We start from the raw sequence: 144,179 nt of genomic DNA on the forward strand, positions 1-144,179 counted from the left end.
CCCAAGTGTATGGCTTTGATGAGTGAACAAAGAATGACCACATGTCCAGGCTCTCACAGAATTCCCCCATTGGACATTTGATCATGTTCTCTCTTCTCTTCGCCGGCCCACTGCAGGCTCGGACATGCAAAAACCCAAAGAGAGTCGAGAACCTTCTAGGTTTCAGCCCTGGTTTTTCACTAGTGAAACGAAGGGATTGGGTGATAATAGTGCTAGTAATCAAACAGCAACTCCCATTGATTTGCTCCTTGTTGCATGGCAAGTGATATGCCAGGTACTTTCAAAAACTGTAAAGTCCAGTTACAGATGAGAGGAAAGAGACGTAGTTTGCAAAGAACGTGATAGCTAAGACATAACCTGGAATTTAAACCCAGGTCCACCTAGGAGGAAGGTTCGAATTCTACTGTGGCGCATGCATTAAAATGGTGACCCAGAAGCCTGAGTGTGGGTATCTGTAACTGCCTGGGTTCCTTCTAGCTTACAGATCCTGGTTAAGGTTCTTTAAAAGCTTGTCCTTAACTCTGATAAAACAGCAGCCACCTCCCCAGCCCGTTCCTGCCTGCATAATGACAAAGCCTTTGCTCTTGTCACTGGGAACACACAAGTGGCGCGCAGGAGGCTACAGCCCACAGAACCCAGCCGCTGCTTGCTCCTGTCTCATTCCTCCCTGCTGGCCTCTTAATCAGCCATGTGATGCAGACCATAATTTCCTATGACCTGCCAAAGCTCCCGTGACCTCTGAAGACTTTGGGCCATCTACCCACCTTCCTCAGGTGGTTCTGGGGCCCTGTGTCTCCGTGATCCTGGGGCCTCTCTCTAGCAGAGTGGGAAAGACTCTACCTTCTGTGTCCCGCTCTTTTGTGCACTTCATTTTGCATGTTTATGGAAGGGAAGGAGTGGGAAGAGGCAGGCCACTAGCATCCTCCCCTGGGCCCACGCTGGGGTTACAGTTCTCTTTCTCCATACGGTCGTCCCATCCAGGGCCTGTTAAGAACCCTGGCTGCATCAGAATGGCTCACCAATGGGTGCTGTGCTCAGCTGAGTGGGTCAGGGCTCCTTCCTCAGTTAAAGGACAGTTTCTCTCCCAGGTCCCTGGTCCTGCCCTGTACCTCGTATGCATGTCTGTAGGTGAAGACATAGGCTTGTAGGTCCCCGAAAATCAGTAAATGTGGCTGGAGGGAGTGAGGGAGTATTTCCTAACAAACACTGGGGGTGCAAATCTCAGGAGAGCAAGTCAGGAGAGGTGTGTGTTCAGGCTGGATAAGATTTTGAGCTATCTATCTATTAGGATTTTTATTCATTTCCCCCCTTTCCCTTCTTTCTTATCTGCATTCAAGCAGGTAATAGCTGACTCTGTGCTCCTGCCTCACTGCGACTGAGCACAAGGCAAAGACTTGGCATCCAGGGTTTGGAAACCAAAGCCTAAGCCCTTAGCAGATCAGGATTCAATTAGAGAGAGAGAGGCAGAGACAGAAAGAGAGAAACAGATTGTCCTGGAGAAACTGGGGAGGAAAGAAGTGATTTTTTCCAAACCGGGAAGATATTCTGTTCAGCTAGAAGGTGAACGTGGAGGTGAGAGGATTTGCAAGCACTGCGTTCTCTGGAGTGACGTCAGCGTGGTACAGAGGTGCCCTGGCAGCGATGCTTGGGAGTGGGGGTGGGGCGGTGGGGAGGGAGAGGGCTTGGGCCTGAGGGGGCCATGTGGGCCAGGCCAGGCCAGGGCGAGGCTGTCCGGGACCTCCTGTGTAGACAGGGAGGGAGGACCAGGTGGGTCCCACTGCAGAGGCCTTGGCCCTGCATAAGCTCCAGAAACACTGGCATACACAGCCATAGGGAGGGCATCCCAGGAAGGCCTGGGCTGTGCATTCTTTGTCATGTTTTCTGTTAGCAGGAGAAATGAGACCCTGGCATTGGAAAATAACTTCTTACACAAAGAGAAGGCAGTTATTCCTAAACCTTGAGCTGGCAGCCTGGGACCCATGCCACGTCGCCCATCGCTGCCCCTTTGTGTTCCCCCAGGTGGGAGAAGGCTGGGCTGGTGCTCTGGCGGGGGCATCTGACAAGACTCAGACCTTCTGTCCTGCCCCCCAGAACTGGTAGCCTCGACCACAACTGACTTCATACGGTGCTTTCTTTTCCATTCCCATAATCATGCCGTGAAACAGTTTTAAATGGAAAGCATTCAGTAAACTGTGCTGAGTTTTTCCAGGACCTGGAACTTCTGAGGGATGTCACAAAATCATCTGCAGAGAAGCTGGGTGCTTGCAAGGTCGAATAACAAGAGTCCTTCAAGAAAAGTTCTAATTCTACAGAGCAGAGCACTATATTTCCTGCCTCGTAATTGTGACAAATGGTATGCCTTTGTTTTTAAACAACACCTAATCTTTAAAATGACTCTACTGAGAGCCTAGCATTCCCCCCCCCCCGAATATGTCCAGTGCGTATATTAAATTGACTAAACATTCAGAAGAAGGAGCACAAATCAGACTCTGGAGAGTGTATTGCTTAGTAAAAGTAGGAGGGAGGGAAATGTTACCAATACTGAAAATACACTAAAATTCTGATTAAAATACCAGATCTAGCCCCATGCAAGTCTCTTAGGAACACTCAAGCTGTTGAAAATAAAATGGAAAAAAGCAATTACCTGCTGGCACCAGCATCTAATTGTTTAATGAACATTACATGGCCCGGATCCTATTACTAATGTTTCTCTTCTTCAATATACATCCACTGATGAAGGAAAGTTCTTTTTTGGTTGCAAAGTGGCCTTCAGAAGTTGGATGCTCTGAGAGATGACAAACAGGCAACATCTTTTTCTTCTTGCTCACAAGTAAATTTCTGGCAGTTTTTGACAGGTCATAAACACACATGAAATGCTAAACTTAGTGAGTTGTTAGATGCTTTTCTTAAAGTTGAAAAACATTTTTAAAATAAATTTTCCTTATGTCTCCTTTTTTCCACATTCTCAACTCTGACATTCAAGTGCACTTCACGAGCTGATGTGTAATAGCATTTGAAAACCAAATTCAGAAAACCCTCATGAATCCAGACTCCACTCTTAGAGCATTTCTAAGGTTTTAGGCTAGGAGATGACAAGGAAGCTCACTTGCGCATTCGTAAGGACAGACAGATGAATACAACAAATAAGATAATTAAGAATAATGTTTACAATTAAGAGACATTTTTGCGGTATCTTGGATATTCCAAGCAGTGAGTTTTTCTGAAGTTCTCCTTGTTTGGGTCTCTTTGTTAGAGCACTGACAGTCATTAGACCCTTCTGAGAAAGGTCTCATCCACTGGTGTCCCGGACATCATCCTTCCTTGGATTTCCAACCGGCTGTCAGGACACATCTTCTTAAATCCTTTCTGTTGGCTCTTCCTCACCCATCTATTTAAATGGTGGAGTTACTTAGGATTCTACCCATGGACCTCTTTTTTCTCACTCTCCATAAACTGAGTGGGTAATAACCCCAAAAATGTTTCTTAATTCTAGGGAGGTAATGCTTATATGTGTGTCTTCAGCCCTGACTTCTTCCTTGAGCTCCCTCATGGGCCTCCTGTCTCAGCAAATGACCTCACAAATCTAATGCTAGCCTATGCCTTAAACCCACACACGTCCTTCATTCTTCTCTCCCTCATCCATCACAATCCTAAATATCACCTTCAACATCCACTCTCTTTCTTCCCACAGTTGCCAACTTATCCCTGCTGTAGACAATCCATTCTAAAAATCGATTCTAGAACAATCTATTAGCTGGGACTTCGGCTTCCAGTATATTCTCCCTACTGAGGCCACTGGGACCTTTCTAAAGTACAAATTTGAACATGTCATCCCTCGGTTAAAATCCTTTAATCCAACTCTATAGGCTGACAAGGGCTTTCATGATGAAGATCACATTCACCTCTCAGCATAATCTCCCCTCCCCATTCACAAAGATGAAATGTACTACGTTTGCATTTTCTGTTCCCTGTGCTTAAAATATCCTTTCCCCTCATACTTATACTCTCCTCCATCTGTTAAACTCTCCTTTGGCCAAGACATCATTTCTGCTAAGAAGCTTTCTCTACCTTGCCAAGAGTGCATAAGGTACCTCTCCTATGTGCTGCTGTGTATTCTCTGGTAATTTCCATGTCACAGCACTTAACATGCTAAATTATGGTGGCAGGTTTACTCATCAGTTTTTTCCAATGAACTATCAATGCTTTCAGGGAGAGATGTGTCTTGTTCATTGTATCCCCAAGGATCAGTTCATTCCAGACACTCAATAAATATTTCAAGAATGAATGAATGTAGTCCTGCCTTAAAGCTCTGTTTCTCAGTTTCCTGATTCTAAATTCTGAGCAGAGGGGTAGCTTGGGCTAGTTTTTACCCCTGGTCCAGTGAGCTGAGTAAAGGGTATGAGGGTAGGGATGGAATCTCTTTGAAAGGAGTGTAGGAGTAAAGGGAATGGATAGCATGCTTACTAGAATGATACAGTGTCCTTCATTGAAACAATAAAAGTACATTTTATTTTAAAAATCATTCTTCACTAATTCATAAGGCCTCCTCCCACTAGCCCATTATAAAGAAGTAAAACTGTACTTTCATTATAACACATAAAATAAGAATAATATAATCACTTCTTATTCAATATTAGCCAGTCACTCACTTATCCACCCGTTCACAAATATTACTAACTGCCTACGGAGGGCTATGCTCTGTGTTGGTACCAGGTAGACAGTGAAAAATAAGTGCTTATTTTCACAGTGCTTACTTTTTTAAAAAAATATAGACACAAATGTATAATTATCAATTGTGAAATGTACTATAATAGAAAAGGGTGATTTGAGAAAGAATTATTGGTGGGATGTGATTCTAGTATGGAGGTCAAGGAAGGCTTCTCAGAAAAAAACAACATGTAATTTAAGACCTGGCTTCATGGGGAAGAATGACAGGGTGGCCAAGTGAGGCAAAGGGAGGGAGTAGAATTGGAGATCTCCAAGGAATTATTATGACAGTCTCTGCCAAAGTCTAGGGTGAAGGTACCTGTCACGGAAAGAAGTAGATGGATTCAGGATATTTTTGGAGATGAAACTTATTGTACTTCTGATAAACTGGGTGTAGGGGTGAATCAGAGGGAGGCACCAAGGATAACAGTTAGTGCAGAGGTTAAGCACACGGACTGTGAAGGCAGATCGTCTGAGTTTAAATCCCGATTCCACCATTACACCACTGTGTAACCTTGGGCAAATTACTTCACCTTTCTGTGCCTTGGTTTCCTCATCTACAAAGTGGATGACAAGAACACTAGCTACCTGACAGTTTTGTTAAAAGGATTAAACAGGGTACTATATATAAACATTCCAGACAATGTCTGGCATATTAGTAGGTTTTCTTACTAACAAAAAGGAGGTAAATTTCCAGGTCTCTGACCTCAGTGGTGGAGTAATTTAGGATACAATGAGTTAGGGAAAACTAGCAGAGGAAGAGATCTTGGCAGGGTGAAGATCAGAGTTCAGCTTTAGGTAAAATCTTGAGATTGGTGCAGACCCTTTGGGCATCTTTTGGATAGAAATCTGATCTCAGGGGATCCCTGGGTGGCGCAGCGGTTTAGCACCTAGAAAGAAAGAAATCTGATCTCAGAAGAAAGGCCTGGACCAGAGATGTCAATCTGTGAAACTTCAAAATATAGGCAGTATTTATAGACTGGGGAATGGAAAAGACAAACAAGGAAAAGTGTGTAAAGTGGGTGGGTAAAGTAAGTGAGTAAAGTGTAAAAACAGGGCCAAGGATTGAGCCACAAGAGTTCTCAAAGCCGAGTAGAAAAGAAACCAATAAATGATTTATGTTCAGTGCTGTTACACATGCGCTTTAGACTAGCGGAAATAGAAACATCTAGTGTAATCTGAATGTAATGAATACTGAAACAAAGGACTTCCCTTCCGTTTCTATTTTAATGGAGCCTGAAGATCTAATTCTCTGCTTAGTCTTGTTCAATTGATTTTGTGCCTTCTTCTATTCCTCATTGGAGCTTCCTCATCCAAAAACTGAAAAGAAAGTATGGGGATGGGATCAATTTGGAAGATTTCTCTGGTTTTGGTTGCTGGATCTTCAGTGGTGAGGACAGAGAGCGGGGCACAGCTGAACTTGAACCAGATGATTCAATGTCTTAGACGTTAAGAAGCTTAGGCTGGATAATGAGGAGGAGCCAATAAAAGGTGTTAAGCAAAAATGATGTGTGATTATTTTGCATTTTAGAAAGATCACTCTTGAACAATATGGAGAATAGTTTGGTAGGGAGCAAACCCAGAAGCCCAGAGACCCGTGGTGTATCTGCAGCAGTGACCCAGAACAGAGACGGCCATGGGGGAGCAGAACCACTCAGACTGGAGTGATGATCACAGGGAGGAATAGAGAGGAGTAGGTGCTTGGCTACATAGAGCAGGCAAGAGAAAAAATGACACCCAGGCTTCTGGGATGTTTTCAGACACATCTGTGCCTTTAAAACATTACATTTTTCCTAATATGTACTTATACTTCACAAAGCATTCTCGGTGCTTTCTATAGCAATAACCCTTTAATTTTCTACTATATTTTCCTCCTGTCCCCTGATGAATACACACGGTCATTAAGTAGCTCACATGGAAAATGAAGATGCAGATTTACTTCATTTGGGCTCAGTTCTCTGGGCTCCAGACCTAGGTAGAAGAAACAAATTCTATTACCTAAACCACAGAAGCTGAAAGCCTCCAAAGAAAATACTCCAGTGACTGACTTGGTTATCCATATTATCTGGCTTAACTAATACTTTATGTATTAAGACGCTAGACTTTATTTACAAAAGAAAATAATGTAACTCATCATTGTGAGAAAGAGCCCATGTTTCAAATAGCAATATTTTTGTTATCACAAGTCCTTTGACAAACTCTGTAAAAACCCCATTTGGATCTCTGTTAATGGGGAAGATTTCTTAATGACCTAGCTCAACACTGCCGGCTACATGCTGACTTGATTTGCAGCTATACATAAATATACATAAATAAATAGGTGGCTGCCTCCTTGATGGAACACACGGACCCAGGGGAAAGCGTTTTTACCTCTAGAGATCTTTCCCAGCCTTGTCACACTTTTTACAATGACCCTATTCATCATTGGCTTCTTCTCACTCTTCCCAGTACTTTTCCTCCTAGTCTCTCTTGATCCTACTCCCATTCACCACTTCACCCAAACTGCTCCTCAAGATCACCCATGCCCTCATTTTGCTAAATTCAGTGGTCAGGTCTTCTCAGTCCCCATTTTCTATGACCCATCAGCCATATTCACTGCAATGACTCCCTCTTCCTTTACACACACACATTTTTCATTTGGCTTCAAGGATGCCACATTCTTTGGATTTTCTTCTTGTTGCTTCCTTGCTGTTTCTCTCCATGATCTCATAGTGTTCAGAATGTTCCTGGGTTCTGTTCTTAGTCCTTTTCTCTAACTTAAACCTATGATGATTTCATTCAGTTATAAGGTTTTAAATAACATCTCTATCATCTTTATGATGCTTCAGTTTGTAGCTTCTGAACTCCAGACTTGTGCTTACTCAAAGTCTCCATTGGGTGTTTAATAGACATCACAAACTCGACATGTCAAAAGCAGAACTCCTAAACTCCCCTCAAAAGCTGTTCTACTCATAGCCTTCCCCATTCAGTTGATGGCAACTCAATCCATCCAGTGTTCATGCCAAATATCTTAAAGTTGCCCTTGACTTCTCTCTTCCTCTTACAACCCACATCTAATCAGCCAAGGAACTTTGTTGGTAGGACCCACAGATTAAATCCAGACTCCAATCTCTTCTTACTATTTCCATTGTTACCATCCTAATCCATCTGAGCCACTACCACCTCTTGGCTAGGTTACTATAACATACTCCCAACTTGTCTTCCTGCTTACACACTTGTCCATCTTCAGTACGATAGCTCAAATAATCCTTTTGAAAAATAATCAGTGACATCACTTCTTTACTCAAAATCTTGAAATGGCTCAGAGTAAAAGCCAAAAGCTTGCAAATGCCTACAAGCTCTTACATGGTCTGCTCCCACCCCATAGTTCCCTGACCTCAGCTCTTTTATTTTCCCGTTGTTTACTCTGCTCCAGAGACCCTGGCCTCTTTGCTGTTTCTCAGACACACTAGATAAGCCCTACCTTAGGACTGTTGCTCTACCTGTACCTTACATCTAAAATGCTTTCTGTCAGATATCTGGAAGGCGAACCCAACACTTCTTTCAAGTCTTTATTCAGATATCTTCACAATGAAGCCTACCCTGACATATTTAATACTGTCATGTGCCCCCAAGCCCAACACTCCTAGCTTCTTTGTCTTGCTTTACTTTTTTTCATTTTCCGTAGCACATGTCACTCTCTATTATATTACATAATCTGCTTATTCATTGAGTTCCTTGTTAATTGTCTCCTCTGCTAGAATGTAGGTAACACAAGGGCAGTGTTGCATTCACTGGTATATCATCAGTACCAAGAAGAGTGTCTGGAACAAAGGAGGTACTCAGTAAATACTTGTTGATTAAAAAAATGAGTATGTCCTGGACATCTTTCCTTTCCACCTCACACCTTCAACATATACTTTGCGCTGTGTTCCGGTCTTGTCCTCAGGATGTAGATGAATACATTGAAGGGTTATTAAGGTTTGTCTTCCCTGGAATATTTTGGTTCTCTTTCTCCTCATCTCCACGGGATCCTCACTGTGACCCAGTTCCTCAAGCCCTTGTAACTGAAAAAATGAGAAGTAGCAGCTCCATTAAAAAAAAAAAAAAAGGGTGGGGGGGGGAGATTCTTAAATTAAGCCAATATCATCAATAAATCTGTTTTGGTTTATTGACACCTAGAAGCAATATAAATAGTTCCTAGATTTTTACAAAAAGAGAGAAGGATAAGGAATAACAGGAGATCCAAGCAAAGGGCTGAGCTGAGAGCTATAAGTTAATAGAGTACTGGGAGAGAGATGCAGAGGGGCATGGACGATAGGAACAGACTACCTCATGGGGTAGCCACTGTGAGGCACACATCTTATTTTTGCCCAAGCTAGGCTCCTGTGCTAACTCACCAAAGATTTTGTGGTACCTCCATCATGCTGCTGGCAACTAGGATAGCCTGGAGAAAACTGCCAAGAATTCTCAGAAATACCCACTGAATAAGAAATGCCTGGGGTAGGAATCTCGATACTGACCTTTCCTACTAGAGCTTTTTTGGAGATTCCAGGCCACTTCCATAGTGCTCTCCAATACTGGTAACACTCTAACAATCATTGGGATCAACCAAGTTAGGCTGAGTTTTTGTTTAAGTACTGAGCTTTTGTGCATAATTAATCCTCAAAAACTCTTTTTCTCATGCAAGCACAGAATTGCTTAACCTTGGTCAAAAAGAAATCAACACATTCATGTTTTCATTTTCTTGGGGTACCCAGTAGTGGAATTACTGGATCACATGGTAATTCTATTTTTTTAATTTTTTGAGGAACTTCCATATTTTTTCCACAATTTTTTGAGAAATGCTAGTGGCTATACCAATTAGCATTTCCAAAGGAAACAAAAGCACTAATTTGAAGATACATGCTCCCCTATGTTTATTGCAGCAGTATTTACAATAGTCAAATTATGGAAACAACCCAAGTGCCCATCCAAAAATGAATGGATATAGAATATATAAATATATATAAACAAAATATTACTCAGCCATTGAAAAAAAAATGAGATCTTGCCTTTTGCAACATGGATAGACCTAGAGGGTATAATGCTAAGTGAACTAAGACAGAGAAAGACAAATACCATGTGATTTCACTCATGTGGAATTTAGGAAACAACACAAATGAATAAACAAAGAAAAAGAGAGACAAACCAAAAAACAGACTCATAAATTCAGAGAACAGCGGGTGATTGCCAGAGGGGTGGTGGGTGGGGGATGGGTGACACAGATAAAGGCGATGAAGAGTACACTTCCGGTGTGCATGAGCATGGGGTAACAGAATAGGAAGGGAGGGAAGGTGGGTGGGTATAAGGAAGGAGTCAACACAGAAAATACCAAATCATAGTTTAGGGCACATAATAGGCATTCAACAGCCATTGGTTCCTGCTGCCTACCTCCCTTGTTCTCCTCCAGTACCACCTCCCAACCTCCTTTGAGAGGACTATTTTCCATGTTTGTCTCTCTCACAGCGTATCAGTATTTCCTCTTATTTGGCCCCACATGTCAGATTGGCTTGCATTACTACAGCCTGAATCATTTGATTTCCTGTCTATGTTCCTAACCTTTCCAGCTCCTTTTGTATCATTTCTCTGTCATTCCTGCTGTTTACAATACCTCTCAATTTAAAGCCATCTGCAAATCTCATTAGCAAACCACTGACTCCTTCTCCTCCCCCCCCCCCCAGTCACAGGACATGTTGAATAAAACAGGACCTAACACCAATCTCTTCCTTCCATTTGAGGCACCACCACTCTGAGTTACTTTTACTTATAACCAGTCTAAAATATGATTACATTATTACTGCATTTACTCCTAGTCTAGGCGAATCTAGTATGTGAAAATTAGGATTAATCCTTTTTAAAATTCACTATTCACTGTATATAAAATTATTAATTCCTTTAGTCATCTTTCCTAGCCTACTTAAAATCTTTTTGCTTACAAGAAAAAAAAATCAGTCAACTTTTCAAGGCTACTTATGGCCTTGGATATAGGTATTTAGTGTCGTTTAGCCATGTCAGTCTACAAGGAATTGATTCTTAGTGGAGATTTAAGAATAAAATTTAAATTCTTCCATTTTAATAGTAAGCTTCTGAGGAACCCACCAGTTTTCTCACTGCTGATTCACTGGATCTTGGCTTCAACTTCTCTCACTCCTTTTCCTGATATACTCAAAATGTTTCAAATTCTATTCTTCCTTCCTCAAAAACTTTCTGAGCTCCTTCTATGCTCCAAGCACTGTGCTAAGATACAATAAAGAAAAGTCTCCATCCTCCAGGAGCTCTTAATCCAGGAAAGAACATGAAAGGAAATAATACTGTTGAGCAACTGCCATATTCTGGATGTGCAACGTGTTATCCCATTTAGACCACATGGAAACCCCATCTTACAGCTAAGAAAACAGGGCTTCTGAGAAGTTAAATAATTTGTCTTTTATGCAGAGGATGAATAGACTACTTCCAGGAGAAGTACAAATGGACTATGGACACATGGGGAAATACTCAACCTTACTAGTTACAAAGGAATACATACTAAGTAAATAAACAGGCTATTTTTTTTTTATCTCTCACGTGGTAAAAGCTGAGAGAATCATGCAGTAATGCAGGCTCCCCTACACAGGGCTGCATAGATGAAGCTTGCAGTCTTCCTGAGAAACAATTTGATAATATATAACAAGGACTACTAAAGAGGAATTTACCTTAATGTCCATTGCGATGGAATGAGACAAACAGTGCTACATCCATACAATGAAATTGCACATAGCCTTTAAAAATCATGTGGAATATGTAATGTACAAGATTTTCTAAATATTAAATGAGAAAGCATATTACAGAACAGTCCATGCTATGGGATTCCAAGATATTCAGGATTGTATATATGTGTGTATAGAAAACAGAAGACTGGAAAAACAGATATCAATTTGTTAACGGAGGCTATTCCTAAGAGGTGGGGGCTTTTTTGGGTAGCTTTTAAATTTCAATCGTTTTTGAAAAAATCAAACACATAAAACTGTTTATAGACTCAGATCCAGTTATTCCCCTGCATTGCAGTGCAGACTCAGAATCGAAAAACTTGCTCAACCTCACCAAGTGGTGTACTGTGTTAAGCTGGGCTTTTTATTTTTTTATTTTTTTTTATTTTTAATTTTTTATTGGAGTTCGAATTTGTAAGCTGGCCTTTCTAAAGCTAACATCCATTGTCTTCCTACATTCCATCCAGCTTCATCCCCAGAGCCCCTGGGATATCATATGTAGAGTTCCTTTCTCTTGGGTTCTCTTCCCTCCTAATTTCTACATCTACTATATCCCTTCACACCTTTTTCTAAACCTATTGACTAAACCTATTGACCTGTTTCAGCAGTAGTCACCCTGTGAATTGGCTGTTACAGGGAATACAAACACTGTACAATCATGGTCACTAAATGAAAAGTTTTCTCCTGGAGAAAACTGGGCCACATAATGGGAACAGAGGGTCTTCAGATAAGTCAGTTAGTATTGTGCATTTAACATAAAACTGAAATCTGGTCTTAATTGTGATTTTTAGACAATGCCATACTTGCTTCTATTACCAAAAGATTTCATTTTTTTCAAAACGTGAATTCTTAAAAGAACCACCTTTCCCAAAGTAGGATCTGAGGAACCCATCCTTCATTGTATTTATAAATGTTAAATTCTTCCTACTGTTTTCACTTGCTTACTCAAAAAATAAGATAAATAGAATAGCCTCTGTCTCACTTGGAAAAATACAACTTTTGGAGGCTCAAGTTGGCAGCGTTTGAAATTAGAAATGTCTTTGATGATGCGCAGCTGTCTCCATGTCTTCATCATAGATGTCTCATGCATTCCAGGAGGCTGACTAATGTACCTGGAGAAATGAAGCCTGGTTTCTCATTCTTCCTCCCAAAGCTCTTGTTGGACCAAGAAGGGACTAATTTTTCCCTGCTCTACACCTAGGAACTTAATTACAATTTGCCTTTGCTTTAAGACAAATCCTCCTATTCCTCAGCAGCACTTTCCTTCTTGTTGGCATATATGCTCATCTCAATCATATTTAGCCACACTCAGTGATCTTCCTGGTTCCCCTTTATCTCACTCAGTGTTTCTCCCGTGGAGATTCACTTAAAACATGATCCCAATATGGCAAAACGTTAAAGTTTCCTACCAGTAGCTGCTATTCGTGGCAAAGGAAAAAGAGAGCAGGGTTTATGTCATAGCCTATCATCCACTGAAGAGCATCATGCCGAATGGTCATCCAGGAGTTTTTGAGCACCTGAAACCACCCCAGACCAAAGTCAAACCTCTGAGCTGAGCAATTAGGAAGCAAAATTTCTGGAGTTCTTTGCTGTGTGGTTCTCAGCTTTATAACTCCAAATAGTTGTCTTTCCTCAGAAGAATTCCATTAGTCCACAGTAGCGACTCTTCTTTCCTGCTCTCTTAGAGAAAGCAGGTGATTGTTACTAACCACCACAATCTACCCAGGAACCTTTCACCTAGAACCTAAAGTTCATATGCAGTTAAGATGTGTGTTCTTTGGGGATAGAAGTATCAACAGTGATGTGGCCAGCTTGTCACGTGAGAGAAACACATACCTGATAGCTCTATGTGGAAGATCAATGCATTTTACTAGATGTAAGTTAGACTCAGTTAAAAAAAAAATTGATTCAAAAAAAAAAATTGATTCTACTAACAAAGACACTTACCCCCTCAAGGAAGCTGTCCTTACTTGACTAAAGTTCTTTTTTTTTTGTTTGTTTGTTTTTTTTACTAAAGTTCTAAAAGGATTCTCTTATGCCCATATATCCTACCCCATTTTTAAAAGGGGGGGGGAGCAGCAAAAAAAACATTAATATCTTCCCCCTCAAACACATCCCAGCCCCTCACTAAAACTGCATTTTTCAGTGTATGTCTTCCATTCAATGTTCAATGAAACATCACTGGACTGTCTAGGTGGGCAAGAGGGAAAATTTAAAAGAAACTTATAGGGCCAAAGGGATGATGAGTTAACTGTAGCCCTGAAAAACTGTGTGAGCTGTCTGAGTCACTGGCATAACAGAGGCTGAGGGAGAAGGCCTCTAACCTGCCTCAGCATGCGGTAAAAAGAGCACAGGTGATCTTAACACATCACAGAAAGAATAAACATTTTATAAAGAACAGCCTCCTATTGAGTTCAGGCCCAGCACTGAATGACCATTTTCACCGCTCAAAAATTCTTCCCAATGAAAATATTTATCTCAAGGAATAAATAACGTCAAATTAGAAACTAATAAACATTCAGGCAATTTGAAATTTTATTGTGAAAATAGCTATTTTGACATTATATCCAGTTTCTCACTTATCAGAATAAATTCTTTACAACATTGATCATCATTATCACTTCTGGGTATTTATATATAGTCTCTGAGTAAAATATATTCACACTAGGCATGTTAGAATATTTAAATTATGACCAACATTGCTTAAAGATGTTTACTTTACAATAAACTATAGTATTTGTAACACTAGTACAGATATTTAAAATATTTACCAAAGATAGGTTTGGTAGAACAAAACCAATACGTGTACACATAGATTTTTGAATCTTCTTTGCTGTCAATCTTCTAGAAAGCTACAGTTACATTACAAACACCTCAAATTTCCATTTCAAGATGAATAGAAAAATGGAAACATATTATTTCTTATTATACAAAATAAAACATCGAGTCAGAAGAGGAATAAAGCTCATCTTTATGCATTTAACATAAAAGCCTGGGTATAGCCTTCCTTCTCCAAGAAACACACACAGGACTGCAAGAGAAGTAGCCAACAGCCCAAAGAACAAGTGACCAGAACAACTGTCTTTATGGTGCATGACTTGCCGAGGACTGATTCAAACTCTAGTCATTTTTCTTGATTTCCAAGAATCTGGGATACATAGAGTAAATGATTAAAAGGCATTTCTCTGAATTTGCACAAGGAAAACTAAAGAATCAGAATAAAGATCCAACTGCTTTTCTTGTGGCTAGATATTATACAACTCAAAAACCAAAGGCAAGCTTTCTATCAAATATATATCCAAAGTGCAAAGTTCCAAATACACAACCGTACACAATGTAGAGAAGAAACAAAGAGCACCTTTATGCCTGAATAGTGATCCGGTTTTATACTTTGAAATGAAATCAAATATACTTAATCCTCTGAAATTTGGAGAGCTAGTGATGTTTAAATTTTCTAGGATATAGTAACCGTCAGAATTTAGTGAAAACTGTACACCCTCATCCTAGAAAATGTACACACGAACATACAATCCTTGTTTAGAACATGTCTTCAGTACTAGAATAGAACTTGAAAATATTAAATTTCTTTTGCTTTGTCACTAAAGCAACTGTAAACTTTCTACAGCACTGTGTATACATATACACATATGTATGTATATTTATATATGTATAAAATAAGCAGCTTGTATGTGACTCTAATGCTATTGATTTCATCACCTTTTTGGCACTTTTAAAGCACAGCCAAAAATGATTTGGAAAATTATTCTAGAATTCCAAGTTGGTTCCCTCTGCCTCGTAGATGCCTAAGGACTGCTTAGTTCTCTGGAGCCACCAGGTCATATTCCTGTAGAGCTGTTCCAAGCCAACTGGGATTCTAGGGAAATGGGACTGCCTGGCCAGGGGCCTCACAGGGGCCTAAATAACCAATTTGTTTTAACCCACAGCCACCTCTCTCAACTGCACGGTCCAAGGGAACCCTAACCTATCTTCCCATTTTTTAGCACCAGTCATTAGAGAGGCACCTAACAACAGGAAACCTTTGCAATTAGCACAAACAAGCAAAAACATTCCACGGCAGCATTTCCCTAAGTATTTGTCTCAGAATACAAATCCCAGAAGATACCTACTTTAAAAAAACAAAATAAAAAATACAACAAAAACAAAACAAAAAAACCATATACAATAAATCAGGGAAATAGTGTATACAATACAGTCCCTTCTCAGAGACTGAAACCACACAAAGGTTCAGAAAAGCCTAGAGTAACTAAACGTTGTCTAACCAAGCATTCCCCAAGCTTATTTGGCCACAGAACCCTCTATTCACATAATAATATAAGCTGCCAAAACACACCTTCTTCTCCAAGGAACTAAAAGATGGTTTAAAAAAAAAATCTGACAGTATAATTTCAAATTAATAATAATCAGGATACAAAAAGACTTGTTCTCCTGTAATTTTTTTTTTTTAAGGAATCTACTTTGTTTTGCTAGAATATGCTTCTATCACAACACTCCCCTCTCTACAAATGTCCAGCTCGAAGTTACTCTTCCTTATATCATTATTCAAGAATGTTAACTCTCATCAGTAACCACTGGCCTCTCATCTGGAACAAATAATTTCTGTATGCTTTTTGATTCTGAGAATACCTCTCCACCTCAATCACAGTGGTTTTAACTTGAGGGCTGGTAACCTGGGCTCCTAGCCAATATAACCTCCCAACAGGATTTTGGGCTCTTCCTAGCAAACACTAACTACATCCCAACAGGGGCTAAAATATTTTGCAAGCCCTTAAAAAAACCCAAAACCTCATCTTTACTCTCTGCGAAAATGTGCATTCTGAAGATCTAATGACACTTCTGTTAAACCTTTGAGGGTAACAGGATTATAAACCTTTAGTTCATGTAATTAACAACAAATTTCTTAATAATCTATTTAAAAACTACAAAAACATTGAAAAGCAAATGTAAATTCCACAAAGCTGAACAAGAAAGAAAGGCAAGAGATAATTCTTAATGCCAACAACATATACAAAAGACCATAACCAAAATTATAGGGCAGCCCTGGTGGCGCAGCGGTTTAGCGCCGCCTGCAGCCTAGGGTGTGATCCTGGAGACCTGGGATCGAGTCCCACATCGGGCTTCCTATATGGAGCCTGCTTCTCCCACTGCCTGTGTCTCTGCCCCTCCTTCTCTGTCTCTATGAATAAATAAAATCTTAAAAAAAAAATCTTAAAAAAAATAACCCAAATTATACTTAGTGGCTCTGCTCAGGATTTCAATTATATAAATAACCAAACCAAGACAAAGTCAATTACTAAATCCCTATGAGCTTAGAACAAAAAACACATGCTGCACTTTCTTCTTTAACACATAATCCTAGTGTATATCTCGTCACATTGTGTAATTAGAGCACAGCGAAGTGAAGAACTACCACCACATGAAGACACAGAAGAATTTTTTTCAACATATTTTATCCTAAAAAGTAAACCCAGGTACCATAGGAAGAAGATTCTATTACAAATACAAAATCATATAATATTTTACCAGAAAAAGTTTTAGGTTGTTGTTTTTTCTTTTCTGATAAGGCAACACAGATCTTTAGATAATCATTCGTTACAAACCTGAGGTGTTTCTTTCTTTAAACTTAAGAGGGAAATAAATTATATTTAATTTATATTATGTTTTTGTCTGGAACTGAATACTAATTACTATGTTTGCACTATTAAACATATAGTTTAAAACCGTTTTATTTTGAAATAATTATAGACTCACAAGAAGTTGCAAAAATAGTACACAGACTATGTATCCATCCCTCAGCTTCTTGTCTTTAAGTATTTATGTTTTGGTTTTAAAGGGTTAACATTTTTGATAGTTTATAGAAAACCCAAAAAATCTAATAGGTCTGGTGAATGTATATTCTTGGAAGAGGCCCCACGAAAACATACCGCTGACTTCAAATACCACTTTTATCACATGAAGGCACCTTAAAAAATTGCTTTTCTGAGATTCTATCACTGTTACCAATTTCTGTCTCTTTTGATGTCTAGTTTTTTTCCATTTTTGTACACTTCTGAAAGTTGTACCTTAGCTGTGATTGAAATAAGCTTCCTTATTCCTTCATGTTAATATATCTAGCAATGTTAAATGAATAGGAATTACAAATGGGAATCGAGATGCTTTGGATTATTAAAATCTTGAATTCTCTAGTGCCCCCCCCGCCAAATAATACAAACATACCTAAGTTGAAATTTCTCAGTGCTGACCTTTGCAGGGGGAAAAAAAAAATACTGTGAAGGGATGACTATCCTCGGTGCTCTTTAGTGTCTTCAGTAAATAAAAAAAAAAAAGAGGCCAGCCTTATGCATAAGTGATGGTAGTCTGTTGATGGAGGATCTTTACCTTATGGGAATTATCTGATTGATTTTCTAATCCTATACTACCAACAAATATAAACACAAATATAGTCCCTTTGGTCATATTCCACCATCACGTCCTAAAGACAGTAGCTCCCAGGATTTTTGTTTAACACTGTGGACCATTTATCTCAGCAAACTCACACTTATCCAAAGCATATCCTCATAGACTGATCACAAGCTCTCTGCCCAATCTGGAAAGTTGTTCCTTTCTAAAAGCTTCCTATACTACCTATATGTATGGCTGATCCCTGGAGTGGTTTATGCTCAGTTATAGCTTCCTGGTATCTTGTTGGCTTATCCAAAAATGCTCAACTAAGTAGCCCAACATATAAATTCTCACTTATCTAAATCATATTTTGCATCTTAAGAAAGGTAGTCTGGAAACATCCTAGCCTATGTAGTGCAAGGCTAGAGGCAATTCAAAGCAGGAATGACCAAAAGAAAATAAATCATAGTTACAGTTGTCTTTTCTACTAAAAAATGACAAATACTTGTTATTCTAAAATGCTATCTTTTGATTAAACTTTCAACACGTGAAACATTACAGTATGCTTATTGGCTGAATGCTGTGTCATAAGAACACAATCTCCACATTCTTATAGAACTTTAAACACATTTTTTTTAGCATGGATATTAGTAGTTTCATTGACAGAAAACTTTACATAAGCTAGTATTTGTGCCCATGGAGAACCTTGGGAGTTAAACTTACTGTTTGATTTTAGAATCTGTTAGGGTTGGTATAGTTCTTTCTCCCTATTTTTAATTTTTCCCAAGCTAATTTTAATTATCCTGTTTTATGACTGTGACAATTTTAAGCCACTTCAAGTGCTTCCTGGAAGGCTTACTATAAATCATAATTGAAAATGACCAATCCTAACTAAAGCATAAACAGATGCCTGATTAATGTGTTAACCACCCTTCTCCAATATATATCAATCTAGAGAACGATAAAGTTCTATGGTCATGATTTTCAATATGGAATATTCACAGGGATTTTGGATTGCTGGAATCTAGTAGAAAATTAATACAAAATATACAAACCCGTTGCAGAAGTAATGTGAAACTCATTAGCTACTTTCCCTAAATGCATCCAAACAGATGAACAAGATTTTGAAGACTACCTTGTTTCTCATTTAATAAAGACTTTCAAGAAGAAATCTTTACAATGACTTAAAGACTCCTGTATACACAGCTACCTAAATACAGAACAAATTGGGAGGATTTAGGTCAAACACAGCTGAGCTCCACTTAGCTCAAATTAGGTGAGTCTCTTGACTACAAAGCTGTTTTCTTAACATGGGGGTTTCTGCACGACATGGTAAGATTTGCTGAGCACCATAGTAATCTTTTGAGACACTAATCAAAAACATGATTCTATATTTAAAAAACCCCAGAAGTGGTTTCAGGACAACAGAAGCACCCCAGCCACTAAAATAAGTGAAATTCTGTTATAAGCAAAATCACCTGCATAGCAAATCCTTTAACAGTTCAGCAACAGAGAGAAAATATGCTTTAAAAACTACTGCTATTTCTGAATATTCCATTAGAGCCTTCAACTGTAGTTAAACTATATGGAAAAAGATAAGTTGCCATAAAAGCTTCTGACTACATGACAGGCTCCTCAGGAAAGAACCCTGGTCTGAACACTGGTCCAAGCATGGTGAACTCAGACCGAGCACACAGTAGGTAATTCCATTACTCTAACCAAGAAGTGACTGACAACTGGGCAAACTTCAGTAAGACTTCACAGCCTGGCGTAATAATGATGACCAACACACTCAATTCTCCTGAAATTAATCCAAGAAAGAGAGGACTAGAGTTAAAAATGGACTATAAATATATAGGTCTAAAGCTGCCATTGGTCCAATAAACTAAAGAGTCCCTGCTAACCTTATAACGAACACATGTGCAAATACAAATGTTACACAGAAGTGCATATAGTCAGATAAGTATTATATGTGACCACCTTTGAAATATATATATCTCAGATATATATATATATATATATATATATATACCATAGGATAGTACCATATATATATATATATATATATATATATATATATATGGTACTAATCACCCAAAAGATTACACTTCTGAGAGCATAATTAAAAAGCACATTCCCCATTGCTTTTTAAATACAGGCTTTTCTACTGAAGTAAACAGAATATGAGAATATTACATTTTTCCTAATGTCTAAAATAGGCATCAAATTTCTAAACAGAAGAAAAAAGCCTCAAACAGCCACATATTAGACATTCAAACTGTTCTATGAAAACTAAATAAATTAATTGGAATAAATAGGAGTGCACATTCAGAACAGAATCGTAGCTTTTGGTCAGCAGCGTGAACTAAAGGCAAAAATCTGCCAAGATTAAGGCAGGGTTTTTGTTTTTTTTTTTAAATGTACAGTACAGTATGTTTTCTTTTTTCCCCAAGTTCATTTAGTATTCACTTTGATGTTATCTAAAGTGCATTGCCAAGCTAAAATACAAGCTTCCTAATTAAGAGAAACTAGATGTCATAGAAAGTTTCTTTTTAGAGCCTTCTGTATACCTACTAGTGGTATTTTCTTTTTGCTCTCACACATGTAGTGTAAGATATTACAGCAACAATCAAGGACTGTGGACACAAAGCATGATGACTGTCACGGTGATAGTCGTTGTAAGGAATTACTTTCTTCTTCTGCTGGAGTCAATTTAAGTGTCGGCAGTTTCCGAGGAGGAAGCTGAGGGCTTTGGCGAAGATTGTCATCCATCTGTGGAAAGTACAAAAGGTAATCTGACTGATGGCTGTGGCACTGCTTATGTGGACTGTGGTCTCCCCATCCAAACTATAGCCTAGAAGAGTACAGAACCATAGGGTTCCAGGACTGCTTGAGAACCTTTTCCTTACAATCTCTCAGGAACTCAAGATGTGGTACCTCAAATACCACCTAACTCAATATATGTATAAAAGCAATACTGCTCTTCTTTGATGCCATCATAAATTATAACAACTCCATAAAATGAATATTCTATTGAACCCAACCATGTCATAACTTAAGAGGTCTTCCAATAATAAGTGAAAAAGCAATACTTCAGACACACTGAGCTTCCCAGTTTACAAATTATGTTCATATCCAATATCTCCCTTGATCTTCCCAACACAACTGTGAAGAAAAAAATGGAAGATATCATTCCCTACTTTACATATTAGCAAAACGAAGCTCAGAAAGGTTAAGAAATTTGCATTAGGTTGCAAAGCTAGTATCATGAATTGAAATTAGAGCCCAAGTCTTCTTATTCCAATACTATTGTTCTTTCAACTATACCTCAGTGTCTCAGTGAAAAAGACCTGTACTCCCCTCAAAAAAACCAGCTCTTTCAGGTTGCAAGTATTTAGACCATGGGAAGCCAGGAGAAGAGATATACTAAAGGATAAATTGGTTAGACCCAATCCAGAGATACTACAACAACCGCATCAGTTCTAAGTCTGCTCTAGAGAAACAAATTACTATAGAGCATATTGAGAAAATGTCCACGAGTTTCAGACTTGCCCTTAGCAGGACATCAGCATCCCTGGAAACACTAGGAGTGGGATTATTTAGAACTGAGTCAGACCTTAGAAAGCTACCTTTAAGCAGGGGCCCCAAAATAGAGTGAAAGTTCAAGGCCTAGCGTTGAGCTCATTATCAGCTCAACTTCAGAAGACTGGAAAGCAGCTTCCACCAAAGATCCCAAACCTGACAGCAGACAGCATCTGATTACCCACTTGATAAGCAGGCTTTTCTAGTGTTATGAGCATGTGCAGAGCAAAACTCTCCCTTATCTTCTCCAGATGCTCTTATAAAGCACAGAAGAAATGTCTCAGCAGAGGTACATGGAACTTACAGGAAAGCAAAGGGAATAAAAAATTAACTTAATTTTCCAATGGAAAAAAGGTATTCCCAGTGAACTACTTGAATAGTGTTGTCATGTTTTTTTTCTTGCAAGAACTAAGTTCCTCCAACATTACTCTTTTTTTAAGCTCTAGATCTTCTGTCCAAATGGTTAACTATAGTAGCCGATAGGACTTGTTGCTCTAACGTCTTATAGCTAACAACACTGAACCATACTGAAGAGCAGATATGAAACAGGGGTGGGAAGGAGCACCTGACAGAGTTAGGAAACTTTCATATATTGATGATGATATAAGAATGAAGTGTACAAAGTGGTGACAGGGCCTCTTAGGTTCCCTTTCTGCACCAGTAGGTATTTCCTGGCTCCCTTTACATGTCTGTCATGAATTTGCCACATGTAGAAAATGAAAATTCTATTGCATGGCCTTCATCTAGCAGTTAAGTGTCTAACACAATATGTATTATCTTCTACTACACACATTTAATACTCAATATAGGGGATCCCTGGGTGGCTCAGAGGTTTAGCACCCGCCTTCGGCCCGGGGCGTGATCCTGGAGACCCAGGATCAAGTCCCACCTTGGGCTCCCTGCATGGAGCCTGCTTCTCCCTCTGCCTGTGTCTCTGCCTCTCTCTCTCTCTCTGTGTGTGTGTGTCTCATGAATAAATAAAATCTAAAAAACAAAACCAAAAACAAAAAAACACAATATATTTCCTCTCGTGGGACTGACTGAGGTGGGCTAAAAAGACACACTTTGGGGCTCAGCCAGCCCACATCAACTTTAGTACTGGTCTTTTACAGTTTTATGCTCAGCCGTACTCACTTCTCACGTTCTAACGACACATGAAATACTATACAAGAAAGAGAATGGCCATTCCAGAGAGTGGCAAAGGTTTCCTGGCTAGTAGTGCTACTAGTACTGGATACAGAATCTCATATATTTCATTCATTTGCAGCTAACTGCAAAGCCTACGCTGGAATCCAATTTCCAGGGTTCAAATTCCCTCTCTGCTGCTAGCCAGCTGAATGACCTTGGGGAGGTGACATACACTACTCTCGAAGCTTTAGTATCCTCATCTGTAAAATAGGGCTGATAGAGTAGCTGCAGTATGTAGACCTGCTGTGAGGATTCAACGAGACAAATCATAAAGCTCATACAACACACTGCTGGTTACTCAGACCTCAGAAACTGCGAGCTAGTGTTATTAGGCCACTTTGCCTCATTGGTTAGTGAAAAAGTGAAGTATCATTCAAAGGTATAAGAAAAAAAAAAAACAAGTTTATCAGACACTTGGGGGAAAAATGTGTAACTCTCTTGTATTTTTCCAATTAGACTCACTTTTGAAATTTCCATTACTGGCCGTCTCCCCTACCCACTTCTTCAATATCCCTCTCTCTTACCAAATGAACAACCCTAAAGTGGCAAAATATCCACAATGATGAAAAACTGTAGGCAACATTTAGAGAAGGAACAGAAGGAGGAAAAAAATAAAAGTTTACGTAGAAGAAAGAAAAAGACACCACAAGTGCCATTAATAAGAAAGGACAAAAAAAAAAAAAAAGGACAAGCAAAGGTGCTTACGATCTCAAGAAACATTAACCTTCAGAGACAGAAACAGAAAAGCAAAGAGTGTTTTTTTGTTTTTTTTTTTTTTTTAGGCCAGGCTCTTGGGTCTCTTACTTCAAAAAATACTAATTATGTGGTAAAAGTAAACCCAATACCATTATCAAAGCAATCAGGCCTTGCCTGATCCCAGCCTGGGTGCCTCAGTTGGTTAAGCATCTGCCTTTGGCCCGGGTCATGATCCTGGAGTCCCTATATGGAGCCACGCATCAGGCTCCCTGCTCAGCGGGGAGTCTGCTTCTCCCTCTCCCTCTGCCCTTCCCACTGCTTCTCTCTCTCTCTCTCTCTCTCTCTCTCAAAATTAATAAATAAAATCTTTTAAAAAAGAGAAAGTAATCAGGCCACTACTGGCTTCAAAACACTATACTATGTACAACTGCAGTAAATGTATATTTGAGCAGATTTATGAAAAAATAAACTCAGACTAAGAGGGTAAAAAAAAAAAAACTAAGAGGGTAAAGTTAAAGCTATGATATTAATTTTAGAAAGGAAAATACTAAACTACTAGAAAAAAATGATTGAAATAAACTTGACCTTTTCAATCAAGTTGGATTCCTTATTTACAAGTTGTGTGAGTTTCTGCAGATTTGCGTCTACCATTTCTTGTCCAGCAGGAGAGATGCCTAAGAAGCCAGGACAGAAATCAGAGAGACAGAAAATTTTGAAAGTCTTTAAAGCTATTCAGACTGAAAGAACCCTCCCAAGTAGGCCGCCCTCCAAAAACAAATAAAATTAAGCAAAGAGAAAAACCATTCTGGGTTCAAAGGCAAAGTTAAGAGGGATAGTAATGCTCCAAAACCAAACCCTAAACAAAAGGATTAAATTTGTCTATTCAGTAGAAGTAGAAGCCAAGTGTTATGCAGCTAGCCAAAGTAATTAGTAAAAGAGCACGGCAGTTCTCATTTCCTTCTCGAATCTGAGTTGTACCTTTTCCCCACCCATACCAAATAGGCCTTTAGTCATAACTGATTGGGATAGCTTTCTAAGGCAGCGACTCCCAAACAGCTATCAACCAGGCACCCACAGTATTTGGAGGGACTCAAAAAATACATATTCCTGGGCTCTATCCCTATGAGATTCTAATTCAGTAAATCTGGCATAGGACCCAGGAGTCCATATTTGTCCTCTAGCCACGTTTGCTAATCACTACTCCAGAGTAACAAGGTTGGAAGTTAGTTTCATGACTCTCAAATTGCTAACCCCTACCTCTATATAAAACACATCACCCACAATGAAAAATAAACTGTCCCTAAGCCAGTTATCCTTGTGACTGTTTTTCTTAAAAGGACAATTTCTGCCAATTCTCCCAATACAAATTTTGTATCCCAATCACTTAAGCACAAGGCCCCACACTCCCAAGGAATCACGTCCTAAGTGACAGGTACCCTCTATTTACAATACCTCCAGTCTGATGCAATCAGTTTTCAAGTAGTGGAATCATGAGAGTGTACCTCACCCAAATCAGTCTGCTGATTTCTGTTCACGCAGGAAAATGCTAGAAGCAACATTTAAAATAACTGCCCATTTGCATTAGGATAAATGCTACCTTTCAACAGGTACTCAATAAATACCGATGGTTAACTTTAGAAGAAAATGATCCACTTCAAAGGGGCAATATTTAAAGAACAAGAGGCAAGAAATGTATAAAATCTTGAAGAACAGACAAAAGGTAAGTATCTATTTCTCTGTTTAACATGGAACTAACACACGGGAATAAATTGGAAAAACGCAACTTTTTCAAGTGCTATAATTCAACATTTAAAGACAATATACAAGCTTCTTCAATAAGTCATGAATTATGCTTATACATCCTGATGAGAATATGCAGATATTCTATGCAAACACAGATTAGCTGAAGAGAAGCCACCTTACCTCCAACACTAAGCCTAAAATAAGTGTTTAGGATGTCGTCACAAAAACGGCACAGGTTGGACAGCTGTTTCAAATGTTCTTGTAACTGAACTTTAGGAAAGCGTACTTTATAAAGAGGTGCAAGGAAACCAAACACATAGGCATCCAAGGTAGATGGCCTAAAAATAAATTAAGGATTTTCTTAAAACACAAAGAAAATATTAACTTAAAAATATTTTTTCTCATACATTTGGCAATTCTGGACTATATAATACAGCCTTTTAAAAGATTTACTACACGTTTTAGCTTATGAAAATGATGCAATGAGGGCTTTATTGATTAGTTTTTAAGATAACTAATTTATTTGAAGAAACGTTATAAATTAAAGATTCATTTTTACTCACAATTGTTACACAGAGGTAGGAAACAGGGTGGGAATAGCCTTAAGATATTTTAAATTCACATATATAGCATACTGAGTCACTACCTGATTAGCATGCACAGAAAAAGTTCACTATAGTAATCTATTAAATCTTTTAAGTAAAAAACTCATAAAGGGGGGTGGGGGACAAGAGGACTTACTTTAAATAACTGCTCATGGATTATATGCATACAAAAACATCAAAATGGTTTTTAAGGGCATGCACTCACGAATCTCCAAAGAAAAACTGAGATGTTCCCAATCTGTTTGATAGAAGATTTAGGCACTCCTTGGCATCTCTGTATATCTAATAAGGATGAAATGACAACTCAAAAGTAGGAAGGATACTCTAGAACTCCTGTTAGACAGGCATTTAGGTACGTTCATCTCTGTTGTCTCTCTTGTCCCTCCTCCGGAGGCCCCTTGCTTTGAAAGTAATCCCAACCATACCTGAGCTTCCACTTCTCGGAGGTGGTAGAGGGGAGGCTCTCCTCTGGTCAGGATAATTCTATTCAGTGCTCCCTTAGACATCCTTCCAGGCAGGATCAAACTCAAGGGAAAAGGAATTCGTGAAGCAAACCATGGCTTTGTCACAGTAAAGTAATTGTCACTCTCAACCCAGAATGTGTGAAGCTGCAAAGCAAACAAAACAACTACAAACCAAGAAACAAACAAACCCACCACCACTATAAGCATGTTCTTTTATTTCAAGAAGTCATCCAGTGTGAAAGTTTTTTCTAAAGTGGCTTCATACAACTTTCCCAATTAGAATGACTCAAGAACAAAACAAGATTTTAAACACATGGATTTGCTGATTGCTATATCCCAGGCACCCAGACAAGGCCTGGCACATATGCACTCAATAATTACTTGCTGAATGAATGAATGATAGTTATACACGGGAACAAACAACTCCATCCTCCAAAAATAATTTTTATTTCCAAAATGCATTCATTGTTTCATGTCTTAGTTGAATGACTAATAGAATCCAGTTTCACAGTAACAAAAACGAATCAAGGTTAATACATAAATGCAATTTCCGCTCTTGAACCTTTTTCATTACGTTGCTTCTATATAGAACTAGGTGTATTTTTAGTAGGTCACTACAATACCAATACTCACCACTGCAGGAAGAAGCTTCTCTTCGAGGAGAGCAATATAAGCCAGTGTATCTGCCCCCTGCTTTGCTGAGAGTTCATAATCAGCATTATATTTCTATTAAAAAATATAAAACCAAAAAACAAGATTCTTATTCTTCCTCAAAAACGGAAAAATGACATTAAAAGGCAGAACAATAAATACAAACTCAGTGACAAATGCTGCTTAATGCAAATACAGTTCTTAGCACAACTTCACACACAAAGGTCAGTAAGTATTACACTTTGGTTAACTGCTATAATTCAGTGATTATGACCTAGTTTAGTTTATTGCATGGCATAAAGTACAAAATTAATAAACACAAGCTATTATTTTTAACAATAAGCAAGAAGTTCTAGTTTGCGTTTCTTCCCATGGAAAAAGAAAAAAAAAAAACCTTCCAATTTAGAAAAATTCTAAAATTTGCTGACATAGGATTTATTTTTTTAAGAAAGTATTAACAAAACCCATAACTTTGGTATTTATAAAAGTCTTTACATGTTTAAATATTATGGATACATCATACAAATCTTTACATGCTCATGCAATTTAAATACATTACTTAATGAAATATCTGATTGCAACTCTCCCTTTGAGAGTTCTTTAAAAATAAAATAGCTGCTAGTTGGTGGAACTCAGATGGCATATGTAGCAGAAGGTGCACAGCAGCTTTGTGACTAAATTGACAATCACATCAATGAGTGAATAGTGAAGATGGCTTCATTGAATCCGCATGTCTCGATTCCAATAAAACCCAAAAAAGTACACGAAAATATAAATTGAGTATACCTCATTATAGGACTTTCAAATCATAATATAACTCATGATTCAGAGCAATAATTCTCAAGTCTATTTTTATATGCAACCCGAGGTATCTCCAATTATCTACTGAGTTGGTAAAAAAAAAAAAAAAAAAAAAAAAAGAATTAAAGAAAAAAAAAACCCAAACTTTAGAATATTTGGGTTTTGTTTTGTTTTTTTTTTTTTTTTTTAAGTAACATGCAAGGAACATGTTAAAAAGGAACCACCCACCTGTTTCCTTAAAAAGTTTAATATTTTTGCAGGCTGAGAAACAATGTGGTCTTCAGTCGTCAAAATTGGAACATCCCCTATAAATCAAAAAGTTTACATACAAGGAAATGTTTCTATTTCCTCCGAAGAGATTCTGATCCCCTAGAAAACTGTATCAGTTGCACACTTGGAGGGGGGAAGAATGAGCAAGCTCATCCTAGTTTTTTTTTGCAATTTCACAGAGCAGCTCTGGAGAACACTGGCATTTCTCCTAATTCCCATTGATCGGGCCTGTAAAGTATTACCCCGAATGGGCGAACCATAAGCAACACACAGCCAGGGCCGTGGTAAGAAGAAATGAAAAGCCCAAGGTACTGCACTGCACGGCCACGTGCCTCCTGGCTCCAAGGGCGGGGGCGGGGGGTCATTTAACAGAGCCCAAGGTGTATGAAATGTTCACACTGTACCTCTCGAACCTCTCCAGGTGTTATCTACGACACTGACTTTCAAGGGTGCGCCAGAAAATTTGGCGTAAGCCTGAAACAAAGTTTGCAATAGAACATTTAGACTGAGCGCGCGGTGCCAACGTGCAGAGTCCACGGCCGAGAGGCCGGACCCGCGGGCTGGGGCCCTCCACAGGTCCTGCCGAGGACGCGCGCCCGCCACGCAGCCTTCGGGCACCTGGCCCCCCAGAGGTCTGGGGGTGGGGGTGCAGAGCGCGCGCGCACCGCCCCGAGAGCTGTGCATGGCCGAGGAGACTCGGGGCCAAGCGGGGAAGCTCGGGCTCTCCCGCCGGGCGTCGGCGGGCTCACAGGCCAGGCTGGGGCTCCACGGGAAGGAGCCCCCAGAGCGCGGCGAGAGGTGCCCCGGCCGGGCTCGGCCCTGCAGCGCCGCAGGGGACCGCCGCCCGGCCGGCCTCGCGCCTCGGGCCCCGCCCCTCCTTCCTGCGCCCTGGCCCGCCGGGAGGCCTCACCATCACCACCAGGGACTCGCTGTGCACCGATGGGAGCCCCCAGCCACCTCCCCAGCAACTGAGCTCCAAGGGGGCCGCCATCTTGCCGGGGCCGACCTTTGCGCCACCGGAAGCACTTAGCGGCTCAATTTCCGGCACGTTGAACCACGGGGCGGGGCGAGGGCGGGGCGAGCGCGGGGCGAGCACCCTTGCGCCGCGGAGGGGCCGAGGTTAGGGGCCCGCTTGGGACCGGCTGGGCCCAGTGCTTACGAGCCCCGGCCCTTGAGCTGGACCCGCCGGGCAGTCCTCAGGTGTTTTAGTGGATGCCCGACGTGCCCCAGAACCTCCGAGCATCACTGCCTGGGGCTTGATTTGCAAAATCCCGTTTGCAAATTTGCAAAACCCGTTTGCAGAATACCCCAGATCGTCGTGTTTAAAATCATGACAAAGAGGGAGATGAGTTGCCTTACGAGGACCCAGAATTGCCTGAATGTCCTGGGGCCATTGTCTCGAAATTCTTAACTTTCAAACAAGGGGCCTTCCATTTTCATTTTCTTTCTAAATTTTGTTTATTCATGAGACACACAGAAAGAGGCAGAGACACAGGCAGAGGGAGAAGCAGGCTCCATGCAGGGAGCTCGATGTGGGACTTGATCCCAGGACCTAGGGATCACGATCTGAGCCAAAGGCAGATGCTCAAGGCTGAGCCACCAGGTGCCCCCATTTCATTTTCTGCTGGGTTCTGCAGATCATATAGCCAAGCTGAATCTGTGGGCAAGAACGAAATGGGGTTTTTTTGAACATCACACTGACAGTTTCTCAGAGAAACTGTTGAGGAGGAAAAACAGGCCTTCAGAATGCCACGATCCCATTGTGCTTACAGGATGCTGGAACTAGGACTTGGGTGCTGGGTCCTTCCTCTACAAGGTGCAGCAGTCTTTCTGGGACAGACTCCCAGTCATTTCTCTGAGTTCTTTCCTTTCCTTTAAGGGGTAGTTGGACCCCTTAAACAACAGTAGGCGCGAAAGAAACCTCCTCTGCAAATTTTCATAAAATTACAATTCAACAAATACTTGCTAGGCACTCCCTAGGTAAATTATAGCATCCATACGCTAAAGTCTTTTTTTTTTTTCATGTTTCAAAGGCAAGAGTTCTCAGAAATGGGAAGGATAAAGTATATCAAAGGTAGGAATGTGTTAATAATACTTTATAAATGGGAAATTAATATATGTACCATTGAAACCAAATGTTAAGACCTTCATTGAGCAGCTACTGTATCCAAAACACTGTAAGGCTCTGAGAGGACAGAGATAAGTAAGACATGAACTCTATGCTCCGGAGTTTAGAAGTCAGATTATCCTGAATAAAGTTAGAGGTGCAAATAAAATATTATGGAAGCACAAACCAGGAATGATGCATCCTGTCCAGGAGCAGTGGAAGCTCTCTGTTCAGTCTTCAATGTAAAGAAAGTAATTCAACTTTCAGGTAAAAAAAAAATCAGACCTCCCTGTTTTAAGGTTAAAATCCTAAGCCATAGGGGATCCCTGGGTGGCTCAGCGGTTTGGCGCCTGCCTTCAGCCCAGGGCGTGATCCTGGAGACCAGGGATCGAGTCCCATGTCAGGCTCCCTGCATGGGGCCTGCTTCTCCCTCTGCCTGTGTCTATGCCTCTGTGTGTGTGTGTGTGTGTGTGTGTGTGTCTCATGAATAAATAAATAAATAATCTTAAAATAAATAAAATAAAATCCTAAGCTTGGAGTCTGTATATTGCAATCAGGCATTTAAAACAATCATATACAGCTTGGGGCACATGTGTGGCTCAGTCAAGCTTGGGGCACATGTGTGGCTCAGTCAGTAAAGCATCTAACTCTTGGTTTTGGCTCAGGTCATGATCTCAGGGCCATGAGATCAAGTCCCATATCGAGAGCCCCCACATGGGGCTCTGCACTCAGTGCAGAGTCTGCTTGTCCCTCTCCCTGCCCCGCCCCACGTGCTCTCTCGTGCATATGCAAATAAATAAAATATTTAAAATAATCATACACAGAGAATATGGACTACCTGAGTCTTATTTGCAGGGTGGGGAGGGGTAGGTAACGGATGAACATTTTTTTGTGGACACGTAATGTAGTTAGTTCAGCCTTCTCCCTTATTGCTGCTGTTACATATGACAATTTCATTTGCATTAAAGAGAAATTAAATCTCTCCTCTTAACATTTCTGAATTGAGACAGAAAATAGCATGCCATTGCATCTGATAAGAGAATCCTTACACACAGGTTTATTTGTGTCTATTTAATAGCAATCTTTTATTTTTGCAATTCCTCCTGAGAGTCTGTATTTGCTAGATTGAATTTTAAAACCCCAGTGCTGCTGATTGCACAACCAGGCTGAATGTTGTTCCAGAGAACCACACAGAAAGTTGAAACCTTCAGGAATTATGCCTGGTATGGGTAGTTGGCCCCTGTGCCTTTTTCTGGCTGCTAAAGTGTGTTGTTCAGAGTTCATCAAAATCATAATTTCAGATTCCTACCAGGAAGCATATTATCTGCAAAACATTCACACATGTGTGGGATGACTTGAATCACAGCTTTTTAATGAGTATTCCAGACAATGTTTTCCCTGAAAAAGAAATTTATTTTTCAAAAGATGGACACTAAAAATGGCCTCATCTAGTGACAGTCATGTGAACTCAGGGGGCCTGACTTTGGCATCAATTTCTATCCCTCATGTATTTCCTAACTTGAAAGCCATGGTGCAAGTTCTAGTAGGATCTTTTTTCTGGGTGATTAAGAATCTGTGAAATGGTGCTGTCAACAAACATAAAAGCCTTATGATGAGTGATCACTTAGTATGATTATTTGTGAGAAAGTTGGATTAAAGATGCTTGAAGGTCCCTTTCAACTCTAAACTTCGGTAATTTAGTTCCACATTCAGATGTAAAATCCTTTCAGAGGAAAAGCAAATACTCAACAGAAATCAGAAGAGTTAGTTTCTGATTTAGCCTCTAATTAACCATTAGACCTTGAGGTAACCATTTTACATTTATTCCTCAACTCATTCACTTATGAAGAAAGAGTTCTTTTACCTCTGAGGTACTGTTATGCTATGTCATATAATAAGCATTTAATAATAGTTAACATTCATGGAGCAATTTCTACATGCCAGAAATTATTTTATGTATCTGACAAAATTCATTTTATCTTCATAATGCTCCATTAGGTACGTACTGTTATGTTCAACTGTTTTCAGAGAGAGAAATTAAGGTACAAAGATGTTAATTAACCTTCCCAAGCTCAACTAGCCAGTAGATGGTAAAAGCAGGATTCAAACCTAGGCCATCTGGGCTCATACTCTTAACCACTATGTCATACTGCTGGTAGCCTTCTAAGCAGTCCATTAAAAATCCTAGTTTTGGGGTGCCTGGGTGGCTCAGCTGGTTAAATGTCTGCCTTCAGCTCAGGTCATGATCCTAGGGTCCCAGGATTGAGCCCTGCATTGGGTCCCTGCCCAGCAGAAAGCTTGCTTCTCCCTCTCTCTGCCACTCCTTGCTTGTGCTCTCTCTCTAGCTCTCTCTGTGTCAAATTTTAAAAATTGAAAATAAATAAGTAAAAATCCTAGTTTTACTCAAAGTGAAGTTATCAATGCCATGATAGCACTATCATTACCTGTTTCAATAATATTTTTTTTTAGTATCAGGCTATTAAATAAGTTCCTTAAGTGACTTCTGTATGCCCAGCACACATTGCTGGGCTATCAGAGAATGAAAACGTTATGTTAATTGTTCATGATTTCAGAGGGATAGTTGACAAGGCCTACATACTTGAGGTAATGAGAAGTAATTAGGAGTACAATTTTGTCAAGTAGACCACAAGCCTAATGTGGTTTTAGACCAAGGACTTTAGTGTATTGCACTGCTTGGCAAAGGCCTAATGGAAGAGGTGGGACTTTAGCTGACTTTGCAGGAAGGATGGGTGCATTGGATTTAGATTGGCACAGGGAAGGGATTCCACATGGGTTATGCTACATTAGTCAAGTCATAGAGATGAGAATGACTATGGCAAAGAATCTTAAATAAATGGATGATGAATTTGATAATAAGCTGGAAACTTATCAGGTAGAGTGTTGATTGACTCACTTGGGAATCAGAATTGGTGATATTGGATGGCATGGAGATATACAGTTTTGAGAAAGTAAAAAAGAAGAGTAAAAGTCTGAATACAATTGTTAACGGATGCAGATAGTCATGGATGGAAGGTGCGTGGCCACCATAGGAGAAAGGGTTTTATGAACCCATCAGTTGTATTAAGTGAAGCAAAATGTTGTGGAAAATGAAGTGAGGAGATGCTGATGAATATTATTAGAAGAAAATCACCTGGCACCCTTGTACTGAGCACATGTGAGAAATCAAATTGCAAGACATTGCTGAAGGCCATGGTATTTGGAAAAAGGACAATTATAAGATCCTCAGGCATATGGCAGATAAAGGAGGGAAAGGAATGGAACAGGAGCAGAAAACTTAAGAGCAATGTTTTGAAGGAGATGACAAAGTGAATCTACATACATATGAAGACAAAATTGGCCACTACTGAGCAAAAGTCTGAAGATGTCAGAGAGAAAAATGTCTAGTATCCTATTCCTAGGGTTCTCAGAATTACCCTAAGGAGTTGAAAGGCTGCGATCAGGAGCATGAGCAGTGGAGTTGGCATTGAAAATGAGAGAGGCTTTCTCTCTGACACCAAAGGAAATTCAAGGAGAGCATGGGACACTGAGTTAGCCTAAACCAGTTACCTTCAAATTTCTCTGTTACATTAAAAAACAAATAGTCTGAGAGAGAGATTGGGGCTTCAAAAAGAAAGAGAAAAATTTAGAGGATGTACTGAGAAGTTAATAATAAATGAATGGAGGGGCACTTGGATGGCTCAGTCGGTTAAGTGACCAACTCTTGGTTTTGGCTCAGGTCATGATCTCAGAGTCTTGAGATAGAGCCCGGCATCAGCCTCTGTACTCAGCTCAGAGTTTGCTTGGGATTCTTTCCCTCTTCTCGCCTCCCCCCCTCTATCCATCCTTCCCTGTCCCCTTCCCCCACTTGTACACACACTCTGTCTCTCATAAATCAATAAATAAATAAATAAATAAATAAATAAATAAATAAACTAACTTTAAAAAAAATGGAAGCATTGCTGACAGTGACAAAGGTCATATTTAAATTAGTATGAAGGAAAAAAATAAATTAGTGTGAAGGAGACAAATCAAGTGAGAGCCATAGACAGGCTAATAATTAGGTGTCCTTTCAATTATTCTTTAAATATTCAACTTTTTTTTTTAATTGAAATGAACTTAGCCAGAGAGCATAACAGGATCAGTTTAAATTTTACCAATTGCTTCTGCTTGAAGTCCTATGTGGAGACCTGGGTTCTGGTACCACTTAAAGTTTGGTCCTGAGGATAACAGAAAAGAAGAAGAGGATCCTACAAATTGAAAAAAGATGGAACCAATAGCTTCTGCAGTGGGGCTTACCCATCTTTAAGTCAAATTAAGTTAGTACAGTTGTGTGGCTTCCTCCAATGGTCTTTGCTGCCTGGAAGTTTAAATCGAGTCCAGCTTAATTTATTCATTTGGTATCGAGGGTATCAGGCAGTGGTATATATTAAAAAGGATTCATTTTGTTCTTCCAGCATAGTGAACCCGATGTCTATTTTGTATGAAGAAGAATTAAATGAAACAATAGTAGTACTGTCATCCAACATAGCAATCAAACAGGAAAATTCCATTTTAAAAGTGAAGATATTAAAGAGTCCGAAAAGGAAATAAGACTTTTATACTTCACTCAAAGTGATAAAGCATCATATACCAGTAGACTGTGATATTATATGCATATTGTAATACCTAGAGCAACTACTAAGAAAAGTATACAAAGAGATATACTCAAAAACACTAAATAAACCTAAGTAGAATTCTAAGAAATGTTAAGGCAAAAAAACTGTGCACAAACGTTCATAGCAGCTTTACTCATGATTGCCAAAAATTAGAAAAAAAAAAACAAATATCCTTCAATAGGTAAACAAACTGGCTCATCCTACCTCAACAACAAAAAGAAATGAACTATTGATATACATAAATTGGGTGAATCTAGAGGCAATTATGCTGAGCGGAAAAAAAATTTCAAAAGGCCAAATAGTGTATGATCCCATTTCTATAATATTCTTGAAATAACAAGAGATGAAAAACAGATTAGTGGTTATCAGAGGTTAAGGTTGCAGGTGATGGGGTGGGTGTGGCCACAAAGAGCTCAAGTGCCTTGTAGTGATGAAATGACTTTGTATTTTGATTGTGGTGGTGGTTCCTCAAATCTGCATGTGATAAAATTACGTAGAACTACATACAAACAGGTACATGCAAATGAGCGCATATAAAACTAGTGAAATCTGAAAGGCTTCATGGATTGTACCAATGTTAATTTCCTGGGTTTTATATTGTATTGTAGTTAAGCAAGATGTTAGCTTTAGGGAAAATAGTGTAAAGAGTATACAGAGGCTCCCTGTACATTTGTTTCACAACTTTGTATGAGTCTTTACTTACCTGAAAATAAAAAGTTTTTTTAAGGATTTATGATGTAATGGTGTGTGATGCAAAAAATTAGAACAAAAAATATCCAGAACCCTCAACCAAATGGCAGCTAAAACTGTGGACCATCTGCCTTCATGGACCTTTATATTTAGGACATCTTGTCATCAGCAGGGCAATGCCTTTTAAATGTTTTCCCAGAAGTGGTGTTGAGCTATGTTCAGCTGACCACATGGCTCTCCATGATCAATAATGATGAATAAGGATGGACAAGGAGCCTTGCAGGACACAGTCTCAGCACCAGATGAACTCCCCTATAGCACTGGGATTGAGTCAACTTTGGTAATCATTGGAACTTCTATATGACATACAAATAATCCAGCAGCCTCTATTTTGGCTAAAGATATATTTTAGAGCTTTTTTTTTTTTAAAAAAAAGCAACATATAAAATCGCACATAGTCCATCCAATGGAGGAAATATAAAGTAATTTATATATGTATATAAATTTATATATGCACATATAAGTATACATATATTTTATTGTTACACATAATTATATTAAATATAACTGTTATAATAATAAAATTACATTTAATATAATTACATATTTCCTGTAATTATATTACATATAACCATATATATAATTTTTATATGCTTATGAACTCCTTTTTGTTTCCTCCATTGAATTAGCCCAATTTACTAGGGGTAAAAAAAAAAAAACATTAAATTCACATGCATCATTTTTTATAGTAGTAATTAAAAGTTATAAAGCACCATCTTCATGAGTGTCTTAAAATGATACATAAAATAATCATAGTTACTTCCAGAACTTAAGTCATTCATGATGTTGTGAAGTCTTTAGGGAGCTGCATTAACTTTTCCAGATTAATAGGATACCCTTCACAGTGAAGGACAAATAAATCTACCTTATAAAATGGTGCAATCTGGATAAGCAGGGGTTCATTTGAAGGATTCTTTTCTTTAGACATAAGTTGTTTTAAACAGCAAACCCACTAGCATTTAAAAATAGTCCATGTATATAAATTCTATCCATAAACACTATCAGTTGTATAAAATGACACATACCTGGTCTGATGCCCTACTTCATGGAATCTCCTCTTGAAATAACTATTACTTACATCAATGTTTTAAATGTTATATTTGCAGGCTAGAAGGAATTACTGTGTATTCTGAGTAATGGAAGTGAATTAGGAAGAGGAAAGGACAGAGTACAATGAATTTGAAATGGTGTCACAGGACAATTTTACATGTGTGTATTGTCCACAGCTCTTGACATTTTTGTTCCCCATATTCATCAGGGGGCTGAGGCAACAACATTACAACCAAACTAAAAGGTAATATTGAGTAGGTATATGGAAGAACAGAATATATGTTGACTACTTGACAAAATGTCTCTAATGTAAATAATCGTGAATTCTTATTAACTTTGTATTATTGTATCTACTCACACCATATGGTTGCCCAGACATAAAGTTGAACTGGTCTTCTACCTCAAATCCAGGGGCTTAGTCTTACATCCCCCACAGCCAAGAAGCATATCATAGATACTCATAGTTGATGGAGTTCCCCAAAAGGGGAGAGAAGAACACAAAACATGTTCAACTATTAAAAGAAGCAACCTTTGAAAGAGCAGAAATTTCTTCTTCAGTTTCCAGTGTCTCAAACTCATTCATTGCATCTCATCACAATGTCCACCCCTTCTTTGTTTTTATTTTTTTAAAAGATTTATTTATTTATTTTGGAAGGAGGTAGTGGGAGAGGGAGAGAGAGTCCTAAGCAGGCTTCACACCGAGTGTGGAGGCCGGTTTGGAACTCAGTACAGGTCTCAATCTCACAACCCTGAAATCGTGACCTGAGCAGAAACCAAGAGCCAGATGCTTAACCAACTGAACCACCCAGGTGCTCCCATGTCCAGCTCTTCTTGTAGTGGTTTCTTCTGATGTTCTATCTTTCCACTGCGTCTTCTCTCCACTTCTGGAACTATTTTCCTTTTGTAGGCCTCAGTCTCTACAAGGCATATCCTACTGCCAGCTTCCCAGTACTTCATGCCTTCTATTAATGCCCTCACAGCCTTCCATTCCGCCCCTCTGATTCCATCATAAGAATGAAGGAGCAAGACTGTTATGTGAATAAATGTGGTTTATGTGTCTTTCCCCTTCTTTGTTGGAGTAAATAATTGACTTTGAACTCTCATGCAAAACTAACTAAATATTGAAGACTAACAGGTTAGAGGAAAGTGAGCAAGGCAAGTCTAGAGAGGATTCTCTTGGGCATATTTCTAGTGTAGAACAGTGACTCAGTATGAATATCCAGGGTGGTGCTTCCAAGAAATGTATGTGTGTGCAGTGGTGGGTGGAAGAAGGGTTACAAGGCAGGAATTGTGGTAGAAGCTTCCTCAGGCAAAGAAAATATTCTCAGAGGGTCTCCACTTTGAAGAAAAAAATTCTCTTCTCTCTGATCTTTTTACATGTAGATGTATTCATTATGTATATGGACTTGTTTTAAAATAGTGTATTTTAAATACATTCATCTTTAAAATAATTTGTACTTGCAGATATGGCCAACAGTTTACAAAAATTAAAAGAAACCAGTTGACTGTTTATCTGATCCATAAGTATCTTCCCTCTATTTGGATTTCATAAACCAAATGGTGTTTTCAAATTGGCAAATATAATTGCAATTCTGTTGAACATATTTTTTCATGGAAAATGTTATGAGAAGAAAAACAACATCTTAGAGGTGCCCATCAATACATATTTTCCTTGCAATTGCTATGTATTTGTTTCTGTATCTTAGAAATACCTGAAGAGAAAGATGGGTAACAGAATTAGCATTAGCATTCTTGAATTTCTCCTCACAATAACTTTAGGCATAGTATTATCCTCATTTTACAGTTATATCCCTTTCAATCCAGCAAACATTTAGAGTCTAGTAAATGCTGGCACAGGTAATACAAAGATAAATAAGATGTCATTTTTACTACTGAATGGCTTACATCAGAGAAGGTAAGCATATGACATACATTCTGTGCAGTTTGTGCTTATTGGGAGCACAAATTCATAAATTCAGGATATTTATGAGACTATAGGGAAAGGAAAATTCACCCATCTGCAGAGGTCTTGCAGATGAATCAGTGTCAGGCAAGCACCCATTGGAGGCAGCTGGCCAGGAAGGAGTTCCCAGCAAAGATAACAGCTCCAGTAAAGACATGGACTAGAACCTACTGAATGAGAGAAGATATTTGCAAATAAAATATCTGATAAAGTGTTAGTATCAAAAACATAAAGAACTTATACAACTCAACATCTAAAAAACAAATAATTCAATTAAAAGTAGACAGAAGACATGAACAGACATTTCTCCAAAGAAGACAGAGACATGGCAAACAGACACATGAAAAGTTGCTTAACATCCCTCATCATCAGGAAAATGCAAATCAAAACTACGATGAGATATCACTTCACACCTGTCAGAATGGCTAAAATCAAAAACACAAGAAATAAATGTTGGAAAGGATGTGGAGAAATAGGAACTGCACTGTTGGTAGGAATGCAAACTGTATATATATATTTACACAAAATTACAATAGAATATTACTCAGCCATAAAAAAGAATGAAATCTTGCAAATTGCAACAACATGTTCGGAGCTAGAGAGTATAAAGCCAAGGGAAATAAGTCAGAGAAAGAAAATACCGTATGATCCGATTCATTTGTAGAATTTAAGAAACAAGACAAAGAAAGAAAGAAAAAAAAGAAAGAAACAACCCCCTAAACTGACTCTTAACTATAGAGAATAAACAGAGGGTTACCACAGAGGAGGTAAGAGGGGATGGATGAAAGAGGTGAAGGGGATGAAGAGTACACTTATCATTATGAGCTCTGAGTTATATAAGGAATTGTTGAATCACTATCTTTGAAATGAATTCAATGCTGTATGCTATCTATGCTGGGATTAAAATCTTTTTTTTAAATTTTTATTTATTTATGATAGTCACACAGAGAGAGAGAGAGAGGCAGAGACACAGGCAGAGGGAGAAGCAGGCTCCATGCACCGGGAGCCCGACGTGGGATTCGATCCGGGGTCTCCAGAATCACGCCCTGGGCCAAAGGCAGGCGCCAAACCGCTGTGCCACCCAGGGATCCCTGGGATTAAAATCTTAAAAATAAATAATAAAATAAAGAATAGGGAAATACTATGTTGAGGCCTGAGACTTATGTATAACTCAACTTTTTAGGAGGGTAAATTGAGCCATGGAATAATGATGAGAAATAAGACTACAGATATAGTCAGAAGCCTATGTAGCCACACTAAGGAATTTGGACTTGGAAGCACCAAGGGTTAAATATCTTGTCCTGAAAAGTGATTACATGAGGACTTTTGCTCAGTTCCGTCTGTCTCCAAGGCCTGTGTTTTTTACACTATTACCTATTTACATATTACATATTTACTCCACATTCTTTTTTTTAATATTTTATTTATTTATTCATGAGAGATACAGAGAGAGAGATGGGAGAGACACAGGCAGAGGGAGAAGCAGGCTCCATGCAGGGAGCCCAATATGGGACTTGATCCTAGGTCTCCAGGATCACGCCCCAGGCAGAAGGCAGACACTCAACCGCTGAGCCACCCAGGGGTCCCCTCCACAGACATTCTTAAAGTTAACTGTTTACCAAAGCTAAAAATAAATTATAAGTAGGAAAAAATAACATTAATTTGGGAAATACTTGAATAACATTATTTGAAAAGTGCATGTTATAATCCTACTTTCAATATTTTGGGGGGCACCTGGGTGGCTCAGATGGTTAAGTGTCTGCCTTTGGCTCAGGTCATAATCCCAGGGTCCTAGGATCTAGCCTGACTTTGGGCTCTCTGCTGAGCAAGGAGTCTGCTTCTCCCTCTGCCTACCCCCACCCCTACCCCTGCTCATGCTCTCTTTCATATGAATAAAATCTTTAAAAATATATATTCTATGAACTTTGAGTCTATTAATTAGACATCTTACACTCTGCTATTTTATACCATACCATGCATTCTATTTGGTTTTGTTAACTGTCATTAATATTAAAATAGCAAACTGACCAACATTTGATACTGGGCTTACATCTGGTGGGTACTCCAAAGCAGGCACTCTACTTTTTGAGCATCCAGCCACTGGCTTCAGTAGCTACCTGACATAGTACAGTTCTGAGACCAGACCTTCACATCAAGGGCATTTCTACCAAGGTACATCTGCTGGGCCTGGTGGGAGCAGAGTTCTTTCCCAATCCTGCCATAGCAGACTGACATCCCCTCGGTGGAGGTCAGGGGAAACCCGGTTGCTAAGGATGACCCTGCTGCCCCTAAACCATTAGCATTTCCCAAAGAGGAACAGAGCCCCAAGAACCATGCCCTCTGTCATATTTAGCAGTAGTACTGCCTCAGGAGGGCTGAGAAGAACCCTTCTAGATGACCTCATGTTCTGTCCTAATATGAATGGTCTTTATCCTTTTTTGCCAAGTCACTTAAATAGAGAGGGTGCAGAGAAAGTCAACTATAATCGCTCAGTGCAGAGCAGAGAGCACATTTTATATTCACGAATAAATTGTCCAAGCAATAAATGTCATTAGGGTGAGTCCTGTAACGAGACAGGAGAGAAAAACATCAGATGGTCGAGGAAACTCCAGGAGAGAAAAGAAAGCTCAAGAACTGCATGAAAGAACACTAAGACTTTACAGATTTAGAAAGACTCCTGAACAAAATTGCATTGATTGTGCTGGAAAGCTGAACCAGTACATACCCTTACCACAGGGGGTGGGTGGAGGGACTATTTAGTGCAATGAAAGTTCATGTCAACAGTTTATTTAATTTTCCTCTTTAAATTTTTTTATTAAATGTCTCAATTTTTATTATAAGAACAAAGAATGTAATTTTTTTCAGTAAGAATAAGAATGTTTGTTGTTTTAAACTTCCATATGAATGCACGTTAAGCATTGGGTTTAACTCCTGGGATAGAGAACCCAGGGTGGATATTACCAGGAGAGGGATATGGAAGGGGCTTCAGTAATTAGCAATAATCAACTTAGCTGAGCAGTGGGACCAAATGTTTGTTGTATTATTCTTTATATCTCTGTCTGTGCCTGAGCATTTTATATACATTTAAAAAGTGGACTAGAGCTTCAGGCAATATTTAGGGAAAGGAGAGAGGGAGCAAGAAAGGGATCAGAGGGGCAGAGGATGAGACAAAGAGAAGTAAGGGAAAGATAAAAAAAGAGACTTGAAGGGATGGTTTTGAACCTACAAGAGCTCTTCGCCTCCATGCTGTTTGCTGGTGGTTTGCCCTATTGACTACTGCCCTCAGGGAGTAAGTCTCTGACCGATTCTCACCACAGGAGCTCCAGTGCCTGCCCATGGCATCCTGATTTCTACAACCAAGGCACAAAAGCAGTTCTTCCAAAGGCAAAAAGAGAAAAGAAAAAGAAAGGGGGAAAGAAAAAGGGAAAGGAAAGGACAGCAGATGTAGCTCCTTCGAGAAGAAAAGAGAAAACAATGAACACATGTGTGTAAACGAACCTAAAGCCACTTTAACTACTTCCCTTTGGGGACAGAAACAGATGCCTCAGCCAAGTTCAAAATGAAATCCCATATCCCTCCAGACCCTTTTCTTGCCTTTGCTGTGTAATTTACGTGCAAGTTGTCTGCATAGTTAATCTTCCACTGTAGCATCTGGTATTTATCATCAGAAACAGATTCAGGGGAGATTCTGGAGAAGCTCTTCATCTATTGTGGATTTTAAACATTTCTCTATAAGTCTATTCCCTTAATTGTTAAAAGTGCAGCTGAGCACAGGGCAATGTGTAATAGGAAGTAGGGGACACCCTTGTAGAGAGGTGAAGATAAAGAGGACTAAATTTTATAGCTAGAAGGACTTTGAAAATCTTCCAGTTCAGCTCCCTGATTTTCGACATATGGCAGGGAGCTTTCACAAGGAACACTAGCCACAGTGGCTCAGCTAAAAGTGGAATCCAGGTTTTCTGAAGGGTCATTCAGGGTTGCCGTAAGGTTTTATTTTTTTCCCCAAATGGAGAATATGGAAAGGTTTTATTAGATGATCCATTTTAAAGCCATAACTAAGATGTGTAAATGATATTGTTCAAGTTCAGTAAATGGGATCGGCACTGCACTGGACTGGCCTGAGAGTCAGGACTCTGCCTTCTGGGCAGGTGCTTTCAAATGTTGGTAATGGAGGGATCCCTGGGTGGCGCAACGGTTTGACGCCTGCCTTTGGCCCAGGGCGTGATTCTGGAGACCCCGGATCGAATTCCACGTCGGGCTCCCGGTGCATGGAACCTGCTTCTCCCTCTGCCTGTGTCTCTGCCTCTCTCTCTCTCTCTCTGTGTGACTATCATAAATAAATAAATAAATAAAAATTCTTAAAAAAAAATGTTGGTAATGGAAACTCTCTTGGTGTTCCCTCTCCAGGTGCAGATCTGAGATCCTGCCAGGCGCATCATGCAGGCTAGATCTTTGCAGGACATTGGGTTGGACCCTTCTTCCTTCTCATCTATGAGAGTCTTCTCTTCTCTGTAGCCTGTAGATTTGATTTAGAAATTGAGAAAAATCTAGATATAAACAAATAGATGAAAGTTTAGAGAAGCGTTTGCCCACATAAGCAAAGCTTCAGCTCTTAGCATTTTGCAACTGTGATAAGTGAAAAAATAAAAACCAATTTAAAATTAGAATAATGATTAGAGGACAGAAATGACAGTAATCAGACAAAGTTCATCTCGGTAAGTTGCACTTGATATATTTTGGAGTAAGGTAGGTTTTCCTTATTTTTGTTGTTGTTGTTGTTAAAGATTTTATTTATTTATTCATGAGAAACACACAGAGAGAGAGAGAGAGAGAGAGGCAGAGACACAGGCAGAGGGAGAATCAGGCAGAGGGAGAAGCAGGCTCCACGCAGGGAGCCCGACATGGGACCCGATCCCGGGTCTCCAGGATCAGGCCCTGAAGCCAAAGGCAGGTGCTAAACCACTGAGCCACCCAGGATCCTGGTTTTCCTTGTTCATTTCCTTAGGTCCTTTTGTGTACATTTATTTTAGAAAATCCAGAAAGTACTGTAAATGTCTTCACTTTTACTGTAATATTCTCTAGCTTTCCCACTATTGGCAAAAGTCATGGATTATGGATTTCTCAAAGTTTAGCAGCTTATATAATTCCATGTGTAATAAAAATAAGTAACATTAGAGGTTAATTTAATTAGTGAATTTGTGCATTTGATTATCTGAATTAACTATCCTTTAAAATGTAATTACCAGACATGACAATTTTGTGGTTAAATTAAGTCATTCATAATATATTTTAATGTACTTTTAAACCACTAAATACCTTAAACTTTATATAGAAAGAGCCTTGGGACGCCGGGGTGGCTTAGTGGTGGAGCGTCTGCCTTCGGCTCAGGGCATGATCCTGAGTCCCAGGATCGAGTCCTGCAGAGAGCCTGCTTCTCCCTCTGCCTGTGTCTCCACCTCTCTGTGTGTCTCTGATGAATAAACAGGTAAAATCTTAAAAAAAAAAAAAAAAAAAAGAAGAAGGAAAGAAAGAGCCTGGCCTAGACGGATGAACACTAGCTGTGAATTCTAGCGAGTTGAAGCTGGCCACATGTCGGCCTGAGCAGTTCACTTTACTTCTCTGCGTTCTAGGGTCCTGATTTGTGTAGAGGAGGCACTGATGGCTCCTCTACCTGGCCGGTGGAGCCTTGTAAGACTCCAGAGGGCTAGTGCATGGTAGAGATGCTTATGACCTGGAACACTGTGCACAAGTATATGTTTTGTCTGTAGCATTGTTCTTGAAGTAAAGGGTTATGTATACATTTTGGTTTTCCTGAAAAGTGATGGTTTCAGAAAAAGAATTGGGGAACCTTTTTTTTCTCATAGCTATAGACTATCAAGAGGTTTCACTTCCACAAGTTGGTCGGTTTCCTCTGTTCCAATTCTTTTTAGAATGAGACCTGTTCCTCAGATTCTCTGTGTCCACTCATGGTCAGATTGGACACTGCTCCCCTCACTCGATCTGCTGGCAAATGTCTGAAGTGGGAATGGCCAAGGAAGGAGTCTCACTATTGTCACAAGAGCTGCCTAAGAATAAAAGAGGCATGCCAATCATTCATTCAGCAAATATTTAGTGGGTACCAGCTATGTGCTGGGCACTCTTCAGGGTGCTTGGGGTGCATAAATAAATAAAAGAGGCAAAAATTCCTTCTTCTGTGCTGCTTCTATTCCTGAATATGTGGCCCAAGACATCAAAATCCTGGAAGGATCAGATAGGAGGGTGAGTGGGTGATGCCCAGTGAACAACAGGAGGTGTTCATCCTCTTTCATAACTTTATAGCCCATAAACATACACAGATCCAGACTTGATCTGGATATTGTGATTGGATACTAGCAGGGAGTAATTAAGCTTATTCTTTCTTATGAATTTACCAGGCATATAAAATGACATGGTTAAAAGGGACTAAATTAATTTAATGCTAGTAACTTTTTCAAACTTTCTGGTATTTACTGTCAGTTCTTACTTGTCCCAACCATGCCCAATAGTAGCTTTGTGGACCTTGAAAGATCAGCATTCATGCTGCTCTGAGTCAGCAAAACCAGAGCTGAGTGCAGGGGCATCCTGTGCCTCCTGAAATTAGTTTGTACCATGAAGCCAGATGGCTAGTGTTCAAAGTCAGCTCTCCCCCCCACCCCCCGAAGCAGGCATCCCTCCTCTGTCTGTTATGTGTGCCCTATCTGTAGGACACACCTGTTACCCAGATGCTGATCCTCAGTCAGATTCTATCTCGAGACTAGAATCTGTCAATTGACACAGCTCTTGGGGTCCATTTGTTTCAGGGGCCCAATTTGTCTGTGAATCAAATTGAAACCCAAGAATTGATGAGAGGCTCAGAGTAAGGCAATAGCAGAACTTCATCCAGCATGTAGATCTTCTGATACCAGCCCTAGGCCCATACACATATCACATATTCACATATTTTATGGAAGACAAATATTATTGTTTTGGGTCTTATTGTCATTTTTATTCTGGTGATGTGGATGGTATGTTGAGTTTTGTCTGAGATTGACAGTATCAATTATTCATATTCTCAATTCATAGCTACTTAGCTTTATTTTGAGAGTGAAGAAGGCCATAGATGCACTTGCAAGAAAAGAAAATGTAAGACCCTGATTTGTGTATTTAAGGAAAGATCTCATTACAAACTGAACCCAGGTACATGTGGCAGCAGAGTTTAAGAGCATTAAAGCATTGATTATCATATCACAGATATGCCAACAAAAATCAGACTGGCATAATTTTCAGAGAAGAAACTAAAGATACATGCAAGTTGTGTTCAGAGTAATATAGTCTTTGTGAACAATAATTAGCTTGTTTATGTACTATATTAAAAACAATTCTTACAGACCAGTGAGCATCTTCTAACTAAAATCAGTGATTTAAGTTAAGACATAAAAGTGTTCTCCCAGTGAAAAACTAAGGCAAATGTCTCCATCTAAGGGAGGGTTGCCAGGCAAAATACTAGACGCCCAGTTAAAGTTGAATTTCATGTGAATAACAAATAATGTTTATATTAGTAAAAACCTTAAATTTAACTCCACTTCCTGTATTTTTATTTGATAAATATGGAAACCATAATCTGAGGGGCAAATTTCATTTCCAAACACTGCTCCTGCATAAAACCAAAGGATACAATGGCAAATTAATTTGGAAAATAATTAAATACAATTTCAAATCTTCCTGAAGGCAGGGTTTCTCAACATTGGCGCTACTGACATTTGAGGCTGGGTAATTCTTTGTAGTAGGGGCTATCCTGGCATTGTAGGATGTTTAGCAGCATCTGTGCCCTCTGTCCCCTGGGTGCCAATAACATCCCCTAGCTGTAACAACCAGAAATGTTTCCAGACATTGCTAAATGTCCCCTGGGACCCAAAATTGTCTCTGGCAGAGAACCACTGTTCTGAGGGAAGAAGCTTATTTATGAGTAAGTATGGCGCATGTATTTTTTAGTAGAGAACTAGCCTGTCCTGGTCTTGAAGAAAGAAAAGAAAAGCCATATTTTATATAGTTTTCATTCTAAAGCATCCAGGGAGAGACACTAATGGAGAACTGATGGAAAGTGGTTGAGGAGATGAAGAGCTGGTAAGACGTGGGATTTTTTTGCAATCTGAGGCTCTGTAAGAGAAGCTTGTTTCCTCTTTGAGAGAAAAAGGCAGCAGAAAGGACTTCTGAGAGGGCTCAGTTTCCCAATGTAGCCTTCATCCAGGCTCTGAAAGAACAGTTAGTACTGAGTCTGCTGATTTCTGGAAAAGGAGTGTTGTATTTGGATAGCAATAATTGAAATTCCAACCTAGACCACCTAGCTGAATAATCATGTGTGTGTCCAAAAAAATCAAATTACCGAGAGATGTGTTGAGAACCAAAGTGGGGAAATCTATTTACCGTTTGATCTTCAGAAAACATTTTGAGAGGGAATTTTGCTATGGTGTTGTTGCTTCTGTTTTCCCCCAAGAAAACATATGAATTTAGTTTGCTGGCTAAACCAAGAAAGTAATGTGGTTACACATATTATAGAGAACTTTTGAAAGAATTAACCTTTCAAGCTTTTGTGGCTCTAATTACTGTTCTTTGGTGTACATAGAGATTCACTAATCATTCCTTCCTCCAAAGAATTTTCAGCATAATCCTATTTTCCACTTAAGTTCTACAGGATTGCCAGATTGGAGTGAAAAATCAAATCAACTTCCAGTGAAGAGAGACTCAAGAGCACAGTGGTTCAAACAAAATTCCAAAGAGAATACATGAACTTCTTATTCTGCTTTTATTAATTTGAAATTTTCAGTTTCATATTTTGTGAGGATAGTGCAAAAAGTGTCTTTTGATTGAGTCATTAGAACTAAATTTAGGGGACAAATATCCTCCTATAATGTTCTTTTTTTAAAAAAGTTAGGTCAAGGCAGTTCTGCTCTAAGTATGAAGCACCTCAATTCTGGTCTACAGATCTTTCTTTAGATAAACAATATACACATTGCCTGAAGGTGCAGCAAAGACCCATTGCCCTTAAGATGAAGTCTTGAATCCTTTCTGCAGTCTGTAAGGTCGTAAATTATCAGACTGGAGTTGATCACACTTTCTCCAACTCCTGGGGTATAGGCTAAACTGCTCTAACATAGAGATCCCAAAGTAGAGTGGCTCAAATAAGATCAAATTTAATTATTCTCTCACATAATGGATTAGAATCATACAGGTGTTCAGTGGCCCAAGGTTCGTGGGGATCTTGATCCGTGAGGTGATTCAGTGACAAGGTATTCTTTATCTTGTTGCTCCTCCACCTTGTAAGGCATTCTCCTCACCCACATGGCCAAAGCTCACTCACCAGCACTTTCCTGTAGAAAGAGAATGCTTTCTTCTCAGCCATAGAAAGATGGGCAGAGTGTCAGGTAAAAAGCTGTCTTTTAAAGATGTGTTGCAGGTGGGTTTCCTAGGAAACAGATTCTGAGATGGAGATCAGCATGCAAGAGGTTGGTTAGGGAATACTCCTGAGATGGACAGCTGTAGGAGGAGAGGAAGGAAGCAGAATTGGGCAGAGAAGAGAAATCAGGCTGCAGGACAGTCATAACAAGGTTTCAATTGACCTTCTAGAGAGTCCTGAAGCTGAGACAGCCCTTCAGAGGTGGAATGGAAACTTGAGCCTTTGTATCCTTGACCAGTTATCAGCTGTGAGCTGCTTTAGGCAGAGGACATGACCTTGGATGAGATGGCTCTTTTAAGTCAAGGCAATTCCTAAAGAGCCCTGTCAGCCAACAACCATGGCAGGGCAGGGCAGTCATCAGGACACAGTGTGATCTAAGAGTTGCACAAATCCCTTCTACTTGCAGCTTATTATCTAGAAGGGCCACCAGAATTACAAAAGAGGCTGGGAAATATAGCCTTTAGCTAAGAGGCCATGTGCCTAGGTATGACTAAAAGGAAGAATGGAAGAATGGATATTGGAGAACAATCACAAGAGGAAAGGAAATCACTGCTTGAGTTTGTTCTGCTTATTGACTATTTTAGATCAAAAACTATTTCGTGGAGGAAGTTACCTGCAAAGCACAGAGGCAGAAAGAGAACTAAAAATGGGGCAAGAACAACAGAGTTTGCTTATACCCAGTGATGTTCTTTAAATAGTGAGGACTACACCAAACTTAGCTGGATTTTGGAATGAGCCAGAGATGGATTCCCCAGAGCTCTGCAGGAAGAGATTCCTGGAGGCACAGGTCCAGTCTACTTCTCCAAACCCCAGGGAAAACCAAATAAAGCAGTATCTTCATGAAAGGCCCTACTTTGGGCTCTAGATAGAGCCACCTATGGGATTAAATCCTTTTCTAAGACCTGCTACACACCTCACTTAATGTAGAGGATAAAGTGCACTGAAATACGGTGCTGATTCTACAAAGAATCTAGCAATTGTCATGATCCAAATCAGGCACAAATCAGATAGTACTAATATAAATGTACCACTTTCTGCTAGGGTACTTGGATTTTTAACATAATAATGGTGTGGAAAAGAAGGAGACTACGAAAAGCTCAAGTGTCCGCCCCTTCTGCCCTTTCTGAACAAAATAGCCAGACCAGTTGCTGTGACTAATTGGACCAAGGATTGGAATCCAAAATTAAAGCGGCCACCATAGGCTGCACACAAGGAGATGAGCAACCTCTAAAGAAGCCTAGTAATAAAGTCTCACAGTAACAGAGCTGCATTAGATAGCAGGGGACTAAACACCGACTGATCCCCTTGTGCAGTTGGAATAAGACAAAGGAGGAGCCGGTATGCAGTAACAGGAAAGTCATGGAGTCAACTATGGAGACCAACAGAGTGAGTATGAGGGACCCAAAGTCTGACTTCAAAATGGCTGATGACTCCTGGAAGTATTCCTCTCTCCTCTCCCCTCTGCCCTGATTCCCATCCTCTCCCACACACCCAGAGCTGGAATTGAGGGCAGTTCTTAGCTGCATGCAGGCAGCTCTATGGCAATCCTCAAAATGAGCCAAGTTTCTGCTCGCCCCCACCAAAAAAAATGTTTCATTTCTTAAATCCAGAGGGGTGTTGCCAGGATTCTGCATACCGATAGTTTAAGAATAAAGTGATAATTGCCATAAAGGGCACAACTTTGAGCCCCATCTATGTCCACCTCTGGGATTTAGCCTTAGCCAAGTACATGTGGTAGGAGGTAGTGATGGCTTGCTTTACGTGTATTTGTACCAGGCTGTATAGGATAAAGATTAAGAAAGCAATCTCTAGAATTCTGCAGATCTGGGTTTATTTTTTTAAATATTTTATTTATTTATTCGTGAGAGAGAGACAGAGACAGAGACAGAGACACAGGCAGAGGGAGAAGTGACATGGGACTCGATCCGGGGTCTCCAGGATAGGCCCTGGGCTGAAGGTGGCACTAAACTGCTGAGCCACCCGGGCTGCCCCAGATCTGGGTTTAAACTTCACTTTTGCCACATATTTGCTATGTGGCCTTGAAAAAGTCGTGTATCCTCTTTAAGCTTCCATTTCCTCGTTTGCAAAATAAGGATGTAAGGATAGTATCTGCTTCACAGGGCCCCTGTAAGAATTAAGTGGGGTAAAATTAGCTCTTGGCACAGGGCCTAGAATGTAGTGAGCACCCCAAAAATGACAGCTGTAATAGTAGCTATCCCATAAATAATATTCCTTGACATAAATTTACTTTAAAGTAAGAAGAAAGTCAACTTGACCCAGTTTAAAAAAAAAAACAAAACACTCAAAAGGAGTGAATCTGAATACAGTTTGGTGTTTCCTGCTCTTAGCTCTGTTTCCTGGCCCACCTTCCCAGCAATTCATCATCAAATTCCATGTGGAGGTAGGATTATAAGTAGATTATGAAAAGAGCTGTTTCATTAAAAACTCATTAAGGCTTTGAGGTACAAGGCAGCATGTCTTTGGCACCACCACAAACTCCTACGAGACACACACACACACACACATATATCATATATATATATTATATATATATATATATATTCCACCTGACTGGGGAGCGGAGGCAAGGGGAGAGGTAATCCCCCAAACTTACCTGCAACGTGCTGCACAGCTTTGGAATCTCACAGGATCTGAAGCATCAGAGGTGATACCCAGCAAATGTGACCGATTTTTCCAGCAGACATGACTGTATTCCCTAGGCTGATGTGACGACAGTATCCAGTAGGCATCAGTATGGCTCCCAACAGACATAACAATGATCTCCAGCAGACATGATTGTAGTGCCCAGCAGACGTGACAATGGTCCCTAGCAGACATGGTGGTATCTCTGAAAGAAGCATAGTGGTGCTCTGTGGATGCAGCAGGACCCTTGGAAGTCTCAACAGTATGAGGCTGGTTGAGACCAGGCGGCGCTGGGGCCCAAGACTGTGGTATCGGCCAGTGGTGGGTGGGGAGGGAGGAAGAAAATGGCTGACACCAGGGAGCAGTTGCTAGTATTAACTCAGGAACATGTGCAGGGATAGCCCAAGGTAGAGAAATGTGGGTAGGAGGGAAGTGGAAAAGAGACTCTGAGGTGAGCTGTAGTGAAGAACATAGGCAAGGCGGTATGGCGCATGCTTCTATTATCTGGGATCCCTGTAAGAGTCAAATGAAGAGCTTCATTCAGGCACCGTATTTCAGTGAGGAAGTGGAGTGAGCGCTGCGCCGGGAGCCCAGGGCACTAGGTTTTCATCCTAGCCTGCGCTGACTCTCTGTGGAGCAGCACCCCACCTCTTTGAACCTCCATGCTTATCCATGTACAGGAAGGAGGGAAAGGAGTCTTGATAACTGAGACCCTTTCTGTAATGGTTTTATTTCATCACCAGCAGATTCAGATAAAGCCGAGGTCTCTCAAACTGTCTTTTCCAGTTGAAATGTGTAACTCTCAAGAATTTGGAAATGTTACCATTCCGGTAAGGAATCTTTTCATGGAAATAGTACATCCTTTAAAATAACTAGCACTCAGTACTCAACCTTAGAACATTATCCAAGTTTAAATGAGAAAAGATGAAGCAAAGAAAAAGTTGTTACCCTATCGTACTTTTTCTTTTGGACGTTCAAATACTCAATTAAGGCATGGGGAAAGTTTTAGTTTCTTTAGAACCAAGTTGGTGGCAGCAAAAGCTAAATAGAGACGGATTTCCCTGAGATGATCCAGGTATCTAGGCTGCTTCATGCAGCCAGGGCAAATGATGTCCTCTTGGAGCTTGCATGTTTGGCCACAAGTAAGAGAACTTCTATAGAGGTCTACAAGTCTCTGGAGGAGATAGGAAGGCACATTCTAAAGGGCTAAAGCTGGCCTCACCTGGGGGCTGGAGGGTAGACAAGTAGGTCTATGAGATGTAATAGGAGAGGGGAATTCATGTTCTGGAGCTCATCCTTATGCCTTCCGGCACATACCTCCCTCTGATAAGGAGCCTCTGATAATCATGTGTTTCATTGGAACAACACCATCCTCGTTATTAATAAAATGATGGCTGATGGTGGAGGTTCATGGAGAAGGTCCCTGGGGAGGCCAAGTGTCACAGGGAAGACTGGAAGACAGGCTCCCAAGGGGAAAGTGCCAGAGCCCAGGCTCTGGGATTCAGTCTTAGGCATACGGGGGGGAACTCTTCTCTTGTCAGTGTGTGAGGGAGGTTGGAGATTAATGCACAGACTGCCAGTATTGTCATTAAAAGTCAAGGTGTCTTTTATGAGGTTGACATTCACATCAGCCTGGTAAGTACATTCTTTGGCAAACTGCAAGGAAGCCAATTTAACAGAAAGTTGCCTGGCAAGCAGCAAAGCTGCTGTTGAATGGGGTCAGTCTGCAATTACCTGATGCATCCATTTCCACCATGTGGCCTGCCTGCTTCCTGGACCAGGAAGGCTGCCTTTGGGGCCAGGACAACCCTTCCATGAAGGGTACTCCTATGTCCACTGCCAACTTTTGCCTCACTGACTCTTCCCCGTGCCACCCATTTCCAAACTTCAGTGTCTGACTAATTCCCTTTCTGTCTGACACAGTCTTTCCTTAAATGTGTTAAAATCTTTCATCAGGAGAGGTCACACTCTAAGGTATGGCTGCACACTAGGTTTACCCGTTACACATGCTCAGCTGGCAAAAGGCTATTTCCTTTCATAGCCTAATTCTTGGGGTCACCCCATTATTGCCCTCCTGCCATATAACACCTACACTATGGTCTTAAAATGCCATTTTGTTTTATTTCATTTCATTTTTATTTTTTGTGTTCTTTTAAATGTCTCTTCTGATTTTCTTGAGTGGGATTACTCTGAGAAAGGATGTTATTTTTGGCATAAATTGAATCAAGTGAGATGAAATCTTATAACAAATTCAACTGCCACAATCAACTTCATTATATCAAGGGAGGGCAGGTTCTTTCCCTGTTACAATTTCTCTTTGAGAGATAAAACTATGTTCATAAACAGTGAAATGATGGAACCTGCTTGGCTCAGAGAGTTGGGCCTCTGCCTTCAGCTCGGGTCATGATCCTGGCCAGGGTCTTGGGTCTCCCTCTCTCTCTGTAGCTCCCACTGCTTGTGCTCTCTCCCTCAAACAAATAAATAAAATCTTTTTTAAAAATAGTGAAATGAATATACATATATCATCACATTTAGAATTACGGTTGGCTCTGAAAGTTGGTCTCACTGGTAATGTGAGGTAATCAGTTTTTATTTCTCTTTTTCATAAGACTTTGTCTTCTTGGTTTTTTGCAACCACTAGCAGCTCCTAAAAACCCCAAGCCTAGACAAACTGCTTGTGATTCCAACCTTAGATGAGCAAATTCAAACAGGGTAGATTAACGCATACCTCGCTCCCAATAACAAAGAACTCTACAGAGCAGGCGACATAGTTGCTGCTTTCTAGATTTCAATCTTCTGTTTGCTTTAATCATTTTATTTTTATTTATTGATTCACTCAATTGTATATCTATTCTTACCTGATTTGTTCCACAAAGCACGTAAGACAGATGACAAGAACACAAGATGAAACTTAGGATCAGAAAAAATCAAAATCAGTGTTAGATAAAGTGAGAGGAAAGAGTTACAAGATACATAGGATAATAGTAGTTCCTGCATGATTATTAAAGTGGAGGTCAGTGTTTGGGCTGGGCTTCCTGGTGGCAAAAGGAAAAATGAAAATATAATGGATACGAAATTACCTACTACCCCTAAAGAAAACCTCCCAAAATAAACAAAGCTTTTTTTTTTTTTTTTTTTGGCATTGAAGCTGAAAGAAATTTCTTATTGCCTCCTTTTTTTTATATTTTTTTTATTGGAGTTCAATTTGCCAACATATAGCATAACACCCAGTGCTCATCCCGTCCAGTGCCCTGCTCAGTGCCCGTCACCCAGTCACCCCAACCCCCCCCCCCCTGCCCACCTCTCCCTTCCACCACCCTTTGTTCATTTCCCAGAGTTAGGTGTCTCTCATGTTTTGTCACCCTCACTGATATTTTCACTGATTTTCTCTCCTTTCCCTTTATTCCCTTTCACTAATTCTTATATTCTCCAAATGAATGAGACCATATAATGTTTGTCCTTCTCTGACTGACTTACTTCACTCAGCATAATACCCTTCAGTTCCATCCATGTCGAAGCAAATGGTGGGTATTTGTCATTTCAGGCTGAGTAATATTCCATTGTATACATAGACAACATCTTCTCTATCCGTTCATCTGTCGATGGACATTGAGGCTCCTTCCACAGTTTGGCTATTGTGGACATTGCTGCTAGAAACATCGGGGTGCAGGTGTCCCCGCGTTTCACTGCATCTGTATCTTTGGGGTAAATCCCCAGCAGTGCAATTGCTGGGTCGTAGGGCAGGTCTATTTTTAAGTCTTTGAGGAACCTCCACGCAGTTTTCCAGAGTGGCTGCACCAGTTCACATTCCCACCAACAGTGCAAGAGGGTTCCGCTTTCTCCACATCCTCTCCAAGAGTTGTCTTGTTAATTTTCCCCATTCTCACTGGTGTGAGGTGGGATCTCATTGTGGTTTGGATTTGTATTTCCCTGATGGCAAGTGAGGCGGAGCATTTTCTCATGTGCATGTTGGCCATGTCTATGTCTTCCTCTGTGAGATTTCTCTTCATGTCTTTTGTCCATTTCATGATTGGATTGTTTGTTTCTTTGCTGTTGAGTTTCATAAGTTCTTTTTTTTTTAAGATTTTATTTATTTATTCATTATTCATTATATATATATATATATATATATATATATATATATATATAGAGAGAGAGAGAGAGAGAGAGAGAGAGAGGCAGAGACACAGGCAGAGGGAGAAGCAGGCTTCATGCAGGGACCCTGACGTGGGACTCGATCCCAGGACTCCAGGATCATGCCCTGGGCCAAAGGCAGGCACTGAACTGCTGAGCCACCCAGGGATCCCTGAGTTTAATAAGTTCTTTATAGATCTTGGATACTAGCCCTTTATCTGATAGGTCATTTGCAAGTATCTTCTCCCTTTATGTAGGTTGTCTTTTAGTTTTGTTGACGGTTTCTTTTGCTGTGCAGAAGCTTTTTATCTTGATGAAGTCCCAATAATTCATTTTTGCTTTTGTTTCTCTTGCCTTCATGGATGTATTACCTCTTTATAAAGAAAAACTTAGTAATATGGATGCCATCCACAATATAGTTTGGCAACTTACAAACCAAAAGAATTCTGTGTATTTTGAGGGATTTTTTTTCCTTGTTCATTTTCTTCCTTTTACTGGAGCAATACATCCTTTGTCTATTCTTCCAAATGTTAGTATAAATGTATTAATTTTTAATAATATCTAAGTTTAATCAATATTTTTACCTGCTCCTGAGACGTACAAGGACATTTTAAGATTGTATCAAATTTCTTCCCTCCCAACTTTATTTATTTTTCTTTTTTCCTCCAACTTTATAAGCTTACTATAAGTTTATAGTACTTTGGTTTTTTTCTTGCTTTGTAATTCTACAAATTAAACATTGTTGTTATTTTATATGGCCAATGTTTAAATTTATTTATATTTATGAATGGCTTTACTCACCATTTTTTGTTGCATTCCAGACTTTCAATTTGCATTCACTTTCTGAGTCTAAAGTAAATCCTTTAGAATTTGATTTTGTGAGGATTTATACTCAGTTTGATTTGTCTTAAAATGTCTTTATTTTCCTCTCATTCTTAAAAGAACTTTTCACTAATTGTAGAGTTTGGGATTGATAATTATCTTCTCTCAGAACATTAAAGGTAATTCCTTATGTTCCAACTTCCACAATGCTACTGAAAACAATGCTGTAATTCTAATTTTTATTCACTTGAGGTGACTTTGGGTGCTTTTAAGATCTTTTTGAGCTTGGTATTCTGAACGTTTGCTACAATGTGTCTAGGAGTGATTTTCTGCTTATTTATCTTGTTTGGGATTTGTAGGGATTCTGTGGTTTGCAGTCTTTCAACAATTCTGAAAAATTCTCAGCCACTATCTCTTTAAATACTGTCACTTTTTCATTCTTTCTACTGTCTCCATCTAGAACTTCAGTAAGACATGGACTTCCTCTTTCTATCCTCCTTTACTTGTAATTACTCATATTCTTTTTAACCTGCTTTTCTGTGCTGCCTTCTGTATAATTTCTTTAGCTTTATCATCTGCTTCACTAATTATCTCTTAATTTTGTCCAATCTGTTATTTAATTTATACATTATTTTTAATTTCAATTTAATTTCAATTCTATTGTTCATTTCTAAAATGAAGATCTATTTCAAATACACTTGATTTTTTATTTAATACTTCTTGTTTGTGTGTTTCTTGTTCTTGCTTTCAGGCTTCTCTTTTATTTCTTGAGGCATATTAAATGTACTAATTGTATAGTTTGAAAGTTTGTGAAAATATAATTCTGTTCTCTGTAATTCTTTTTTTTTTTTTTTTTTTTTTTTTTTTTTTTTTTTACGATAGTCATACAGAGAGAGAGAGAGAGAGAGAGAGAGAGAGGCAGAGACACAGGCAGGCTCCATGCACCGGGAGCCTGACGTGGGATTCGATCCTGGGTCTCCAGGATCGCGCCCTGGGCCAAAGGCAGGCGCCAAACCGCTGCGCCACCCAGGGATCCCCTGTTCTCTGTAATTCTGTTCTCACTTATGATCCTTGTTTCCTTGAGTGTTTTGTAATTTTCTTTTCATTATGGGCCTATATTCTTTGGAACATTATCTGTAGGAATTTTTTGAGAACTGGACTAATGTTCCTGTCCCCCAGAGAGGATTTTCTGTGACTTTAGTTGCCTGGAGTCACTATCAGTTCTCTATTTGGGTTTTTCACACCATATTTGAGCGTGAATTTGAGACTACAGAACAAGGAGCAACATCAGCTATGAAGCATTCTTGATGAAAATATTTCACCTGAATCTAGTCATGAGAAAAAAAATTGATCAAACCCAGAATACAGGACATTTTACATGACTACTGGTCTGAATTCTTAAAAAAAAAAAAAAGTCATTGTCACATAGGCAAAAAGAAAGGGCAGGATACTCTTAATTAAAAAACAAAACAAAAAACCTAAAGAAACAGAACAATCCAATACAATGCAACAAACCAGCTTGTTTTCCTTTTTTAAAGTCATTAAACATATTTGGGAGACAAGAATATTAAAATATTGAACATATACGAAATGATATTTTGGAATTCTTACTTATCTGAAGTAAGATATGTTCTAGGAGATGCCTATTCAAGTATTTAAGGGTGCTGCGTTTGTGTCCTGTGCTTGTAACTTCATTTCAGCTGGTTCAAACAAAAATCCCCTAGGGACAACAAAAATGAGCCCTTGGGTGGCTCAGCAGTTGAGCATCTGCCTCCCGGCTCAGGGAGTGAGCCCAGGGTCCTAGAAGGAGTCCTACGTCGGGCTCCCTGCATGGAGCCTGCTTCTTCCTCTGCCTGTGTCTCTGCCTCTCTCTCTCTCTCTTTCTGTCTCTCATGAACAAACAAATAAAATCTTAAAAAAAAACCCAGATGGTTATTTACAAACACACACACACACACACACACACACACACACACACACAGAAGTATAGGTATAGGTAGAGAAATTGGTGATTCTAGGAAAACTATTCATTTTCATTTTCTCTTGACTTTTTTTGAAGGTTTTTAAACATTTAAACTTTTAAATTTTGTGGGAAAAGGCAAAGACAAAGAAATAAACCACATGAGGGATAGCTGTAGCTACAAATTTTCAAGAGGAAGACTTTCTCCCCTCCAGGAGAGCCAAGATGAAGACAGGCAAGTCTCCTCATTCTCCCCCTTCTGAACAGAAGGTTTATTTCTAATCTTCTCTTACACTGAGTATGTAACCCTTGAGGTCTCAGCCTTATATGGAAGAGGAGGTCCTGTATTAGACTCTTCACCTTAGAAGAGCCTTAGGCTTTTTAAAAATCCCTTCAACCTAGGAAACTGGTAAAACAAAAGTTCAATATCCCAGGGTTTATCAGATAATTTCAGGGTAAAAGCTGATTTTCCTGCTCATCTGCCTCCCAGGATTCACACTCTATATTTGACTTCTATGGATTTCTTGCTTTCTTACAGTTCAGCAATTCATCTAATTTGTAAAATATTTTCCACCCCAAAATTTTAATTGTTTTTACAATGGAGAATCATTTATGGCATCTTGCCCTATTATACTAGTAGAAACAGAAGTCTTCATGCAACAACTTTTTTAAAAAATTTTTATTTATTTATGATAGTCACACACAGAGAGAGAGAGAGGCAGAGAGAGAAGCAGGCTCATGTACCAGAAGCCCGACGTGGGTTTTGATCCCGGGTCTCCAGGATCGCGCCCTGGGCCAAAGGCAGGGGCCAAACCGCTGTGCCACCCAGGGATCCTGTGCAACAACATTTTAAATGAAAGGTATTGTTTTTCTTCCGATTCCTGCAGAGATTTAAATAGCGGGTAAAGCCACAGGCACATTTTGAAAAAACATTCCTTATCGTATCATTATTATAAACCCTTGGCCTTAATACATAAATCCAGTGTATTTACCTTTCAACTATCCAATTGAAAATATAGTTGTCTCAACACAAAAAAATTACTCCATTAAGTCGATATTTTCCCCTAAGTTAAGAAGCTCATTTATTAAATTTATTATAAAGTCATAATTCTACATTCTGTGTCCAAAAAATATATATATATGAGAGGCTAGATCATGAAAGAACACCTTCTCAGTAAGTCATAAACACCTTTCATAACAACAGTAGAAACAGCGCTGTTGAAAAGAGCAAAACATCCCTTTTTTATGCTTGATTTATTTGGCTCTGTGAGGAGCAGACTACTAAAGCCACTATCTCTCACATCTTCTTTTTTATTGTAGCGGACTTGGGATGCTCTGGATCAAGGTACTCCCTAGGGTGTCACACTTCCCTTAACACAAGCCTCCAGCTAAGAACCAGGGTGAGCCTTTCCCCCAAGTAGCTGAGTAGGCTATCATCAGTTCCCTCAGTTGTGTGAATACCAGCCTCAATTGGTGAACAGAAAATAAGGAAAAAGAAAAGAATCATTATATATTCTGCAACAAGCAAATTTCAGAATCATAATTTTCCATGATGTTCCATAGTCCCTGATTACAGTAGAATAATTGTTCTCCAATGTCAGTTATGGGTTGTGGATGGAGGATATTTTCACTCTAGGACCTTCCTTGGCCTGAACCAGACTCAAACTCTATTTTTCTGATCTGTATGTTGGCTAACATATCTAGGTGTCCCTGTACACACATAGTTACTCAGGAGTGAGATTATTCTGCTTCTGTCTATAGTAGTATAACCTCCCCCCTTGATTTGGGAGCTCAATTTTTGCCCTTGGTTACCAAAGCAGTCAAAAGCATCAATTTTTGCTTGTAGTCAGGATAATTAAAACTTCCTCTAAATCCTGCTGTCCTTTTCTTCTTTTTACAAGAGGGTGGGTACCCTTTCCCTACAAGAATATGCTCTACTTGGGACGCCTGGGTGGCTCAGTGGTTGAGCATCTGCCTTTAGCTCAGGGCGTGATCCCGGGTCTGGGGATTGAGTCTCGCATTGGGCTCCCTGTGGGGAGCCTGCTTCTCCCTCTGCCTGTGTCTCTGCCTCTCTCTCTCTCTCTCTCTCTCTCTCTCTCTCTCTCTCTCGCTGTGTCTCTCATGAATAAATAACATCTTTAAAAAAAAGAATATGCTCTACTTGTTTAAAGATTGTCAAGGCAAGATACTGCTTCTCCATTTCCTTTCATTTAGGCTCTGGATAATAATAGATTAACTAACTGAATGACAAATGACAATACTTGAACCTCATCAAAGAAGAAGGAGAAGAAGGAGAAGAAGAAGAAGAAGAAGAAGAAGAAGAAGAAGAAGAAGAAGAAGAAGAAGAAGGAGGAGGAGGAGGAGGAGGAGGAGGAAGAGGAGAAGGAGAAGAGGGAGAGGGAGAAGGAGAAGAAGAAAGAAAAAAAGAAAGAAAGAAAGAAAGAAAGAAAGAAAGAAAGAAAGAAAGAAAGAAAGAAAGAAAGAAAGAAAGAAAATATAATGACTGTGACTTAGCACATCAACAACTGTGTGCTAAGCAATTAGGTCAAATTGATCTTAAGTATTTTACTAGCATCTCCATTCACCTTACAGCAGGTACCATGAGCATCTTTATCCTAGAGTGACACTCCAGTCTCCAAGACAGAGCTATTTAACGGCTGCCCAAGGATACATGGAAACAGAGTCAGGAACAAAACCAGGCATTATGGCCACAGAGCCTCCTGCAGTCCTAACCAGGACACTACCCCTGCTTGTTTTCACCATCTGCTCAGAATTGTTTTGAATTCATACATCTGGGATGTCAGCTTCAGGTCTCCGGAGTCAGAGCCCCAACCTAGGAATAAACAACCACTACTAATTGAAAGCCACAATATGTCAGGTACCATCCTAGAGCTGCCTTTCTACAACTCACAAGGTTGGTGTCATTTGCACTTCCTGCTGAAGAAATGGAGATACGATCCCTCCCACAGCAAAAGCCTAAGGTTATTCCCAAAGCCAGACACCTAATAAATGCCTGAGCCTGGTGTGGCTCCTCCATGCTACTTCCCGGATTAGTCATAGCATTTCCTTCACAGGTCAGGGCTAGGTCGTAATATACTGTGTTAATGATCATGCCATTTTGGCAATGGTCTTTAAAAGGTATATATATATATATATATATATATATATATATATATAAGTAAATACTGGAAAACTGAGTTTTTGTTTCACATACCATTTTTTAAAAAGATTTTATTTATTTTTTCATGAGAGACACAGAGTGTCAGAGACATAGGCAAACGGAGAAGCAGGCTCCCTGAAGGAAGCCTGATGCAGGACTCAATCCCAGGAGCCGCAGATCATGACCTGAGCCAAAGGCAGACACTCAACCACTGAGCCACCCAGATGTCCCTCACATATCATTTTCATATAAAATTAACACTAAGAAAGTCATTCTTATGGCTTCACTTCACTTCATCTGCCTAGGAAGCAAGGTTTTACGTATTGATCAGATGTTCACTCTCCCGAGGCAACACAGCAGAACAAAGGGGTGCTGGGCCTGGGATCAGAGACCTGAGTGTGAGTCCAAGTTCCGGCATTTCCTTGGGAAGGTTGTTCAACCTCCCAGACTTTTAGTTTTCTAGTCTGTATAGTAGGAATTATAATCATCCTATCCATCACATCTTGTTGTGAAGATTGAGATGAAATATATGAGTTACTGAATGAGATATTAATATTTAAAGTTGATTACTATTATGATGTGGGGTACTACGACTCCGCCACAGAAAAAAGAAAAAGATGAGGTGTATGTATGTGCTTACGAATATACACACACACACAGATATGCATGCATGAACACGTATGCACGTACTATGTATAAGTAAGCTGTGTTGTACAGATGAAGGTGAAAAAAAAATTAGTCATAATATGACAGGAAAAGCCCTGATACAGTGTGCTAAGACAAGCCTGCAAGCCTCATTTTAGCTGCTAACTACGGCATATGCAAAGAGTGTTGAAAGATTGCTGCTGTGACCAAGAGGAATGATAGTCCTCAAAGGACCGGAATGAAGCTTTTGTCTCCACAGGGGACTCCAGGGAGCTGCCATGGAACACCCTAGTTCCCCCAGAGGGCACCAGAAATGAGCTCTCAAGCCAGGGGTGTGGGAGAGGGAGGGATGTGGGATGATGAAAGAGGAAGGTATTACAAGGGGCATGGGACTCACTGAAGGGAGTTTACAAAGAATCAGCATTTAACAGCCCTGGACACAATAAGCTTGTCCTTAAGGGATGCTTTGCTGCCTTCTCAACTCTCCTTCCCCTGCTCTCCTTCTCTTTTTCTTATTCCCTAGTTCCTCTTCTACTTTTGCTCAGTTCTGGTTTTTTGGGCACAACTTTTACGCGACTGAATTGGCCAGATCTATTTTTCTTTCCTGCTGTTCAATTTTTAAATGCAGCAGCCAGAATAATCATCACTAGCAATTAGATCTATACTCAGATTACTTCTGTGAAAGGAACACGCCAGACCCCATAAGGACATCTCTGAGAATTACATAAGTCAGAATTTCATTTTTAACTGACATGTATGATGGAACACATGCTATATACCAGTGAAAGCCATTGTTCCAACAGAATGCTAAAATGTGTTTGCAGTTCCCATTTCCCATAAAAGGAATCACATTTTCATTAGACATTTTTCAGGTCAGTGACCAACTCTTCATCTCCTGAAACGAATAGAAAGCTGGACCATTTTAATACCACTGGGAAAAAACTGTACCTCGAAAGAGGAAGGAAAGAAACAGTGGATTTAATATTAGTTTGTGGTGCTAGACAGCAAGATGTAACTCATGCCCATGCCCCTCAAAACCTAGGTTTGAGCAGAAGATAGTAGAGTAAGGAATGGAGTATCAGCAAGAGGAGTCCACTAATACTTGCTTCTTCCTTCCTACCCCTTTTTCCTCTCTGCTTAGTAATTAAGCCTAACTTACTGGATCGGATTTTCAGAAAAATTATGGTCTGAAACAGAGCTTGGTAACATTTCTGTAGAGGGTCAGGGAATAAAGACTTGAGGCCTTTACATTCCATAGGAATTCTGTTGCAACTGCTCAACTTTGCAGTTGTGCAATAAAAGCAGACGCAGATGAGTGAACATGGCTGTGTTCCAATAAAACTTTACTTATAGCTTAAATTGTACCTAATTTTCACATGTCAGGAATAATACTCTTCCAGTTTTTTCGTATCCTTTTAAAAATGTAAAAACTCTTCTTAGCTTGCTGAGTCTACAAAAAGAGACAAGGGGCCACTGTAAGCCAGTTTGCCAATTCCTGGTCTAGAACTTTTTTAAATATTAATAGTATTCTTCCCATTAGACTCGTCAAAGTAGAAGTTACTCTGTCTTTTATTCCCCTTCCACTTTTCCTACATCAGTTATTTTTCCCCATAGCCTTCTTCCTACTCTGATTTGCTATTTTGTACTATGAACCTCACAAGAGAATTTGCCAAAGACCCCCTTGAAAGCACCCAGCATTGGAGAGAGCACTAAAGAGATGGAAGACACAGAGTCTGTGGCTAACCACGTTGACACGGTCAGTTATCCATTATCCTCTTTCTCGTCCTTCCTAGTACATTCTACTCCCACAAAAGAGGCTGAACACTAGTCATCACTTTCCCACCCCTCCTGGTAGACAAGACATGGGTATGTCTGTGAGCCACACCGAGACAATTAAACCTGAGAAGTCTCTTTGGGTGGCCCTGAGAAAGGTTTTTTTCCACTAGAAAAAGAGAGAAAGAGAGAGTGACGGCCAAAGTGTGAGAGAGAGACAAGAGCAGAAGCCTCATCTCCTTGCTACCTACCTCTGATGATGTCATAGAAGATTTGGAGCTATAGCAGCATCCTGCAACATGAGGAAAATCCAAAATCTTTCTGTCACATGGAAAATGCCTTCTTATCCTTTATGACCCAAATGAAAAGCCAGCTCTTCTGGGAAGCCCTTTGAAATTCTAACTACAAGTTATTTTCCCTTAAGTACTTCCTTATTTCTTAGGATACATGTCTATTAAAAGCCTGAACATATTTTTTATATCTTTTCTGAATAGAGAGTGAGCTGGAGAATAAGAACTATCTTATTTGACTTGGTATGCCTATCATCAAACACAGTGCTGGGAACATTCTAGGAGACTCTCAGTAAATATTTTTTGAGTGAATTAAGTAATGGATACAGAGTAATTATTTGTTGCTTACCTGATCACATGAATGAGAAGAAACTCTAAGATTCTGTACCCAATAGGCAAATATTCTAACTCAACACTTTTCTCACTCAGCAACACCCATATAATTTTAGAATTTGGAGTTGGAAAAGTTGTATATATCTAGCCCTACTCCTTTATGAACTCATTTAAGGCTCATTTAATTAGCAGTATGAGTTTTCCCCTTTTTTTTAAATTTTTATTTATTTATGATAGTCACGGGGGGGGGGGGGGCAGAGACACAGGCAGAGGGAGAAGCAGGCTCCATGCACCCGGAGCCCGACGTGGGATTCGATCCAGGGTCTCCAGGATCGCGCCCTGGGCCAAAGGCAGGCGCCAAACCGCTGCGCCACCCAGGGACCCCATGAGTTTTCCCCTTGATAGTAAATAAAGATCTTTGATATGTTCATTCTCTTAGTTAGGTCAAACATGTACCCAGGAACCCAAGTGATTCTATTTGCCTGCTTACAAAACTTTTTTTCCACAGAAAAACTTCAATTCAAAGCAAATTATCTTCAAACCTAAAATCCTTACATCCAAATGAATAGAATTATAGCATTTTTTGCAAGTCTGCTTTATATCATATTATTTTATTATACTTTGTATTGTGTTTTCTTAGCAAATATATTTAGACATCTGATATAAATTTGGTATTGTCCTGGCACAGTAATCATTGTTATCACTGATATTGCAGGAACTACCATCTGGGTGGATTAATGTATTGTTTAATGAAGTAGAGAAGTTACTTTAAGAAATGCTAGTTGCAGGGTGCTTGGGTGGCACAATTGGTTGAGCATCCTACTCTTGGTTTTAGCTCAGGTCATGATGTTAGGGTCATGAGATCTAGCCCCATGTCAGGCTCCATGCTGAGCACAGAGTTTGCTTGAGACTCTCTCCCTCTCCCCCCATGTGTACTTTCTCTCTTAAATAAATAAATAAATCTTAAAAAAGAAAAATGAAATGCTAGTTGTCAAAACTCTGGACTTCAAGTTGGGTAGACATTGTTATTTGTAGTAAAGGTCCTCACAACTGCATTTTTCTAAGGAATTTTTACGCAGTATTTAGTAAAGTATGTTAAAGAAGCTTAATGAGAGCTTTTTTAAATAGTCTACTTAGACCCTTAATGAAATTGAAAATGAGTGATTTTATACATTTGTGTTTTGCTTCACTAATCTTCAGTGCCTAAACTGCTGTCTTTTAAGTTCTGGGGGAAAAAAAGAAAAAAAAAAACACCAAAAAGAACTTTTTACTTTTAACTGCACACTAATCAAAAGCCCTCTCCTTAATTTACCAGGCCCTTATTTGTGCTAACTAGTTTCTAGAGAAGCTATTTTCCTGTCAGTTAATCAAGTGCCTTCCTTTGCTATTCACATTAAATTACATAGTAGCCCAAAGTCTACATTTTCCAGTGCTGTGGCATAAATGTTATCACACATTAGAGTATAAAGCATATTCCCTTAAAGCCATTTTTAAATATTAATAATTATTTTCCATTTCCACTCCTTTCAAGAATTCAAGTGGAAAACTTAACTAATGATAACCTTATTCAAATATCAATTAACAAATATGTGTAAAGCTACTTAGCTGTGCCAAATAACAGTATATAATATGAGTAACTTCTCCCACTTTTGAGGAACGGAAGGAGCAGGAACGGGAAGGGTATTCCCATACACAAAATGTGGCCTGGATGTTAAGAGTGATGACAGTGCCACACATGCGCAAAAGGGTTTGAAAATGTTTATCACCCACATAATGAGGCTTTCTGGCAAGAGTAGGATGGGCCCCCAAGCTGATGTGAAGACGGCTTGAGAGAGTAGGGAAAGGAGGTCGTTTGGGGGTTTTCATGGTGGTTAGAGGGTGACGCCAGGGTGATGATTCCTGGGTATGATGTGGGGCTTGCACAGTTGGAACTTCCTGCCAGCACCAAAGGAGGGAACACCCAGGCTTTCTTATCGGCTCGCTGAGATGTAGGGTCAATGGGAAGGGGAATGCCAGAGCTCAAGAGCTGTAAGCAAACATGAAAAAATGGAGTTATACTCTGTACAAAATAGTTACAAGTGGAAGGACACCTAGTATACCAGTTATCTATTGCTACAATAATACTACATAATAATCCTAAAATCGTAATGACCCACAAAATAAACTTTTATTGTTCCCATGTTCCCATGTCTGGAGTTGGCTAGACAGCTCTGCTGATCTTGCCTGAACTCACTCACCTGTCTGAATCAACTGCCGGTTGATCTTAGGTGGCTATGCCCAGGAGGACCGTGGTGACCCAGCTCTGCTCCATGTCGCTCATCCTCCAACAAGCTAGCACAGCCATGCTATCATGGCAAAGGCAGAAGTGAAAGAGTAAGCAAGTCCAATCACACAAATACTTCTTAAGCTTCTGAATGTGGCATTTTTTTTTTCTAAACTCTATTGTGCAAGGAAGTTACATGGCCAAGCCTAGAATCATAGTGGGAAAGCAACAGATGTGTAGACTGCAGAGCGAAGCATTAGGACAATTTTTTGCAACCTACTGTACTAATGAATTACTAACATATCACGACCTCTTATCCTACAGTGCTGCTGGTAGAGGGAAAGTCAATTCAACGAGCTACTCACTACTATGTGCTGGGCACCAGGATTTGGGTCTACAAAAATAAATGAGAGATAGTGCTAAGGAGGTCAGAGTCAGATATTGGGGAAAAATCAAATAATGCATTATTAAAATAAATTAAAATTCACTATAATAAGTGCAACAACAGATATTTTAATGAGGTGTCACAGGAAAGACACTAACATTTTCATCTCCGTTATCATAGACTTCATAGCCAATGTAACGGATTTTATTGTAATCGAATTTCCTCTTGGTTCTGAAGGCATAAAGAAAAAGCTGACGAGATTCTCCAATGAATGGTTTCATAAAAATCCAGACTCTTTGGAAGCAAAATGAGTTTGTAGGTATGCTAGGCTAGTGGAAAGTCGCTTGGTTCTCCTGTTGATCCGCTATACTTAGCAGTCATCCAGTTTCAACCAAACGTTACCTGTGCAAGCTATTTTGCTGGGAATTTTCTAGGAATTGGCGATACCTAGCAAAGATGAGTAAAAAATAATATCTACCTTTAGTTATTCTAAAAGAACTTAGAATTTAGTCCTGCTGACCCTCACGTCCATCGTACAAGATATATGTAAGCGAAGCTCTTCTGCTTAAAGCAGAAGTTGGAAACCTGGAGCTCCCTCTAACTCAGGTCACTGTTGGGGACACAGTTGATTTGAAGATTACTCAGCCATCCCATTAGCTTACAGTCACATTGCTACAGTACACTGTCATATACAGATCAATGATGACCCATCCCACAGAGTGGCATCTGTGTGAAGGGACACCAAATGAAGCCTAGAGCTAAGGTAGACCTCAAAGAGAAGAGAGGCCTCAAGGTAGCCGGCAAATCTCCAGGTCACTAGCTATGGCCAGAATCATAATTGGTGAGGGGTTATCCCAGCACAGTTCGAAAATAAGATGATGAGTCAATCTTCCAGCTTGTGGCAGATTAAATTCCAAAACGCAATTCTTTGAGACATGAAGACAGGGACAGAAATGCTTTGGGGCACTTTCTCCAGTTCTCAAGTTTTTTCAACAGGCAAACGTTTTGCCATTGCTCGAGATAGTTTTTCTTCTAGTTACACCACCTTATTTCCAGGGGGCTTCGCCTGGGAGAAAGACAACTTCCTTGGGTTCCTTCCGGACCTTAGAACGTCCCGAAGCCTGTCCAGGAGGACGGAGGTGGGGTGGGGGTGGGGGTGGGGGTGGGCTGGCCGAGGCCTGGAAGCCCAAGGCAGAGACCTTGCCCGCGAGGCAGCCCCGTCCTGGGCCGATGGGTTCCTCGGGATGTGTTTTATTTCCATTAAAAACTCAACGTTTTCAAACGTTGGCTGTTCAGGTCTCAAAAGTCGATGGGAAAAGTACTCAACATTTGGAATATTCAAGAAAAGCTTGGAGAAAGGACAGAAACCGCGGACTCCCGGGGCCGCTTTGGGGGCAGGCGTTCCTGGGGAGCCTTCAGGGCTCCTCCGCCCGGGGCCTGCGACGGGGGTTCGGGAGCCTCCGCAAGCGCTGTTCTGGGGCGGTGAGGGGGGGTGGTGGGGTGAGCGGGGTGGGGGGTGAGCGGGGTGTGGGGGTGGGGGGGTGAGCGGGGTGGGGGGGTGGGGGGTGAGCGGGGTGGGGGGTGAGCGGGGTGGGGGTGCCGACGCCGGCGGGACCGGGTCGCTGTCCTCCTCCCGCCGCCCCTTCTCCGCCTGCACCGCCCCGTCCCGGCGCCCGCACTCGGCCCTCCCCCCGCCCCCGGGCCGGGCCATAAAGGGCCGGGCGGCTGCCGCGCGGCCAGCAGCGAGCGCGCCCCCTCCGCCCGCCGCCGACATGCCGGGCCCGCGCGGCGCCGCCCTCCTCCTGCTGCACCTGGTCCTGCAGCAGTGGCTGCGCGCCGGCGCCCAGGGCCCCCCCCAGGGTAAGTGCGCTCGCGCCCCGCCGGCCCTCTGCGCCCGAGCCGCGGCGTCTGCGACTGCAGGGGGGGTCGGGGGAGCGCGTTACCCGAAGCCCTTATTCGGCGGGGACACCAGCTCCCCAGACAGCCGCCCCGGGGATGCCCGACGGCTTCGCAGCGGGTGCACACAGCGGGGCTCCCGGCCTGACGGCTGCTGACCCCGCGCCCCCCGGCCCCCCCGCCCTCCGCTCCCGACCCCCCGGGCCCCCCCTGCCCTCCGTTCCCGGCCCCCCCTGCCCTCCGCTCCCGACCCCCCAGGCCCCCCCCCGCCCTCCGCTCCCGACCCCCAGGCCCCCCCCTGCCCTCCGCTCCCGACCCCCCAGGCCCCCCCCGCCCTCTGCTCCCGACCCTCCCCGGCCCCCCCAGAAGCGCACGGCGTTCCCCTGCTCTGCCCTTGGTTGGGACCCCAAAACCTCCCTTGCTAGCCGGCTTGATTCCTTGACACGAGCAGATTCCCCGACGCCAGCCCCTGGATTCCCGAGATCAGCGGAGCAGGACGGACAAAGAAGTGGGCGCTTCTCTCCTAGACGCACCAAGGCCCTGTGGCCACCCCCCCCCCCAAACCCCCGGGTACACAGGGAGCCAACAGCATTGGCCAGAAGGCACTTAACCTTCAACTGGTTTTTTTTTTTTTTTTTTTAAGCCCAAAAAGAAGAAATTATTTAAGCCAGGAAAGATCCTCGGGCTCTCTGGCCTCCAGGGATGACCTTCACCTGCTGCCCTGCGGCCGACTGGTGCAGTCAAGCTGCAGGAGCCCACAGGCTGCAGTACAGGCTGTCCTCCCTGGCTGGGGCGCAGGCAGGGACTTCTCCCCTTCCTTCCCTGCGCAGGGCAGAGATCCCCCACTTGAACTCTGCCTTTCACCAGCTAACTCCCTTGGATTTCTGACCAGGCAACCAAACTAGCGGGTTCAGGGGGTCATGTACTGCATTTAGTTTTCCTTGAAATATTTGAAAGGAAAGTGACAACCTCGATTCCCTAAGTATACACATTGTGAAACGGTCACCACAGTAAGTCTAAACATCCGCTGCCATACAGCATTACAAAAAACTATTTTCTTATGATGAGAACTTTTGAGGTCTTCCTTCTTAGCGACTTTCAAATATGCAATACCCTATTATTAACTACAGTCGGGTGCTGTGCGTTAAATCCCCATGACTTACTTATTTTATAGATGGAAGTTTGTACCTTTTGTCACTTTTCACCCATTGCCCGCCTCATCTGCTGCCTGTCTAGGAGCTCGGGTCGTTGTTGTTTTAGATTCCACATATAAAAGGAGGTCGTGGTATTTGTCTTTCTGTGTCTGACCTACTTCACTTACCATGATGCTCTCAGGAGGCATCCATTGTGTCACAAATGGCCAGATTTCTTCCTTTTTTATGGCTAATATTCTATTATATACATCTATATATCCCCCACATCTTCTTTATCCATTCATTATTAATGGACACTTGGGTTATTTCCATCTCTTGGCTATTGTAAATAATGTTGCAGTGAACGGGAACGTGCATGTATCTTTCTGAATTAGTGTTTTTGGGGTTTTTCTTTTTGGATAAATATCCAGAAGTGGAATTGCTGGATCATATATAGTTCTATTTTTAATTTTTTGAGTATCCTCCATACTGTTTTCCATAGTGAATGTGCCACTTTAAATTCCTACCAACAGTGCACAAGAGTCCCTTCTCCCCACATCCTCACCGACACTTGCCATTTCTCTTTGATGATAACCATTCTAACAAGTGTCAGGTGATAACTCATTGTGGTTTTACTTTGCATCTCCCTGGTGATTGCTGATGTTGAACATCTTCTCACCTGCCCGTTGCCCCCTGTATGTCTTCTTTGGACAAATGTCCACTTGATCTTCTGCCCACTTAAAAATCAAATTGCTTGTTTCTTTTTTGCTACTGAATTGTATGAGTTCTTTATATATTTTGGGTATTCATCCCTTATCACATATGATCTGTAAATACTTTCTCTCATCCTGTAAGTTGTCTTTTCATTTTATTGGTGGTTTCTTTTGCTGTGCAGAAGTTTTTTGAGTTGATGTAGTCTCACTTGTGTATTTTTGCTTTTGTTGCCTTTGTTTTTGATGTTAGAAAGGAAGCTTTATAACAACTCAAAGGTTTACTGATTGCAGACATTATTTGGCAGTTTTAAATTTATGGGTTTAATATTTTGTGTTTTATAAATTCTTGACAGTGGAACACACAACTTCATGGTGTGCTGCATGTCTGAATTTTGCTTCTTAGAGCTGCCTGTTTTATGGGACTTGAAATCAGCCTGAACTACCTAAATTACCTGGTTAATTTAGTTGCTGTAGATTATCAGATTAAGTCAAGTTTCTGGCAGATTCTTTTAGTGAGTTAATTAGTCTTTTAATCATCAGCTCAACTGAATAATTTGCTTTTATATCCTTTCTCCTCTGGGCTGCCTTGCTAGTCTTCTTAGTATGTATTCAATTTTCATACCATGGTGGTTGGGCTGATGGGTAGTAATTTCACCTCTAACACTAGAAGGTTGTACTTAGATCCTGGCACTATTACTAAAATGTAATAACATTAATAGAAAATTGTTGTGTCTCATTTCCTTTTCAAAACACACTCCAAACTCATTACTAACTAATCCCAACTCTGCCCCTTGAGAGAGAAGCCAATGGATTAGATGAGCCTTGCAGATTGAAATAGAGTAAATTTAGCTTAAGTTAAATTATGAATGTAGTCATAGAGCAAGAGTCAGGAAGAGTTTAATTTTGAATGCAATTCCCATACCTTAAACTCACATCTGCAGATACCCTGTCCTGAATGGAACTTCTAGACCTTTTGCTCTTACCGGTGGACATGTAAAGCTTCCAATTCTCTGGAAATTAAAAAAATTCTATTTCCCTTTTGAAGTACGGTAGGCAGCAAGCTTCATGTTTTGGGGGAATGTGGAGTGCTAGAAGGAACATAGTAGACTTTCTGCTTTCCAATACTTCTAGTATCAAATTCATTATTTTGTAAGGCCCTAAGCACATGGGAAAGAAACAATACAGAACCAGTATTAAGGCAGATTGTCTTTTAAAGAGTAGACATTCTTGAGTAACTAGGTTTTGCCTGTTGGTTTTATAACTTTTATTTACTTTTTCCTACTGCAAAAGCAACACCTGTTCGTTGTAAAAATAAAAATAAAAAACTGGATAAGCAAAAGAAAAGGAAATATATACATATATATGTGTGTATATATATATATATACACACACACACAACCAGGAGATATCTGTTATTCATGTTAGCATTCTGTTGTGTTGTCTTTCAAAGCTTTCATGTGCAAATATTTATGTCAAATGGGATAGCTAATATCCCCTTGATCTCTGTCAAGGCCTTCTCTCTCTGCTAAGGACAGTTTATGTTTTAATAACAAAGTGTTATCCCAACAGGGGTTTGTTTTTTCACCTCTTCCAGTCAGATTTTCTCATAATTCCTTCCTAAATAGAAATTACAGAATTACCACTGGTAATTAATGCCTTTGGGTGTTATCATATTTATTGTATTTTCAATGAGATGGTGTAAAATAATACCTTATTTTTCAATTTAGCAATTCCTTAATCTTTAGTTAAACATGAACTTTTATATGTGTGTGTGTGTATACACTTATTTGCCATTGTAACTCTTTTTCTGTAAATTGCTTTTTCATTCATGTTTTGTGCCTGTTTTTCTATTGCTTATTTTATTGATATGTAAGAGGTCTTTATAAATTATGGGTACTATTACCCTTTCATAACCAGATCATTGTATCTAAAGTTTTAGAGGCTGAAGGCAGAAATTCACTGCTTGGGCCCATAAGAGAAACAGTGACTTGAGTGTTCTCACCTGTTCCCTTTGTACTCTAAACTATTAGTCCTTTTCCTAGTGGGCATTTTCAGAGCCACTTCTTTGACCAAATACAATTTAGGGTTTGCAAATTTAGCCTTCTCTCGGGGGCCATGACCCAGTGATGAAAATTGTACTGTATTTTTTTCTGGCTCAAATGTCCAGCCACTATAAGAGTGATAAGAAAGAACTGGTGAACTAAGAAAGAAAGAGAGAGAGAGAAAGAAAGCGAGAGAAAGAAAGAAAAGAAAGCAAGTGAATGAACTGGTGATTTTAGCAATGTGGAAAGTGATAACAGTGTTAGTTGTGATTCCTTGTATCTTACTAACAAATTGTGCCCCCTCAAAAAAATCTAGTTGTCTCAAACTTTTTTTCACTGATGATCCTTTTCTCCCTGTTATTCCCAGTTTTTGACCTTCTCCCATCCTCCAGCCAGAGACTGAACCCAGCTGTTCTGAAGCCAATCCTGACAGATCCCACCCTGAATGAGGTCTATGTGATCTCCACCTTCAAGCTGCACACTAAAAGCTCAGCCACCATCTTTGGCCTTTACTCTTCAACCGACAACAGCAAATATTTTGAATTCACTGTGATGGGACGCTTAAATAAAGGTAAGCATATTTGCAGAAATCATTTTCTTAAGAATTTTCTTTCCCTATCCCAGCTTTTGGGGTCCACTTAGATGGTTCCCTCCTACAATTCTATTCTGATCCACCATTCATTTCTGTTTTCAAGACCAAACTCTTCTTCTTGTACATTGACCTATATGGGGAGGGTGAGTAGATATATGGAGCGAGAACAAAGAATTGCTTGTGGCGAAAAGGCCCAACCTCATGTTATTCTGGGTCCAGTTTGGAAAGGAACAGGACCCAGGGCCATTAGGCCACCGTCTTAGTTCAGGCTGTTATACCAAGTACTGTAGACCGGGTGGTTCAAACAGCAGCAGACAGTTATTTCTCATGGTACTAGAGGCTGAGACGTCCAAGGTCAAGGTGCCACAGATTTTGTTCCTGGAGAAAGCCTGTGTGCTGCCGCCTTCTTGCTCTCTCCTCAAATGACCTTTCCTCAGCCATCGTGAGGGTCCTACCTTTATGATCTAATTTAAACCTAATTGCTTCCTAAAGACCCACTTCCTACTACCACCACATGGGAGGTTAGAGCCTCAACATATGAATTTGTGGGGAGAGAGGGACAGACACCCGCACCATTCTTACGTTCCCTTGGAAGCATGTGGCTTAACACACCTAACTCCCAGCTCTGCAAGCACTTTCCTGGACTTGATGAAGAGAATATGCCTCAGTCAGTAGAATTAAATGAATGGCTCTCTTTTTTGCCTGTTTTGTGCCAGTTTACACAGGTCTGACACCTGTTTGGTTGCTTTGCTGTCAATTGTTTCACTGTCAGAACAAGTTACTACAAATGCTAAGAAATGGCTTGCAAAGAAAAAGGTCACTATTTTTTTCATCTCTTTCCCTCCCACCCATGCCCTGAGGACAACACCTGTTCCTGCTTATTGAGGAATGTGACAGATACATGTTCTTGCTGCTGCATGCTTTTAATAATAATAGTTAAAAAAAAAAAAAGGACTGGTCCTTCTGGCTAGATTTTTTTTTAATAAATTAATTTTTATTGGTGTTCAATTTACCAACATACAGAATAACACCCAGTCTGGCTAGATTTTATATTTATTTTAGTTGCACTGCTTCAAGACTCTATCAGATTCCAATTGTGATTGAACACTGAAATTTTCCGATATTAGGAGCTAAAAGAAATTCCTAATTCTTAGCTTTCATAAGACAACAGAATTAAAAGCAAGAGGGAATGGGATTTTAATTCCTTTTATGTCAAGTTCCAACATCCCCCTTCCCACTTCCCTCCCCACTCACTTGTGCCCTCTCTGTCTGTAGGCAGTCCTCTCAGACACTGTGGTGAGGTCTCAGAGAGTGAAGGGAGACTGAGGACATGGCTCAGCAGATGGTCTAACCATTCCTGCCCCCTTTGCCCCATCCGTAGCCCTCATGGGAGACAACTTCACCTATCTCTCTGCCTTGAATCAGATAGCCCCATATGCTTCCCATCTCTGAAGGAACTGCTCATGCTCTAATAACCCAGGCTATTTAGTTTGTGATCTATAAAAACCACCCTTCTTCATCCAGAGATCAGAGCTTCTCACAGAACTGTATATTTTAGATGCATTGGAAGATTCTGGATTAGCTCACTAAGCTTAGTAGCTAGAGGGCCCTCTATGGAGTGAAAACCTCTGTGTCTAGCAGTCCATCCTCACTGAATCTCCCCATCTATTTCAAAATCGGCCAGTATGTGTGAGCCCATTGTGGAAAATCTGTGTTGCCTGGAAACATAAGGCCACAACTTCCGGGAACTGATTCTTTCTGTTTGCTCTATATGAGCAGAGGTACTGCTGGATAGGATGGTGGAGAAGTAATGGTATTTGTAAATGTATTTCCTTTGGAAAGCCACCAGTCATGTAAACACCAGCTAATCTCCATGTTGCTGAACACCTCTCCACCCTCCAATCTATTAGAGAAGATAAATAGCTCTTAGGGTTCTTTTTATGAATATTTTCTAACAAACTCCAGAAATGAAAATTCTCAGAAAACAAAGCAATTTATACCAGAGTTTGGAGAGTTAAAGAATTTGACAAAGAGACGTTTCGCTGGAGCTTAGGAAAAAGCACAGAAATTTGCCAACACTGGTGGATCTGGAGGTTCTAAGAAGGAGCAGCAGCCCATGGTGATGCAAACAAGGAGAAGTCACTGGGTCCATTAGCTCCCTGGAAAAGATGGGCATGTGGTTGTGACTCCCCATTGAGGTATTTGGTGTAGCCGTGCAGGCCTGACATAATTTGTGGGGGAGAACCCTCTTCCTGGAAGGTGAGCCCCAATCATTATCTAGGGCCCTAGACGAGCTCCTATAATCAACTGAAGTGGATTCCAGGAAGACTGCAATGCACAAGTTTGCCACTGAGCTCTCTGCTTCTACTGTCTTGCTCCCAAGACATCCTTCCAGTCATTACTGTTCACAAGCATAACCTGAAATGAGTTACACCAATAGCAGAGATAGTTACTGTCTTCCCATTCCAGACTGAATAAGGTACAAATGTCCCTGCTGGGCAGTCAGGACTTTCTGTTATATGATCCCTAACCAGCCTTTCCAATGTATCCCTCCTTCCAACGCTCTCTGTAGCTTACCCTTCAGTTGATGGACTAGTTACATTCCCTGGGGTGCCCATGCTGTCTGTGTTTCTCTGTCCTTTTACTGTTGCCCTCTGCTCCCCACTGGTATGTTTACTGCACCATCTACAGATGCCAAATCATACAGATGCAAGACCCCCATCTCCTAGTCCTTCTGACATCTTTCATTATAGGACTTCGTCCTTCCACAGAAGGTACTAATCTTAGTTTGCCTTGTACATGAATTAGCTCTAGGTCTTCTCTCCAGTAGGTTGTAAGCTCCCTCAAAGCAGGCACTGAGCCTCCCTTTACTCATGGTTGTGGCCGCTGCAGCACCTAGCGCAGTGCCTTGTACAAGGAAGTAGCTCATGAGCAAATTGAATGGCAGTTGGGAAGAGTAGCCTTGTTTCTTGAAAAAGATATATACTATTGTGAAAATTCTGGAAGTACACAATGTCTGGCACATAGTAGGTCTGATTCAAATTCATTCATGAATTAATGAATTTTGAACACCATTTGGATGAGGTCATAAAGGAAATTCAGTCGTATTTCTGATATAAATCATCTATCAGATTGTTAGTAATACAGGTGGTATAGTCTTGCTAGAAATGAGCATTCTACAGAAACCACCTGGCTGGACAGAAGATGTGGTTGATACTTTTCTTGTATCTAGCATAGGGAAACTTTCAAGTTAGTATTTTGAGTTTGAGTCACAGTAAAAATCCTGACAGCTATGTCCCCATGAATATGTCTCTAAATTGCTTAGCCTTGGTTTACTGTCTCTACAGTGGGGGGTGATAATAACTACTTCACAGGTTGATTGCAAGAACTGAATTATATAAAGTATGATTTTTTTTAGATCGTGAAGCTCAATAAAAATTTGAGGTTCTTCCATAAGCTTCTATAAGATGGATAGGTAGAAAGAACGAAGAAGGGAAGATAAAGATCTCCACTTTTCAGCAACTGTCTTCTGAAGATGATTTGGTGAACTCTTGGCTTGCTTTGATGAGGCCTTCACCTTTAGAAAAAGCAAAAAAGAACTGCTCCTTTAGTCTTAATTTGAATGCCACAGAAAATCGACTTGGTGCTGTGGAAACAAAGGGAACCCCAAAATTTGCAGTATGACTGTAGATAATCCAGCCCCTTAGCCTAAGGATAAGAATGTCAGATAGTGCAGAGTAAGGGTCCACAGAGAAGCCTGTGGGCTAAAGAGAAACCCAGCATGAGGGAGCTAGAAGAGTTTCAAAATTAGAATTATGAACCCAGTACTGAAGGGGGAAAGTGAGGTGAATTTATGGAGCTCTTATGTACCAGGACTATACTGAAGGCTCAACACTCATTTTCTTTTTTTAATCTTCACAGTATTCTTGTGAGGTGCCCTTGAATTGGCTCACATTTAAAGTGATCATATACAGAAAATGAAAAGAATTTTAGTGAACAGACAGGACAGACTCCTGGAGGGTTATATCATTATCCTTGTATTTGGGGATTACTTAGGAAAGGAAGCTGGGATTATTTGAAGGCAAATAGGTTCACTAAAAAGAAGTCATGCTGAACTTTTTTAAAGTAAAGATTCTAAGCTGATAGATCAAAAATATAGTGTGAGCGTAATGTATCTTGACATCAGAAAAGAATTTTATGAAGTCACTCATTATACCTTTCTGGTTACTGTAGAAAAGAATGAACTAGAAAAATAGTACTGTTAGGGGTTAATAAGTTGTTTTATAGCAAAGTATCTAGTGGTTTTTGACAAGGCTCTATCTTGGGCATTGAACTATTCAACAAATCAGTGACTTAGGTGAAGACATAAATAGTATTTTATCATGTTTGCAAATGGCACATAGCTGGAAAAGACAGTTGAACATACTGGATGCCATCATGAAGATTAACAAGGTCCTACCTGTCTGACATATATGCCACAATCAGCCAGATGAAATTTAACGAGAAGAAATGTAAATTCATCATCTAGGAGTGAAAAGTAAATTGCGCGACTACAGGATATGGAACACATATCCTAAGAGTTCTAGGCAACAACATTCAGAACCAAGCAGTGTTGGGCACGGAGCCTAACATTTAGTAGCTATTTAGAAATGTTTGCTGAATGAATGAAAGAAAAGATACAGTGATATAGCAGTTTTTTAAATCTTAAATTTTAGGCTTCATTAATGCACTCATGTGGCCAGATTAAGGGAGCTAATAAGTCCTACCTTACTCGTAACCGTCCAGGCCACATGTAGAATGCTATGTCTCATCCTGAACACATTTCAAAGGGACACTCTCAAGTCCAAGATTACCTTGAGGAGACTCACCAAAACAGCCCATTTTTTATGACATCACAAATCACCAATGTTAAAGGACTTGGAGAAATAAAGGAACCGGATAGAAGACATAAGAGAGATGAAAGTTGCCTTAAAATATTTGAATAGCCTTTAGATTAGGGTAAGACTAAATTTACTGTCTATAGCTCTGAACAGTATCGTTAGGACCCATTGGTAGAAGTCAGGGAGAGCAGATACTGGCTCTGTATTTGGAAAATCTTGGAGAGCAATCCAAAAGTGAAATGGGTTTCTCTTTAATTAGTTCCGATGGGCATTAAGGAGAATACAAGATGAGATGAGCACTGGTTGTTATACTATATATTAGAAAATTGAATTTAAATAAAATATTTTTAAAAATCTATCATCTTCCTACTTGTCAAAAATAATTAGTTCCTTATTCCTGGAAATGTGCTGGTAGAGGCTGCACTTTTATTGAAGGGATTTGTGAAGTGAGATACTGCGCTAGATGACTTACAGGGCTCATGTTCTGTGGCTCTGCTATGGCCAGAAGGTTCCATGGGCACTTAAGGAATTGCTTTGCAACTCTCTCCTACAACATGACTTTGGGATTTTGTGCACCCTCCCAGCTTTGTTGTCCACCAGATAGTCGAGTATACCATGCATCTCAAAACTTCTCCACGTATAAAGTCCTCTGCAGATGTTTGATATAACTGCTGTGTTTCCTTTCACTGGATGGTTTCTTTGCAGGGTGGGGGTGAGAGGGTGGGTGTACGTACATATACTCTGTATACTGTACATTTGTTCAAACTGCTAGAAGAAGGTTTCAAAACCTCCAGACTGCATCCATCACACCTGGGAGTCACCAGAGTACTTCCAGGAAAAGCAATTTGATGATTTACCTTTTATATATCTTTCCAAAGCACTGAGTTACAAAGTAACAAAGACCCAGTGTATAGGGCATAAAGATAAATAAGTAAAGGCAAACAAGAATATCCATCACCAGAGACATTAATGGCAAGAAGGCTTTTTTTTTAATGTACAATTATTTAAAAGAAGAGGAAAGGTTGACAGCAATGACTTTCATCATATATTTAAAAGTGCCAAAGAGCAAAGCCATTTGCCAAGCAAAGCAGAAAGCCATGGACTACCTTCACACATTTGCTGCCTGCAGGCCAGGTCGCTCTGAACTCTTTTGCCCAAGCAGACAAAATATTATCATTTCCAGTCCTTGAAAGCTGGCACCCTGCTTCATTGCTTTGACATTGAGTACATCATAATATTTTTGACTACCAAGTCCACTTTTTAAACAGTACCTTTTGAAAATTCTTTTCCAAGAAAGCAATATTTCAAATCTTCCTTGCTTGGGTTTGCTCTTTCATCTCCTGCCAGTCAAAGAGACAGTCTTTAATCAAGCTAGGCTCTGTGGTTCTGGTGTCAGGCTGGTATCCGGGCATGGAAATAAAAGTATAAAATCAGACTCCAAATTGTCCAGTGTACAAAGATGTGAAGTTTAGAAGACTAAAACTTTGTAAAAATAAGCCAATAGAAACTGCCCCCCCCACACACACATATTATTTAAGAGATTGTGGGTAAAAAAAAAAATCAGAGTGGATACATGAATATTCTCTTTTATCTGTTTTTCATTCAATAAATAGTTGTATTTGGTGTTGTCAGATGCTGTGGTATATGAGAAAATTAATAAGAATAGAATGCTGGTCCCAAGAGCTGTGTTCTAATAGGGAAGATAAGAAATAAACACAAATAGATATACCTACTGTTGTAAAGCAGTTTATAGTTTTTGCATTTTCTTGTTTGACTGCCACTGAAAACAAAATGGGACAGAAGGTGCAAATCTTACTAGCTCCATTTAATAGTTTAAGCAATGGACATTTCGCAAAAATAACAGGCCCAGGGTCACATAGTTATTAGGTGTCTGGGCCACAACTGGACTCTGCATCCTGGAAAAGTGTTATGGGAACAGGAATGAGAACAATTGCCAGCCATTGGGAAGAAGAAAGACTTTGGGGAGTATTAGGGTACATTTGAGCTGGGTCTTGGCTTCAGACACGTAGCAGTGATGGATCGTGAAAGAGAGTGATGGAAAAGAGAACATTCCACACGGAGGGAAGGAGGAGGAAAGCCAGAGAAAGCTAGAGAGAGGTGAAAAAGTAAGACAAACTGTTCAGCTTGGCTGGCATGGCAGCATGGAGGGAATGCAGAGGGGGAAGGTTGCAGCTAGTCCTGGGATGAGGAGTTCAGTTCTTAGGGACCACTGGGGAGCTATTAAAAGATTTCATTTGCTTGTGTGTGGCTTTGCGAAGGCAATAACTTGGTCAGAAAGTCCTGTAAGGAGCTCAAGCTGTCAGTCCAGAAAAACTGCAGCAAGAAAGCTTCAGTAGGAAGGTGAGTCAGGAATTGGGGGCCACACTCAGTGGTAGAATGGAGTAGAGGCCCAGAGGCCATGTGGAGACCCACAGCCTTCCATGTAATCACATGTGCACCCAGGTCTTTGTACGGGCCCGGGAGAAGCAGGCTGACAGCACCAATGAGCTGGTGTCAGCTAGGGCTGAGTGAAGACGGACTAGGAGAACTCAGCGTGCGGCAGCTGAAGGAAGTTGTACCCAGTGACCGTTTCCAAGTGCCATACTCCTGGAGGTGGTGATGGGCAGAGGGTGGTTGACCCAGAAGACCACTCCCTCCAGCTTCAGGGCTCCCACTCTTGCTGGAGGAGGGAACGATGTGTTACTAGCTCTGTGCTACTTCCCCTCTGGTCTCTCTGCTGTGTGTGTGTTCACGCACACGTGTGCATGCATTGGGCCAAGAGAGGGCTAAGTGAGCGCTGAGAAAGGGAGAGAGAGAAGAAAGCAAACATGTCTGTTCTCTCCTGCTCCAGTGGTACTATCTCTGGAGAACGTCAGAGAAACTTCCACCCAGCAGGCTGCAGGCTCCTGGAGCCAGAGCTTTAGACTGTTTCTGGACTCATTGTGACTGATGCGAAAACATTGAGTTTCCTGAGCAGGTGCCTGTCTGCCCTCTGGGGTAGTCTTAGTGCTCTGAAGATAAAATAAGTATTGAGGCACTGAGGTAAGGAGTTTGCAATAAAAAAGAAAAATGAAAGCCATAAGAGAAACGAGAATTACCAAATCAAATATGAAGAATGGTAAATGTCAAAGCAGTTGATAATTTTTCTGCTAACAGAGATTGTGAAGATGGAAGTTTCCATAATTCTTCTTTTCCTTTTTTTCCTCTTGCTATTGTCGCAAGGTCTGGGAGCCTGAGGAATTTGTCATTTCAGTGTTGCATTGCAACATGAAGCAAGGCAGAGGTATAGAAACCCCTTAAATGACAGCATGAGCACAAAGGAGGCTTTGCTACCTGCAGTAGATGTTGAATTGCCACTCTCTAGACTTTTAAATTTATATGTGAAATGCTTTCAATGCGATCATTTTATTATTCATCGAAAGTTCATGTGCGCAACATTTAATGTGCACCTGTTATGTGTAAAGTACTCCACTGGGTACTATTTATAAAATTAAACTTGGTGATTTCAGATCTGAAAATAAATCATGACCCACATACTCTGGAAGGACTGACTGTCAAAAAGCAAGCAGGATGCCCGTGAAAGTATGTTTCCTTTGAATTCCACAGAAATTTCTGTTTGGGAAAGAAAACCATGCCTATTTGTTTTCAACCACTATGTGTATCTCCTCAACTGTTAATATGAGGAGCCCAGGTTGCAGCTGTAAAGAGAATAAGCAGATGTTGACCATACGTGTCTATGACCTAACTGAAGCTCGGTGATCCCAGTGGTATTTTCTTGGGCCTGTAAAAACTCCAGATATTTTTTTAAACCGTCTAAAACAATAAAGAAATAAGAATTTTTAAAAGTTGAATTGGTGGGGCACCTAGATGGCTCAGTTAAATGTCCGACTCTTGGTTTCAGCTCAAGTCATGGTTTTGGGGTATCAAGGGTGATGGGATCAGGCCCCATGTCTGCTTATCTGTCTCCCTCTGGCCACCCCCACCAAAATAAATAAATAAAATCTTTTAAAAAGTTGAATTAGTGCATAGTTTTGGTCAATTTTACCCCTTTTGGGTACCATATATGCCTCCAATTTCCAGCTATGTGGTTACTGTTTATATTCTCAACAATATTAAGTAAAAGGGTAAAAATTCTGTGGTGTCCCATATTTAAGATACCTCTTAAATTCATGTCTCTTTTCTTCCTTCCCATTCTTTCTTTTCATATAACACCTACTTAAGTCTTACCAGTACTTTATTTCAGGAAATATAGTATTGTGCTGTAGTCCTAGAAGGGCCTTGTAGCCAGTCTGTCTTGCCAGGTCTTAGCAATTCTTTTCTCTTGGTAAACAAGTGGCGGTGACCACGTTGGTATTAAAGATCTCCTTACTCCTCCTGGAATCTCTCTTATCACAGAACCTAAAGCCATCTGGCCCTCTCCAACCATGGTCAAATGGAAAAGCAGACCTAGTCAGATTTTAGAAGCCATGGGAATATCAGCCTAGAAAGTGTAATATATTTGGAGGAAGTCTTCAAATAAACCCTAGAGTTTCACAGTAGTGATTATTTTCTCTGGCAGTGCTACAACATAAATAGGCTTGTTACTCCATGGGGCAGCACCAAGTTGGTATTTACGTTCTACTGAAAAGGTATCTGAGGAGAGATAGTCCAAGTTACTCGCTACAAATTGTACAACTTGACAGAAGCACAGTCTGGTTGTTTGTATGAAATACCCTTTTACACATTTCCCTTTTTTTATTATATAAGGAATATACACTTCTTGTGCAAAAATTAGACAATGAAGATGAGCAAGAGGAAAAACACATCATCCAAGCACCCAGCAATGACCCTATTAATGTTGACATATTTCCTTCTGATTTTCTGTATATTTTTTTCTGTATGAAATTACACTGTGACTCAACTTTTTTTTTTTCACTCAAAAAAATACTGGGAATGCTTTTGTGTTTTTAATATACATCTATTCCATAGTATTCCATTTCATGATTACATCATAATTTATGTAGCCAGCCAGCCCCTTCTTTTTATACATACATGTGATACAGATGTTTCTTATATGAAATTATTATTTCTGAAAATGAACTTGGGTTTGGCAATAGTACCTATGAATGGATCTGGAGTTGTTCTTGGTAGACTCATTAAGTCCTTGGAAGCAAATCACCTTGGTCTTTACAGCAAACATCACCATTGGGCTTTACTCCCAGAAGCTCAGCATCCAGGAACAGATTTTACATCAGGGCTCAAATAATTCAAGGCAATAAAGGAGTAAAACAAGATGGAAAACCAGAATCCTAAAATTTGTATGATTTTTTTATTTAACAAAAAGTGAAAATGTTTGAGCTTAAAAAGATATGTGAGTAGATAGCTACCTGCATAGAAAAAGAAAAAAGCAAACAGAACAAACAGAACATGAGATAGTGGATGGTAGTCTACTTTGTGCTTGTCCTTCTTTTGCAACCATGGATATCTTTTTTCTCTAACTGAGCATTGCTAAATTGAAGATAGGTTGCCGAGGGACAGTATGACAGATTATATTCCATTCAGTAGGTGCTTACAAAGGTGCTTACAAAGGCCTATCTGTATGTCACATTCTTTTAGTCATGGAATAAACCACACTCAGTTTCAAATTCTAGTCCTGCCACTTATGATGTCCTTGAGTAAATTCCTTCACTTACCTGAGCTTCGCTTCTGTCATCTGGAGTTACTCCAGTTTGCTCATATTGCAACGAGTAGAAATTAAACGTTGAAAGCAACTCCGGGCAGCATCTAGCCCACAGTGTTGTGCTCAGTAAGTGTTTGGTAAATTAATGAATGTTGCATCATGAACATGTTTGTTCAAGGGATGAATGCATTGAGGAGCTTACTTGGATTACAGTTGACTTTTGATGGGTTCTCCTTGCTCATTGTATTTACACTGTCTGAAATTGTTTGTTTTCTGATTTGCTGTTTATTGTCTATCTTTCCATGAGCACAAAGCATCTGCAGCAACCGAGTGGGTTACCAGTGCCTAGAACAATGCCCAGCACTTAAGATGTTGAATATTTATGGTTCCAACTCACTTGGATTCTTTCTGGTAACCCAGCCTTGTGACCTGGAGGCTGTTCAGCAGAGCCCTGCCCCCACCCCCAATACTCCCCATTCACTGATATGTGCTTGGTTCCAGCCATTCTCCGTTACCTGAAGAATGATGGGAAGATTCATTTGGTGGTTTTCAACAACTTGCAGCTGGCTGATGGCAGGCGGCACAGGGTCCTCCTGAGACTGACCAATTTGCAGCGAGGTTCTGGCTCTGTAGAGCTCTATCTGGACTGCACCCAAGTGGATTCTGTGCACAATCTTCCCAGAGCCTTTTCTGGCTCCTCCCAGAGTCCTGACTCCATTGAATTGAGAACCTTCCAGAGGAAGGCACAGGTAGGAATTGTTCCCCAAAATGGAAGGATGGACTGCCCAGGCTCAGGGAATGCAGAGTAATATGTCAAGGTCATGAGTGGGTCTAATTCAGGCTGTGTAATTAGAAGCACCTGTGGAACTTAAAAAACTGGAGGGTCCACCCTCAGGACAAATTGAATCAGAACCTATAGAAGTGGTACCTAGGAACAGGTATTTTTTTTTAAATACTGATTCTAATGGGAAGCTAAGTGAGAGCTTCTGCTTTAGATGATAAATGAAGACTTTCTGGATGTAATTGTGAGGTTGGAAAGAAATAGCAAAAATCTAAAAAGCAGTCTTACGGGGGTACCTGGCCGGCTCAGTTGGTAGAACACACAACTCTTGATAATGGGGTCATGAGTTCAAGCCCCACATTGGGCATGGAGATTACTTAAAACAACAAACAAACAAAAAAAAACATAAAATCTTAGGGCAATAGGATAATCTATTTTAATCTTTCTATAATGATACTATTTACTATTTGTAATGAAAGTGATAAAAAAAAATGATTGGAAACTGCCATCCACTTAGGAACAACATTTTTCACAGGTCTTATTAGAGCATCCCTAACAAAAAGGACCCTATTGCCAACTTAGTTCCACAAGGCTTAAAAGTTCCATCACTTCTATTATCTATTTTATGCCATGTTGATGGTATTTTTTATTATATCATGGTACCTACCGTAGAAATTGCCACATATAGTTTAAAAGAATCTTTTGTGTTGGAAAATATTTTGTTTCCTATAAAGAACTAGCATTCTTTGTCCTTTCCATTAATTATAACTAGAACTGGTCATAGTTGCTGAATTTTATCTGATGTGGAAGTCAATGCTAAAATCAGTAACTGTGTTCATCTGTTATGGCCCATAATGTTATCTTCTGTGTCTCATTGTCACTTTCCATTTCCTTTTTATTATTTTATTCTATGTGCTTTAGTTACAAGCTGCTCTGAGCCCTTTGTACAAAGAGGCTGGGTGTAAGTAATAATTTCCATTACAACACTAGCATGCTGAAAAGTTTTATATAATAATATAAAAACTATGAATCTGATATTAGAATTTGTGCTTGGAAAATATTTTCAAGCAGAAATTGCAAGAAAGCTAAAATTCCAGGATTTTGTTTTGTTTTTACAGAAAAAGAGAAAAAGATGTTTATATACTTAGTATAGATTTACAAAGGAAAAAAATAGGTAATAAAGATGTTTTATACTTAGTGTAGATTTACAAAGGAAAAAAATAGGTAATAGAGAGATATGTAGTACTTTATTTCTGAATCCCCGAAGTAGCCCAGATAATTAGAATGACAGAAATTGTGTCACTACCATTTCAGAAATTAGTGTCTACCACCAAATAAGTCAGTTTCTAAAAGCCAGGTGTCAGCCACAGCAAGGTCATAAGAAACTATACTTAGTGGAATTTTTTCAAAAGTTCTAAATCCTTAGACTATCAGAGACGGCAGTGGTCTATCTTCATAGTCATCTCATTTATTCAGTTAATTAACAAATTCTAGGCATCAGGGAAAGCATGGAGGGCAAAATAGTCATAGCCCCGCCCTATTGATCTCATAGCCTGATGTCCAAAACAATATCTGCTTTACAATAGGTGCTCTGTACGTCTTAACTTAGCTAAATTAGGAAGTAGAATTCATCTGAAAATCCTTAGCATCCTCATTTTTAAAATAAGGATGATGGCATTACATTGGCAATTAACATAAACTTTTTGTCATGAATATATAATAACGGGTACAATTAAAAGTTAAAAATAAAGGGGCGAGGAAATTGACCTTGTGACTAAAAATGAATGATTGATATCAACCAATAATGTAAAAATCCAATTCCAACTACCTAATAATCATAGAATATACTGTTTATTCATTCTCCTATCCCAGACAATCAGGGACTTTGCTAAAAACCTGGAGCTAAGACATCATAAAAACAAGTGTTTAAAATTGAGATCATTATCTTATTTATTACCATCCAAACACTGTAAATAAATTCCAGACAATTTTTAATAAGCTCCTGCCACAAAATGACTTGTTTACCATGAAACCAAAAGCCTTTCCTCAGATCCACCTTGATGAACCCTCAGGCCAAGTTGGATGCCAACATTTTCCTAGGCTATTGGCTGCTTCCATATTTGCTCCAGTCAAAAGGATAGGGCTGGCAGGTTTTAGGGAAAACCAAACCCACAAAATTATGTAAGATGTCAGAATCCAAGCCTACAGGGCTACTTAGTATATTATAAAAACTGTGTGAGTATGCAAGCACATTGGCTTTTGAGCAGTGTCAGCAATGTGTGGTATGAATGTGATTTCTTCCAGGACTTCTTGGAAGAGCTGAAGCTGGTGGTGAGAGGCTCGCTGTTCCAGGTGGCCAGCCTGCAAGACTGCTTCCTGCAGCAGAGTGAGCCACTGGCCACCACAAGCACAGGTGTGGGCTCTTGGGCAGTTTGCACACCTTCATCAATACAGTTAAACCCTCAGCCCCCAAGAGCACTGGGTCTCCTCACTGAAAGGTGGACTTCAGCAGAGCACCCCTATAGGATGTGTCTACAGAAATCAGGCTCTAGTGCCAAAGTTCAGGCCAAGAAATATTTCCATTGTACTTGTGTTTGTATAACTCATGAATTTGGGCTAATAGCCAGTGGCATCATTATCATTTTTTAGGTGTATTAGATGAATTACCCCAAGTTAAATTCCTGTACCCTAGGGATTTGTCATGATGGTTCTCTGGGAAATCATTTTTGAGCCATTGTAGGAATGTCAGTCAGTGGCTGAATGCTCCTTGCCTTTTGCTATTGCTACAGGAGATTTTAATCGGCAGTTCTTGGGGCAAATGACACAACTAAACCAGCTACTGGGAGAGGTGAAGGATCTTCTGAGACAGCAGGTAACGATGAGGACACAGCATCGGAAAACCCTAGTCCCATCAGAGAAGCTTATTGTACGAGCTAGTGGAGCTGCAGAGGCCGTGGAGGCAGGGAGGCGGACCTGGAGACAGACCTCAGGTGGCCCCACGTGCCCACCACCCTGGAGGTCTGTTAAAAGGGCTCTGGAAATGGGGGGCAGGTGTGTGATGAACGCACCATAGTTCCTAGCAGAGAGGGAGCCATCAAGAGCTACATGAGCACTCCCTTAAGCAGTGTTTACTGGATTGCTTCACGTGAATTCTTTCCCTCCTGGATTATATATCAGATCCTCCTTTTCCATCCTGTTTTTCCCTTCCCATTTCTAAAGGTCAAGGAAACATCATTTTTGCGAAACACTATAGCTGAGTGCCAGGCTTGTGGTAAGCGCTGCTCGAATAACTGCTTCGTTCTGAGTTGGATGGGCAGATGAGGAGGGATGAGGGGCCTGGGGTCGGCTACATTGACTGTGGTTTCTGGACGTTTGGCACAGAGTTGGGGGGAAGGGAAGCTCGTTGGGAACCCAAATTTCATTTTGTATCAGCTATGTTTTTCTGGTGGTTAGTAGGTCTGTGGATTATTGTTTTTGTCTAGGTCCTCTCAGCTTTCAGTCTCCTACCCCAAACACACTGGTGCCTCCAGGGCCCCCAGCACCCGCGACATCCCCGACACCCCCAGTGCGCCGCTGTGATTCCAACTCATGTTTCCGCGGCGTCCGGTGTACGGACACCAGAGATGGCTTTCAGTGTGGGCCCTGCCCCGAGGGCTACACAGGAAATGGGATCACCTGTTCTGACATTGATGAGGTAAAAATTCAACTCGGTGGGGTGAGGGCTCCCTAAGTATCTTGGATACCCTACAGCTTAGGGAAAAGGAAGCTAGGTGGATGACTAAAGGATGACTTGGGGTGTCCAAGTGACATAAAAACTACTCCCTCATGGATCCTTAGAGACCACAAGCCACCGTGAGCAGGGGGACGAAGGAGGCCTGATACACTGTTGTGGCTGCGTCCATAATGTCTCCTGTCTCCAGCTGCTCTGCAGGGCCCATGCTGCTAAAATGCCGACATTTGTACTACAACATTGATTACTTCTCATATGCAATCAGCAATACAGCTTTGATTTTTCTACAATTCATCATATGTGGGAGGGGGATGATCTGCGTAGGGGTATATTTTAGGGCTTGCAACCAATTTCTTCAGCCTTCCTAAATTGCAAGTGCAGAGGGAAATCTCAAACCAACACGACCTGTTGAGGAGGTCCCATAAACCAAACCGTGAGTAACCCAAAGTGCTGGAGAATGAAGCCAGAAAGACACATACAGCAAATGCAGGCTGTTTGGCCAGCTTGCAAAGCCTCTGAAGGAGACTGATTCAAGGGTGGCATTAGCCAGTCATTAATCCAGTCCCAAAGCAATGTTCACAGTACGTAGCAAGGCTGCCATTAGAATATGCCATTCCCTTCCCATGGGGTCAGAGATGGGCTAGAGGGAGAAAGGAGGTGGCAAGGTGCATACTAGGAGTTTAGGTGTGCATGCATACACACACACACACACACACACACAGCTCCTGCAGGCTCATGGTAGCACCCAACTAACTACTTCCTCAGGTGGTAAGCAATTGAGATGGTCTATAGTAATCCCTCAGTTGGAGAACCATCGTGCGTGTTTCACAGAACTGCATCTGGTTTTGATCTGTGAGCTGGAATTTCCCTCCTTTTGAAAGGGCAGGAAGTGGTCATGTTTTTTACATTAGTTCAGGTGGTTTAAAAAAAAAAGTTAGAAGCAGTCTCCTAGGTTCTAAGAGTTTTGGAAGAGCCGTGGAGTTGATAGGGCATGAAGGCAGATGCAGACCGCAATAGACCGCAGCTTACTGAAAACACAAGTGCCCTGGCTTTGTCTCCTCTGGATCTCTTCTTTGAGAAGTTGCTTTGGTAATACGCTTGGATTCATCTAACAGTCAGCTGACAGGTGGCCCGGGAGCACTGTCCTTTCATGGTGATTTTTAAATTACAAGGTGTGATATCAGGGAATTTACATTGGGAGGTAGACTGATGATCCTTAAGGACCTTTTCACTTGGTTGTGCCGTTATTCTGTAATAGAGCAAAGGCCACTACAAGGCAACGCCATACTGTGTGTGTCTGGGATTCTGTGGGCAACTGCGAAATTAGAGGCTTTGATTTCCTTTTACCCATTTCACTAGTACGGGGAATATAAAAATAGTGAAAGGGATTATAGGGGAAAGGAGAGAAAATGAGTGGGAAATATCAGAGAGGAAAACAAACCATGAGAGACTCCTAACTCTGGGAAACAAACGGGGTAGTGGAAGGGGGGGGGAGGCGGGCAGGGAAATGGGGCGGCTGGGTGACGGGCACTAAGGGGGGCACTTGATGGGATGAGCACTGGGTGTTATACTATGTGTGGCAAATCCAACTCCAATAAAAAAATATACAAAAAAAAATACTTCCTTTTACCATTTTGGTCTTCAAAAAATGAATAGTTAAGTAGATAAGTATATATAAATAGATGAATGAAAGTTTGTTTTCCCTGAGTGGCTAAAGACTTCGGGGTTTTTTTTTTTTCCTTTCCAGTGCAAATATCACCCCTGCTACCCAGGTGTGCGCTGTGTGAACTTGGCTCCTGGCTTCAGATGTGAGGCCTGCCCAGTGGGCTTCACTGGGCCCGTGGTGCAGGGTGTCGGGATCAGTTTTGCCAAGTCAAACAAGCAGGTGGGCTGAAGTTATGGTCTTTCTATTCATTTTTTATCTTAATTACCACAGAAAAATCTTGGTTTGTTCCCACTCCCTTCATTATAACCTCCTTGAACAGCCAATGTCGTGTGGAATGTCTTGGTGAATAATAGTGGGTAAAAAAGGAAGTTTTCCGACTCATTTCTGAGCATATATGTTCATAACGTCTAGTAGGGAGGAAGCTGTTAAATCAGGATAATAGAGTATCACTAGGAAAACAATCAGTGGGATAATACTAAATGTGTGGCATGATTTCAGGCCTATTCTGTTAGGCATTCAACGTTTTGTCCTGCAGAATAACTTGAGAATACGGAAAACGAATAAAAGCTTTGAAAAATTAGGTCACTTTTATAGAGTCATTGTTGCTGATAAGAAGCTGTTTCAGAGATGAGAGGATTTCAGGAGTAGAAATAATCCCCTGAGGAAAACCCCTTCTTATATAAGCTATAAATTGTCATAAAGCACTTGAGCACTTTGTGACTGTCTCCATTTATTTCCAAATGTTCTACTATATCCTGGCCATTATTTAACTGACTGACTGTGAAATTCTTTTTGATGTTTTCAGCCCTTAAAAATGGTTAGTCTATAAATATCTTTTACTACCTTAAGGAAATTATCAGGTTTGAAGAAGGGCAGGGGTTCATTATTTTCTAGCTGCGTATCAAAAGAGTCTAGAGGGCATCTTTTTTTTTTTAAGACGAGAAAAAGGAGGCAAGCTGGACATATAGGAGTGACAAGAAACCATGAGAGTAATGACCCAAAGTTTTGCTTCCTCTCCTCTGAAGACAATATCTCCAAGACTAAACCAAGGAAAATAGACAAAATGAAATAGTGGGTGCTTTATGTGAGCTAGTAAGAGTTCCAGTAATATGGTAGACTGAACTGAAGTAGAAGGAGCCACCTTGCTACAGCTTAACAAATTCATATCATGGGAGCTGGGAGTTGGTCCTAGGAGTGGGGATCTGAGGTTTGAGCACCTATGTGGACCTTTAGGAAGACCTAATACCCCTTCATAAAGACATAGCCTCCAAGAGCTACCCTACCCATTACAAGATGGTGAGAAAACCACTAGCTCCCAAAAGCAACAAGGAAGCTTGATGTCATCTCTGGGAACAGTTGACAAAAAAGAAAATTGGCCACCGCAAATCAAAGTTCCAAGTTTATAGTGCATACTGCTATGAGCTTCAAATCTATGTTACGCATATAATGTGGGACTACAAGCCAGAAAATTAACATAAAAATCAGCTCTGGAGCAGTAAAATCCCCAGGAGCTTGGCTAATGTCAAGGCCATACCACTGGTAAAGAGACTCTGAAACTCAGGTGCCAGTAGAACATGGGAAAACGGGGCCACTAAACATATGTTCATAAACAAAAGCGGGGATTTACCTGAAGAAGCTACCATGAGGAAATAAGATCAATGTAAAACAATTCAAATGGATAAAGAGAAAAAGAAAGGAAAATATACCATAATTTAAAAATAGCGTTGTGTGGGAAATAAAAGAAACTTTGAAAAATTGTCAAGTTAAATTTATTCAATGAAAAATGTAATCATTGACATTAAAAACTCAATAGATGGGGGGGCATCTCAGTGGCTCAGTGGGATCAGTGTCTGACTTTTGATCTCAACTCAGATCTTGATCTCAAGGTCATTAGTTCAAGTTCGGTGTTGGGCTCCAAGCTGCGCATGGAGCCTATTTAAGACAAGCAAGCAAACAAACAAGAACCCCACAAAACTTAATAGATGGACAAGACAGCTATCAGAGAATGTATAGAAGGGAAGGTGGATTTAAGGAAACCATGCAGAATGCAGCACAGAGGAGAGCCAGGTGGCTCAGTTGGTTAAACATCTTCCTTTGGCTCAAGTCATGATCACAGGGTCCTGGGATTGAGCCTCACTTCAGGCTCCTTGCTCAATGGGGAGCCTGCTTCTCTGTCTTCCTCTGCCCCCCCCCACTTGTGCTCTCTCTCTGTCTCAAATGGATAAAATCTTAAAAAAAAAAAAAAAAGAATGCAGCACAGAGAAATAGAGATGGATAATAGGAACAAGAAGTTAAGAGGCAAAAGAAGAGATTAATGAGAAAGTCTAATATTTGTCTAATTGTAGCTCCAAAGAAAGAGTTGAAAGAATAGGAGCAGAGCGAAGCTGAGAATCCTCCAGAATTGAAGAAAGCTAGGAATCCTCAGGTAGAAGTACATGGAGTACCAAACAGGATAGAGAAGAACCTTCCCGAGTAGAAAGGCTGTAGAACAGAGTAAGCATACAAGTTGTGTTTCTGAACAACTTGAAATACCAAGTCAGCATCTATCACTTGAAATTAGGTTAAGTACAGACTGGTACAAACACAAGGAGGTGGCTAGAGTGATGCTCCTATTATCATTTTACCTGAAATTCCATACCTTCACACAAAGGCATCAAAGGAAAGCAAAATTTATTTGCATTTCTGCTTAAACAGAGTATCTCTTTAAACTTTTCTGCACTAGGTCTGCACTGACATTGATGAGTGTCGCAATGGAGCATGTGTTCTCAATTCTATCTGTATTAACACCTTGGTAAGTATTTTTCATGGACGATGTTATCAAAACAGACCAGTTATTAAAACAAATGTATGTTTATAAGTCATAACCCCCAAAACACACATAGAACAGATGGGCACAATATATTTGGTTGGCAAATGAAGATAAAAGTTTACATTGAAAAATAGTTTTTCATGTAAGGGTAATTTAATAAGTAATATTTATATAAGAAAAACTTTATAAGTGCCAGACTTTAATCAGAGTTGCCATGTTGGGCTTTCAGAAAAATATTTGTTGAATAAAACATTGTTCTTATATTTTAAAAATGTGAAGGGCTTCTGAGTTTATATAGTTGAGAATATGCATTTTATTGGTGATGACACAATCCCCAAATAGTGTCCATTATTTTTATAAATCTTTTCAAAAGTCATTTGTATTAAAATGCTTAGCCCTTGGGGTGTCTAAAATGTATATATTTTAGGTATGGTTTAATTTCTGAAAGTTCTTGTCCACTGATTCCAAGATAGAGATGTGACTCAGAAAACCATCAACCTGATAGAATGACGGCTTCCAGCTTCACATCCCTGGGAAAGTTAATCCATCTCTAGGTTCCTAGTTTCCTTGTATGTAAAAACATTTTATAGATAACAAGTCACTTATTTTAATCCTCCCAATAAGTTTGTCACTAGGCACTATTAATTACCATTTTACAGTTGAAGACATTGAGGTATGGAAAAGGCCATTGGGCCAAAGCCAAGTCATGGTCTCCTAAGGCATCTGGTCCAGCTACAGAGCCTATGTTCCTATCTACACACTCTGCTGCCTGATGGGGAGCTGATGGGGATTATTTCTTTGCTTTTCACCAGGGCTAGCTCACTAGTCTGCAGATACAGATTTGGGAGATGCTGGCATAAAGGGAATACCTAAAGCCACCCTGGGGGAAGGAAACTAAACCTTGAAATGACCTAGAAAGTAGATCTCCAGGGAACCTCAGAAATGGGCAGAGAAAAAAAAGAGCAGGAGTAAAGAAAAGAAGACAGCCAGCCAAATGGAGCAGTCCAGTAAGGCTGATAGATCAAGGAAATAAAAAAAAATAAAAAAAAAAGATTTAAAAAAAAATTACTGAAGAGCATCCTTTGGATTTGGCAAGTAGGGGATTGTGAGACTAGAATCATTGAACTGTATACTCTACATGGGTGTCTTTCATGAAATGTAAATTTTAACTCGGTAAAGCTGTTTGAAAAAAAAAGTCATGGCTGGCCCTGGAAGTGCTGTTGCTGTGGAGCTGATGGCTCATTTGCCAGGTTGCTTCCATAGCAGCCGTCTCATCAAGAATTCTCGGGGCAAGGCCACTGACACTTCCCTGTACACCTGTTCTCTGTCACTCAATTGTTAAAAAGCCAATGGAACGGTTAAAAAAACATTTTTTTCACCCTAACCTGCTTTTCCATCAAACCATCTCCCTTGTCCCCAGAATAAATTCTCACTCCACCTCCCAGGGCTTCACTGACACCACCAGCCCTTTCCCTTGTGTCATCCATAGTGCAGCCGGCAGATCACAGTGACGGGGGTTCACTCTGGCCTTCTTCTGTCTTCGGTGCTCTTCCCTCATGTCAGTGTGGCTCCAGGCTGCTGGTGTCTCCCTGGGTATTCCCGTAATCTTATAAGATATGTATGGGCGCGGAGAGGCAGGCACGAGTGTCACTCAATCTTGGCATCGTCGGGGCACCTGGGTGGCCCAGTCAGTTAAGTGTTTGCCTTCAGCTCAGGTCATGATCCCGGAGTGCTGGGATCAAGCCCCACATGTGCTCTCTCTCTGATAAATAAGTAAAATCTTAAAAAAAAAAAAACAAAAACAAAACCCTAGGCATCATTGAGTACATATAAAAATACACCTGATTGCAATAGCTTTGCTCACAGTCCTGAGCCCCTGGCCCATCCTCTGATCTTGGCTCCTTGCAGGGATCTTACCGCTGTGGGCCTTGCAAGCCAGGGTACACTGGTGATCAGACAAGGGGATGCAGAACTGAGAGAAGCTGCAGAAATCCCGAGCTGAATCCTTGCAGCGTGAATGCACAGTGCATCGAAGAGAGGCAGGGGGATGTGACCTGTGTGGTGAGTTGTTTGTCACTTGCTCAACCCTCTTCCATTTTAAATGCCACCCCTCCTCGGGTACTCCTTGTTTCCCAGTAAAAAGTACTCACAAGTGGAAACCTTCCCCCTGAGAGAGCACAGAATGTAATAGCAGCAGGGTGAGTGGAGTTCCTGGAGAGCACTCCGAAGCCCAGTTAACCTCTGCTCCCCCCTCTAGGCCTCGGGTGGTCAGCAGTGGGGCCCCCGCACCCAGCCCCCTCTGTGAAGGGCCAAGAAGGAGGTTCCTCCCCTCCCTTGCATCCACGCCCTGTTTGTGCAGCTGGCTGGCATCCTGCCGTGCTCTGTGGCTGTGCTCAGTGGGGCCTGGCATCCCAGGAAGCAGGTGGCAGCGAAGTGCAAGCAGCTGTAAACTCTCAGGGAGGCCCTGTGTCTGCCAGTGAGCAGGAGGGGGCATGGCACGATTCTGTGCCCATCCCCACCGGGCTCAGGGAGAGCTGCAGGGATGGCCACCTCCTCCCCCTGGGCACTTCCCAACCCTGGAGCCGATCGGGGGGGAGGGAGCCGGCAAGAGAGCGGGTTCCCAGGTGGCCATGGCTATGGTGCCAGGCGGGTGGTGGGGCCTGGGTGAAGGAGACCCTGCCACCCCCTCCCAAGTCCCAGGCTCCAGAGTCTTCAGGGCTTCTGGGTGCTGAGAAGTCAGCCGTTGAGCTGCTGTCCCCTCCTTCCCTCCCAGCAGGCCAGGCCCTTGGCAGGTAGCCCTGCAGATGGTGGGATTTGTGGGTTCGCGGGGATCACCTCTGAGTGGCAGGACAGGCTTTCCTCTCCTCCTGATACCCCAAACTTAGACTTCTCTCTAATGTCATGCTCGCAAAATTTTCTACGGTGAGCCTATCGCTTTTCAAATAGGAGAAACAAGAAGAATGAGAACTAAGTTTGAGAAAGAAATGTAATAACATCCGTCCTCTCTGGCGGCACAGATAGTCCATAACGAGGTCCTGACAAAGGAGCAAGTTGGGTCAGAGGGGAAACCCCCACAATGTTCCTAATTCCCATTGCTGGACATGTTTATTACCACCGAGAGGCGAGGGTAGATCTATGTTCAAATCCTAATTTTCTGTGAACAAATTAATGACTTCCCTGGGATAGTTAGTGGGTGATGGGGCTCTTAATATGTTTTTGAATTTGTAATAAGGCACAACGACAGATGGTAAAGGATTAATATACTTGGTGTGACTACTAAAATAATTTAATCTGCCAGCAAATGGCTCATTAAAAATGTATTTGTTCCTAGAGGAAATTTTTTCTTCATTAAAATGAGTCAAGGACCATACCCCATGGCTGAGCTTTCCAGGCCTTCTGAAGGCCCACTGAAGCAATTGAGCGGAAATAGAGGCACTTAAGGGGAGGGGTGTCGTTGGCCTCCTGCCTTCTAAATCTCTGGTTACAGAAGGAGAGCCTGGACGATTGAGAACAGGCAGGCTGCCGCTTAGGAAGTCATTGGTCTTCAATCACCTTATTTTGATTAGCAAGGCCAGGAAATTTAACATTGGTTCATGGAAAGTTTCTTTCCCTTGGCCTTACTTCTGTTCCTCAGACGCTCTGCCCCCTGCCTGCCTTTCTGGTTCCACCAGTCTCTTCATGGTCCCCTTCCTCTGTGTTCCTGCTCTCCTGTCTGCTCCCTTTGCAGGTGCCTATCCCATTCCTGGACTGAGCTCTCCGGTCCCACCTTCTGCCCCGGGCACCACTTAGGGAATTAATTTCTTTTCTCTCTGGTTTGCCATTGATCCTGGCTCAGGAGCCCAGTTGTCTCTGGTACAGTGGGTAGCAATGACCTTGCGGTGTCATTGTAAGGATTGGAGACGATGGTTCTACATTCCAATGTAGGGTAACTCTTAATGCCTATTCTGCTGATAATGAAGTCAGTGGCTGGTGGTGGCAAGATACTTGGGTAGACTTTTCCAGGGACAAAGAGACCACGCAGGCCCAGCTCTGCACCTGTGGGAATCTTTTCCTGTTAAAAGGGCATGAGTAGGAGTAAAGCATGTTGGAAGAGGTAGAGGTAAAGCACTTTTCTTTTGGTGGAAATTGATCTAGAAGACTGTAAAAGTCAATTATATGACTGTAGTTCAAGAACGATAAGGGAAGTACCACTAAAGCCACATGCATTCGTTTCTGCTGGGAGAAGAAATGAGACAATCACATGGGGAACATTTCCACAGCAACTCAAAATTACAAATAACCTTTGAACCAGGAATTCACACTAAGAAACCAGTACAGGTGCAGAATGACAAATATACTAGAATTCCTTGTAGCATTATTTGCAAGAGAAAAAAAAATATTTTAAAAACCAGCCACCCACAAGTAGAGCACTGGTTGAAATTCATGGAGGCGCACACACACCACTTTATGTATGATAGATCTGTGACCATTAAAAAGAATGACATGAATGCAGTGATATGGAAAGAGTTCCATGGTACGATATCAATTTTTTTAAAAAAGTGCAGAACTGTGGGTATGTGTGCTCTCAGTTGTGTCAAAAGACAAGGTAGAAAAAGAATGTGTGTTTGCTTATCTGTGCATGGCATATCTCTTAATTAAAGTATATGGAGGAATGGGGGCACCTGGGTGGCTCCGTGGGTTAAGTGTCTGCCTTCAGCTTAGGTCATGATCCCAGGGTCCTGGGTTCAAGCCCTGCATCCATCTATCTGCTTGGCAGGGAGCCTGCTTCTCCCTCTCCCTCTGGCTGCAACTCCCCCTGCTTATGCTCTGTCTGTCAAATGGAAGAAAGGGAGGAAGGAAAGAAGGAAAGGAGGGAGCGAAGGAGTGAGGGAGAAAGAAGAATGCATTGACCGAATCAAGGGAACAGAATGGGAAGGAGTTTTTATTCTGTGTCCTTTTAACCTTTTGATTCACTAGACTATTCAAAAAAATAATAGTTTTAAAATCCTACCCCACAATGCTGTGTGGCTGTGGGCACTGCCTCTGGGAATGCGCACAGGGGAGCAGGGATTCACAGGTACAGCGCAGAGGCCCTTGTCCGCCCCCCACCTCCCACGGGGCTCAGCTCCCCAAGCCCCTGCTGGGCTTTGCCTTCACAGTGTGGCGTCGGCTGGGCTGGTGATGGCTACATCTGCGGAAAGGACGTGGACATTGACAGTTACCCTGACGAAGAACTGCCTTGCTCTGCCAGGAACTGCAAGAAGGTAAGGGCGGCACACAGGAAAGAAACTACACAGGCTGTGGCTTTCTAGAGCCGCACCTCCCATGGCGGGGAGACTCTATGGGCTCCATGGCATTTCTCATGTAGCTGCATCTCAAACGTAGCAAAACAGCCATCAGCAATAAAGTCAGGCGGCTGCCATCAGTCTTGAGGTTAGAAATCATTTCTGACTTAAGACAGATGTAGACGAAGGTGGAGAAACAGGGAGAAGTGGATAGATAGAAGGACACAGACTTACAGTGATAAGATGGATAATGTCTGAGCATTTCATGTAAAACATGGTGAGTTTTGTTGATAATACTGTATTGTCTAATTGAAATTTGCTGAAAGGCCAGAACTTAGATGTTCTCAGAAAAAAAAAAAGGTCAGTATGCAAGGTGCTGGATGTGCTGGCTCCATGATGGGAACCCTTTCATATATACGTGCATGGTAAATAATCACACTGTACACCTCAAGTATATTACAGTTTCGTCAATTATGCATCAATAAAATTGAAAAAAAGGTCAGAGACGTCTCTCTGAGCTGTTTCTTCTCCCTAGGACAACTGCAGGTATGTGCCAAATTCTGGCCAAGAAGATGCAGATGGAGATGGCGTTGGGGATGCTTGTGACGAGGATGCTGATGGAGACGGGATCCTGAATGAGCAGGTACTTGCCCTGCCAGGAGGACCTGTGGAGTGCCCCATTCCAGGGATCGTGGGAGGAAGCCCGCAAAGTCACCTGTTTCTATTACTCATCCCAAATACTAGTTTCCATGCCTGCGATCCTGTGGCATTGTGACTTCTATCCTGAGTTCTGACTGCGTGTGACCGGTCGGGGTTGGGGGTGTTGGGGGAGGTTGGGGTGTTGTGGAGGCTGGCTGGCATCCACTTACAGGACCAGCAATGAGCCTGAGTAAACGCTTGGCCTTCCAATACTTTAGGATAATTGTGTCCTGACTCACAACGTGGACCAAAGGAACAGTGACAAAGACATCTTTGGGGATGCTTGTGATAACTGCCGGAATATCCTAAATAATGACCAGAAAGACACCGATGGGGATGGGAAAGGAGATGCCTGTGACGACGACATGGATGGAGATGGTGGGCTTGTCTCATTTTGTCGTTCATTTGGGACCCATTTGTCCTTTTGCCCTTGTTCTCTGTTAGGAGCACAAATAGAACTGCTAACTCAGAAGGGCTCCCACACTGCGTGGTTACCTGTGGCCGGAGTCTGGCCCACCTGTTTCTTTTTCTTTTTCTTTTCTTTTCTTTTTTTTTTTTTTTAAGAGAGAAGGAGAGGTGCAGAGGGGCAAGGGAGAGAGGGAGTGGGAAAGATAGCATCTTAAGCAGGCTCCACACCCAGTGCAGAGCCCGACTTGGGACTTGATCTCACAAGCCTGGGATCATGACCTAAGCTGAAATCACAAGTCTGGATGAGCCATCTGGGTGCCTCTGGCCCACCTGTTTCTCCCTAACCTACTCTGCTATTTAATACGCTGAGTGTTTCTGGAATTCTACATCATTGCCAGAAATTTTGTAGGAATTATTTCAAGCTGTGTCTTGTCAGGGCTTTGTCTTTGTAGGGCATCTGTCTTCCTAGAAAAAGTGTGTTTTTCCCCACCACCCCCACCACCATCCTTCTGCACGCATAAGAGTCCTGGAAGCAGAGAATTGAATGAGGGGCCTCAAAAGAGCAGGGTCACCGGCTACACCTGGGTCAGGCTCCTCCAGCAGAGGATCAGACGTCTCCTGGGAAACGTGTCCATGCCCTGCCTATTCTGGGAAGAGCCTGGAGGCAGGAGATCCACGTTGCCCAGCTCCTAGCTCCGCTGAAGGGGCCTTCTAGTGTGGGCTGTGTGAATGGCACCCCCTAGAGCACAGCTTGAGCTCTGGAGCCTCTCCCGATGTGAAGAAGGACATGTTTGGGGCCTTTTTTTTTTTTAATTTATTTATTTGAAAGAAAGAGAAAGTGCAGGGGACGGGGAAGAACAGAAGGAAAGGGGGAGAGAGAATCTCAAGCAGACTCCCTACTGAGCTCCACATGGTGCTTGATCTCTCAACCCTGAAATCATGACTGGAGCTGAAATCAAGAGTCAGCTGCTTAACTGACTGAGCCACCCAGGCCCCGCTGAAGGATATTTGTTTCTGTATAGCTTCCATGACATAGAGATGACTGTCATCGAAGTATAGACTGGATCCAATAGTTTCTAAAAACATTACACATCACAAGGGCCTTGAAGGAAAACCTTCCCAGATGTGTACCCCCTCCCCCCATCCTACCACCCCCCCCACACACACACACCCCACTCCAGAATATCTACACCTCCCTAAAACATGACCTCATCTTCTGCAAGCCTGATGGACGACCAGAGCCAGTGGTATGCTGGTAAACCAGCTCAACAAAACCAAAAAGCCCCAAGTTGTAGCGTTGGCCAGTTTCCGTGGGATAAATCCCATTCCCACCATGACTGATATTAAGCAGTTGGTATAAGAGGACCTGATGAGACAAAAGCTGAGAAACGAGGGGCACAGTGGGCCTGGCTCCAGCACATCACTGCCTCAACCCTCAGGTCCCAGTCTTTGTTCACCAGGCCCTCCTCCAGGGTCAGGCCATCTCACCCTCGTGACCTTCTCATCTAGTTGCAGTGGTTGCCCTAGATGTCTTGTCCTTCAAACTCCGTGGAGAAATGCCTCAGGTCATCATTCATTTTTAAGTCTCCCAGAATCCATCCTTTGATGTCACTTGCAGATAATTGCTGACAAAAGGTAGCAGCTCTGGGAGGATGGCCCCAGCAGAAGTCACTCACTACGTGCCTGCATCTAGGCCTGATCTCTTATCGCCTAGAAGTCTGTAAACCCATCTGAGATGTTCACTTGACTCAGGCAAGTGTTCCTTTCTTGTAGGAATAAAAAACATTCTGGACAACTGCCCAAGAGTTCCCAATCATGACCAACGGGATAAGGATGGTGATGGTGTGGGGGATGCCTGTGACAGTTGTCCTGATGTCAGCAACCCTAACCAGGTGAGTACCGTCCGGGGGATTCAGACCCTAGGCCGAGCTGCCCTGTGCAGATTCTTTAAGAACACTGTCTAGAAAACCAGCTGAGCACACTGGCCCAGCTCCGTGTCATTGCCACAGCCTCCTGGAGCGGAGCTGATGGGGTTGCACACTCCAGGCCTGGGGGGTGCTAGGAGGACTGCTACAGGAAGTCTGAGGCCCTCTGGGTGGGTCCCACAGGCTGCAGACTGCTGTAAGGTTAGTGGCAGGAGTTAGTGATGCCCAAAACAATGATGTTTTCCCAAAAGGAAAATGTAACATGGCATCTAACCATTGGGCGCCTTGTGTCCTTTTAGTCTCCAAACCCCTACACAGCCTATGTATGGACATTTCAGATGCACTTCAGTCAGCGACGTGTTGTTTCCCTTCTCACTCCTCCTTCCTGTCTGGATAATTGGATAGATTGTGTCATGTATTTTTAAAGTCCCAAGAGAGGGGCGTCACTGTTGCCCTCTGTGACTCACTCCCATTCTGGCTCAATTCCAACATGTGGAGGGAAAGCAAAATCGGTTTGCCTAGTCCCCAGGCCTTTGGCTGGCTCCCCTCCGGCCCGTGCCAGAGTTGCACGTCTCCACCTGCCACCCTCCTGCCCCGGCGCCCTTTCCAATCAGCTCATCTGGTGTGTAGGCAGCCCAGCCATGTGGCTTGATATTTTGGAAGTCTTTTTTGACAATTCAGCATTGTGCCTACACCAATATGGTGTTGTCCTTTTGCAGTTCTGCACCAACCCAATTCCAGAGAAATAATTCCTGAGATGCAGTGATGATGGGCCAGGTCTGCCTTCTCTGGAACATTCTGTGCATGAAGGCCCAGGCATAAATAATAACCTGTTCTGTTCTCTTTGCAGTCTGATGTGGATAACGATCTGGTTGGGGACTCCTGTGACACCAATCAGGACAGGTATGGCACCTTTCCCAGCTGCGTGAGGGCCAGATGAAAAATTTGGGGAGAATTTTAGCTTTGAGAGCAATCTGCCGCTACCTTACTTCGGGATCTCTCTGAATGGATGGAGAGAGATTGAGCTACTGGTGGGAGAGTAGCCCGCCTCTGGTCAGGGTCACCACACCTCCTCGAAAGCTCCCTATATTCAGGTGATGGGGTCAGCAGGGGCCACCAAGCATTCTAGTGAGTGAGATTCTGTTACACGAAAAGCAGCAGAGCATCGTGCTTCAGAGTTGGCCTCCGGATGCCCAGCCAGCTACACATCCCAGCCCCCTCACTTCAAAATACCTAACCTTAGGCAAGTCACCAGTCTCTGTTATTCAGTTGTCTGTCATCTGAAAAACGGGGATGACGGTGCCATGTAGCTCATAGGTCTGTTGTGAAGACTGAGTTAATTTATGAAGAGTGCACGTTACAGCTGCCCTTACCTAGAGGCACTCGATGGGCTTAGCGCTTTCATTATGTTCATTCAACTCAGGAAAGCTTCACCACGATCCCAAAATAGAAAGCTGTCAGTTTGAGAGATCACTGTCATTTCATTGTCCTTGGAATTTTTTTCATTCTGCATCCCTTATTTTTGGTGGGATTGTTCTGGGCAAATGAGTTTTGTCACCCCCTCCCCCCACTCCACCCCCCCACCCCACCCCCGCCAGCCCCACGTGGAGGTAGTCCTATAGTAAGATGCAGGCCTAGGGCAGCCCCAGTGGCTCAGCAGTTTAGCGCCTACCTTCGGCCCAGGGCCTAATCCTGGAGACCTGGGATCGAGTCCCACGTCGGGCTCCCTGCATGGGGCCTGCTTCTCCCCCCCCCCCCGCCCCCTTCTCTCTCTCATAAATAAATAAATAAAATCTTTAAATAAAAAGAAAAGACAAGACGCAGGCCTGGATGGGATGCTGTGGAGCGTCACCCAGGACATAGACAGCATCACCTCTGCCCGGGAGACTCCTGCCATCCAGGCCCTGGCCCCTTTCCTCTGCATCAGGAGACTCGGGAGGGCAGAGCAGGGGCAAACAGGGCTCTCCTTCCCGACCTCCTCTCCGAGGCCGCCCTGCACACAGTGGCTCTGGAGCCAAACTTTGTGCAAGGACAGCTCCTAGGAAGCCCTAGCTCGGTCCTCTGTGTGCCTGTGGCCAAGTGAACGTAAACACCCTTAGCAGTTGCACTCTCAATGTCTTCCTCTGCAAAGTAGAGGGAATTAAACATACCTTGCAGGTTCCGGTAATAAAGAGAAATTAGGCAGAGCTCGGGGCAGAATGCCGGCCCTCAGGTGACGTGCAGCAAATGGCGGCCTGCGTTACCGTTGCCACAGCTGAGGAGAGGTCGCCATTTCTGCGTGGAAGGTGGGACCGGCACCCTGAACCCTCCCTAAGTGGTGGACATCGAAAATGTTCCCCATTTGTGGATCCTCTTGCCCTGCCAGCCATCCCAGGAATCTCTGAAATATCCTATCCTGTCAGCTCTAGATATTTGCCTAAAATAAATGACTCATCCTGCTACATTTTAATTCCCACAAACTTGAACCCTGGGGAGGGGGACAGGAACTGCTTGTTTTTGCATAAGAATGTTCAAGGCTGTGGAAATACCCAGATCCTAGGATTTAAACACCAGCCCTGCTGCAGGCACAGCCATTCCACTGTCCCCTTCTGCTTGTCCAGGTTGGCCTCATTTTCCCTGGGACCCCTCTGGGAAGCAGGGCCTGAAGGGCGTCGACAGGTCTCCGACCCCTCCCCCGTCCTATCCCAGCCTGGAACAGGCCATGGGTGGATGAGGTGAAAAGAGCATCTGTTCTGACTCCGAGTGGGTGGCCTGCATCAGCTCAGGGAAGCCTCTGGGGACAGGGCAGTCTTATCCTTGGTGGCCGTTAGGCCTGGAAAAAAGAATTGTCACGTGGGCAGAGAATGAGGGTTCTGAGAATGCTTTAGAGCAGGACTGAGCCCAAAATCCATGCGCAGCTCTCGGGAAGAGGCGGCCCTGTCCTCTCTGCCACTTTTCCCGGGGCATTCACCTCTCTTCCTTCTTGGGTCTGCAGGCCAGGGAACACGAAGAGGAAGAGAAAACATTATAGGGCTTCCCAGGAGCCAGCGTGTAGAAGTGCTTTACCACATACTAAAATGTAATGTGCCAAATTCTAGTCGTGTGAACATTTAATCTTTATAACAACCCCATGAGGTAGGCTCCGTTATTCCCATTTTACAGATGAAGACACTGAGCCGCAGAGGGGCCAGCTGCTGGTGAGTGGCTGAGCCAGGATCCACACTAAGCAGCCTGGCTCCACTGCCCCTCACACTTGGCTCCCTTTGTAGGTTCTCAGTTGTGTGGGGGGTTGGGGGGCGAGTGATCATAGTCCCCAGGGACTGATTGGGAGCATCTGGTCACAAAATCGGGAATCAGCCTTTATCCTCTGGAGTGTAGGATATGATCTACTTGTTTCAACAAGACGCAGGAGTGGGAAAATGTTCTCTGGCCCAACCCCCAAACCCCAGCTCTCATTCCTATCCTGTTCTCTGCTTATCTGTGCCACAAACCACCTGTTCTTTCTCCCGCAGTGACGGAGATGGGCATCAGGACAGCACAGACAACTGCCCCACTGTCATTAACAGTGCCCAGCTGGACACTGATAAGGATGGGATTGGTGACGAGTGTGATGATGACGATGACAATGATGGCATCCCAGACCTGGTGCCTCCTGGGCCAGACAACTGCCGGCTGGTCCCAAACCCAGCCCAGGAGGACAGCAACAGTAAGTGGGCTCAGCGTCAGGCTGCGTGCGGCTCCCAGGCTCCCTTCCACCAGGCACCTGGGGTGGGAGTGGTACACCTCTCCTAGGACTTCCCTGAGCAGCCACAGCTTGTGTGGACAGTGGACAGCTGGCAGATACAACCCCCTAACTCTGTCACAGAAGAGCTGCTTTGCAGCTTCTCAGCAGCCCCGGATGAGGTCACATGCAACAAGGGAGCAGCCATGTGCTCCTGCCCAAGGGGCTTTCACCAGGGGCCACAGGAAAGGAGCAGGATAGAGGGAAGGGCAGAGCCGCGAACGGCTTCAGTGGGCTCACCACCTCAGTGGCCGCCGGGGGCCAGGCCCACAGGGAGAGTGCGCACCAGCCAGAAAGGAGACAGAACCGTGAGGACCATGGAGGGCCGGTGAGGGCACAGCCGTACACAGCTAGGTAGCATTTAACTGAAATATTTTAATAACATATCAATGTAACAAAGCATACCATGAGCCGGATTCAGCCTAAGGATCACCAGAAAGTATGGTCTTAGAGACACTCTGGTGACAATTACCCGGTTTTTCATATGTTACAGCGAAAGCGCTATGGACGTTGCTTCTGTAAGGTCAGCCTTCAGACCCACCACTTGGTGAACCCCAGTGTCCTCAGAGAGCATCCAGGGTTTCTTATAAGACCAATTTTGAACAGCTGCCTTCCAGTCTGTCCCCAGGAAATTCTTTTGGTCACATACAGTGGGGTTCACCAACCCACCCTGAAGATTCCAGGGTGGGGCCTGGGGCCACATGGGCTGAAGATGGTCACGCTGGAAGAGGGGGGCTCCCTTCGGCTCCTTGCCCAGCCCTGTCTCTGTGAAGGAGCAGTGGTGCAGGCAGTGTGGATGGGAGCCAGATCCTCTCCTCCTCCCCACCCCACCCCACTCAGGGGACGGCGTGGGAGACATCTGTGAGACCGACTTTGACCAGGACCAGGTCATTGATCGGATCGACGTCTGCCCGGAGAATGCAGAGGTCACCCTGACTGACTTCAGAGCCTACCAGACGGTGGTCCTGGACCCTGAAGGGGACGCGCAGATCGATCCCAACTGGGTGGTGCTGAACCAGGTAGGTGCCCGGTGGTGGGCAGCTCTCCAACACAGGAGAGGGCGTGCTGCTCTTGGCCTCTGGCCCAGCGCTTCCGCGAGCCCGTTCTACACAGGACATGGAGCCCCCTCAGTCTGCAGTGGTGGCTCACGGGAGCAGCTCCGCAGGGAGGGCCTGGGACGGGGACCCAGGCAGAAGCAGTTTGGCCCGAGAGCCATGCCCCCCAGCTCTCCAGCAGACTGCCTCCCACCTGCCCCCCTCGTTGTGAAACTACGGAAAGCAGGCACAGAGAGGCTTCGAGCCTTTAGCCTCACCCGGCAAGTCACATGTGTTAGAAGTGATGCTCTCTCAGAATTAAGCTGATTCAAGGAACCCTTAATTCCCATTTTAGCAAAATCATTTCTGTTGAGCTTTTCTCCCCCTCCCAGGGCTGTGCTTTGTTTGAGCACCTAGCAAGGTAGAGCAGTTCCTCAGACAAAGCAGGCTGTGTGGAGGCCAGGCCTCGTGAGCGCTCCCCGCCGCGGAGGCTCAGGGCTTCCTTGAGCTTCTCCACCCTCTCAGATTGCCCTTAACTCCTTCAACTTTCTCTGCAGGGCATGGAGATTGTCCAGACCATGAACAGCGACCCCGGCCTGGCAGTGGGTATGTCCAGGGCCTCCACAGGACGTGCATGGAACCCGCTCTCTGCAGCTCCTCCTGGGGCTGGTCCGCTTTTCTGATCTTCTTGTGGTCCCTGCAGGGTACACAGCGTTTAACGGAGTTGACTTTGAAGGGACCTTCCATGTAAACACCCAGACAGACGATGACTACGCCGGCTTCATCTTTGGCTACCAAGACAGCTCCAGCTTCTATGTGGTCATGTGGAAGCAGACGGAGCAGACGTACTGGCAGGCCACGCCATTCCGCGCTGTCGCCGAGCCTGGCATCCAGCTCAAGGTAGCGACCATTCTAAGTCACTCACCTCCCCTCTGAGCTCTTCACCCTCCTTCTCAGGCCTGTTCTCGCCTATGGCACTTAGTTCACATCTGGACATTCCTGTGGACAAGCTCCCTCCTGACCTTGGGTGACTCATGTCCTCCCCATCAGGTCAGCTCAGGTGGGGAATCAAGAGTTGGGGGAGCCCTGGGGGCACGTCAGCAGGTGCACTGTGCCAGAAACGGGCTAACCTGTGTCCTCAGTGGAGCCCGCTCTAGTGGGCACTCGCTCTCTGCTGGGAGAAAAGGCAGACTTCCGAGTCCTCAGAGGACAGGTGTGGGGCGCAGTGGAGTTACAGCAGGAAAGCCATGGGCGAGGTCAGCGGGGTATCGGCCAGTGCTGATTATTCGAGGGCTGAGGGTCACCTCCATAGAAAGGGCAGATCCAAAGGCAGCCAGATTATAACCATGAAGTCACCACCCCATGGACCCAGGAAGCAGGAAGGGTGGCCTGTGCATTCTGGTCTAAAACCTCGCTTATTGGGCAGCCCAGGTGGCTCAGTGGTTTAGTGCCGCCTTCGGCCCAGGGCATGATCCTGGAGACCTGGGATCGATCCTGGAGACCCGGGATCACGTCCTGCCTCGGGCTCCCTGCATGGAGCCTGCTTCTCCCTCTGCCTGTATCTCTGTCTCTCTCTCTCTGTCTCTCATGAATAAATAAATAAAATCTTTAAAAAAATAAAAAAATAAAACCTCGCTTATGTCCCTTTCAGGCTGTTAAGTCTAAGACAGGTCCTGGAGAGCATCTCCGCAACTCCCTGTGGCATACTGGGGACACCAGTGACCAGGTCCGGCTGCTGTGGAAGGACTCCAGGAACGTGGGCTGGAAGGACAAGGTGTCCTACCGCTGGTTCCTGCAGCACCGGCCCCAGGTGGGCTACATCAGGTACGTGGAAGACATAGCTCCTCACCTTGCTCTTGAAGCTAGGCCCACCCTCGTTCAGCTTCACAGAGCCTCTGCTGCCCTGAGCAGCCCCAGCCTACCATGGCCCTCCCAGGGCACGCCAGGACTTCCAAGATGTCAGGCTCTGGCTCCTAGGAAGGAAGTGGGAGGAAGACCCCCAGCTCAGACTAACCAAACTGGGGGGTAGAGGGACTCTTTGCATGGAGGCCTCCGCATTGGAGGAGGGGGGTGCTTGACTGGTGATGGGCGCCTGCCACACTCGCCAGCGTGAAGGGAGATGCGGTTCAGCCTGGGTGTTGGCTCCTTCATGGACATTCCAAACTGCACTGCAACGAGTCCCTTACCATCTTTTCCCAGCTGGATGGTGAACTCCATGGAGGCAGTGCCTGTATCTCATTTTATGTTGGCCTCCTTGCTGCTCTGTGTGTACCACATGTGGCAGGAGCTGACCTTCACGCAGCCAGTGCAAGCTGCCTCATTTCCCTAGAGGACTGTTTGAAAAACAGATGCAAACAACTGTCCACAGAAGCTACAGTGGCTTAGGCTACACCTTTGAAATTTAGACCAGGTACTTCCTTTCTCACTCCTCAAGCTCGCAGATCAACACTGACGCCAGCTTACGTACCGCACTGAGAAAGGAGTACAAATTGCCATCTCCTGACCGGGGCAGGCAAGCAGCCTGCTGGAAGAAAGAAAATCATGAGGGCTAATTCATGCTTTGTTCTCCCGAGGACATGAAGTCCAGTGTACTGTTTGTCACACAGTAAGATGATCACGTTTTCAGCCCGAGGAAGCCTGATGCCTCCTTTTCCATCCCAAAATGAAATCATAGAAGAGACAGTCTGCCTGCAGACAATTTGGAAAACAATCTGATCCCTAACACTTTAATAGAGAAAGAAGAGTAATTTATAACAAAATCATGTAAATGCTTAGACACAACTACACCACAACACAAAATGACATAGTGGCAGTGACATTTTAATGCAGGTTGTTCTCCTGCTGACTTCATTTCTAAAATGGAGAACAGCTCTTGTTAAGCCGAAGAAAGTACTCGATCGCTCCTCAGCTGGCCCACAGAAAATTCAGTATATATTCAAACGGTGCAAAAACTACTCGCTGTCAACAAGGAAAAGGAAGTTTGGTCCCAGGTCAATTACAAATGGCCTTTCCACCTACCCAAGTGTCTGGAGGCAAGTCCAGAGTGTTGAGGATGCAGGACAGGTTTTGATCTTTCTCTCCAGGGCCAGGTGAACCGTTCAGCATCCCTGGCTTCAGTCACAAAATGCCAAACAGCCAGCCAGAAATGTCCCCACTTTAGGGATGCTGTTGCCCCCAGCGGGGATCACTATTCTGCGATTCGACCAGATGCTGTCGGACCTCAGGAAAAGCAGTGGGTTTTGTGATTTCTCTTGAACTCCTCAGCGGGTACCCATCAGGTTTGACTCTGTGCCCAACATCGTGTTGGGCCTTTGGAGAGACAGCATAGGGGAGGGCATGAACCTCCAGTCCCTGACCACATGGAGCTTCCAATCTAGTAGGGAAGAGGGGACAGTGAGGACACAGGCCAGGGCTGTGAAAAGTAGAATATGAAACAGCAAAGAGGTGGGTCTGACCTTGACTCCAGTTAGATCTTCATGGTGACCAGCCTGGGCTGTGTTGTCTGCAGAGTGCGATTTTATGAAGGCTCCGAGTTGGTGGCTGACTCTGGGGTCACCATAGACACCACCATGCGTGGAGGCCGGCTTGGTGTGTTCTGCTTCTCCCAAGAAAACATCATTTGGTCCAACCTGAAGTATCGCTGCAATGGTAACGTACTATTCTTGTTATTATACAATAATATTACTAGAATTAATCAAATCCTACTACCTTATTCTTATACCACATTTTCCTCCCAGAAGCCCCAAGCTCATGCCACGTATTCATTAAAATGCAACAGTCCCTGCATAGCTAAAGTAAATGGTAGATCTCATTTTTCCAATTTGATGGATGAGGAAATTGAGATGCATAGAACTTAACTGCTTGACTTAGGATTTAGAGGTTCAGTGAGAAATTCGGTTAGATTTCATTTACGGGCAGCCTTTATTTTCTTATGGCTCAAGCATAATCACGGACTCCATCCCTCCTGCCTGCTAATGTCCTTTAGGCCGGTGAATGAGCACTCCTGGGCTTTAAGCCAACAGTTTGCAAAGCAGCCTGAGGTAGAAAATGGCTGTGGAGCCTTCTGGGGCCTGTTGCTCGGGCTGACAGTGACCCCTACTGGATGCGTGCACGGCGCGAGCCGGGCCAGGCTTCCAGGTGGCAGGAGCCTTACTAACCCCTGGGCCTGTTCTTGTCCGCAGACACCATCCCAGAGGACTTCCAAGAGTTTCAAACGCAGAATTTCGATCGCCTGGATAGCTAAGCCAAGGAAGCAATCCCTAACTGTTTTTCCAAACACTAAAGCCATATATTTTTTAACTTCTACAACTTTTTTTTTTTTATATACACCGTGGCTTCCTTTTACCAACCCAACCATATCAGACTTTTTATATGAACGTGACAATAAAGAAGAGATAATTTCTAAACACCGTGTTGCTCAAACATTGCTTACGTGTGGCTCAGGCTTTGGGGGTGAGTCTATTGTTCTTGAGGTCTGTGTATTGACCTTGTTGGGGGATCTTTCTTGCTCAGGGAGTCAGTGAGATTGGGCAAGTGCGTGAGTCAGAAGGCTCAGGCCAGAGCTCCCATCTCTGGTCACTCTGGCTGAGCTTCACAGCAAAGCCTCACGGTGCCGTGCTCGCCTCAGCAGCCTCCCTCTTCTGGGTAAGGAAACTAAAAAAAAAAAAAACAAAAAAAAACCACATGCTTGGAAGAACCTTCCCCACGAAGACTGTTCCTGACCAAGCCTGGAGAAGATGTGTGCAGTGCTTTCTGCCCCCCCCCCCCCCACCACCACGCACCCTCCAGACCAGCACCAACCGCCCCATTGTCAGGCTTGTTTGTAGTGTTGGCTCCCCCTAGTGGAATGTCAGCTCAGCGAGCTATAGGCCCCCTCCCTCTTCCTATAATCCGCGTTCCCCACGCCCAACACAGTACCTGGAATATAGTAAATACCCAGGATGTGTTTGCTGGCTGGCTGAATGGATGTAGATGTGTAGATGGATCATACAGGCCCTCCTACAACTCAAATGGCTCCTCACGACATACTCTCGAACGACGATGGTATCTGTGACATCACCCTGGGGCAGGGCAGGGAGATGCCTCACCGCTAGCCTTTTGACCACTGCATCTGTGAGGCAAAGATCCAGGCGAGTTTTTACAAACTCCTTAAGAATTCTGGTTTTTGTTTTTTGTTTTTTTTTAAAAAAAAAGAAGAATTCTGTTTTAAAGAATATTGCTGGGTAGTAAACTATTCTGTTCCAAAATTCCTAGAGGAATCTTAAATCCTAAGTGAAGCATAAACACAGTCACCACGGTTTGAACATGATTTCAGTATTCGGAAAATCCCATGGCCTAGGCATGACCAGCACGGGACAGGACTTCGAGGTAGCTGCCTGCACACATGAGGTGTAGAGACAGATGTTGCGTCATAACACAACACCTGATCTCCTGCATCCGGGTCTTCGCTCAGTGGCCAGAACTCAGGCCAGTCTACCAACTCCCTCTGCTGGACTGTGAGTCCCCCCCACTGGGGGGATTCTGTTCCAGGATCCTTCCAAGGATTTCAGGGCCATCGTGCTGTCATGGGCTTCTTCCGATTTGTGGTTCCACATCTGTAAGTCTTCCCTAATTAAAAAAAAAAAAAAAAAAAAACCCTCAGAAGGACAAATTCATTTGGTTAGAGATTGTCCTCTTTCAATCTTACTCCTTTTCCTAACTTTCTATATCTCCCGGAAAGATGATTATTTCCTGATCCCTTAGGAACTCTAGGAGCTCTTTCACTCACTGTATCAACAGTGCCCTTAGGTTATACCTTTATAGCTATTTTAATGCCCTTTTGCTAAGTCTTTGGCACTTTCCTAAGCAGTCTGTGGTGAAATCTTGGGAGATTTCATTCTCATCGTCGAAATACATACCAGATCCTGGACAGGAAATACACTCATCTCCCAATGTGTTGATCAAATCTGGATGTGAATCTAAGATGAATTCTTACCGTATCTTGATCTGACTTTCAGGGAGCCTGGTTTCCTTAGCAAAACCATCCTATGGCTCCCACAGGAGTCTTCTTGAGACTGGTGGAAAGGAGAGGCGGCCTTCCAGTGCCCTCCCCACCCCAAGTCTCCCTGCTACTAGCTGTGTTGTTGCGTTAAGAAAGCAACGTATCCACAGGAAATTTCCTTTAATCGATACTTTTGCATGTGTAACCATGCTCGTACCATCAGCTTACTGGAGATCAGGAATATAACTGCATCCCTTAGGGAACTTATTATATTGTTGGGAAGACAAAAGGCATCAAATACAGAGAGCAAATAGATCCAGTGATGTGCTGAAGCCAGCACGTACCAGCTCAGAAGAGCCAACAATTAAATTTTTTTTAAAGATTTATTTATTTATTTATGATAGGCATAGAGAGAAAGAGAGGCAGAGATTCAGGAGGAGGGAGAAGCAGGCTCCATGCTGGGAGCCTGACGCGGGACTCGATTCCGGGTCTCCAGGATCGCGCCCTGGGCCAAAGGCAGGCGCCAAACCGCTGAGCCACCCAGGGATTCCCCCCAACAATTAAATTTTGAGGAATTTTGAGAGACAGTTGTCAAGATGTTGACAGTTAGAAATCAACCATGGTGAAATATTTACACTATAGAAATTGGCAAACACTACAAAGCAGGGCACCGGAGAACCGATCATCATTTAGTGACACACAACTGAGTGGGTACACTATTTTGTCTTACTTCTAGTCATCCTTCCTCAATATCTTGAGAACTGGGGTAGAAAACTTGAAACTTTCAGAAAACTTCTTGTTTAAATGGAGAATTACTGGGGCACCTGAGGCGCTCAGTTGGTTAAGTGGCCAACTCTTGATTTCAGCTCAGGGTCCTAAGAATCCAGCCCCGCGACAGGCTCTGATCTCAGTGGGGAGTCTGCTTCCTCTCCCTCTGCCTCTGTCCCTTGCCCCACATGCACTCTCACTCTCTCTCTTTAAAAGAAATCTTTAAAATAAATAATAATAAATAAATGGAGAAGTACTGGGGAAAAATGTACAGAAAAAGCTTCTTGACGTTGGTCTTGGCAATGACTTTTTTAAATATGCCAAGAGCACAAACAGCAAAAGCAAAAGTCAGCAACAGAACTACATCGGTCTCAGAAACTTCTGCACAGGAAAAGAAACTAATTGAAAAGATAACCTACAGAATGGGAGAAAAATTTTGCAAACTATACATTAGATAAGGGGTATATATAAAGAATTCACACAAGTCAGTAACTAAAAAAAAATCTGGGGATCCCTGGGTGGCGCAGCAGTTTGGCACCTGCCTTTGGCCCGGGGCGTGATCCTGGAGACCCAGGATCGAATCCCACGTCGGGCTCCCGGTGCATGGAGCTTGCTTCTCCCTCTGCCTGTGTCTCTACCTCTCTCTCTCTCTGTGTGTGTGTGTGACTATCATAAATTAAAAAGAATAAAAATAAAAATAAAAAATAATAAAAATCTGATTTTTTTAAATGGATAGAACTAAATAGACATTTTTCCAAAAAGGACGTCAAAATGGCCAATAGACACATGGAAAGATATGCAACATCAGCAAACATCAGGGAAATGTAAATCAAAGCCATAATGAGCTATCACCTTCCACCTTGCTTATCAGCTTGTCTTATCAGCAAGACAAGGGACAAGTGCTGGTGAGGATCTGGTGAAAAGGGAACCCTTTTGCACTGTCGGTGAGAAAGTAAATTGGTCCAATCACTATGAAAACCAATATGGATTTTCCTCAAAAAATTAAAAATAGATCTACCATTCCATCCAGCCAGTCCACTTCTGGGCATATACCCAAAGGAAAGGAAAACAGGAGCTCAACCAGTTATCTGCACCCCTATGTGTATGGTAGCATTATTCACAAAAGCCAACATATGCAAACAACCTGAGTGCCCATCGTGGATGAAAGGATAAAAAAGAGGTGGTAAATATACACAATGGAATATTGTCCAGCCATGAGAAAGGAGAATATCCTGCCATTTGTGATGATATAATGGACCCTGAGCATAATAATTCTAAGTGAGATAAGTCAGATAGAGAACAATAAGCATTCCTGTGTGACATCACTTATGTGTGGAACCTAAAAAAGTCAAATTCCTTAAAAAACAGAGTGACGTGGTTACCAGAGGATGGGGGTGGGCGGGATAATGTTGATGGTGTTTAAGGGCACAAACTTGCAACAAGTAGTAAATAAGTCACAGAGATCTGAGGTTCAGTATAATGAGTATAGACAATATTGTGCCACAATCATCAAACCACTAACAGACTAAAAATTATCGTAACTGCTAAAAGAATAATTATACATGATAGAGGTGCTAAATATCACTATGATGGCAATCATATTATAATATATAAATGTATCAAATTAACAAGTTGTAATGCTTAAATTTACACATTACATGTCAAATATATTCAATTTTAAAAGGAGGGAGAAGTAGAAAGAGTTGTGAGAATCAGGAAACACTTGAGACAGTCTAGCCAGAGAGTAGCAACACACTATGGGACTGGACCAACTGGTGTGGTGCCCTCTGCCCCAAACAGAAACCTGGGATTTCCGAATGTTTATACTCAACCCTAGTGCAGAAACTCACGTTTCTGCGAGAGCCCTAGTCATGTTAGTGAGGTCTTCATTTGAATCTTATCAACACCTGTAGGGGTGAGAACACTCACTCTCCAACTAGGATGAATTCATCTAGTGCCCATCTTCCTCCTGACTGTTCATTGAGCTCAAGGGTCCTGAGGTGACTGGGAAAAGGAAGAGGGACGTCCCTGGGGAAAAAGACCATACCGGGGTATTCCCACAGGATGTGAGGAGAGTTCCTGGGGGCAGAGGAGGGCTTTGGGGCCATGGGTAGAAGGCCCAGGGAGATGGAAGCAGGGGGCAAAGAGGGAAGTAGAGCACATTTTGCCTCCATCCAACAAAAAGGAAGCTCTTCTTCCTCTTCTCCCAGGTTATTATTCCTGTATCTGAGAATTATTACAGGGGACTGTCCTTCACTTAATTTTAATGTGGGGCTACAGAGTCAAAGAGAATGAGAAAGATACAGAATCCAGTTACTCATTATTTAAGTACCTATAAGCATTTCTTATGGCCCAGACTAGGAAATAACTAGGAGTATAGTGATACAACAAAAAAGAATCTGGTCTGGAAGAAACGAGAACTATGTCATTAATGATACGAAGCAATGGGAATGATGCATGAGGTACCCTTGTTTGAGGGCCTACACTTGGGCTCCTTAATATCATTTATCATTGGGTTTATGAGCACTCAGCCTTTCTTCCAGAGTTATGAGCAAAATCCCCTGCACTGTTCACAGCTCCAAATCTTACATCTTTGCCCAAATCTTTGGTAATAAATAACCTCAGTCCACTGAGAAGTTTACCCTAAATTTCTTGAGGGTTTTTTATTCCTGAGAAAACTTAAAATTAAGTACAGAGATATTAAACCCACCTTCCTAATATTTTTGTATAGTGTTTAAAAATTATCTTTGTATATATGATATTGATTTTTAGATTATTCTAGAGAGTGCAAGAGCCAGTGAGTAAGTGTCAGGGGAAGGGGAGAGGGCAAGAATCTCAACAGACTCCCTGCTGAGTATGTGGAGAGGGGCAGCTCCATCTCATGACCCATAAAGCTACAACCTGAGATGAACCCAAGAGTCTGACACTTAATTGACTGAGCCACCCAGGTGTCCCTTAATATGTGATATTCAAAGTACCTGAGGGGCGCCTGCCTGGCTCAGTTGGAACAGTATGCTACTCTTGATCTTGGGATTCTGAGTTTAAACCCCACATTGGGTACAGAGATTACTTAAATAAGTTAACTTTTTTAAAAAATAAAAATAAAGAGGGACACCTGGGTGGTTCAGCAGTTAAGCATCTGCCTTTGGCTCAGGGCATGATCCCAGGGTCCTGGGATCAAGTCCCACGTCAGGCTCCTTGCATGGAGCCTGCTATTCCCTCTGCCTGTGTCTCTGCCTCTCTCTGTCTGTGTCTCTCATGGATAAATAAATAAAATCTTTTTAAAAATAAAAATAAAATACAAGTAAAGTATTTGAAATATTTTAAAGAATTTGGCATATTAGAGAATCTAATAAATTGAACTTGTGATTCAATCAAAAAATGCATAATTGCGTATTTGACTTTAGACTTCTGATTTTACGTTAAAAGCTATGAAAGAATTTGATTGACTATATAAATAAGAAATAGTTAAGATAATTTAAATCCATAATATGTATAAGTTTGTTATCAGAGTTACTTGAATACCTATGTAGGCTTTGTCAAATGTCAAAAAAGTTAAATTTATAAATGAAATCTAAACATACTATGTTTATAGTCTATTACAAATTAATATAGCATTTTAGATGCTATAAATTAATATATTCAATTTATAAATGAAATTGAAAATGTCTGTGGAAATTTAAGTTTGCAAATGAGACTAAACAAAGCTTAAAAGTGATGATAAAATTTGCTATCGTGTAATAAATATATTTGTATATTTATAGAGTATAGAAGAGTAATAAAAATAAGTTGAGCTTATAACCTTTAAGGTTTTGCAATTTGTATCTTTAATCAAACACTAATTTTCAAAACCAAAGTAGCCATAAATTGTGTTTTCTGTGTACAGAAGCTGCCCTCCTAAGCAAAAAACAAAACCGACAAAAAAAAACCAGCCCAGTGCTAGTGTGGGCAAACACATCCTCAACCCCAGATTAGTAGTGACGACTGTTCTAGAGCACACGCCTTTTCTCCAAAGGGGTCTGTCACTGCACAGAGGGGAGAAGAACCTCGGTGCAGCCCCCGTGGTTCCAGGGGTGCCGCCAGGCCGCCGCATCCCCCAAAGGCCTGGGCGGGGTCCCCGGGGGGCTCAGCGGCGCAGCGCGTGACCCCGGGGTCCCAGGATCGAGTCCCGCGTCGGGCTCCCCGCGTGCAGCCTGCTGCTCCCCGGCCTGGGTCTCTGCCCGCCCCCCAGGCTGAGCCCCTGGGCCCGCGGGCCCTTCCCTCCCCCCCACCATGGGGCCCACGAAGCCCCCCAGGCCTCCCCTCCAGGCCTCCCCCTGGCATGAGGGGATCTATCCTGAGGCTGAGGCGGAAAGCCTCATCTTCCCCCTTGCTTTTGTTTTTTTTGGTTTGTTTTTAACAGATTTTATTTATTTATTCATAAGAGAGAGAGAGAGAGAGAGAGAGAGAGAGAGAGAGAGAGAGGCAGAAGGAGCAGCAGGCTCCACGCAGGGAGCCTGACATGGGACTCGATCCCGGGACCCCGGGGTCACTCCCTGAGCCAAGGCAGACACGTAGCCACCAGCCAGCCGGGTGCCAGGAGGTCTCGGCAAGGAATGTTGCCGGTCCCAGCCCGCAGGCCGTCCCTGGTGTGGTCACAGGCTCCGAGCCCCCCTCTGCCGGGACAATCGGGGAACGGGGACTATGAAAGGGAAATGGGGGGCAGCCCCGGTGGCTCAGCGGCTTAGCACCGCCTTCAGCCCGGGGCCTGATCCTGGAGACCCGGGATCGAGTCCCAGGTCAGGCTCCCGGCATGGGGCCTGCTTCTCCCTCTGCCTGTGCCTCTGCGTGTCTCTGCAGGTCTATCGCCTCTCTCTCTGTCTTTCATGAATAAATAAATAAAACCCTTAAAAAATTAAAAAAAAAAAAAAAAAAAAAAAAGAAGAGAAAGGGAGATGGGGGTCAGTGCCCAGGGAGCTACTCCAGCACATTTCGAACCACCTCAGATGCGGATGATCCACTGTGCAGTGTCTTCTCTGGGTTTCCCGGGCCTACCTAAAAAAAAAAAAAAAAGAAAAGAAAAAGAAAGAAAGAAAAAGAAAAAAAAAGCCAAAGGGAATACTGTTTGGAGAAGTCAGACTTGCAGAATGAAAGGAGTTACTCAAAAAGCAGAGCAGGGGTGGCGGAAGGAGGGATTCCTCAAGGCTGGAGGGGCAGAGAGTGCTGAGGGCGGTGAGGGGCGCCGGGGTGCGAGGGGCCTGGCCTGCCCCTCCCGCCTGGTGGGAGAAAGCCCCGGAGCCCCCAGTTGGGCACCTGCTCATGACTGTGGACCGCACGCTCAGCCCACACCTGGAGCCGCCTCCAGACGCACCCCGCAATGGCAGGCAGGCCCATCACGAGGAACACCCATTTGCCATCCTGAGGAAAAGCGCCCCCTCCCCTTCCCCGCCTAAGCCCAGGGAACCTGGGAGATGGGGTTGAGGAAGAAGCCCCAGGAAGCTGACGATGCCACCGGCTGGGGGGAGGGGGTGGGCAGATAGGGGGGAGCGAGAGCAGGGCCTGGGCTCTGCTCACCCCCACCCACGGGAGCTAAGAGAAGAGGTGAGGAAGGGAGGACCCGAGGGCCAGGGCCAAAGAGACCTGCGCCCAGGAGAAGGAAGGGTCCACAAGCTGCGCCAGGCCCACCCCCAGGCCCCACACTCCCAACTCCAGAAGGGGTTTCTGGTGACACGGTCACCAGAGGCCAAGGCACGCAGCCTTGTACCCCCCTGCGGAATCAGGAGGCTGCCAAGCATAGTCACGATTCTAAAACTCCTGCCCGTATGTGGTTTCTCTAAGAAGAAATGGAATCAAATTAAAGTTAAGAAAGTATCAGAGAAACCACTGAACAGTTTAAAGTGATTCAGCAGGATATTGGCTAAGAGAAGTGGGGGGGTTAAATGATATGACTCGGGCGGCCCGGGTGGCTCAGTGGTTTAGCACCTGCCTTTGGCCCAGGGCGTGATCTGAGACCCAGAGACCCAGAATCGAGTCCCACGTCAGGCTCCTTGCATGGAGCCTGCTTCTCCTCTGCCTGTGTCTCTGCCTCTCTCTCTGTCTCTCATGAATAAATAAAATCTTCTTAAAATAATAAATGATATGAATGGGAAAACATAAAATGGAAATCAAACAGCCTTGGCTTTACCTCTCAACTCACTTTCTTGAGTGGCTACAAAATGACCTGGATTATTCAGCTCCTACTATTTGGATTTGTTCCTAAAATTAAAAGATGCTTGTGTTTAGACCAGGCCACCTCCTCCACCTAGAAATCTCACAAACAGCCCCTGAGCTGAGTATTCCATGTGGGTGGGGGGTCGATCCCACCCTCGAAAGGCAGCTCTCAGAAGTCACAGCTTCAGTTCAAAGTACCCTAAAGAGGGGCCCCTGGGTGGCTGAGAGGTTGAGCATCTGCCTTCGGCCCAGGGCGTGATCCTGGAGACCCGGGATCCAGTCCCATGTCAGGTTCCCTGCATGGAGCCCGCTTCTCCCTCTGCCTGGGTCTCTGCCTCTCTCTCTCTCTCTCGAATAAATAAAATCTTTTAAAAACAACAACAAAGTACCCTGAAGAAAGGAGTCCCTTCAAGCCTTACCCAAGCTATGGTCTAGCACACAAGCCTCCCCTTCACTAAGTTCACCTTGCTAAGTAATATCAAATTCATACATTATAAAACACAATAGGAAATCACTGTCAGGAACGTATGTCTCTATGAAAAAGAGTTGTCCAACTAAGTGTGAACATCTCTTACCAGTTTGGAGGGTTTTCTTTTAAGTAGCTGTTCATTAATTGCTTTTCTTTTATAGCACCCACTAGAAAAAAAAAACAGTAGCAGACACCTAATGTCTAAGAAAAATTTATGGAAGGAAAATTTTCACTCAAGATGTTCTCCGTTAGTTTACTTTTGTATGCGTTATCCTCACAAGGGCCCATCTCGCTCCCACTCTTCTTCCACCAGACTTCTGAGGATTAAAGGTTGAGAAGTAATGTCCCTTCCACCCCTGCGGTTTCTGTGAGCTGCTGGAGGGTGAGCACTGTGCAATATTTATCTCTGTACCCTACCCTCAGCCCCTCAATAAAGTATTTGTTGAGTTGGAAAAGCCAGTTGGCTCATCAAGCCCAACAGCAGGCTTCAAATTCTTGTCTTTCTCCATACACTCCACGAGGGGGCAGCAATCCTCCAAAAATTGGCCTATTCTGAGCAAGCTGCTGTGTTCTAGCTAAAAAAAAAAAAAATTCCTGAAGTTCATTAAAAATACAGCAACAGTTACAATTTATTAAATACTTACTTTACTCCTAGCCTCGGCACTGTTAATAGTCTAATACCTAAGAACTCTGTTCAAAACATTCAACTGAATTAAAAAACGACAACCACACATGCAACAAATAAATGTGAAATATTGCAAATTACACTCTGAATTAACACAGAAGCCTCATTGTCTTTAGAGAAGACCTTCCTGTCCCTCAGCCGAAATTCGCATGACAATCTTCTCTGTGAGTGGAGCAAAGAGCCCTTCACCTTTCCATTCACCACTCGCTCACCCACTTACCAAATACCTACTGAGCAACTGCTGTGCAGGACACAAAAGTAGGCAAATCCAGTTTGGGCTACCTGGCTGTAGTCCAGGTCTCTATAGGAGTGAAAATCATCTTCTCTCTAACACCAATAAGTGCAAAAGAATAATTTGGAGCTAGATGAAACTTAAAGCAATTTTCTTGATTCCCTTGCTCTCTGACTCTATTTGTAAAGCACCTTTCTACTGGAAGAACCTCTGCTTATTTAATCTTAAGAGTTTTTAGCTCAGCCAAAAAGAGCCTCGTCCTAAATACCCCACCAGGAAGAGTGGCTTTCCAGGGAACAGAGGGCAGCTTTCCAGGCAGGGATGGGTGGCTTGACCAAAGCTGGTTTAGTCAAAAACTATTTGGCCTGCATAGTATTTTCATTGTTCTTGGGGTTTTTTGTTTGGGTGGTTAACTTATGCAAACATTTAAAACTTGGAAGAAGTTGGACTTATAGTCCAAGGTGGCAATGTAAAAAGACCCTGAACTCCCCTCCTCCACAGACATATCAAATCTACCCCACTTATAGAGCAATTCCCCCTGAAGAAGGAATGAGGGCTGTCTGAGAAGCTTCTGCAAAGGATAGAGAGACACCCCCCTTCCCCCGGAGAATGTCAAGAGATGGAGACACAGTAACAAGAGGAACCCCCATCCCTGATGCCGTTAACTACACTGGAGAGGGATGGTACCCAGCCACTGAGCAAATTTATCTGCCCTGAGGCACAGAAAAAAAAATGCTATAGCTTAAAAGGGCAATTAGAGGGGTGCCTGGGTGGCTCAGTAGGTTAAGTGTCTGACTCTTGATTTCAGCTCAACTCACAACCTCAGCATCATGAGATTGAGCCTGCATCAGGCTCCACACGGAGTATGGAGCCGGCTTGAGATTCTCTCTCTTCATTTCCCTCTGCCCCTACCTACCTGCTTGCTTTCTATTAAAAAATAAAAAGGGGCAACTAGAATATAAAGGAGCCCCAGAACTCTGCCAGACTGTGTGGGAGCTGCTGGAATGCTCTCAAGGTTAGAGGGATTGGTAAGCACCAGAGTTTATGTACCCCCTCTACCTTGATAGTGTGGACAGGAACAGGGTCAGTACCGGCACAGCTGGCCTGCCACCACAGTGAGCCCCAGGCCCCCAGCCCATACCATCCCCAGCCATCCCATGAAGGCAGCCTCAGGATGGTGCACACTGAAATGCCCCCGGTCAATATTCACTATAGCTCCAGCCATTTTACTAAGCTGACAGAGGCGTGAAGCACCCTAGAACACTCCAGACCCACAATTACTTTGGCTCCAGATGACTTCCCAAGGTATGCCAAACACAATGCAACCCAGGACCCCCTGAGACACACTGATCTTGGCTCCAGTCACCCTAGCCAGGTACCACCTATACTAAAGACCCTAGAATCCTCTGGCCTGTGCCCACCTCACTTTCAGTCATAATGCCCAGATGCTCCCTGCACAAAACAACCTGAAACACCCTGGGCCTTGTACTCATTTCAGATTTAGGTATCCTGCCAGGGCAACCTCTGCAGAGAGCATCCCAGGACCACCCAAGCCCATGCCTGCTTCAGTTCTAGCCATCCCAATAGGACATTCCAGCACAGAGTGTCCCCATGACAGCAACAGCTTCAATCAATCAACCAAAGTCACTAGGAATGAGTAGTCTTCACAAGGGATGACCATACACACCAGACCATTCCTTCAAGGTTAGAAGATGTTCTAATTCATAGATACAAACACAGAAAGTCAAGCAAAATGAGGAGACAGAGAAATATGCTTCAAACAAAAGAATAAAACAAAAACCTCAGAAAAAGAACTAAGTGAAATAGAGATAACCAATCTACCTGATAAAGAGTTTAAAGTAATGGTCATAAAGATGCTAACAGGACTGAAAAAAAGAGTGGATAAACTCAGAATTTCAACAAAGAGATGGAAAATATAAAAAGAATCAATCAGATTTGAAGAGCACAATAAATGAAATAGATGACAGGATAAGAGAAAGCACCCAAGCTGAACAGCAAAAAGAAAAACAATATTTTAAAATGAGGGTGGGAGAGACTGAGAAGATGGCAGAGTAAATGGCCCCTAAGCTTGCCTCATCCCGTGGATACAACTAAGTAACACATCCAGCATAAACAACCCAAGAAATAATCCAAAGACTGTCAGAATAAACTCCACAACCAAAGATTAGGAAGTGTCTACATCAAGGAAGATAGAAAGGACAAAGACACAGTTTGGGAACAAAAAGGAGATCCCCCCCAGAAAAATCAATCCAAGGAGGTCTGCACCAAGACACATACTAATTAAAATGGCAGAAAGTAGTGATTGAGAAAAAATTTTAAACAGCAAGAGAAAAGGACACAGAAAAGGAGAAACACAATAATGCCATCAGCAGATTTTTCAGCAGAAACTTACAGACCAGAATAAAATGGTATGATATATTCAAATTGCTGAAAGAGAAAAATCTGCAGCCAAGAATTCTCTATCTAGCAGGGCTATCATTCAGAATAGAAGAAGAGATAAAGAGTTTCTCATACTAACAAAAACTGAAGGGGTGCATGACCACTAAACCACCACTTCAAAAATTATTATAAGGTAGTCTCTGAGTGGAAAGGAAAGAACATAAGTGAGAGTATGAAAAGTAAAAAACACAAAAGCAGTAAAAATAAGTATTTCTGTAAAAATTAGTCAAGGGATTCACAAAATAAAAGGATGTAAAATGGGACACCATAGAACTAAAATGTGGGGGGAGAGGAATAAAGAATGGGTTCAAATTTAAGCAACTATCAACTTGAAATAGACTGCTATAAACAGAAGATATTACACACAAACCCAATGGTAACCACAAATCAAAAACCAGTAATAGATATGCAAAGAATAAACAGAAAGCAACCCAAGTATATCACTAACGAAAGCCAACAAACCATGAAAGAGCAAGAGAAGATCAGAGAAAAAATATAAGAAGAACCACAAAACAAGTAAAAGATGGCAATAAATATGTATCTATCAGTAATAACTGAATGTAAATGGACTCGATACTACAATCAAAAGGCATAGAGTGACGGAGTTGGAAAAAAAAAAAGACCCATCTACATGCTGCCCACAAAACACTCATTTCAGATTAAAGACATGTGTAGACTGAGAATGAGGGAATAGAGAAACATTGCGCAAATGGAAACATAAAGATAGCCAGGGTAGCAAAACTTATATTGAGCAATATAGATTTTAAAACAAAGACTATAATAAGAGACAAAAGGCGGGGACGCCTGGGTGGCTTAGCAGTTATGTGCCTGCCTTAGGCTCAGGGCATGATCCTGGAGTCCCAAGATCGAGTCCCGCACCGGGCTTCCAGGCTGGAGCCTGCTTCTCCCTCTGCCTATGTCTCTGCCTCTCTCTCTCTCTCTCTCTCTCTCTCTCTCTCATTCTCTGTCTCTCTGTCTCTGTGTCTCTCATGAATAAACAAATAAAATCTTAAAAAGGAGAGAGAGAGAGAGAGACAAAAAAGAGACACTATATACTAATAAAGGGAACATTCCAACAAGAGGACATAACAATTGTAAATATTGGACAGTAACACGATAATAGAAGGGGACTTTAACATACCATTTAGATCAATGAACACATCATTCAAACAGAAAATCATCAAGGAAATGGTAGCTTTGAATGACACACTGGACCAGATGGATTTAACAGATATATTCAGTACATTCCATTCTAAAACAGCAGAATACACATTCTTTCCAAGTGCACATGGAACATTTTCCAGAACAGATCACATATTAGGCCACAAGCCTCAAGAAATCCAAAAAGATTGAAGTCACTCCATGCATCTTTTCTGACCACAACAATATGAAAATAGAAATCAACCACAAGAAAAAATCTGGAAAGAGCTAAATACATGAAAGTTAAGTAACATGCTACTAAACAATGAATAGATCAACCAAGAAATCAAATAAATCATAATGTACATGGAAATAAATGGAAATGAAAATACAATGATCCAAAATATTAGGGATACAGCGGAAGTGCTTCTGAGAGGTAAGTTTCTATCAATACAGGCCTACCTAAAGAAGAAAAGTCTCAAACAACTTAATCTAACACCTAAAGGAGCTAGAAATAATAGAAAAAAACAAAACCCAGCAGAAGGAAGGAAATAATAAAGATTAGAGCAGAAATAAATAATACAGAAACTAAAAACAATAGAACAGATCAATGAAACCAGCAGGTGATTCTTTGAAAAGATCAACAAAGTTGATTGATTTCTGACTGGAGTCATAAAAACAAACAAAAAACAGATTGAGAGAGTCAACCCAAATAAACAAAATCACAAATGAAGGAAGAGAAATAACAATCAACACTACAGAAATATAAACAATTGTAAGAGAATATTATGAAAACCTACATACAAATAAATTGCACAACCTAGAAGAAATGGATAAATTCCCAGATATATATGACCTACCAAAATTCAAGCAGGAAGAAATAGAAAATTTGAACAGATTGAGTACCAATAATGAAACTGAATCAGTAATCAAAGACTCCCGACAAACAAAAGCCCACGACCAGATGGCTTCAAAGGTGAATTTTACCAAACGTTTGAAGAGTTAATACCCATCTGAAACTATTCCAAAAATTGGAGAATAAGGAAAATGTCCAAAGTCATTCTATGAGGCCAGTGTCACCCTGATAAGAAAACCAGATAAAGATACCACCAAAACAAACAAAACTACAGAATGCAATGAACATAAATGCAAAAATCCTCAACAAAATACTAGCAAAGTGAATCTAACAATACATTTAAAAAATTATATACCATGACCAAGTGAAATTTATTCCCAGGATGTCAGGGTGATTCGGTATTCACAAAACAATCAACATGATACATCATATGAATAAGAGTAAGATTTAAAACTATATGGTCATTTCAAAAGATGCAGAAGAAGCATTTGACAAAGTACAATGACCATTTGTGATAAAATCCCTCAACAAAATAAGTCAAGGAAACATATCTCAAAGTAAAGAAGGCCATATTTGAAAAACCCACAGTGAACATCATACTCAATGGGAAGAAACTGACAGCTTTCCCCCTAAAATCAGGAACATGAAAAGGACATCCACTCTCACTACTTTTATTCTGCATGGTACTAGAAGCCCTAGTATTAGTAAATAGCAACATAAAGAAATAAAAGGCATCCAAATTGCTAAGGAATAAGTAAAATTTTCATTACTAGTTATAGATGACAAGATACTATTTATAGAAAACCTAAAGACTCCACCAAAAAACTTTAGAACTGATAAATGAACTCAGTAAAGTTGCAAGTTACAAAATCAATGTTCAGAAATCTATTGCCTTTCTATACACTAATAATGAATTAGAAGAAAGAAAAAATAAGGAACCAATTTCATTTATAATTGCACCAAAAATAATAAAATTTCCAGGAATAAACTTAACCAAAGAGGTGAAAGATTTATACTCTGAAAACTATAATACATTGATGAAAAAAACTGAAGACAAGACACAGAAATGGAAAGATGTTCCGTGCTCATGATATAAAATATTGATAGGGATCCCTGGGTGGCGCAGCGGTTTGGCGCCTGCCTTTGGCTCAGGGCGCGATCCTGGAGACCCCGGATCGAATCCCACGTCGGGCTCCCGGTGCATGGAGCCTGCTTCTCCCTCTGCCTGTGTCTCTGCCTCTCTCTCTCTGTCTGTGACTATCGTAAATTAAAAAAAAATAAAAATAAATAAATAAAATATTGATAAAAATGTCTATACTACCCAAAGCAATCTACATATTTAGTACAATCCCTATCAAGATTCCAACAACACTGGGGCACCTGGGTGGGTCAGTCATTGGAGCATCTGACTCTTGATTTCAGCTCAGGTCATGGTCTCAAAAGAGTCATGAGATAGAGCCTTGGGTTGAGCTTCCCAAAGGGGTCAGTGCTCAGTGCGGAGTCTGCTTGTATTTCTCCTTCTGCTCCTCCCCACATTTGTGCTTTCTCTGTCTCTAAAATAAATAAATAAAATCTGGGATCCCTGGGTGGCGCAGAGGTTTAGCGCCTGCCTTTGGCCCAGGGCGCGATCCTGGAGACCCGGGATCGAGTCCCCCGTCGGGCTCCCAGTGCATGGAGCCTGCTTCTCCCTCTGCCTGTGTCTCTGCCTCTCTCTCTCTCTCTCTCTCTCTCTCTCTCTCTGTGACTATCATAAATAAATAAAAATTAAAATAAATAAATAAATAAATAAATAAATAAAATCTTTTAAATAAATGCTAATAGCATTTTTCACACAACTAGAACAAACGATCCTAAAATTTCTATGAAACAACTAAAGACTCCAAATAGCCAAAACAATCTTGAAAGTGACAAACAAAACTGGAGGTATCACAATCCCAGGCTTCAAGTTATATTACAAAATTGTAGTATGGTACAGGTAGAAAAACAGATCAATGGAACAGAATAAAAAATCCAGAGATAAACCTGCAGTTATATGGTTAATTTATCCTCAACAAAGAAGAAATGAATATACAATTGGAAAAAGGCAGTCTTTCCAACAAATGGTGTTGGGAAAACTGGATAGCTACATACAAAAGAATGAAATTAAACCATTTTCACTATACACAAAAATAAACTCAAAATGGATTAAAGATTTAACTGTGAGACCTGAAACCATAAAAATCTTAGAAAAGAGCATAGACAGTAATTTCTCTGACATCACCCATAGCAATGTTTTTCTAGATAGGCCCCATAGGGCAAGGGAAACAAAAGCAAAAATAAACTTTTGGGACTACATTAAAATAAAAAGCTTCTGTCCAGTGAAGGAAACAATCAACAAAACCGAAAGGCAGCCTCCTGAGTGAGGAAAAGATGTTTGCAAATGATATATCTGATAAAGGGTTGGTATCCAAAATATATAAAGAACTTATAAAACTCAACACCCAAAACCCAAATAATCTAATCTGAAAATGAGCAGAATACATAAACAGACATTTCTCCAAAGATGACACATAGATGGCCAAAAAACACATGAAAAGATGCTCAACCTCAATCAGTATCACAAAACACAAATCAATACTACAATGAATTATCACCTCATACCTGTCAGAATGGCTAAAATAAAAAACACAAGAAACAACAGGTATTGGCAAGGATGTGGAGAAAAAGGAACTTTCCTGCACTATTGGCAGGAATGCAAACTGATACAGCCACTGTGGAAAAGAGTATGGAGTTTCCTCAAAAATTAAAAAATAGAACTACTCTATAATCAAGCAATGGGAATACAGGGTATTTGCCCCCAAAAATACAAAAACAGTAATTCAAAGGGATACACTCATGCATGCATGTGCACACATGCACACACATACACACATGCATGCACACAGGAATATTATTCAGGTATAAAAAAGAATGAAATCTTATCATTTGCAATGACATGGATAGAGCTAGAGTCTAATGCTAAGTGAAATAAGTCAATCACAAACAAATACCATATGATTTCACACGTCTGTGGAATTTAAGAAACAGAACAAATGGTCAAAGGAAAAAAAAAGACGAACCAACAAACAGACTCTTTACTACAGAGAACAAACTGATGGTTACCAGAGGGGAGGTGGGTAAAAGGATGGGATAAGTAGGTAATGGGGACTAAGAAGAGTACTTGTCATCATGAATGCTGTTGATATATGGAATTGTTGAATTTTTATATTGTATACCTGAAGCTAATATAACATTGTATATTAACTATACTAGAATTACAATGAAAACTTAATAAACAAGAAGCACCTAGGTGGCTCAGTTGGTTAAGCATCTGACTTTTGATTTCAGGTCAGGTCATGATCTCAGAGTTGTGAGATCCAGCCTTGTGTTGGGCCCCACACTCAGTGTGGAGTCTGCTTGAGATTTTCTCCCTCCCTCTTCCTTGGCTCCTCCTGCCATTCACATGCACTCTAAATAAATAAATAAGTAAAATCTTAAAAATAACAACAAACAAAAATAAAATAAAATGAGGATAGAGTACAGGATCTCTTAGATAAATAACATCAAGCAAACACACATTTGTACTATAGGGTCCCAGAAGGAGAAGAGGAAAAAAAGGGGGCAGAAAGCTTATTTGAAAAGTAATAGCTGAAAAAATCCCTAACCTGGGGAAGGAAACAGACATCCAGGTTCAAAAAAGACAGAGAGTCCCATATCATGAACCCAAGGAGGTCCACATCATGATACATAATAATGAAAATGTCAAAGATGAAAGAGAGAATTCTAAAAGCAGCAAGAGAGAAGCAACTAGTCATACACAAAGAAAACCCCAAAAGGCTATCAGGTGACTTTTCAGCAGAAATTTTACAGGCCAAAATGGAGTGACATGATATATTCAAAATGTTGAAAGGAAAAAAACAACTTACAACCAAGAATACTCTATTTAGCGAGAAAAGCATTCAGATTGAGGATGACATAAATAGTTTCCACAGGAATATTATTCAAGTATAAAATAATATTCCCAAACAAAATCAAAGAGTTCATCACCACTAATCCAGCCTTCTTTAAATGGAACAGAAAAGGCCATACTTAGAAAAAAAAACTAATAAGGAAAAACTTTGGGGGCACCTGGCAGGCTCAGTCGATAGAGTGTGCAACTCTTGATCTCAGGGTTATGAGTTTAAGCCCCACACTGGGTGTAGAGCTTTCTTAAAAATAAAATCTTAAAAAAAAAAGGAAATAATTTCATGAGTAAAATCAAACATACAGTAAAGGTAGTACAGCAACCATTTGTAAAACTAGTATGAAGGTTAAAAGACAAAAGTAGTAAAATCAATAATATCTACACAATTAACTAAAAATTGGGGTGCCTGGATGGCTCAGTCAGTTAAGCATCAGACTTTTGGTTTCAGCTCAGGTCATGATCTCAGGGTCATGGGATCAAGCCCCATGTTGGGCTCTGCACTCAGCGTGGAGTCTGCTTTAGATTCTCTCTCCCTCTCCTTCCCACTCACTCTCTTGCTCTCTCAAATAGTCTTTTAAAAATTAGTTAAGAGGACTTAAAAAACAGAAAGATGTAAAATAGTAAAACAAATACATAAAATGTAGATGAATGAATTACAGTGAAGTTCTTTTAGAATGTGTTCAAACTCAAGTTATACATAGAATGCTATATACATAGGATGTTATGTACAAACCTCATGGTAACCACAAACCAAAACCCTGTAATAGATACACAGAAAATAAAGAGAAAGAAAGCCTCAAAAAAAAAAAAAAAGGTCATCAACCATAAGGAAAGAGAGGAACAGAAGAACTCCAAAAGTAACCAAAAAACAAGTAATAAAATGGCAATAAGTACTTATCAATAATTCCTTTAATTTGTAAATAGTCCAAATGCTCCAATCAATAGACATAATGAGATGGATAAAAAAACAAAACAAAACCTGAGACCCATCTATATGCTGCCTACAAGAGACAGACTTCAGGACTAAAGACACATGCAAACTAAAAGTGAAGGTATGGAAAAGTGATCCCACACAAATGGAAGGAGGGGGGCCAGGGTAGCAATATCTGTATTAGACAAAATAGACCCTCAAACAAAGTCTGTAACAAGAAGCAAAGAAGGGCATTACATAATGACAATGGGATCAGTCCAACAAGAGGATATAACAGTTTTAATATCTATGTACCCAACATTGAGTACCTGAATATATAAAGCAAATACTAACCAACATGAAGGGAGAAGTTGAAAGTAGTACCATACTAGTAGTAGTACAATACTAGTACTTAACACCCCACTTCATCAGTGGATAGATCATCCAAGCAGAAAATCAATAAGGAAACAGTGGGGATTTTTTCTTCCTCCCCTCTCCCAGCAACAGTGTTTTTGAATGACACATTAGACCAGATGGGTTTAAGAGATATGTACAGAATATTCCATCCAAAATCAACTGCACAGTTTCTTTCCAGTGCACATGGAACAGTCCCCAGCATAGATCACACATTAGGCCACAAAACAAGTCTCATTAATTTTAGAAGGAAATCACATCAAACATCTTTTCCAACCATAACAGTATGAAACCAGAAATCACAAGAAAAAAAAAAAAAAAACGGAAAAAACACAATGTTAGGCCACACAACAGGTCTCAATAATTTTAAGAAGATTGAAATCATACCATGCATCTTTTCTGACCACAATCATATGAAACTAGAAATTATTTTTTAAAAAACTGTAAAGAACACAAACACATAAAGACTAAACAACATGCTACTAAATAACCAATGGGTCAGTGAGGAAATCAAAGAGGAAATCCAAATATACGTGGAGACAAGTGAAAAATAATACAAAACAATCCAAAGTCTTTAGGATGCAGTAGAAGCAGTTCTGAGGGGGAGATTTATAGTGACACAGGCCTACCTCAAGAAACAAGAAAAATCTCAAACAACCTGATCTTACATCTAGAGGAACTAGAAAAAGAACAAAGCACAAAATTAGTAGAATGAAGGAAATAATAAAGATCAGAGCAGAAATAAATGAAATAGAAAGAAAGAAAGAAAGAAAGAAAGAAAGAAAAGAAAAGAAAAGAAAAGAAAAAAGAAAAGAAAAGAAAAGAAAAGAAAAGGCAGGTAAGCTGAATGAAATGAAAAGCTGGTTCTTTGAAAAGATAAACAGAATTGATAATCTTCAGCCAGACTCATCAAGAAAAAGAGAAATGACCCAAATAAAGTGAGAAATGAAAGAGAGGTAACAGACACCACAAAAATAGAGGGGATTTAGGGTGTCTGGGTGGCTCAGTCAGTAGAACGTCCAACTCTTGATTTCAGCTCAGGTCACGATCTCACAGTCCTGGGACTAAATTCCACATCAGGCTCCACACTTAGCAGGCAGGCAGCTTGAGGATCCTCTCTCTCTTTCTCTTGCTGCCCCTCCCCCTGCTCATACTCTCTCACAAGTAAATAAATAAATCTTTTTAGAAAGTACAAAGAATTACAAGAGATTACTACCAAAAATTATACACCAACAAACTGGACAATCTAGAAAAAAAATGAATAAATTCCTAGAAACATATAATCTTCCAAAACCGAATCGGGAAAAAATAGAAAATCTGAACAGACTGATTACTAGTAACAAAAATGAATCGGTAATCAAAAACCGCCAAATGAACAAAAGTCCAGGACCAGATGGATTAACTAAGTGGCAAATTATACCAAATATTTAAAGAAGAGTTAATATTTATTCTCCTCAAACTGTTTCAAAAAATTGAAGAGGTAGGAAAGCTTCCAAAAACATTCTATGAGGGCAGCACTACTGATACCAAAACTAGACAGACGACACACTACAAAAAAAGAAAACCACAGGCCAATATTCCTGATAAACATAGATATAAGAATCCTCGGCAAAGTATTAGCAAACGAGGGATGCTTGGGTGGCTCAGCTGGTTGGACACCCAGCTCTTGATTTCGGCTCAGGTCATGATCTTTGGGTCATAAGATTGAGCCCTGTGACGGTGCCCACACTGGGCACCAAGCCTGATTGGGATTCTCTCCTTCTCCCTTGGCCCATCCTCTCCCCTCCCCCATGCCACGCACATATGCTCTCTCTCTCTCTCTAAAAAAATATACATATATGAGCAAACCACATTCAACGATACAGGTGTCAGAGGGATGGAGTCTAACCCTTCTCTATACCCCCTACTGGCCTCTCAAAGTGCCTTGAACATTCTAAGTCTAGGGTCTCTGAGTGTCACCTCCAGGGACCAGGTAAGAGCTTGATGAGTGAAGAGGATTGAAGGAAGAGGGTGTGTGGAGGAGACAGCCCTAAGATTCTTGAACAGGAATGTAGATAGTGTGGCCAGAGCTTTGGATTTTTATTACAGTTACCTTGAAATAAATTTAAAAATTCTATAGTAAGGGAAAACATGAGCGTGTTTCCATGTAGGACACCTGTTAGATGACCTATCCCTACTCCCACAGCCACTGAATGGCAAGGCCTGGGCTCTAATCCAAGAGTCCTAACTCCTAGTCCCAGCAGGGCTCCAGTAGAAACAGATGGCACATTCAAATTGGGTAATTAAGAAGATTTTAATAAAGGGACCATTTATGAAAGTTGGAGAAGGTCTCAGGAAACCGAAGGAGAGAGTGTAGTATCTCTTCCCACTTTCCCCTCCACCTCCACCCACCAAGCAAGAGTGGGGAGCTGCTCTTACCCCTCCCCACCAGCCTTCCCAGAGCAAGTGGAAAGAACAGTCATCATTTCTGGAGAGGGTAGGAGTGCAATAACAGTTGGTGGACAAGAGTTATGGCCTGGGATAGAGGGGCGCAGCAATCCTGCAGAACTCGAGGGAGAAGGAAATAAGTAGCCCAACCCCAATATTCTCACTCTCCCCAATTATTCAAACTCAGCATTCAGGTGTGCAAGGGGGTCCATGGATGCCAAAGTTCATGGCAGCCCCTTAAGATGGAAACCAGGGTAGAAGCAGTTAGGGAGTGGGCCCCACTTTTTCTCCAGGACAAAGACAAGACCTCAACATACTCCTACCTCACCTTAGTTTAGCCCCCAGAACACTGTCCTCTGCCCCAAGCATCAGGCCAAAACATCAGATTGTCAACAGACGCGGAGGAGAAAAAATTAACAGGAATAGCTTGGCTTAGCATTCCAGACACTTTGCACACATCACCTCCAATCCTGACAACCCTACAAAGGGGCAGAAGGAAGGAATTTCTGTCCATAACCAAAGAAATTGGGGTACAGGATGGTAAGGACTTGGCAAAGAACACCTACTTTATAAATGGCAGGGGCAGGATTCAAACTCGGTGTCACTAGCTCCAAAACCTAAAACATTCATCAGTTGTACAGGAAAGAGTTAACAAAGCAGGCTTGAGATTTGTAAAAAGACTACTTGCAAAGTCAGCCTTCAGCTGGCATCAGAGAACTTGAATTTCAGGAGGGCCCTTGGCATTCACCGAACTGAAATATGGCACACTGGGCCTGAGCTGTACACTGTGGTTTACCCTGAGCACCTGCTCTCCTTCGGGGAGTCTGGAACTTTGGTATACGCTAGGCAGAGTGTGTGTACGCGTCCAGGTCCCAGTGAAAATCTGGGTGTGGAGTCCCTAGGTTCTTCCCTGGTAGACCTTCTGCACACATTGTTGTAACTCTTTGACAAGGGGAGAGGGGGTGCTGGGAGTGAAACCCATCCTCTGGGAGAGCCATCATAGAAGCTCGCACCTGGTTTCCTCAAGACTCTGCCCCATGTACCTTTTTCCTTTGCTGACTCTGCTTTGTATCCTTTGCTGTAATAAATCACTACCGTGAGCTCAGCTGTATGCTGATTCCTAGCAAGTCACTGAACCTGAGTGTGGTCGTGGGCACCCCTGGAACATTATCACCTCTATCCAGCAGCTGAAAGAGGCCTCAGAGCCTATAAAGTGCAAAGACTAAACAAAGTGCTAGTTCTGCGTCACTAATTAGGACATAAAGGGACATAAGGACCCAAACACTGAAGCTAATAATGGCTAATTGCCTGTAGAGCCAGGAAGCAGGCTCCAAATGTAGACCATGAGAATGGACATACGTAGCCAACAAGGAGCACATGAGTGGCTTATTTGGCTAGTCCTGCACCGGGAGAAATTTTTTTTTTATGATAGTCAGAGAGAGAGAGAGAGAGAGAGAGAGAGAGAGAAAAGCAGGCTCCATGCACCAGGAGCCAGACGTGGGATTCGATCCCGGGTCTCCAGGATCATGCCCTGGGCCAAAGGCAGGCGCTAAACCGCTGCACCACCCAGGGATCCCGCACCGGGAGAAATTTAAGGTAGGGGCACTGCCTCTCAATTCTGCTCTACCCTTCTTTCATCATCACAGAGCCCACAATTTCATCTAGAACACTGAGCCCAGAGTAAGACTACATCTTCCAGATTTCCTTGTAGTTGAGTGTGGACATATGACTAAGTTCTGGTCAAGAGCATTTAAACAAACAAACAGGGATGCCTGAGTGGCTCAGTGGTTGAGTGTCTGCCTTAGGCTCAGGGCATGATCCTGAAGTCCCAGGATCGAGTCCCACATCGGGTTCCCTGTATGGAGCCCGCTTCTCCCTCTGCCTGTATCTCTGGTTCTCTATCTGTGTCTCTCATGAATAAATAAAATCTTTTAAATAAATAAACAAACAAACAAAAACCATAGTATCTTCTTGAATCTTCCTTTAAAGATAGCTGATGTTGGTCCTCAGGTCCCGGATCTAGTCCCATGTTGGGCTCCCTGCGTGGAGCCTGCTTCTCCCTCTGCCTGTGTCTCTGCCTTTCTCTCTCTCTGACATGAATGAATAAATAAAATCTTTAAAATAAATAAATACATAAATAAAATAAAATAAAATAAAATAAAATAAAATAAAATAAAATAAAATAAAATAAAATAAAATAAAAGATAGCTGATGTTTCCTCCTCTTTTCCCTCCTCATAAACTGAATACAGGCTCCAGAAACGATCTTGGGTTGAAGAGAAACTTTGGGAATGGAAATGTCACAGGAGAGAACAAGACAGACATGACATTATGGAGTAAAATTTCGACATCTGGACTTTATTCATTTTTAAGATTTTTATTTATTCCTGAGAGACAGAGAAGCAGAGACACAGGCAGAGGGAGAAGCAGGCTCCATGCAGGGAGCCCCACATGGGACTTGATCCCGGGTCTCCAGGATCACACCCTGGGCTGAAAGCAGTGCTAAACTGCTGAGCCACCCAGGCTGCCCTGGACTTTTTTTTTTTAATGAGAGAGACATTTTTATCTGTGAACTTGGAGCTTTTCTGTTACTCCCAGTTGAATTTAATTATCCCTAAAAAGAAGAGATTCGAGATAGGCAGCTGTTTATAGTCAGGGTATCCAACATGATAGAATCACCAGGTTTTATATCTGAATGGTCATTAGGGACTATTTTTTTTCCAACGTCCTCATTTTACAGTTGGAAAAACTGAGGCCTGGTCACCTCTGGTTTGCCAGGGTCACATGGCTAGTTAGGAACAGAGCTGGGACTGGGTTCTAGGTTTGGGGACTTGCAGAGTCATGCTCTTTCCTACTCTGGGAGTTGCCTTAGAGGGGCCAGGTTAGCGGTCAGGTATGAAAGGTGGTTTCCCTTCAGGACACTCATGTTTGAGTGTCCTGAAGGGCTAATAGAGCGTATGTAACAAAAGTCCAAGGGTCTCCGGGGAGGCCATCCCCACTTCCTGTCTTGGGGAAGACCCAACAGTGGAAGACAGGCACATCCTGGGACTTCAGAGGCCCTTACTTCCCTTCTCCCCACCTTCCTTCCCTTACCTGATGTCATGCCTTCATCTTCCCGCAGAGTTCAAAGCCGGTTTCCTGGGCGTGCCTGACTCAGGTGGCACGTACAGAGCAGAGCCCGGGCTGTGTTTCAGCCTCGCCGTGCCTCATGGCCAGCTGCCTGTAGGAAGCACGCAGCCCCAACAACTCTATACAGGGGCCCTGGTCTATGTCGGGCTTGAGAAAGAGCTCATAGAGATTCAACCTACTTCTCAAAGCGCTAGGCCTTGCTTACATCAGTGTCCCTCCCGAAAAACACTGTGGCAGACGTGTCTGCTGGCCTGTCCATCTCTCTTACCTCTGGTTACCCACGGATGTCTAACTGCCAGCACCTGTAGTTGTTTCAGAGCATTCTCTGGAACTCAGGCTTTTTTTTTTTTTCCTTCTCCAAGCAGCAGGCTAGAAGAGCAGGGGAATTAAGTGGTAATTGCCTCTTAATTCTCCTGCCTCTGTCTCTCCTCCCCGTCTAGGGTTCCCTGACCTCCAAATAAACAAGTTGTACTCGAATCCTTATCTCAGGGTCGGCTTCTGGGTGAACCAAAGAGAAGTAAATGTCCCTCAGCACTAGCCCACTCAGATTATACTTAATCCAGGTTGGGGAGGCTTGCATGGACACCCTGTGCTCATGAGCACAAACACACACATACATACGGAGAACTTCTCTCTGAACCAACCATCCCAAAGAGATCCATATTCCTCAGCCACTTGGCTGGGCCTTCCTGCCCCTCCATGAATAGCCCGGAAGACCAGTAAGTGAAATGAAAACTAGAACAATGAAGGAATAACGGTACTGGATCTCTTTGTCTTTTTAACCCTGCCCACCATCCACACCACACCATCCACGTGACTCCCAGCTTACAGACCTGAGTAAGCGCTCATAAAACATCTGTTAATCAGACAAGCAATTGAAGCGGGCAGCCTCTGCTCCACAAAGCTCCATTCCTAATCCTCCACTATATTATCTTTCTGGGCACTAAGGAGGATTTCCCCACCCCTACACTCTCTGCAAATAATGGTGCAGAAGCACTTGGTCTTTCAAACTATTCTTCTGCATCCTCGGGAGAACGTGCCAGAAATATGCTCTTCAAACAGCCTGCTTATTCACAAATACATTTCCATTTTAGCAAGCCCAGCTGTCACTCCTGCTGGAGGCCCGCTGGCTTACTGAGGCCTGCTGGTCTCGCCCTTGCCACCTGCCCAAAGGGAAAATTAATTCACAGAAACTTAAGAGTGCCTAATTTAACTTCCCTTCCAATCAAAAGATCCTCTCAAAAGCCTCCTCAACAGCTGTCATCTAACTATTTCATGAATACTTCAAATAACAGGGAACCCACTACTATATGTCATCGCCTATCTGTGGTTGGAGGGTTCTAATTATTAAGTTTTTCTTTTTTTTTAATTTATTCATGAGAAACACAGAGAGAGAGAGAGAGAGAGAGAGAGAGAGAGAGAGAGAGAGAGAGAGGCAGAGACACAGGCAGAGGAAGAAGCAGGCTCCATGCAGGGAGCCCGATCTGGGACTTGATCCTGGGGCTCCAGGATCACACCCCGGGCTGAAGGCAGGCACTAAACCGCTGAGCCACCCAGGGATCTTAACAGTTTTTAATAATATACATTTACTATGTGCCCGGCACTATAAAAAGTGCTTTATGTGTGAACTTACTTCATCACAGCCATCCCATGAAATAGCTGCTATTCATCATCCCATATCATAGCACAGAGAAGGTAAGAGCTTGCTCAAGATGACAGAGTGGCCAAGTGGCAGAATGAGATTTCAAACCAAGGACTCACTCCAGAGTCTTCTTGTATTGCCTTTTTCTCGTTGGGGGCAGAAATCTTTCACCATATAACCTAGCCTTTTTAGGCCCAGATCCCTGTGAGATTGTGATGCAAGCCAAGGACCCTCTCCTTGGTAATGTGCATATGGACACAAAATTTTGCATATATTTTCAAGGAGTCAATCCACCCCATCCCATAACACCCAGGTTAAAAATTTCTGCCAAATTCCTATCAAGATTCCAATGGCATTGTTTTACAGAAGCAGAAAACAACACTCCTAAAATTTACATAAAACCAAAGAAGACCCCAAATAGCCAAAGAAATCCTGAAAAAGAAGAACAAAGCAGGAGGAATCACACTTCCTGATTTCAAGCTGTACTATACAGTTATATATGTCAAAACAATGTGGTATTGGCATAAAAACAGACCCATAGACCAAGGGACAAAATCTAGTGCCAAAAATATAAGCCTAAGCATATACGGTCAACTAATATTTGACAAGGGAGCCAAGAACACTCAATGGAGCAAAGACAGTCTCTCCTATAAATGGTGCTGGGATAATTCTGTTGCTCAGAAGCTTCCCAGTCTATGGTGTTTTGTTATACTGCCTGAAAGGACCAGGTCAATATGCATCCATGAAACAAGAACAGAATGCTATATCTAGGGAAGAAAAGGAATAATCAGAAAACAGAAAAGAGCTCTTGCAAGTGAGAATTACAATAGCTAAAATAACAAAATCAACAGAAACTGTGAAGGATAAAAAGGAAACCCATCCAGGCAAGGCAACAAAATAATGAGGTAGAAAATGGAAGAGAAAAAGGTGACCAGTCTAGAAGGCTCAGTGTCTACCTAACAGGAGTCCCGCAGAAAAGATCAGAGACAGCTTCCAGGACAGAAAGTTTCACTGGCCAAGCCAAAGGCAAGTGCTCCACCCACAGCTGGGTAGGGAGGCGAGAATCTGGCCTCTTTGGGTTCTAGAGGACAAGGGTGCTGCCTCAAGGATGACTATGCACAGGAGTAGGGTCCCCGGCAGGAAAGTAGCAGGTGCTGTTGTAAATGAGGGGGAATGATGGACGGCCAGAAACTACAAATGCCACACTGCTCAGGGACACACACTGACTCCTAGTAGGCAAACATTCTTCTCTAACTACTGATAGAACACCTTAAATAGGATCCTGGAATCCTACCAAATGTGAAATCCGCCCCCCCCCCACCACAGACCTTTTGTGTATCATCATAGATAGGTAAGATTTCACATGTATGTCCTACCTGCCAGTTGCTTCACCTGGGCTCCCTCATGAAGGCCTTACAACAAAGCAGCTATATGTATATATATATTCTTAACATCCCCATTTTACAGATGAGGGAACTACTGCCCAGCAAGGTTAAGAAGAAAGTACCATCAGGGCATCTGGCTGGCTCAGTCGGTAGACCATGAGACTCTTGATCTGAGTGTCATGAGTTCAAGCCCCATGTTGAGCATGGAGCTTACTTTTAAATCTTTTAAATTAAAAAAAAAATTTAATTAAATTAAAAAGGAAAAAAAATTAAAAAGCAAGTCTACCCAACTAATGAGAAAAGCCAGGATCTGGACCAAGTTCATCTGACCATGGAGCAAGCCCTCTTTACCCACACGTGGGACTCTATCCAGTGCTGAGACCCAGATGTCCCACCACACTCAGGACCCCAAAGGGGATTGCAGGTGGGTCATTAAGCAGCCATGACAACTCAGTACAGCCATGCACCAGGAGCATATGGCTCAGCACCTTAGCTCAGGGAGACCCAGGGATTCTGTCACCCAGGGAGGGCCAACAGACCTTCTCTGTCACTTTTTAAAACTGACTTGTAACATTCATTTCAAGTGTACAACATAATGATTTGATATTTGTGTATGTTGCAAAATGATCACCATACTAAGTCAGTTACCATATATTACCAGTTTGAAATGTTTTCTTGTGATGAGAATTTTTAAGATTGACTCTCTTAGCAACTTTCAAATACATAACACATATTATTAACTATAGTCACAATGGTGCACATAATGTCCCCAGGACTTATTTTATAACTGGAATTATGTATCTTTTGACCCCCCCCTCACTGATTTTGCCCACCCCCTAACTCTGGCAACCACCAGCCTTCCTCTTCCCACATCTCACTCAGGGGATACTGGGGGGTTTGCTCAGACTATGGAACAGCCACCTCTACTCTTCCCTGGCTGGGAAGCCAGACAAAGCAGAAACTTGGGTGGTCTTGAGAGCCCCCAGATAGCTGGCCCTGCTTCCTGAGCAGTAACAGACAAGGCCTCCAGTGCTTTACCAGCATGAGAGCAACTATACCAAGAGCATCTGCGACTAGAAGTTTCCATGGGCACAGGACATGTAGGAAGGAGAAGCAGGCTCCATGCAGGGAGCCCGATGTGGGACTTGATCCCGGGTCTCCAGGATCACACCCCAGGCTGAAGGCAACACTAAACCGCTGGGCCACCGGGGCTGCCTGATATTTACCATCTTGATGTTCCGGAGAATTGGCCTTGGAAATCAAGGTTCCTTCTGAGGGTCAGGAGGGAAGGATCTGTCCAGGCCCCGCTCCTTGGCTTGTTGATGGCCATCTTCTCCCTGTGGCTCTTCACATCGCTGTCCCTCTGTGCCCATCTGTGTCCAAATGTCCTGTTTTTACCAAAATACCAGTCATACTGGATCAGGACCTGGCCCAATGACCTTGCTTTAACTTGGTGACCTCTGTTAAAAACCCTATTTCCAATAGGGTCATATTCTGATGTGCTGGAGGTTAGGGCTCCAACTTATCTTTCTTAGGGGACATGATTCAATTCATAACAGGTGGCTTCAGGGAGGAAGGATGACATGAAAGACTTGCAATTTCCCCATTTGAAGGGGCAGGTTTCCAGGCACAGATAGGCAGGCACTGGGTGGTCTTGCACTTTGTGATTACTGAATAAATTCTAGGATTTGGAACTATAGGAACCTCTTCAGAGCCAAAAGATACCACATTGCATAGGCCTTCTCTATGCATGTCCCACACATGGGGACAACAGAATCCTGGCCCCTGAGGACAGTGTCCAGTCATAGACATTGGCTAAAGCCAAGTCCCCAGGTTTTCCCACCAAAGAGGAGATCTGCTGAGATCCACATGAGGACCCTAGTGATGACTGGTTCAGAAGGCAGCAAGCAGCCAGAGTAAGCTATGGGGAGGGAGGACCCTTTTGCCTGTCTCCAACACACACACACACACACACACACAGGAAACCCCCCACCTCCTGTTTGGGTCCAGGACATAGAGGTAGAGGAAGGAGAGCCACTGAGCCTGAACCTTACATTCATGAAATGGCTTTGTTTTACTTTTGATGTTATTTCCAAATGTGTTTGTTAATGAGCCAAGCTGTGTCTTCCAAAAATTCAGGTATTGAATTTCCTAACCCCCAGGACTTCAGAATGCAACTGTACTTGAAGATAGGGTTTTTAAGGGAGTAATTAAGTTAAAATGAGGTTATTTGGGTAAGCCCTGATCCAACAGGATCGGTGTCTTTATAGTGGACAAAGACACACAGAGAAGACCGTGGGATGACACGGGGAACACACAGAAATCTACGAGCCAAGGAGAAAAGAAGCCAACCCAGCAGGAAGCTTGAGTCACACTTCCAGCCTCCAGATCTGGGAGACGATTTCTGTTGTTTATGCCACCAAGTCCATGGTACTTTGTTGATATAGCTCTAGCAAACTAATATGATGTTAAACCAATATTCACACTTTGTGTGTCTTTCAACACTAATTTTTATTTCTTTAATCTTTTTTTTAAAGATTTATTTATTTATTTATTCATGATAGAGAGAGAGAGAGAGAGGCAGAGACACAGGCAGAGGGAGAAGCAGGCTCCATGCCAGGAGCCCGATGTGGGACTCCATCCAGGGACTCCAGAATCAGGCCCTGGGCCAAAGGCAGGCACTAAACCGCTGAGCCACCCAGGGATCCCCGCAACACTAATTTTTAAATGTAAATATTAAAAGATGGTCACATTTTCATCTATTCTGACATTTTTGGGGTCCTTAGGTCCATCCCACTCCTAGCCAGAGACCCAACACGGGGCCTGAACTGACAACCCTGAGGCCAAGACCTGAGCTGAGGTCAGAGCTGGACACCTAACCGACTGAGCCACCCAGGCGCCCTGGCAGGTCGGAAACCACTGCTACCCCTCAAATCTCACAGTGGCTCGGGTCTCTACCTCGGAGTAGCCCCAGGGCAGTGTCTCGGCTGAGACGACAGGGTCCAGCAGCCCGCAGGCGGCACTCCGCACATCGGGACGACGGTGCCCCGACACAGCCTGCACATGCGGCCCCGAGCAGCCCGCCTGGGATCCAGGGCCTCGGTGGGCTGGCAACTGCCAGCCCCCCTCCGCCAACCCCCAGAACCGTCTGGAAAATGAAAAGAATACCTTCTGCTCCCTTCCCGGCTCCGGGGGCGGCGTGAGGGGCAGTAAGGGATCAGCCCTAGGCCCGCACGTTGCCGGTGAAGCTTGCCGGGACCAGGCCGGCCTGCAACCTCCGCCCCAGCGGCACCCTGGGGTGCACCAGCCCCTGCGGGGAGGGCCGGCCGGGTCCCCGGCGGGAGGGCGCAGCCCCGAGCCCTGCAGTGGCCTGGGGACGCTCGCGCTGCGGTGAGGGTGGGCCAGAGCCCGACGGGCGCAGGGGACCCAGAGTCTCCAGGGCTTTCTGCGGACCCCGGGGCCAGCCGGCTGCCTGGGGAGGGTGCGCCCCCCCACCTGTCTGGAGGAGGGTGCGCGGCCCTCCCGGGGGCACAGAGGGGCGCACGGGTCGGGGGGCGCTGAGCCGCCTCTCCATCCATCGGCCCCGCAGTTAGTCCGTAAACGAGGGCCCTGAAGTCGGCGCGGGCACAGCTCCTCTGGGCCCGTCGCCCCCCAATGGCACCTTCGACCCCCTAATTCTCGAAATCGTGCAACTCACTTCAGCAAAGGCAGAAAATGTTGAAAAGTATAAGGAAGGAAATAATCCTGTAATTTTTCAACTCGAAAATAATCTGTTTTAACATTTTGAAAAACGTCCTTCCGCTCTTGGAGGTTTAAGCGTAGCCGGTATACGGATCCCCGCTCGGCTGCCCTGGGTCGATGAAAGCACGATTTTTTCTTTTTTTTTTTCTCCCCACGCCCGAAAGCATGATTTTCAATGCTCCCCCCCCCCCAATAGTTTCCCCAGACTCAACCACCTGAGGCCAGGACTGTTCTTTTCATATTCCTAGAATTTGACAAACCGAAGGCACTCAACCAAATTTGGGGAAATAAATGAGAATTTCCTGAGTTTACTGTTTACTACATAAAAGAGGATACATTTTTGCTAATTTCAATTCCATTTGAACCTCTGAACGCTAAGTAAGAGTATGACAAAAACTATCAACAGAGGTCGAAGGCAATTACCCTCTGCAAGCAAGGCCACCTAGAACTCTGCTATGGCTCTTTAACAAACCTTCAGTGAGACTCCCGCCTCTGCTGACCAATGGGGAAAATTCTAGAAAGGAAGGAAATCTTTGATTGGTCACATGGCTAGAAGGCGTCATTAGCAACAAATGTAAAAGAAATCAACAGTCCGGTCTCATCTGGAAAACCCATGCTGGGGAAGCCTGGGGCTAAGGGCAGTGTGGGGCAGAGTGGAAAGTCTCCTGCCGGCTGCAGCAGTACAGTCAGGCCCCTTCCCCTTGGCCCCTCTGGCACACCATCCTGTCTCTCCCCTCCCTGGACAAGCAAGCTAAATTCAATCTCCTTTACAAATTCTAAAACCAGGCTTTCCTCTTACAGTCAGGGCCAGAGACTTTCCACCGCCTCTTGCACTGGGGACGATTTTACCTAGGCCTTAAGTCCTAGAACATTGATAGTTTCTGGGAAAGAACTAGAAATGAAAATCTAGCCTTGTGTCCCTCCTCTCACTGAACGGGGTGGGACCTGCCGAGTCAGTCCAGGTCACTACGAACCATACAGAGAACTCCAGTGCATGTTCCCCATTTCCTTCTCTGGGACCTGTGTGGCCTATGTCCATGCCCTGTGGCTGAGGTGGGCTGTGACAGGAGTCCTCCCCCGCTTTCTCCCCCACTGTGGGCAGAAGCTCAGAAACTGCTGGGTTACCTCCAGGAGGGTGTCCCGCACTCCTCCAGGGGCCCTGAAGCAGCCTGAGCCCAGCTGGCATCCCAGCCCACCCAACCCATTCACTCATTAGCAGCCCTTTGCAGAGTCAGACCTGCCCTGGCCTCGAGGACACACTGGAGGACACAGGCTCACGGAGACCAGGCTTCGTCTGCCCCCACCCCCAGCCCCCCTGGCTCTGGCGTGGAGCCCAGAACAGCAGTGACTACACACGTGCCAGAAAAATACCTCCCAGGGAAAATGGTGCTGGGAACTGACTCAGTTTCCTCATTTGTACACTAGGCTAATACTAGTACCTCCCTGGGAACCATTTCGGGGGGCTGGGGAGGGTTAACTGAGGTGTGCCAGGATAGCACTGTGCCTGGGGCCTAGCATGTATTAAGCACTCACCAACATTAGAAATGCCGAGCGTGATGACGATGATGCCGTAAGTGTGACACAATCAGGAGGAAGGGGCAGATGCTGACTCATTATTACACTGGGCACCCCGACTCCCCAGTTTCAGCAATCCCTTTCTCTGATTTGCACGGCTTTCCCCCCCACCCCCAATCCGTCAGCACAGGACATTCCCTCAGCCCTGAGTGCTCACTATTGTTTTTGCTTAAAGCCAACAGGCTGTATTAGTTTCCTGTGGTCGCTGGGAAACATTACCACAAACTGGTATCTCGTAACACAAAAATTATTCTCTCACAGTTCTGGAAGCCAGAAGTCTGAAATCAAGATGTCATACTCGCTCCATGCTCTAGGGCATCCCCCCCTTGCCTCTTCCAGCTTGTGGTGACTGTTGGCATTGCTCGGCGTTCCTTGGCTTGTAGCTGCATCACCCTAATCTCTGCCCAGGGGGCACACCACCTTCCTTTCTGTGTTTTTTTTTTTTTAAGATTTTATTTATTTATTCATGAGAGACACACACAGAGAGAGAGAAAGAGAGAGAGAGGCAGAGACACAGGCGGAGGGAGAAGCAGGCTCCTTTCAGGGAGCCCAAGGTGGGACTCGATCCCAGGTCTCCAGGATCACATCCTGGGCTGAAGGCAGCACCAAACCACTGAGCCACCTGGGCTGCCCCTTTCTGTGTTTGTTTTCTGCTCTGGGTGTCTCCTATTAGGACCCTCATCACTCATGTGGATACTCCACGATCATCTCATCTCCAGTTCCCTAACTTCATCACATCTGCAAAGGTAACACGCACAGTTTCTGGGGATCAGAGTGTGGACATATCTGAGGGGAGCCACCTTTCCACCCACTACTCAGGTAACTAAGAACATGGACTTCAGAATCGCATTGAGCAGAACTCAAATACCAACTTCACCACCACTAATTAATGAGATCACTTTGAAGAAATGACTTTACATCTTTGAGCCTCAGTTCTTGGAAAAGAGC

General features: G+C 42.5%; 2 protein-coding genes across 4 annotated transcripts; one reads left to right on the forward strand and one right to left on the reverse strand.

The window, feature by feature from the left end:
* Nucleotides 1-19,954: 19,954 nt before the first annotated feature.
* MTX3 (metaxin 3) lies at nt 19,955-28,880 on the reverse strand. Of its 3 annotated transcripts, XM_055342327.1 has the most exons (9): nt 28,784-28,880; nt 28,278-28,347; nt 27,832-27,908; nt 26,785-26,877; nt 26,113-26,295; nt 25,893-25,969; nt 25,263-25,420; nt 23,925-24,013; nt 19,955-20,645 (listed from the first exon to the last, which is right to left on the reverse strand). In XM_055342327.1, exons 1-9 carry the CDS (start codon nt 28,862-28,864, stop codon nt 20,535-20,537), a joined length of 939 nt encoding a protein of 312 aa, XP_055198302.1. In that variant the 5' UTR covers nt 28,865-28,880; the 3' UTR covers nt 19,955-20,534. The 3 variants fall into 3 exon arrangements, with proteins under 3 accessions (XP_055198302.1, XP_055198301.1, XP_055198300.1); XM_055342326.1 differs by lacking the exon at nt 23,925-24,013; XM_055342325.1 differs by lacking the exons at nt 23,925-24,013; nt 28,784-28,880 and having other exon boundaries at nt 28,278-28,766.
* Nucleotides 28,881-67,981: 39,101 nt separating this feature from the next.
* On the forward strand, nt 67,982-109,654 carry THBS4 (thrombospondin 4). Its single transcript, XM_055342252.1, has 22 exons — nt 67,982-68,117; nt 72,409-72,612; nt 83,674-83,921; nt 86,258-86,366; nt 86,743-86,825; nt 87,173-87,224; nt 87,436-87,647; nt 89,431-89,568; nt 92,072-92,140; nt 94,067-94,219; nt 97,297-97,401; nt 97,958-98,065; nt 98,340-98,499; nt 100,303-100,421; nt 101,305-101,357; nt 103,946-104,139; nt 105,055-105,233; nt 105,806-105,854; nt 105,952-106,148; nt 106,900-107,072; nt 108,757-108,896; nt 109,430-109,654. Exons 1-22 carry the CDS (start codon nt 68,030-68,032, stop codon nt 109,489-109,491), a joined length of 2,895 nt encoding a protein of 964 aa, XP_055198227.1. The 5' UTR covers nt 67,982-68,029; the 3' UTR covers nt 109,492-109,654.
* Nucleotides 109,655-144,179: the final 34,525 nt, after the last annotated feature.

This window comes from Nyctereutes procyonoides, unplaced genomic scaffold (genome assembly GCF_905146905.1).
Source record: "Nyctereutes procyonoides isolate TBG_1078 unplaced genomic scaffold, NYPRO_anot_genome, whole genome shotgun sequence".
In the NCBI taxonomy this organism is placed as follows: domain Eukaryota; kingdom Metazoa; phylum Chordata; class Mammalia; order Carnivora; family Canidae; genus Nyctereutes; species Nyctereutes procyonoides.

Coding starts and splice junctions, on each gene's coding strand:
- THBS4 (XM_055342252.1), top strand. CDS start 68,030: ATGCCGGGCCCGCGCGGCGCCGCCCTCCTCCTGCTGCACCTGGTCCTG. Junction 104,140..105,054: donor AGCCCAGGAGGACAGCAACA/GTAAGTGGGCTC, acceptor CACCCCACTCAG/GGGACGGCGTGGGAGACATC. Junction 105,234..105,805: donor ACTGGGTGGTGCTGAACCAG/GTAGGTGCCCGG, acceptor CTTTCTCTGCAG/GGCATGGAGATTGTCCAGAC.
- MTX3 (XM_055342327.1), bottom strand. CDS start 28,864: ATGGCGGCCCCCTTGGAGCTCAGTTGCTGGGGAGGTGGCTGGGGGCTC. Junction 25,970..26,112: donor TCCGAGAAGTGGAAGCTCAG/GTATGGTTGGGA, acceptor CATCCTTATTAG/ATATACAGAGATGCCAAGGA. Junction 25,421..25,892: donor CAGTTTTTCTTTGGAGATTC/GTGAGTGCATGC, acceptor ATTTATTTTTAG/GCCATCTACCTTGGATGCCT.